The sequence below is a fragment of the Aquarana catesbeiana genome, linkage group LG03 (genome assembly GCF_042186555.1).
Source record: "Aquarana catesbeiana isolate 2022-GZ linkage group LG03, ASM4218655v1, whole genome shotgun sequence".
Taxonomy (NCBI): Eukaryota; Metazoa; Chordata; class Amphibia; order Anura; family Ranidae; genus Aquarana; species Aquarana catesbeiana.
In genome coordinates this window covers 723,732,091-723,853,986 of record NC_133326.1, presented here as the reverse complement: position 1 = coordinate 723,853,986, position 121,896 = coordinate 723,732,091, and the positions used below count along the sequence as shown (strand labels likewise).

At 47.0% G+C, this 121,896-nt stretch overlaps 1 protein-coding gene across 1 annotated transcript; it reads right to left on the bottom strand.

Moving 5' to 3' along the window:
* Positions 1–609: 609 nt before the first annotated feature.
* On the bottom strand, positions 610–87,662 carry LOC141133731 (C-type lectin domain family 10 member A-like). Its single transcript, XM_073623254.1, has 10 exons — positions 87,548–87,662; positions 80,708–80,785; positions 77,936–78,046; positions 60,259–60,297; positions 59,564–59,635; positions 57,674–57,712; positions 44,635–44,709; positions 41,724–41,875; positions 5,636–5,742; positions 610–3,012 (listed from the first exon to the last, which is right to left on the bottom strand). Exons 1-10 carry the CDS (start codon positions 87,579–87,581, stop codon positions 2,862–2,864), a joined length of 858 nt encoding a protein of 285 aa, XP_073479355.1. The 5' UTR covers positions 87,582–87,662; the 3' UTR covers positions 610–2,861.
* Positions 87,663–121,896: the final 34,234 nt, after the last annotated feature.

Genomic DNA, 121,896 nt, shown 5'->3' with positions numbered 1-121,896 from the left:
TTTTTTTTTTTTTTTTTGTCATTATTCAATCACTTGGGACAAAAAAAATAAATATTCAATGGGCTCAACATGCCTCTCAGCAATTTCCTTGGGGTGTCTACTTTCCAAAATGGGGTCATTTGGGGGGGGTTTGTACTGCCCTGCCATTTTAGCACCTCAAGAAATGACATAGGCAGTCATAAACTAAAAGCTGTGTAAATTCCAGAAAATGTACCCTAGTTTGTAGACGCTATAACTTTTGCGCAAACCAATAAATATATGCTTATTGACATTTTTTTTACCAAAGACATGTGGCCGAATACATTTTGGCCTAAATGTATGACTAAAATTTAGTTTATTGGATTTTTTTTATAACAAAAAGTAGAAAATATCATTTTTTTTCAAAATTTTCAGTCTTTTTCCGTTTATAGCGCAAAAAATAAAAACGGCAGAGGTGATCAAATACCATCAAAAGAAAGCTCTATTTGTGGGAAGAAAAGGACGCAAATTTCGTTCGGGTAGAGCATTGCATGACCGCGCAATTAGCAGTTAAAGCGACGCAGTGCCGAATTGTAAAAAGTGCTCTGGTCAGGAAGGGGGTAAATCCTTCCGGGGCTGAAGTGGTTAACATCAACAAAGCCTAGGCAGTCTTTCAGTGATTCCAGATCCAGAAAGCACTTAATCAGTGACATCAGCATCAGGGGTTTAATAGCTGTTGCTAAGCCAGGACTGATTCATTTTGATAAATGTCAGCCGGACCACGGAGTCTGTGGACAGATGCGCTCTCTTACCTGTCACAAAACCTCCAGCAGCACTGAATGCCTGTTTGGAAAGCACGCTGGATGCAGGGCGGCCCAGCAGCTCAATTGCATACTGGGCACGTTCTTGCCAGTGGTCTATTCTCATTACCCAGTAACATAGTGGATCATCAACTGGAAAGCTCTCCATGTCTGTTTTCGCCCCTAGATAATCTCCTACCATATGATGCAGACGCTGCCGATGGGATGTAGAAGCTCACAGCCCTGGGTGTTGAGGACTAAAAAAATTGAAATGCATCACTGAGGCGGCCCCATTCTCTACCGCTCCTCTGTTGACCAACAGAAGCCTCAAAACTATGTTTTCCATGAGACTGTAACCTACCAGAGTCTGGAAAGGCATTACATAAACTCCTCTTTAAATCTGGTGCAGCTGTGCATGGTAGCCAATCAGCTTCTAACTTCAGCTTGTTCAATTAAGCTTTGACAATAAAACCTAGAAGCAGAGATACATCAGATTTTGCACATCAGTTTTAGTAAATCAATCCTAGTGAGCCTCGTTCTAGGGTGAGCATGCACCTAGTTTGATCATTGTGCCATGCCCTAAAGAGGGGGGACTCAGTGGTGAAAAATCATCTATAACTAACTATTCTTGTTACATTTTCCAATATTACTACATTTGTTATCTTTATCTGTATGTAGATGGGGTGCAGCGTGGTGCCTCGGTAATAACACACACAGTCTTAAGTGCGATGAATAAAATTGGTATTGAGACAATGCAGAGACAGATCACAATAAACCCGGTGGGAAGACAGCCCAACCGGGAACAGTCATGGGTCCCAACAGCGTGTAGAGAGCAGGTTACAGTCGAACTGACAGCATCTGTTTTTACATACTTTCACCAGTCAGTGTTCCTGATCACCGCCACACCCATTAGGATGTACTATTATACTGGTGACAGTATGTAAAAATAAAAAATTGTGAATATTTTCTTTTTTATTTCTTCATTTTCCAAAAAATTGTGATAAATTACAACTTCCAAAAACTTGCCATGCCTTTTACTAAATACCTTGGACTTTCTATTTTTCAAAAAGGGGTCATTTGGGGGGTATTTGTACTGTCCTGATGTTTTTGGGCCTCAAAAAATGAGATAGACCATCAGTGCATCAGGACTGATCAATTTTCAGATATATATGCCATAGTTTGTGGACTCTATAACTTTCTTATAGACTAAATAATATACACTGATTTGGGTTATTTTCTCCAAAGAAATGGAGCAGAATATATTTTGGCCTAAATTTACGAAGAACCATAATTTATTTGGAAAGTTTTATAACAGCAATGAAGAAAAAGACATTATTTTCCAAAATTTTCCATCTTTTTTTTTTTATTTAGCAAAAAGTAGAAAACCCAGTGGGGATAAAATACCCCCAAAAGAAAGCTTTATTTATGTGAAAAAAATGATAAAAAGTTCATATGGGTACAGTGTTGCATGACCGCGCAATTGTCATTCAAAGTGTGACAGCGCTGAAAGTTGAAAATTGGCCTGAGCAGGAAGGGGGTGAAAGTGCCCGGTATTGAAGTGGTTAAAGGCCTTGTCCCCTCTGGCGAGGTAACCCCCCATGTTGATAACATGTGAAATGGTATGTCTCAAGAAGTAGGGTCACTCACTCGTTTGTATGCAGATCACCCTAGATAACACCCACATGTGATGCTGAGCCTCCATGTTTGAAAGAACTGAAATTCAATGAATGACTTGTGGTGGGTCAGGGACAGTCAGGCTGGGGAGGAGAGACCTAGGTGACACTGGACCTCCTCCAGCCAAGAAATTAGGCGGGGCACTATCTGGCTCTTTGTAGCTTCTAATGCACATTGTGAGAAGCTCATAGCATGTGGTGAAATACAGGACCCTATACAACTGTGCAAGACTAAAGAAAAGGTTGGAGTTCAACTTGAAAACTGCAGATTGGACGCTCTGAGATCCTCCAATTCTACAACAAGTCCCAGCATATCCTACAGCATTATTTTATACAGTAGTAGATTCTATATGGCTGTAGTATGATGGAGGAGCAACAAAGGTACAGTAGATAGAGATATTAGGCATCCTCTGGTGTCCTTCAGTCCATATCAGAAGGTCATCTTCTTCTCACAGATGTAGTTTATTTTTTCAGAACAGTGAAAATCATTCCAGTCATTTCCATACCCTATCCCAGCACAGTCTTCCCCTCCTCCGAGACCATGACCCTTCCAATCATCGGGCTGAGTGTTCCCCCAGAACCTGAAGGACAGAAGTGACAATAGGGGTTTAGACCAATACAAGAACTGAGCAGAACCGGGAGCTCAGAAATGCTATAAAATGAGATTTAAAAGATTTGAGCCCAACAACTGCGATCGGCTGCAAGAGAACTGACCGCACACTACAATTTAATGGTACAATCTACTAAGGTTAGATCAGTGGTGGCCAACCCCATACATACATACCCCCTAGCTATGTGATGTGTTCTTCGTCCCACCTGTTTCCCTGATTGAATATGTGAAGAGTTTTCTCCTCCAGGTCCTTCATGTTGGAAGTTCTTCCCCTTCACTCCTTTACCTATTGGTCTATGTGAGGAGTTCTTTCCCTCATCTCTTTCCTACATTGGCTATGTGAGGAGTAGGGATGAGTCAATGGTTTGGCTTAAACCTAAGCTGTTAGGGTGTTTGGAAGAATGGCCAAACGTTTGGTCCCCTGTGCTCTGGGAGCTGAGCATCATCTATAGAAGTGGTATTTCGCTTCTATATATAACAGCTTCCTACTGTCAGTGGTTCCTAAAGACGCAGCAAGTGCTGGTGCCCGCTGCGTCCCTAGCAACCATATCTGGCACATTACTCACATGGGTAGGAATCTACTGTTACATTAGCAAAGGGACAGGGATAACAGCAACTGCCACTGGCCATATTTGGTTAATGATGTCACTACTTTCCCCTCCCCTTCCCTTATATAGCTGATGACAGCTCATGGAGCTGTCATTCAGTGAGCAGTACCATTGGGAATAGCCATGTACATCAGGTCGACCCAGTTTTTAATTCTGACAAGCCAGTAGGCGTAGGGCATCCTGATTGATGATGGATTTACAAGGAGGGACTCTTTTTTGGGTATTTTTAGTTTTTATTTGGATGTCTTTATTTATGGGTTACACAGTTAATATGCACTTCCTACTCATTAACATGAGGGGAGGCGGTATGTGTAGGCGCCCATATTTTTAACAGGGGCTTCCACATTCTGTTGAGCTCCCCCCACAGACCCCCACAACCATTGGCAATGGTCCTGGGGAACAGGCCCTTATCTTCATCAACATGAGGATAAGGTGCTTTGCCAGGAGATCCTCCCTGGCATGGCATCCCTCCAAGTTAAGGTCATGTGGTCTAGCATGGCTCAGGAGGGAGAAAAAAAACTGAACCGGGGGGTGTTCCGCCCATCCCTAATTAAGATAAAAAACCTTCTGTGTGCAGCAGCCTCCCTCAGCCCCCCTAATACTTACCTGAGCCCCATCTCGAACCAGCAATGTGGCAGGAGTGTTTTGGCTGCCTGAGACTCTCCCTCCTCATTGGCTGAGACAGAAGTGCGATGCCATTGGCTCCTGCTGCTGTCAATCAAAGTCAGTGAGCCAATGAGGCGAGAGAGAGGGGCAGGACTAAACCGTGCCTCCGTGTCTGCCCCCTTGTGGGGGCACTCGACAGGAGGGAGGGGCCAGGAGCGTGGACGGGGGACCCGTGGAGAGGAGGATCCGAGCTGCTCTGTGCAAAACCATTAAACAGAGCAGGTAAGTATGGCATGTTTGTTATTTTTAAAGAAAAAAAATGAGACTTTAGCATCACTTTAAGTATATGAAAGCATTGCCAATAGGATCCACAGGTTTTAGAAAACTCACCTTTCACTCACACAAAGAGGCAAGAGGGTGAAAATCAAGTACATAGATCAGGAGAAGAGGCAACACCCCACTGAAACCTTTTATTACAGAGTCAGTCCCTCTACCCAGCCCCCCCACTGGTATGTTCTGCTCAAAAGGGCTTGCTCATAAAGACTGACTCAAAGATTATTAATAAACATGTACTGTGGCAGTACGAGGCCCTGACACTGGAAAAGTGGATGAAAAATGACACAGGGTTCACACATGTGCAGAGTGCGGGACTCCGGAGTATGGATTTTGAGCTGAGAAAACCATTTTTACAGCTTTCCTGGGAAAGCTTGGCATTGGCATTCTTGAACGTTTGGAGATTTCCAAGTGCCTTGGGAGAGAAGAAATCTCCAGCCCAGTGTCCAGGTTTTGTTGAAGACCAGCAGGGTGTGTGTGAAGGACTGAGAACATTTCAGGGCTCCAGCCAGGAGGGAGGTGTGCCCCCATTTTGGAGACAGGGCTTCACCTTAGGAGACAGGTGTGAGCCAGTATCTCTGGGCATATTAAGGAGGAGCCGTGTGCCTTAATGAGGAGCTGCGTGCATTGACAGGCTTGAAGATATGTGCATTGAAGAGACATTGGTCTGAGGAACACATTACTAAGAGCAGAAGTACTGCTGAAGAAAGAGCCAGGTGGCTTGATATTTTTTTGCCTGTTTATGCTGTGTGCTGGGAAAGTTTATGGACTTTACGTTAATCTGTTTTCATAAAAGTGGGCTACCAGACCCTTAAAACTGGCATGGATTTCACTAAAAAAACGCATCTACCACTGAGTCTAATCACTCCATGTCACAGTACATTATTGTTTTCTGGGTGACAAAGTATTGTACAGCACTGGGTGGAGTGAATTAAAGTCTTAACAATGTGCTCAAGGATCCATCGGTGTGCCACCTTTTCAGATCATTTTGCCAGAACTTAAAGATATGTGAGAAGGATTCTGATATTTGAGGTTTCTGTGTCTTACTTTGGAGTTATGTCATAAGGCGTTCCATCCACCCATCTCCAGGTTCCATCCGCATCTGTTAGACCGATCCAAGAGTATTGGCCGTTTGCAATCCCACGTAGAAAATTCTTAAGAAAGACAAAATATAGAAGTTGTTAGAAAATGAATTAGTATACACATGTAGTGCTGGTAGATTTACGATCTACCATCTGATAGGTAAATTTAGTAAATTGCTTGTTAAAGGAAGTTAGATTTGCCTCTGTTCCAGCTTGGCTGACGTTGCGTGTGTTTCCATACTGAGCCAGTGGATGTCGTTGTTACCATTGGCTGGTGTTGACAGGGCAACGTGTCGAAGCGTATGAGTGCTCTTCTGTCCCGGAGACAACTCGGTGGAGGTGGTCCTCCGAGTTGCATTCTGGGAGAGGGTATTTATGGGACAGACGCCATGTTTTAGGGTCGTTTTACAGCCACCTGCTGGCCCTCTTGGCCGACAGGTATGCATTAGAGTGCTACCTCATGGTCCTCCGTTCCAGAGGCCCGCGCCGCTGCGGTGAGTGGGTGGGCCCAGAGGCTTGTCTGGGGCCTACCGCATCAGCCGAGGAATGGTCCTGAGCTGTCTATCCAGAGTGAAGAAGCTGGACAACCGAGGAGATCCCAGGGGAGGACCCGTCATGGAAGGATCATGCAGAGTGCTGGTCTGGAGAGGGGCCTGGTGACTCGGTTGGAGGACGTATCCTAAAGTAACTTTACAGCATAGTTCTGCCAGGTTTGGCTTAAAGGTTCAAGTACTGTGTCTGACATTCACCGTAAAACCAATACATCCTGTGGCAGAGGATCGTACGGGTTCATCCCAAGCAAGTCTGTGGCAGAGACTTTTGTTCGTGCTACATACTGGCTGCTAGGCAAGTGAGAGAGGCCTATCCAGGCGAGCAAAGAAGTGTGTCCCACAAGGGGAGCGCATTATACTGCAATATTCAACTCTAAAGGTCAAGAATCCTTTAGCAGCTAGGATGGGGCGGTGTGATGTGAGTGAGTGAGAGTGAGTGGGAGCGGCACTAATTGGGACTCGACTGGATCAAAGAATGCCTGATGCCTGATGTTCAATGGCTGGTATCAATCAATCTCCCTACCTACGCTGTCTGACGCTGGAAGGCTGCTGTTGGATGCCTGATGACTGACACTTGATGCACGGTGTAGCCCAGCTGGTCTGCTCGGGGATGTTCTCTGGCACTCATCTGGCATCCAACTGGTGGTCATCTGTACTCATCTGCCGCTAGTCCTGACATCGACACTGGTCAACATCTGCCTTTTACCTGCCTTTACCTGCCAAATCCGTTCATCTCTGCCTGCATTGAGCATCCTGCTGTGTCCTGCTGTTTTCCTGCGGTGCTATCCCCGGCTTCCCCGACATTGGATGCATTGGATGCCTGTCAGCACTTACTATCTGCAAGTATCTGCAAGTATCTGTTTAACGGACTTGTATCTGTGCTCTGCCGTATGCTATGTGCTGTGCATTGTGCTGTGTACTGTGGAGGAATGGCATTGCAGTGACTGCCGACACTGACACTGTCCACTGTACATGATAAATGCCATAAATTTACATGATAAATGCCATAATATGATTAATGCCATACAATATTGTGTCACTTGTTTCACTGGGACTGGACCTGGTCTGGATCGCTAACTGCTAACTGCTAAACTAGTGCTAGCTGTGCTAATTAGTGCTAACTGCTAACCATCTGCCAACCGTCTGCTAACCTGTGCCATATATTATCCATATATTTATCATACGATATTTTGTACCACCTAGACTGGACTGGGCTGCTAATTAATGCTAATTAGTACTAACTGCTATCTGCTATCTGCTAATCATCTGCCAATCAGTGCCACATATTGCTATACGATATCCTTGTGCCACCTGGACTGGACTTGGCTGCTAACTACTTCTAACTAGTACTAACTGCTAACTGCCAACTGTCTGCTAACCAGTGCTGTTAATTTGTTGTATAATTTTTATTTTTATTTTTTTCCCCCGTTTTCTTTTTGGAACGATCTCTTTACACCTCCTTCCGCTGCAACGGAAGGAGATGCCAAGGGGCTCTCGAGCAGCCAGGAAGGCGTTTGGCACAGGTCCTGTCACACAAAGTGCTCTGCTCACTGGTCTTTACCCTGTGCGATCGCTGGCAGGCTCTGTATCCCAAAGCCCTGCGATACCCACGGCTCTGGTACTGCCCGGGCTGCTCTCAAAGCCCCTTGAGTCTCACCAGGGGTCAAGTCTCGCAGATAGCCGAGAGCCGCGAGAACCATGAGAGCCGTTGAGCAAAGTTGAACTCCGCAGTCTGGTCCCGACCACCGTGGGGGATGGAGAGGGGGCGCTGCAACTTTCTGGACTGTTGAACGCAGCCCCTCGGGGCCAGAGCCAGGGACGTGGGGATACCAGACCTGGGCTCACAGATCTTCATACAGCCTACCTGCTATCAAGCACAGGAGATCCAGACAGGTGAGCTTGTTGGGGCGTCTACTGCTGGGACTATTCAAAAAGAAATCCCACCTGTACACCAACTAGCACATAAGGCAGACACAAGTGTCAATAAGGGAGTTAACAGGACTAATAATATTATAGTTATGAACACAGATACCAATATGCAGACGGGGCAAATACTTGACGGATTTTCAGGTCAGGAAAACCAGTATCCATACCAGTCCACACAGCAATCTGCATATTGTGCTCGGGAGACTACACCAACAGTATCTAAAGAAATATCTGAGACAACTGGTACAATTGGTGCAACTGGCATAGCTGGACCTGTTAGGTCTGCTGTCCCGGCTGTGCTGTCTATGCCAGTTGAATATAGTACAAACGCTTTTTTTCCACACTCTCTACTAAGGCAGATATGGACCGCATGACTGTCACGCTACAGCAAGTACTTAGAGACGAGTTCAAGGAGATCAAAGAGTCATTGCACAGCCTGACCTCAAGGGTAGATTCCATTGAACAAACCCAGGCTGCAGCCGAGCAAAAAATAGAAATCTTGGAAGCTAAGTTAACAGCACAATCACATATTTTACATGCTATGCAACTCCAACAGGACAATTTAGAAAATAGGAGTAGAAGAAATAACCTTAAAATCCGGGGAATACCTGAGTCCATAACTGCTAAAAATCTTCTCCCTACGGTCATTGCCATATTAAACAAAATTCTAGGGAGGGAGCCGACAGCGGACATTGAGTTGGACCGAGTTCATCGGACACAGGGTATGGCCCCTCTGACAGATGGCAGACCGAGAGATACCTTATGTAGAGTGCATTTCTATATTATCAAAGAAGAGATTATCCGTAAGGCACGGTCTTTGGGTATTATAGATTACGAAGGAGCAACTATACAGATTCTACCGGATCTTTCAAGATATACTTTACAGATGCTTCGTAATATGAAGCCCCTTCTAGAAAAACTACGTGAAGAAGGTGCTACATATAGATGGGGTTTTCCCTTTTCTCTGCACATACAGAAAGACCAATAATTTTTTGTACTACGCACACATACCCAATTGCCCGATATGTTCGCTAAGCTGTCTATGACACCGATTTTGCTTTCTGATTGGACTCACACTAATACTGGTCTGATATAGTAATGTTGAATTTAGTTTAAAATTATATGTTATTTTCTTCTATTTGCCATGATATCTAACTAATGCTTAAAACAATGTATCAATTTGTCAGCCCTCTATCCGTGTACATTTACATTACAGATGTCTAAGAGGTGTCAAATCAGAATATAATTAGTTGTTGGAAAAAAATTTATATATTTTTTTCTTTTTTTTTTCTCCCCCTTCTCTCTCTCCTTCCCTTCTCTCCCACCCCCCTCCAGGTTCCCCCTTGTTTTCCCCCGTCCCCCCCACCCTTCCCCTCCCATACCCCACCTCCTTCTCTCTTTTTTGGGGGGGAGGAGGGAGAAAATGCTTTTAGACGGTATAGAAGCAATACTCCTATTTTAGAGGGGGAGGGGGGGGGGGTGGAGAGTGGGGAAGGGAGCCCCTTGTTTTTTTCTGGTTCCCCCCTCACCTCTTAGGGGAGGCCAGAGGCAGAGGTGAGCCACGGAGGCTATCCGATATCATTTAAATACGAAGGGTAAACACTATGAAAATGTTGCCTTAAAGAGACGGGAGCACTGTGGGATGGATGGTGTTGGGGAGGGGAGGGAAGACAGAAGGAAAACAATAACTGCTGTAAATGGAGTATAAGGTATGAATATTCAGGAGTCGGCTCTCCATCTTTACGAAGAAGGGGGAGGGAAAGGGGAAAAGGGGAAAAAAAAGATGGAGGGTCTTTTTTCTCCTTTTTTTTTTTTGTGTTGTTGGTAAGTTGGCTTGGAATACATGATTGATGGGTAAATTAAGAATTGTGCATCAGGTTAATGACTCCAAGTGATATTCATGTTAACATGATCCGAGCGACCCCCATTTTTCCCTAGCTCCTCTACATAGGTACTTTGCCTCCCAGTGCTAACCCCTCCCGGATTATTCTGGGAGGAGTCTGCAGGGGTGCGCAGCCTCCATTTGAGCCTTATTAGTAGTTTGTTGAATATTCAGTTTTTGTGGGAAGGGTTTGTGTGGTTTTTTTTTTTCTCTCTCTCTCTCGCTCTCTCTTCGTCCCCACATCTTCCAGTACCCACTCCAATAAAACATTGGAGATAGATCTCAGGTCTCACTATGACCAATGTGCGTTGTCTTTCCTTGAATGCCAATGGTTTGAATATACCGGAAAAGCGCACAACGGTCCTACGTGAACTCTGGCGTATGCGTACACAAGTGGAATTTATACAAGAAACTCACTTTCAATCTGGGAAGATACCTAAATTTAAAGATGAGAGATACACACAGGTTTTCCATAGCACAGCCCCAAACTCTAAAACGAGGGGGGTGAGTATCGTGCTTTCAGGGACGGTCTCATGGTCCTACATCGATCAGATGAGCGACCCGGAAAGATGCTACCTTTTCCTTAAGGGCGACTTAGCTGGCCGCCGCATTACCTTGGCATCTATTTATTTACCTAATCAGGCTCAACTGAGCTGTCTGAATGGAATTCTTAATAACTTACAGGTCTTTATGGAGGGTGGATTAATACTGGGCGGAGATCTTAATGTGGCCCTTGACCCCCTCCTGGATGTTTCCAAATCAGCTACACATCTATCTTATCAATATTTAAGAGGAATAAAAAAAGCTATACAATCTATGCGACTTGTAGATGTCTGGAGAGTTCAGCACCCAGCTGAACGCGACTATACTTTTTACTCGGCGCCACACAATAGTTACTCGAGAATCGACTATCTATTAGTATCGCAATCGTTATTACCAGCGGTGATCAACTCAACTTTTAGGATAAAAACACTATCAGACCACTCTCCGGTGTCTCTAGATCTCCAGCTGACTAAGACGGCTAACAGACCTTGGACATGGAAACGTAATGACTCGTTGCTACAGGAAGGTCAATCCCGAAAGGATCTTACGAGCGAATTGACCAGAATCTTTAATGAAAACGACTCAGAAGAAATCTCTCCATTTACCATCTGGGAAACACATAAATGCGTTATGCGAGGTATACTGATTAAAAAGGCGACGGAAGCACGCAAAAGAGATCAAAAACTGTTTCAGGACCAACTTCAATTGGTAGCTGACTTAGAGACCAAACATAAAAAATCACTTTCACAAACCGTAGCACTGGATCTCAGGCTACAACGCGAAAAATTATCCTCCCTGATGAAACAAGAGACCAGTATACAGATACTGAGAGCTAGAAATGTACATTACGAACAAGGGAATAAATCAGGCAAACTCCTGGCCCATTCACTTAGGGAAAATTCACGGAGAAACTATGTCCCACACATATATGTACACAATAATTCCGCGCTACCAAAAATAAGAATACAAACAGCAGCTAACACAACCAGCAAGTGTGGACAGTATCAAAAAACAAAATAAGTGTAACGCTAAGAGAAGGGGTCTGAAGATGGAGTCTATGTACTGACAGTTCCAAGTTCGTGTACTCAAAAGAACATCCTTGGAGAAAAGATAACAGGTCCTCTGAAATGGATCTCAACAAGGGTGTAAACCGTCTGTAGGGGAAGCCCACACACCACCAATGAAAGTGAAAAGGCTTACCGGACTAGGTGGACCCAACAAGGCATATGCCAGGTGGAGTCAGTAAAGCTCAGGTGGTGCTGGACTGCAGTTGGCCTGGGAGGGCAGAGTTGGTGGAGTGGCTACCACGTGGCTACGTTCCTCGAACTTGATCAGGCCCAAAGGTATGAGGTGCAGCTCACAAAGATCGTATTCCTCAGATCAATGGTGGAGTCAGCAAAACCCAGCAACAAATGGAGAGAAGGAATGGCCAAATAGTGTAAATCCGTTTAAATGGAGATTTTAGTTTCAATAGTTTTTTATTGAGATATAAAGACATTACAAAATTATTTGTACTAACATATGTACATTCTGTGGAGCATACTAACATTCTGTAGCATCACTGGTAAATTCCGCATTATACATTTCAGAATGGATCACCAATATTCATCTTATTGTATGTACGTATAGACCATTAATAAAAGTTCTGTTGTACTCAGTAACACATATTTGATGTACAATGTGAATCACATCCCGTTTTTGCCTAGTGAGTGTTAGTAGATACTCTGGGAGTCCCGACACACTAAAAATTTGTCGTGCCGGGTGTGTTTTAGCCGTTATGATCTCATATCAGGAGAAAACGGCAGGTAAGAGGAACAGCAGGGGTAGAAAATATAACATATAAACATAAGAAAAACAAAACCTGAAAACATGAAAAGCAGCAATATGTACTTTGTAAATATAAAAGATACAGATATTTAGTACATTAAGGGTTTCGATCTTTATGTTGAGTGGAGTACCATGAGAGCCATTTGGACCATTTAGTTTGCATTTTCTGAAATTGACCCTGAGCTGTTGCAAACATAAGTTCATAAGAGGCATGTGTATTTGTTATTTCAACTATCTCCTGGAATGTGGGGGGTTTAGTGTCTTTCCAGTGTCTCAGTAGTGCCAGTCTAGTACTGAGTAATATGTGGATGACTATAGTTCTGGTTATATGTGGAAAGCTCTCTACCTCTAATGAGTGAACTGCCACAGCTGCTACTGGGGTGATTGTAGAACCAGTTATTGCTGAGATTAGACCAAAAACTTTTTGCCACAGAGGGCGGATAGTTGGACAGTACCACAATATGTGTGACAATGTGCCTACGCTTCCACAATGTCTCCAGCACAAGGGTGAGACTTGTTTAGCAAATTTTGATATTCGGTAGGGGGTTAAATACCAGTTCAGTGTTATCTTGTAGGTGGTCTCCCATAAATTTACACATTTAGTAGCGGTAAATGTATTGCGCAAGGCTTTTTGCCATTGATCTTCAGTAAAGGTTATACCCAAATCACGTTCCCACTCAATAATATTGTTAGTTTTTACAAATACACTTTTATTGTTTAATAGATTATAAAATAAGGATATACCTTTTATGTTGGTGTTTGTATTTGTGAGATATAGATATACTCGCCATGGCACTTTGATGTATGTGCTCGTGAGTTTTTGAAGTAGATGAGAGATCTGAAGGTAGCTATAGTGGTCTTTGTCCTGCAAATTATATTGTTTTTTTAAAAATTCAAATGTTTTGGGTGTTGTGCCTAGCATGAGATCTCCAATTAATAGTATGCCTTTGTACACCCAATGTGTTATGTGTAGGTTTGGTATGACTAAGGTGAGACTAGTTAACGTGATTGGTATGTTTTTGGTTGCTTGGTTCAGAAAATCTAATGATGTAAACATCTTCCAAGCCGATAGTGTAGCTTCTATTGTGGGTGATAAGTCTGTCTGGGTATATGTTCGAATATTGTTGGATAACAAAAGGTCTGCTAGTTTAGAACCAGGTATTTGCGCCTCTTCTAGTTCTAGCCATCTGTGAGTTTGTGACTGAGACAACCAAAATCTTGTTTGTGAGAGAATTGTCGCTATATAATAGTCTTTTAATATGACATGTCCTATGCCCCCAGCATCTCTATTGTTAGTTAGTTTCCTAAAGGAGCATCTGGCTTTCTTTCCTTGCCATAGAAACCTATTGATCTGGGCTTGTGCTTTGTCAAAAAAAGAGTTGGAGATAGGTATTGGCAGTGTTCTAAATAGATATAGCAGCTGTGGCAGAATTATCATCTTGAACGCAGCCAAACGTCCTGCCCATGACAGTTCCGCTCTAGCTAGCTCCGTTAGTTTAGCTGGTAGTGTTTCTAGGAAGTGAGTGAAATTAACTTTGACTAAGTTGTCCGTTGTTGTTGTTAGGGTAATACCTAGGTATTTTATCCCCCTCTTTTCCCATGTATAAGGGAATTGCGAGCTTAGTTTAGTTTGTAGGCTAGCTTCAATTCCTATACCCAGTATGTAGGATTTACTCTCATTCACTTTATAGTAAGATACTTTGTTAAACATATCTAGTGCTGTGTGTACCGAAGCCAGGGAAGTTTCCACGTTGGTTAATATCATAATTATGTCGTCCGCAAATAAGCTGATTTTGTGGGTAGATTTAGCTACGATGAAGCCTTTTATTTCAGGGCAAGTGCGGATATATATGGCCAGGGGTTCTATTAGCAAATTGAAAATTAAAGGAGATAAAGGGCAGCCCTGTCTTGTACCGTTCGTAATGTTAAATGGTTTGGATAGTGCTCCCGATGTGAGTACTCGTGCAGAGGGTTTGGAGTATAGGGCTAAAATCGCTGATAATATATTGCCTGTAAAACCAAATCTGTATAAGACCTGGGTAAGGTATTGCCAGTGGATGCGATCAAAGGCCTTCTCGGCGTCTAACGCCAATAACAGAGATGGCCTTTTGTGTACCTTAGCTAGATGAATGATATTTATCAATCTCCGGGTAGCGTCAGACGTCTGGCGACCCTTCGTGAAGCCAGTCTGGTCGGGGTGTATTAATAGGGGGAGTATATGTAATAGGCGGGATGCAATAATTTTGGCGTAGATTTTCAAATCAGAATTGAGCAGTGAAATGGGTCTAAAGTTTGAGGGGACAGTTGGTTCCTTCCCCGGCTTCGGTAATGTCACTATGATTGCAGACAGCATTTCTGGTGGGAAGGAGGCAGAGGCAATAGCAGCATTAAAAGTGCGTTCCATATGAGGGGTCAGTAATTGTTTGAAGGTCTTATAGTACTCCCCAGAGAATCCGTCAGGGCCTGGAGATTTGTTGCTGGGTAGGGAATCTATGGTTTTGTTTATTTCTTCTGTAGTGAATTGTTGGTTTAAGGTCTGGAGTTGTTCTTGTGTGAGTGTAGGTATGTCTAGATGTTGTAAAAAGGAGGTGATTGCTTCAGTGCTAGGTTGTGCAGTATTTGTATCGTCTTTCAGGTTGTAAAGTGAGCTATAGTATTGGCTGAAGGTATCAGCTATGTCTTGGGGGTGATACAATTTGTGTTTGGTGTGGGGGTGCAGTATGTAAGGTATCTTTGTTTTATGTCTGTGACCTTTTATCCTGTGTGATAGTGTTTTCCCAGCTTTATTGTTTGTGGCGTAGTATGTCATTTTGAGTTTTTTGGAAGCCTTTTCAAAGTTTTCTAGTAGTAGTAGCCTCAAGTCATAACGCAGTTTTGTAAGTTGTTGGGAGATTATATAGGATGGATTTTGTTTATTGCAGGATTCTAGTTGGGAGATTTTGTCTGTCAGCTCTCTCATGCGCTGCTGCCTCTGCCTCTTGGCTCTAGCCCCCAGTTGAATAAAGATGCCGCGTATGTATGCTTTGTGTGTATTCCACAGAACAAAATGGTCTTGTACAGAGGAAGTGTTAATGCTAAAGAATTCGCTTAGATGCTTGCTAATGGTATTACTAAAGTCTGGCTGTTGCATTAGATAGGTATTTAAACGCCACATATGGGGTACACTACACATTGAGTCATCATTTAAAGAGAGGGTGATGGACGCATGGTCTGACCATGTGATGGAGTTGATTGTTGTAGAGGTCACTTGAGACAGAGTTCCTTGGTCTACCAGGAAAAGGTCTATGCGTGAGTATACCCCATGTGGAGAGGAGAAAAATGTATAGTCCCTTTCGCCGGCATGCATGCATCTCCATGCGTCAAAGAAATCTTGTGAGTGAAATATAGCGGAAAGAGAAGGGGTTAATCGCCTTGTGCCAGAGGAAGAGTCCAGGCTTGGGTCAGGCGTAGCATTGAAATCTCCGCAAACTATCACTCTTCCTCTTTGATGTTTTTTAGTTATTCGAAGAATTTTATGTAAGAAGTGCACTTGATGATGGTTGGGTGTATACACGTTGACTATAGTGTATGTGATTGAGTTAAGGTCACATATTAAGATTAAGTATCGACCTCTGGGGTCTTCAATGGTATCATGTAGGGTGAATGCCACTGTGTCTCTTATTGCTGTGAGAACGCCCTTGGTTTTGTTATGGGCTTTGGCTGTGTAAACATGAGGAAAATTTCTATGGGTGCAGGAAGGAGCAGCATCTGCAGAGAAGTGTGTTTCCTGCACACATATAATATCCGATTTGTTGGAGAAGGCTTCTTTCCACATTGATTTCCTTTTGGCAGGATGATTAAGGCCTTTAGCATTAATGGATATGATTTTTAAGCCCATATATAAAGTGTTGTAATGCTAAAGATATGGTTGTGTATGTTATTCAACTTTAAGGAGGTAGCGCCCTCTAGTGGATGTTTTTCAGAATAGCAGGATGGTTTTCCCATAAAGTGTGATGGAGCATAGGATATACTCACTGTTGTGCAGCCGTATTACTGTGTGGTTGAGTGCACATTGAATGTTGATCGTTGTTTTTCTGTTGTCCTGAGTAGTGAAGCAAAGCCCGGTTCATCTGTGGTCCCATGGGATCTAATTGCTGCGATTTTCAAGAACAAAAACAAAAAAAGGAAAACATGAAAGCGAACAAAGTTTCTGAAAATAGTGCAAAGATCAGTTTCATCTGGTGTCAACATTTACAGAGGTTGACCCCAGATACCGATAACTAGAAAAGTTTGTGTACAGCGTTTGCTGTTCAGGCTGTAGGGGGAAGAGTTCAAACTTGTGAGCATTGAAACTCCAGGAATTTGTAAGTTGTAAAAAAAACCATCCTAGCTCAAGTGTGCGTTTTTGCATTTCTTGGTGTAACCATTTTCCATGCAGGTTCTACTGCTCTGGGAGACTGAATAGATCCAGATTCCTGTTCAGGGATGATTTTCCACTCCTCCAAAAGAGCAAGTCCCCTTTCTAAGGAATTTACCACATGGGTGCGTCCATCTCTCGTGATGGACAATTTGGTAGGATATCCCCATCTGTACATGATATGGTGATTTCTCAGTGCTTTGGTGATAGTGTTTAAGTTCTTTCGCTTTTGAAGTGTATATTGGGAAAGGTCTGCGTAAAACTGTAGGTGTTGGTATTGTGCAGGTACTTGTTCTTTTTTACGCATGGTTAGCATCAGCTGTTCTTTCGCGTGGTAAAAATGTAGGCGTAAGATTACATCTCTTGGGATGTGTTCTGATAAGTACGATGGTTTTGGCAAGCGGTGAATTCTATCGATTGTAATCTCAAGATCAGTAAGGTCAGGCATGAGGGATTTAAACAGTGAAGAAGCATAAGATCGCAAGTCAGTTTGCAATATTGTTTCGGGGATCCCCCTGATTTTTAAATTGTTCCTCCTGTTTCTGTCTTCGATGTCTGCGATTTTAGCCTTTAGCCATTCAGTATCTCCCTCTCTCTGATCATGTGAATCCACCAAATCATTAATGGTAACAGCATACTCTCCCATTTTTTGCTCAATATGTTCAACCCGGGTTTCTACCGCCTGGACACTGGTGTTAAACTTATGCATGCAGGTCATCAGATCTGATTGCAGTGAGCTTCTTAATGATAAAAGCATGTCCTTCAGGACAGTGTCCAACACGGGTTTGTGCATGGTGGGGAAAGTTTCAATGGAGTCAGGGAGTTCACGTGTGTCATCCCCTGACTCCATATCTGGGCTGGCCGCTCCGAGGGATCCCTCTCCATCCATCCTGCATTTAGCCTTAGCTGGGCTGCCTGAGGGGGTAGAAGGAGAGTGTGGATGTGGGGTCCCTGTCGTGGGTCTATTTGGGAGTAAGCTGTTTTTCTTAGGAGGATTATTAGAGGTATAGCCTAGCGGTGTGGATGATGACTCGGCGCCATCTTGCCTACCGTCATGTTGCTTCATATCATAGAAGTCTGTCAGTCTTTGTGGCTTCCTCTGCTCCTTTCGTTTTCTGGACATTGTCCCAGTGATGTCCTTACACAGATCGCCTGCTGTAGGGATCGGAATCCGAGCTGGATGGATCGATTTGGGCCGCTTTTTATCCTGGGGTCAGCGGAGCTCCGGATCTATGCTGCCATCCCGCTCGCTCGCAAGCCACGCCCTTAAATGGAGATTTTATTAAAAGTATTAAACACTCACATGAAAGGTATCAAAAGCGCTGTTTTTTTGATACATTTCATGTGAGTGTTTAATACTTTTAATAAAATCTCCATTGGAAAATCTTTGCCTTTTAGAAGAGCCCTTTGCTCATGGGGTATCGGAGATATATAAAATACTAATAGATCCTCCCGAAGACTTTGTGCCAGGATTCCTTCTGAAATGGGAAAGAGATCTAAACATTACATTTTCTAAGGAGCAACGGAGTTATATTTTACATTTTGCCCATTACTCCTCAACAGCCTGCCATTACCAAGAGTTATGCTACAAAATTCTTACAAGGTGGTATAAAGTTTCATCACTGTTACAAAAAATGTACCCAGAGAGGACGAATAAATGTTGGCGGTGTGGAGAGTCTGAGGGTAACATGCTCCACATCTTCTGGTCATGTAGGAAGATAGTAGATTTCTGGTCTATAGTGCAGGATACCGTAAGACAGTTAACAGAGTATGACCTGGGGCTCGATCCAGGAAGATATCTTCTCCACCTTTCCGATCTTTCTAAGCGTAAATATCGGAACTCCCTGGTGGTTCATCTTTTGAATGCGGCCAAGGCCTGTATTCCAGCCGTTTGGAAGCAAGAATCACCCCCCTCGATCTCACTATGGTTTAAAAAAATAGCTGGGATACATGCTATGGAAAAAGGCATTGCAACCACACAGGGTAAGGTGGAGAAATTCAATAAAAAAATGGAACTCTTAGTCCCTTCTGGTTTGCACTAGGGAATACGGACGTGCGATCGGAGAGCAGATGGAGGGCTAAGGGGGTCAGGAGAGAGAGAGTGGGAGCATTCTGGGAGGGGTTTTTTTTTCTCCCCCTTCCCTTCTCTCCCTGGTAAACAGCATTTGTGAATGCTGGGGGGGGGGGGGGAAGAGGATGGGGAAATTATATAGGTATGCAGGTATGTATGTGTGTGTATAAGGTGCGCATATGGACTAATGCGCACATGCGTGTATGTAGATTGGATAGACTAGAAACGGGAAGAATCTGTGTGGGTGGTGTTTTTTTGTTTTAGTTTTTTCTGTTGTTGTTTGTTTGTTTTGTTTTTTTTTTTTTCTGATGTTTGTTTGTTTCTTTTTTTTTTTCTCTTCTCTGTACACGCTGTGTTACTTTTGGTTCTGCTGTGGTTGACAATAAGTCATATATATGTAAAGAAACTCGAATTATAACTTGTTAAACTATACTCTGTGATACGCAAACAGCAAAAATTTTATTTGTTTATCTGTGGATATATATAAAAAAATTTACTTTTTGTTTTTTTTTTTAAATAAAATATAGAATCCTACACAAAGGTATTTGAGCTTCCCCGCAGTTTCCCTCCTGCCTCTTTCCTGCTACTTCCTTCGTTAATTGTTCAATAAAGCATTTAAAACGTACTCAAGTGCTGGTGCTTATATCGTCTGGAGGTAAACTCAACGGAACCCTAGACCCGGTGTCGGTGAAACAGAGGGAAGGAGAGTGAAGGTAACAAGCCCGCTTAAACCAGCAGCTCCACCGAGAGTTATTGCTACACACACAATGGCTGATTAGGTCACATTACAGTTGAGCTACCAGTATATTTTAGGGTTTGGGTAGGAAACTGGGGAACCAGGGGAAAATCCACTAAAATGATAAGAACACGTCACACCCCAACACAAATGTAATCTTCCCCTGGAGACAAAGACATGGTACAACTTATCTCCAGGCTCGTGACACCCCTAAGGTCAGCCTTAGAAAATGGACAGCAAAGTCAAGGTTGAAAAATTGAGGGGAGAGGAAGTTTATTCTACAATAGCAATGTTTTGGCTGTGTGTGTGGTGATCCAACATAATCTCATGACATTTACATCGGAGGATCATGCCTAGAAAACAATTCATTCTGAAAAAAGAAAAAATATTTCCACGAAAAAATTATTTTAAAGTAAACTTGCCATAATATAAACACAGGGGGTGCCACTGCTGACCTCCTACTAAATATACCAGATTGATGGCTTCTACGTTAGCCTTCTGGTATCCTTAGATGAATTCTTATTCCGGGTCGGTGAAGCAGAACATCAAAGCCGCAGAGTCAGCATGAGAGCCTGAAAACTCAAAATTTTATAGGGAGACGTCAAAAATAGCAGGTTTCCTTAATGCCGCGTACACACGAGCAGACTTTCCGGCATACATGGTCCGGCGGACAATCCGATCGTGTGTAGGCTCCCGCTGACTTTTTTTTCCCAAAAGTCCGCCGGACCTAGATTTGAAACATGTTTTAAATCTTTCCGCCAGACTCAGTTCCTGATGGAAAGCCCATTTGTCTGTATGCTGGTCCGACGGACCAGATACGATGCAAGGGCAGGGTATTGCATCTCGCGCTCGCTGCAATAGGAAAAACAAATTTTCCTATTGCGGCAAGCGCCGGGCATACCAGGCCCTTAGGTCTGGTATGGATTTTAAGGGGAACCCCCTACGCCGAAAAAACAGCGTGGGGTCCCCCCTAGAATCCATACCAGACCCTGATCCGAGCACGCAGCCCGGCCGGTCAGGAAAGGGGGTGGGGACAAGCGAGCGCCCCCCCTCCTGAGCCGTACCAGGCCTCATGCCCTCAACATGGGGGGTGGGTGCTTTGGGGGAGGGGGCGCCCTGCGGGGCCCCCCCAACACAAAGCACCTTGTCCCCATGTTGATGAGGACAAGGGCCTCTTCCCGACAACCCTGGCCGTTGGTTGTCGGGGTCTGCGGGCGGGGGGTTATCGGAATCCGGGAGCCCCCTATATTAAGAGGGCCCCCAGATCCCGGCCCCCCACCCTATGTGAATGAGTATGGGGTACATGGTACCCCTACCCATTTACCTAGGGAAAAAGTGTCAATAATAAAACACACTACACAGGTTTTTAAAGTAATTTATTAGACAGCTCCGGGGGGGTCTTCTTCCGGCTTCGGGGGTCTTCTTCTGACTTCGGGGGTCCATCCGTGTTCCTTTTCTCCCGGCGTCCGGTTGGTTCTTCTCCGCTCTCTCTGGCCTCTTCTCCTGGTGTTCGACCTCTGCTCCCGGTGTTCCAGTTCTTCTGCCGGCTCCTCCGCTATCTTCATGCCGCTCTTTTGCCAGCGGAGGCCCGGACTTCTGGCTTCTGGCTTCTTAGCTTTTTAGCTTGTTGGCTTCTTCTCTTCTTCCGATGTTGACACGACGGTCTCTCAGGCTGGAATGCTCTCTCGTTCGTCCCCACCCCCTTTCCTGACCGGCTGGGCTGCGTGCTCGGATCGGGGTCTGGTATGGATTCTAGGGGGGACCCCATGCAGTTTTGTCGGCGTAGGGGGTTCCCCTTAAAATCCATACCAGACATAAGGGCCTGGTATGCCCCGCGACGGGGCTCGCAAGGTGTCAATCTCGCCGATAAAAGCGGCGAGATTGACTTCCTTTTCTAGTCCCGTCGTACCCGAGTCACGTTCAAAATGAATGGACTTGTCCGTGTGTGGGCAAGTCTGTTCATTCCAAAAGTCCGCCGTAACTCCGGCTAAAGTCCGTCGGAAAGACGGGCGGACCTAGCCTACCGGAAAGTCTGGTCGTGTGTAGACAAGTCCGTCCGTTCAGGTAGTCCACCGGAAAGTCCGGTGGAAAGACCGTCGGACCAAGTCTGCCGGAAAGTCCGCTCGTGTGTACGAGGCATTAGTGTTGTAAATGTATGTGTGTGATCAGAGCATTATGCTGTGAAACATCCACAATGGCACCATCCCAAAAATCTATAGAAAAACAGGGGAAGGAGCGAAAATTTGGTATTGGTATTTCGAGTCGGGCTTCTTGTTTGTGGCTTATTACTATTTGGGATGACAACCTAGTTCTATGTTCCTTTTGAGACAAGGTAAGTTTGGTTGTTAGATAAAAGAGTACCCTTCTTTTTTGGCTCTTTGATGCGCGTATTGGCTCTTTTCCTTTTTTGGTTTATGTCTCCTCCATGGGGTATCCCCGCGTGTCTCCCTCTCCCCCTTCTTTCCTTCCTTCCTTATTTATTTCCCCTTCCCCCCTCCCCCCAATTTCCCTCCGCCCCCCCTCTTCTCCTGGGTGTTTTTTTTTTTTTGCATTCTCGCCTCTGCATTATATCTATTTGCATTGTTTATACTTGACAAAGGATTTTTTTGCATACTGTATATTGTGTTATGTATGTATTTAATATGCTATTACGTAGTTACACAGTTACATAGTTACGTAGTAGGCGAGGTTGAAAAAATACACAAGTCCATCAAGTCCAACCTATGTGTGTGATTATATGTCAGTATTACATTGTATATCCCTGTATATTGTGGTCGTTCGGGTGCTTATCTAATAGTTTCTTGAAACTATCGATGCTCCCCGCTGAGACCACCGCCTGTGGAAGGGAATTCCACATCCTTGCCGCTCTTACAGTAAAGAAACCTCTACATAGTTTAAGGTTAAATCTTTTTTCTTCTAATTTTAATGAATGGCCGCATGTCTTATTAAACTCCCTTTCGTGGAAAAGTTTGCGAGGTCACCAGTCCAGTATTTATAAATTGAAATCATATCCCCTCTCAAGCGTCTCTTCTCCAGAGAGAATAAGTTCAGTGCTCCCAACCTTTCCTCATAACTAAGATCCTCCAGACCCTTTATTAGCTTTGTTGCCCTTCTTTGTACTCGCTCCATTTCCAGTACATCCTTCTTGAGGACTGGTGCCCAGAACTGGACAGCATACTCCAGGTGCGGCCGGATCAGAGTCTTGTAGAGCGGGAGAATTATCGTTTTATTTCTGGAGTTGATCCCCTTTTAATGCCAATATTCTGTTTGCTTTGTTAGCAGCAGCTTGGCATTGCATGCCATTGCTGAGCCTATCATCTACTAGGACCCCCAGGTCCTTTTCCATCCTAGATTCCCCCAGAGGTTCTCCCCCCAGTGAGTAGATTGCATTCATATTCTGGTGTTGAGTGTTTTTCATATATCTCAGCTGGTCATCATCAAGCGTGAACCCTGAGGAAGCACTTTGTTGTGAAACATGTTGGTTTGATATGCTTCTTTGTACAGTGTTTGCTGTTTTACAATTGCTACCTGTTTGATGTGACCAGTTTATCCTGTTGACTTGATTTTAATGATGGTACTATGGTTTTAATGAATTTAATTATAAAATCAGTGATTGTAAAGGCAGAAGGTACATTCTATGCATTAAGATAAAAAACCTTCTGTGTGCAGCAGCCCCCCAAAACCTACCTGAGGTCCCTCTAGATCCAGCGATGTTGCAAGAGTGTCTCGGCTGCCCGGAACTCCCCCAATGGCTGAGACAGCAGTGCAGTGCCATTGGCTCCCGCTTCTGTCAATCAAAGCCAGTCAGCCAGCCAATGAGGAGAGAGAGGGGGTAGTGCTGGGCCGCGGCTCCATGTTTGAATGGACACACGGACCTGTGGTTCAGTTTGGGTGCTGTCAGGAAGGCTCTGTCAGAAGACAGAATAATAGCAGCAGACAAATCCCTGCTCCCCGAATATCTGGAAGAAGAGGGGCATTAGTGTGTGCTAACGTGCGAACATATTTGCACTTGTCCGGAATGTCAACAAATATGCGCATGCGTGCACACATGTGCGCGGCGCGTCTCGGGACAGATAAGGGCGCCAAATGGGCTATTTAAGCTGGATCAGCACCCAGGATCAGTGTTGTCTCATCTACAGCGTTCTGTGATTTGTCCTGTTCCCTGTTATCTGCATCTGCTCTTGAAATATTTACAATCAGGTGAACAAGTATGTTGCGCTTAAATGAAATGAACAGTAAATAAATAATATAAACAAGTGAGTCCAAGAGTCACAAACGCAACACAATAGTGAAAGTTTGAATGTTGTGACACCAACTTCCTCCACCTTGTGCAACCACCACCAAAAAAATAGGATGTGCCCTTACCAAGGAGCGTTGTCCATGCTCTTTAGTAAGGGCTAGCGTCATTTCCTGTCATCGCGTTTGGAGACTCTACCTCTGAAACCACTGTGTCCAGTACATGCTGTTTTAATCTTCTTTTCATGTAAGTGCATTACCTTTATTAAATCCTGGTAAGAAAGGTTTTACACTATTGTGGCATTTGTCTCTCATTTGAGCTGTGTGAAGTTGGCACCCCATGTTTGTAAAACCTGAATAAAAATATACCATTCGTTTGTGCCGCGTTTGTGCTGATTTGTGCCACAAAAATGAGAGCCTCTTGAGCCCATCGGGAGAGAGAGCCCTGACTGATGGGGGCATGACCAGGGAGGAGTTGCAGGAAAGTTGTTATAACTCAGGATTGGTACAAAAGGGGAAAAGGGTTGGGCCTGAGCTCAGGAGTTTGGCACCCCAGGGGATTATGGTCCTTTTCGGACGGAAGCATGGAAGAGCTCGGACCTGACCCTGCGGCTCCAGCTATGGACACGGATCACCTCCTGGCTAAGGTCCGTGAGCTGGCCCTCAAGGGTCAGGCTGACTGGCTCTTTGCCCTCTTATCCCCTGGGGTGCCCTCTCCTGCCCCTTCCCCTGTTCCTCCTCCTGAGTCAGATGGACGCAGGGCCCGCAGACGCGCCCGTCCACCTTCTCGTTTTAGCCCTAGTCCCTCTGCGGCCTCTCACTGCTCCCCCCCTCCTCCCCCCATCCATCCCTCTCCGGTGCGGGTTCCCAGGGCTCCAGCAGCAAGGAAGCGGGGGTCGGCCGCCCGCTCTCGGCGTGCCCCCCCTCGTCGGTCACCTTCCCCGGCCATCCGGAGTAACGTGCGGCCCCCCCCTCGGTGTCCCCGTTCACGTAGCCCCCGCTCAGCAGCACCCCCCTCCCCTTCCCTGTGCATGGCGCGAGGCCTGGATGGAGCTGGAGCGCTCCAGCCCACGGCCTCGAGCCGTTTGGTACCTGCTCCCGCCCCTGCTAGCAGCGGGGGGGTGGCGGGTGTGCGGCCGCTCCGCTCCTCGGCCAGGCTGTCCTCTCGCAGGGCGGCTGGAGGGGGCCGGAGCTGTTTGCCTGCTCCGGCGGCGGCTTTCGTTCCCTCGGGCGGCGGCGACTCTATTTCATACCGGCTCCCCCTAGCGGCCAGTTCGCTCCCTGCGCCTAGACAGGTGGGAGAATTCGAACTGGCTGTGCACAGCCACAGCAATGCATGTGCCCAGCACCCCTCTGCGCCCGGCTGGGCGGGGGGTGATGGTGGGGGCATTCGCAGGGGAGCATATGGGTGCGGGCTGCCCCATCCTGCGCCCTCCAGGGCGGGGTCGCAGCCGGCTCAGGATTCCCATGGCCAGGGCGCCCTACAACATGTGGCCCTTTCAGCACCCGGCTGGGTGGGGGGTAATTCGTCCCGGGATGGAAATCGTGCAAACATGGCCAGGTCGCAGGGTCCCCCGGCGCCTTCATGGGCGGGGCCCTCAGCGACTTCTGGGCCATCGGGAGCGGGCTTTTCGCAGGGCAGGACTCCCATTGCACCCGGACGGGTGGGGGACAGGTCCCAGATCCGAGCCGCGCCATGTCATCTAGCATCCCGGATGGGATGTGCCCCCCCTGCGCCTGGCAGGGCGGGTGCGGGTTCATCTGCCCTCACGGATGCCATCCCCCCCCGTGCTCTCGGACGCCCTCCAGCGCCCGGTTGGGCGGAGGGCTCGCGGATTCCCCCCCTCCAGTCTCCGGGGTTTAACCCCTCCTACGCGGTCAACATGGCGGGTAACGCCAGTCTCCCTGCGCCCAGCTGGGCGGGAGATTCCGGATCCGGGCTGGCGGCAGCTTCCGCCCCGGATCAGCCGGTCAGAATCCAGAGGCACTCCTGCACTTGCACAGTCACTGCCCTCGGCCAGGGGGACCCTTCAGTGTCCGTGGCGGGATCCCCGCCTTTGGATCTATCAGTCGGCCGAGACGGCCCGAACATACACGGCCCCGTTGCTCCTCTCGGTGCTGGCCGTTCCAGCCTGCAGTCTCCTGGAGTCGCATGGGACACCGCCTCGCCCGTTGATCGTCCATCAGTGATGCCCCCGAGGATCAGTGAGTATGATTGTGAATTGATTTGGGGGAGGTCTGTTGATGATTCCGTATCGGGCCCCGAAGACCGTATAGTGTCGGTGGTCAGGTCGGTTCTTTCTAGTATGGGTGTTTCAGGCACGGCGGCAAATCTTTCCCCTCCTTCCGGAGGGGCCTTGTGGGCTGTAGCCCCCACGGGCGCCCACATACCGGAGGAGACGAAGGAAAGAATTTGGCGTCGGGATTTCGTTGATTTCCTCGCTCTAGTTCCATCGGACAGGGAAACGGTCGACAAATCCCGTCGGGTAGACGTCGCTACGCAGGGCGATAAAGTCAAGCAGCTTCCTAGAACATTTGGGAACTGGCTGCAAGGTTTTTGTGCCTACGCGGGTGTGCTCTGTGAGCGTTACCCAGAGTTGGCGACCTCCTTGTTCTGCTACCTGGACCTTATCTGGGGAGCGTACAAGGTTTATGGGGGTCAATGCTGGTTCCAGTATGACACCCAGTTTAGACAGAAGATGGCGGCGCGCAAGGAGCTTCGTTTCGACTGTCAGGATGGTAGCCTATGGCTGTTGCTAATGTGCCCTCATAGGCCGGCGTCCTTTCAGTCCGCGGTCGGCGCTCCTCAATCCGGAGCGTCGACCGCCTCCAAAAAAGGTGTCTGTTGGCTTTTCAACGAAAGCCACTGTAAGTGGTACTCCGCCTGTCACTTCAGGCATGAGTGCTCTAGCTGTGGGGGCGCTCACCCCTCCAGCCGGTGCTTCAGGAAGGGTAAACAGACATTTTCCAGAGCGGGAGCCAAGACCGACCTTCCTAAGCCGGAGGACGCCGGTGAACGTCCTAGAGATGTCGCCCTGGCTAGACCGGTACCCCCTTCGTAGGGAGGCCCTGATCCTAAAGGATGGCCTGGATCGAGGTTTTTGGATACCGTTTTCCCCATCGAACGCGCCTACCATGTCGGCTAATTTAAAATCGGCTGTTGAATTTGAATCAGTAGTGGCCGAGAAAATCCAGAAAGAGCTGGAACTGGGGCGCATGGCGGGCCCCTTCGATCTTCCCCCATTTCACAACCTGCGGGTGTCCCCACTGGGCGTGGTCCCCAAAAAGGCGAGTGGTAAATTTCGTTTAATTCATCACTTATCTTACCCTTCCGGCTCCTCTGTCAACGACGGAATTGATCGCGAGGAATCGCGGGTGCATTATGCGTCGTTTGATAAGGCTCTTCACCTCGTCAGGGCAGCGGGCCTTCCGCTCTTTTGGCAAAAGCGGACATTGAATCCGCTTTTCGCCTTCTCCCGGTCCACCCGGATTGTTTCCACCTCCTGGGTTGCTACTTTCAGGGAAGCTATTTCTTCGATATGTGCCTGCCTATGGGTTGCGCCATCTCGTGTTACTTCTTCGAGTTATTTAGTAGCTTCCTTGAGTGGGTGGTCGCCCGGGAGGCCGGATCTCAGTCCATGCTGCACTACTTGGATGATTTCCTTTTTGTGGGTCCCTCGGACAGTGGGCAGTGTCAATGCTTGCTCTCTGTTTTTCAAGATATTTGTCGGCGTTTCACTGTTCCATTGTCCGTGGACAAAACCGAGGGTCCGGTAACGGTACTATCCTTTTTGGGTATTGAGATTGACACAGTGGCCATGGTCTTTCGCCTGCCGAGGGAGAAGCTGACCAGGCTTTTATCCTTGGTTCGTTTGGCGAAAGGGTCCAAAAAACTTCAGCTGAAACAGCTACAATCTCTGCTGGGGCACCTAGTATTTGCGTGCAGGGTCATACGCATGGGGAGGGCTTTCTGCAGGCGATTGTCTTGGGCCACGAAGGGCGTTACGGCCCCGCACCACCACGTTCGGATCACCAAGCCCATGCGGGCGGATTTGGACATTTGGCTAACCTTTTTGCAATCCTACAACGGACAGTCTTGTTGGTTGCGGGAGGAGGTACCGAATTCACAGCTGGAGTTGTACACTGATGCGGCAGGCTCCTGTGGTTTCGGTGCCTTCTTTCGGGGGGAGTGGTCTGCGGAATGTTGGCCGGCCTTATGGGCCCGCATGGATTTATTGCGCAATCTCACCCTTTTGGAGCTTTTCCCGATCATTGTAGCGGTGGAGCTCTGGGGTGAACAGTTGCGCAATCGTCAGGTGATCTTTTGGTCAGACAATATGAGCGTAGTGCAGGTAGTGAACAAGCAATCGGCCAGTTCCCCCCCGGTCGTATCACTGTTGCGTTTTTTGGTTTTAAAATGTTTGCAATTTAACATTTATATTAGGGCAAAACACGTTCCGGGAGTTTCAAATGACATTGCCGATGCTCTTTCCCGCCAACAGTACCCCCGTTTTCGTTCCCTGGCTCCGTCGGCTTCGCTGGAGGGCCTCCCCTGTCCGGCCCACTTATGGAACCTCGTTTCCGGGGATTGTTAGAACTGCTTCGGTCGTCGCTTTCTCCGAGGACGTGGGCGTCGTATTGTCGGGTCTGGCACGAGTGGTCACAAGCGTCGGGCGGTGAGTTCTCTATTTCATCTCCGGATGATAGACGTTTGATCCTATTTGCTTACCTGGTCCAGTTACAGGATAAGGGAGTGTCGGGTTCCACTGTCTCTTCAGCCATGTCTGCCTTATCCTTTTGGTTTCAGCTTCTGGGGTGGGGGGATGTCACAAAAGCCTTTCCAGTGCGTCGGATATTGAGGGGCTGGAAACGCATCACTCATCTGCCTGATTCCAGGCGCCCCATTTCTTTACAGATTTTATCGGATGTTTTGGCTATGTTGCCAGAGGTGTGCTCATCCGAGTTTGAGATTTTGCTGTTCCGAGTAGCTTTCTCATGGGCGTTTTTTGGGGCTTTTCGCATCGGGGAATTAGTTGCAAAATCCAGGTCTTCCACTGGGGGTATTCGATCGGAGGATGTCATCCTGTCGGAGCGCAGTGTCACCATTTTATTGCGCTCCTCGAAGACTGACAGCCTTGGCAGGGGCCGCCGGGTGGTGCTGCACCACTGTGGCGGCCCATTCTGTCCTGTGTCTCTGGCCGTTCCTTTTCTTTCCGCGCGCCCCCCATCTCCCACTTTTTTCGTGCACGCTGACTCCTCCTCTTTGAGTCGCTTCCAATTTTTAAAAGTTTTTCGTTTTTGCCTCGAGGCTTTAGGCTTACCAGCGGGCGATTTTTCAACTCACTCATTTCGCATAGGCGCTGCCACCGCCGCTTCTGGCTTAGGGTTTTCCGATACGGAACTTCAGCGGCTGGGTAGATGGGAGTCGTCTCGTTTTTCGCTGTATGTTCGCCCTCACCTTTTGTGTTAATTTCAGGTTTTCCCCCGACTCAAGTTTGGATTTTGGGTGATTCCTTTGTCTTCTGGGCGGCTCGTCGTGCAGAGATCCGGAACTATGGGAGAAATTTGGGACTCTCTTCGACCGTGGCAAGGATTCGCTGGCTGGGCCTGCGCGGGCTGCGTTGGCATCAGGTACTGTGGGAATGTTGGCACCTCCGTACCCGCGTGTCCGGTCACATTGTCCTGGTGGTTCACGCCGGCGGGAATGACGTAGGTTACACCCGGTCCGTGGATCTCATTGCTGCCATAAAAGGTGATATTGCTCAATGCCTTGCAATGTTTACCAGTGTGACTTTTGTATGGTCAGAGATTGTCCCTCGTTCTATTTGGGCTAGAGAAGTTCCGGGACCCTGTTTAGAAAATTTTCGGAGGAAGGTCAACGCCCAGGTGTCCAAATTTGTTCGGAGGATCGGGGGGGTCGTTGTCCGTCACAAAGATTTGGAGGGAAACAACAATGACTTGTTGAGGAGGGATGGTGTTCACCTCAACGACATTGGCATGGATATATTTAACCTGGGACTTCAGAGGGGGGTGGAACAGGCGCTGGCTGCGGTGGGGCGCCCGTCAGTGGATCACTGACTGGCTGGTGGCGGTTTTGGTAACCTTGCCAGAAAATATGGCACCCCTTTGATGCCCGGATGGTAATTGGGAGATTGACGGCCGGTCCGGCACTGATGGTAAGGACAGGCCCCTCCTTCATCTCCCTTTTACATTGGTAGTTGAGTGCTCACAGTACAACTGTGACTGGCATGGTCCAAAAGGTTAATGTTAAGGTTAATGTTAATGTTGTTTTAAATAAAGCTGTGGCCTTGCCCTTTCCAACGTTATTGGTTGTATGTGTGGTTCTTATTGGTTGAGAAGAAAGGGTAAGGTATGACAAGTGATGGTTGGGACCTGGGCTTATTGCACCTCAGCAGTCATGAGAGCCTCTTGAGCCCATCGGGAGAGAGAGCCCTGACTGATGGGGGCATGACCAGGGAGGAGTTGCAGGAAAGTTGTTATAACTCAGGATTGGTACAAAAGGGGAAAAGGGTTGGGCCTGAGCTCAGGAGTTTGGCACCCCAGGGGATTATGGTCCTTTTCGGACGGAAGCATGGAAGAGCTGCCCACCCTCCCGCCCTAATTTTGATGGTATGTCACAGCGTGTCGCGGTTTTGGTAACCTTGCCAGAAAATATGGCACCCCTTTGATGCCCGGATGGTAATTGGGAGATTGACGGCCGGTCCGGCACTGATGGTAAGGACAGGCCCCTCCTTCATCTCCCTTTTACATTGGTAGTTGAGTGCTCACAGTACAACTGTGACTGGCACGGTCCAAAAGGTTAATGTTAAGGTTAATGTTAATGTTGTTTTAAATAAAGCTGTGGCCTTGCCCTTTCCAACGTTATTGGTTGTATGTGTGGTTCTTATTGGTTGAGAAGAAAGGGTAAGGTATGACAAGTGATGGTTGGGACCTGGGCTTATTGCACCTCAGCAGTCATGAGCGTTTGTTCCGGTTCGGTTTCTGAGATATTAAACATTCAATTTAATGCAAGCCCCGCCTATTTTGCACCCCATATTGCCAAATTTTAAAAACAAACGCGCCATTCGTTTGTGCCGCGTTTGTGCCGCAAAAATAAAGGTTTGTGCCGCTTTGGTTGCGGAGATATTGTGCGTTACAGTTGCTGAAATCCCACCCACTTTGCAACCCATTATGCTGAATTTTGAAAAAAAAAGCGACATTCGTTTGTGCCGCATTTGTGCTGTTTTGTGCCGCAAAAATAAACGTTTGTGCCGCTTTGGTTGCGGAGATATTGTGCGTTATATTTGCTGAAACCCCGCCCACTTTGCACAACATATTGCTGAATTTTAAAAATAAATGCGCCATTCGTTTGTGCCGCATTTGTGCTGGATTGTGCCGCAAAAATAAACGCTTGTGCCGCTTTGGTTGCTGAGATATTGTGCGGAGCCAGACGACGCGCTGACGTCACCCCCGAGCGAGTTGTATTCCAGCAGGACGGGTTTGTTCGAGCTCCGGTGGCCACGGAGCCGGACTTAAGGCTGTTTTATCAATTACGTTTGTAAGTGTTCATTTATTTTATTACATTTCAATAAATTTTATCAGTTTTACACTATGTGAGCCCCTTCTATATTCCATGATACCTTTGCTATGGGTTCGTTGGTGTGGCTGATGTTGAGATGACCTCTGGTGGACACCGCTGGCAGTTCTCATCTTTTGGCTTTTAAAGTTTTCTGCTTGCTGTGACCCTCTGTGGTGGGGGGTCATGGCCTTCTGGTAAGAAGCAACCCCTTCTATTCTCTGGTGGTGGACCCCTCTTCGCTATTACAGAAATACACCTATTGTCACTTGGACTTTTATTTTTTGGTGATCTAAACTCACTATGACATTTTATTGATGCCTCATTGGACGGGACTGTTTCTTTCACCATTACCATATGTTTTGCACACTGGTTTATTTTTATATTTATTTATTTGTTATGTATGATCACTGTATAAACCTCTTGCACTGTAGATTTTACATTACGCACTACTAGTATTAGCGCAACCCTTTGTTCTTCTTATGCCTATTTACAATTGATGTTTTTTGTTGGGATTGCTGCTTTACATATACTTTTTTGGTTTACAGCGCAGTTTTTTTCTATTTTCCACATTGTGCGTTATAGTTGCTGAAACCCTGCCCACTTTGCACTCCATATTGCTGAATTTTAAAAACAAATGCGCCATTCGTTTGTGCCGCGTTTGTGCTGGTTTGTGCCGCAAAAATAAAAGTTTGTGCTGCTTTGGTTGCGGAGATATTGTGCGTTATATTTGCTGAAACCCCGCCCACTTCGCACCCCATATTGCTGAATTTTCAAATCAAACGCGACATTCGTTTGTGCCGCGTTTGTGCTGGTTTGTGCCGCAAAAATAAACGTTTGTGCCGCTTTGGTTTCGTAGATATTGTGCGTTATATTTGCTGAAACCCCACCCACTTTTGCACCCCACGTTGCTGAATTTTAAAAACGAACGCACCATTTGTTTGTGCCGCATTTGTGCTGGTTTGTGCAGCAAAAATAAACGTCTGTGCCACTTTGGTTGCGGAGATATTGTGCGTTATAGTTGCTGAAACCCGCCCACTTTGCACCCCATATTGCTGAATTTTAAAACCAAACGCGCCATTCATTTGTGCCACGTTTGTGCTGGTTTGTGCCGCAAAAATAAACGTTTGTGCCGCTTTAGTTGCGGAGATTTTGTGCGTTATAGTTGCTGAAACCCCCACCCACTTTGCAACCCATGTTGCTGAGTTTTCAAATCAGACGCGCCATTCGTTTGTGCCGCAAAAATAAACGTTTGTGCCGCTTTGGTTGCGGAGATACTGAGTGGTATATGTTGTCAAACCACACTGACTTTACACCTCGTTATTAAATCTTACATACAACTAGATTTATTTGTTCGCGGTTTGTGCAGAATTGGGGGATATTGTACATGATGTTTTACTTCACATGCGTAGTTTTGCCACCCCCATAGGGATACCCCCTTCCGATTCTATAGCGCTGACTGGAAGAACAGACGAAGGAGGAAATCTGGGGAGGGGGCGGGCACAGCTGGCTCTGGCTCTATTGAGCTAGAGCCAGCTTTCAATCAGGCGGCAGGGAGGATCTCGACAGTATTGTCGGGATCTGTCCCGGCTGCAGCGCGGCTCTGCACTGTCAGGATATAGTGGGCAATAGCCCTGCACATGAGTTTTTTTGTCACAGGAGAACATACTATATGTCATCTTGCGAACAAAAAGAAAACTAAGGCCAAAAGAGGTTGGGACATAGTTCTCTTTTAACAAAAGTTTAAACCAGGTGTTAGCCAAGCAAAACAGCACTCCAGCAAATTCTCTTATTTAAGTCACTTCTTTATTTAATTGCTTTTTTTGAAAAACATCTATGTCAGTAAACATTCTTTTCCTGACAGACTCCATGGCAGACTAGGTGTGGGTTAACCCCGCCTCCTCGCCAATGCTATAGGACCCCTATCCCATAAATGTGAGTTTACCACTAGAGACTGTTCCGTAATAAGCCAACTCATGACCAAAGGGTGGGAACTCCGTCTGCCATGGAGTCCATCAGGAAAGGAAAATTACGGTATTTGACAATAAATTTTCCATTTTCCTGACAGACTTCATGGCAGACTATGTGTGGGAAATAACTAGCCAAACCACAAGGGTGGGTATGCTGATAAAAAGAAGTTTAATTCTGCCCATCAACCGACTGGGTTCTTAAACCAAAGATCGAAGAGGTTAGAGAAATAGGTTCTATGCAATAGTGTGACATAAAGGTGTTAATGGAGGCCCATGAGGCCGCCTTGTAGATGACATCAGGAGCCACATGCAGGGCTGCTGCCCACGAAGCTGCCATACCCCTGGTAGAGTGTGCTGTCACCGCCTCTGGAGGAACCAGGCCCTTAGCCCTATAAGCCTGCTAGATAGACTGGATGATCCAGGTCGCAATCGTTCTGGACGAAGCCCGTTTCCCCTTGTTTTTGAAAGAGTGTAGAGCAAAGAGGAAGTCGGAGCGTCTAACGGAGGATATAACTCGTAAGTATTCCTTCAGCATTTCGCCTACATCCAGAGGATGAACTTCAGAGGAACCTGGGGTCCTTGGTTCTCATGGAACACTGAAAAGTCTTCAGATTTGAGCCAAGCATAGGGATGAGGACCACCCCTTCCGGGAAGAAAGTCAGGAATGGTTCTTCATGACCCAAGGACCCAATCTCAGAAACCCTTTTAGCCGAAGTGATGGCTACTAGAAAGGCGGCTATTGCAGAAAAGTCCTTAATAGAAAGATCCCACGGTGCTTAGTCCAGACAGTGGGTCGAAGACCAGGGGAAGATCCCATCTGGGGAATCTTGGTCTTCTTGGGGGCCTGAGTCTTGTTGCCCCACAAAAAAACTGCAGAGTTAGAGGGTGAACAGCCCACGATGTACCAGAGAAGGCCGACAAGGCAGAGACTTGGACCCTGAGAGAGTTGATGGACAGAGACAGATCTAGACCGGATTGAGGAAAGCTGAGAATATCCTGGGATTCCTGGGTCCCTGAATGATCTGCCCTTAGAGGATGAGGATTTGACAAACTTGGCCCAAATTCTCTCATAGACTTTATTCGTGCTTGCCCTTCTCGAGCCCATGAGGGTGGAAATTACTCCTGAAGCACACCCGAGAGACTCCAGCCTTTCCCCCTGAAGAACCAGACCATCAGTCCCCCTGAGAAAGAAGGTCTGGCCTGAGAAGAAGAGGTAGCGGGTCCCGGAAGCTGAGCTGGGTCAGGAGGGGAAACCATGGCCTGTTCGGCCAGTAAGGTGCTATAATCACCACCTTGACTGCCTCCGCTTGAAACCTCCGTAAGGATCTGAGGGTGATCGGGAACAGGGGAAAGGCGTACGCCCTGTCAGAGCTTCCATTGATCTGTCAGGGCATCTATTTCGAAGGTCTGGCTGCAACGGCCCCCGAGTGTAATACTTCTTGATTTTGAAGTTACAGGGAGATGCAAATCAATCTACTTCGGGATTGACTCCCAAGGACAGGATCCACTCGAACGTCTGAGCATGCATGTTCCTCATCACTGAAGTTATGTGAATGGACTGATTGTCGTCCCCCGAATTCCATTGTTGAACAAACCCTGTCTGAAAAGGGCGTAATCTCCCCAGAGACCACATGACCATGGGGGTTGTAGAAACCATTGTGCCGATAACACCTAAAAGCTTTGCAATGCTTAAAGATTAAGAACTCGGAGCTCGTAAAATTCTTGAATGACTGGAATAGTTTCCACAGGGAGAGAGATGGAACTTTCTACCGTGTGGAACTAAGTACAGTATATCAGGCACTGGACTGGTTCCAGATTGCTTTCTCCCAGACGTGCTGGAAGAGAAACAGACGCGCCCCCACCCGACCCACCTCAAAATGGCTTAGCCGGCTTTCGTCCACTGGACGCCTGGCTCTTAGCGGGCTTCTGGAAGGATGCCTGTCTTCTGCTCCAATTCCTTCTGATATCTCGGCCGGGCCTGTAAGAGCGTGCTTCCCTTGAACGCTCAGTACTATGTCTTCTGTGCTGAGGCCTTTTCTGATTGAACAGATGCCTAACCTGATGCGGGAAGCCCGACCTCCCACCTGTGGCCCGGGCTATGGTGCTATCCAGTTTGTCACCAAACAGCGAGGACCCTTCAAGGGGATGCTGGGTCAGCGAACCAGGGGCGCAACCACAAGGCCGTTTGGCCGTGACCGAGGACAGCATAGTCCGGGCCGACGGGTGGATAAGGTCGATTGAAGCCTCCCCCAGGAAGGCTACCGCCAGCTTCAGCTCCTGGATTACTGAGCCCCTGTTCAGTTCTTCTGAGACTCCTCTGATCATGGAGTCTACATTCTCCATCCAGACCTCCATGGCCCTGGACATGGCCGCAAGGGCCAAGGCGGGTTTGCAAGCCATCCCAGCTGACCCGTAAATCCTTTTAAGATCTTGATCTATTCTTCTCTCAAGCCCATCTTTGAAGGATACCGCATCTACCAGAGGAAGAGTGATGCGTTTAGCTAGTGGCATCAGAGCTGCGTCTACGAGGGCATCGTTTTCCAGATATTTCACTTCCTCAGCCTTGAAGGGGTATAACCTGGACGCCCTACTTGACATAGAGGTCTTCTTATCTACCTTGCTCCATTCCTCGTCCATAATATCCTTTAATTCAGAAAGGAGTGGAAAATTGGAATGTTCTTTCTCCAGATGCTTAAAGAATATCTTCTGTTTAGCCGGGGGAGTAGAAGAGTCTTCCCACTTAAAGCGGGGTTCCACTCAAATTTTTAACTTAATCTTATCCCCTTCAGTTAATTGCATAGATGTTCAAATGCCGCGCAAAAATTTTTTTTATCGCTGTAATTACCTTTATATTGTACTTTATTGTGGCACTTCCTGTCTCTCCTTCTATGGGAGTAGGCGTGTTTTGCCTTTCCCCAGCGCTGCACTGTCTCCTGGGAGCTTAATGTCAGGCTTCCCAAGATTTAGTGCGGGAACAATGATCATGCTTGTGAACAAGCTGTGAATGAACAGCATTCACCGCATCCAGGAAATCAATGCTTGTGGGCTTCACATGCCCACAAGCAAGATGGAAACAGCCAGCATCACATTTTTAAAATTATTCTTCAGTACGAAAACAGACAGAGGCGGAAATATTACACCCAAACTCTGGGTATTATTTTGGGATTAGCAAAGTGTCTCAATGACCTAAAAAAAAAAAAAAAAGATTGGTCGCCGGACTCCCACTTTAAGGGCCTCTTTGACCGCTTTAATTGGAGAAACCAGGGTGAAGTTGAAGCCTCCGACAAACTCATCTCCCTCCATCTCACTGTGCAAGGAATCAGGGGAGGAATCATAAGGCTGGAATGGGCTCCTGGGCCTCATCAGCCAGGGAGCCAGATAATGTGGTGGACTGGCTCCACGTGTAAAATGTATTCCACTCTTTGTGGGATTGTTGCACCACCCGTTTGACCAGTGTCTCCATTTACCGGCTTTCAGCATCTTTTTCCCGACCGCCTTGGCATAACAAGGGTCACATAAGGACTTGACTTCCGGGACCCGGGTCCCACAACCCCAGCAGGATCTGTGATCAAAACGGCTGTCGTGGCGGTGGGTGTGGTGTTTGGAGGAGGAATGGTAATATCTCCTTTGTTGGGAGGAGCAATGGGAACGTCTCCTCTGTTGGGAGGAGGAATGGGAACATCTCCTCTGATGTTGGGGCCTAGATGGAGAGTCACGTCTGGACCTTGATGAAGAAGGTGGGCGTTGCAGCCTGGCAAGGTCCCTATCATCTTGGACAGTAAGCTGATGGTCTGACCTGGAAGGGCTAAAAAAGGGAGAAGGGAGAACGTGACGTTTAGGGAATCAGTCCATCTGCAAGTGGACCTGGCCCTCTCCTTCTCATGCCCCACATACCTAGAGCGTGAGGGCTGGCCGCACGGAGGCAGTGATCTGTCCATGGCACCCTGGCGGACGAATAGGAGGTGATCCTGCAGCTTAGTAGGAACACTCACACGTCCTGGAACAAAGGAGTACAAATAACAGTGCAGCTTCCCCTTTAAGAGGCATCTTAGCCCCCCTTCCCTCTTTTACCATAGCCCCTGGCTGAAGCTGACCTGGGGCCTGAGGAGCTGACGCAAGCTGCCTGTAGTAATCCTAATGCCCTGTACACACGATAGGATTTTCCGATGGAAAATGTGTGATAGGACCTTGTTGTCGGAAATTCCGACCATGTGTAGGCTCCATCACACATTTTCCATAGGAATTTCCGTCACACAAAATTTGAGATCTGGTTCTCAAATTTTCCGACAACAAAATCCGTTGTCAGAAATTCCGATCCTGTGTACTCAATTCCGACACACAAAGTGCCACGCATGCTCGGAATCAAGCAGAAGAGCAGCACTGGCTATTGAACGTAATTTTTCTCGGCTCGTTGTACACGTTGTATGTCACCGCGTTCTTGACGTTCGGAATTTCCGACCAACTTTGTGTGACCGTGTGTATGCAAGACAAGTTTGAGCCAACATCCGTCGGAAAAAATCCCATGGATTTTGTTGTCGGAAAATCCTATCGTGTGTACAGGGCATTAGAATGACAGGGTTCTCAGGGATTCAAACATCCCCGCCGGAATGATGTCACCACCATGCCTGGACTGCGCCTGCGCAGTGGCAACCTGCCGTAGAGCGCCTGTATGGGCGCCGGGTCCCCTGCCACACCGCGCATGCGTGAAACCAAGCCTCGGCTTCTTCCGAGGATCGCACATGCGCAGTAGCGAGCCGGAGCCGCGGCCTGGAAGAGGGAGCCAAACCCTGGAACGCACTTGCGTTCCAGGTGCCATAGAAGCAAAAAGAAAAAGAAGACAGCAAGGCACATGAGGGAAAAACAAACGGGGAGCTTTTATATACAAAAACTGCTGCCATGGAGAATCTTCAGACCTGCCAGCCGTTCCACCGAGCCTGGGCATACGAAGGCCATCTCCACCACAGGACACAGGGGTCTGGAGCCACACACCCACCCATGGCTGGGCCCTGGGCTATCTTGAAACTGCCTGGCATCAACTTCCACGATCAATTTTGGACATCCGTAAACGTAAGTGCATTGACTTGTAAAAGAGAACTATGGCCCAACCTTTTTTGGCCTTAGTTTTCTTTTTGTTCACAAGATGACATATAGCATGTTCTCCTGTGACAAAAAAACTCATGTGCATGTGGCGTGTTATTGCCCAATATATCCTGACAGCGCAGAGCCACGCTGCAGCCAGGACAGATCCCGACAATACTGTCGAGATCCACCCTGCCGCCTGATTGACAGCTGGCTCTGCCTCACTGGAGCCAGAACCAGCTGTGCCCGCCCCCTCCCCAGATTTCCTTCTCCGTCTGTTCTTCAAGTCAGCGCTAGAGAATCGGAAGGGGGGGATCCCTGTAGGGGTGGCAAAACTACGCATGTGAATTAAAACATCATGTACAATATCCGCCAAATCTGTACAAACCGCAAACAAATAAATCTAGTTGTATGTAAGATTTAATAACGAGGTGTAAAGTCAGTGTGGTTTGACAACATATAACACTCGATATCTCCGAAACCAAAGCGGCAAAAACTTTTATTTTTGCGGCACAAACCAGCACAAATGCGGCACAAACGAATGGTGCGTTTGTTTTTAAAATTCAGCAATATGGGGTGCAAAGTGGGTGAGGTTTCAGCAACTGTAACGCACAATATCTCCGCAAACAAAGCGGCACAAATGTTTATTTTTGCGGCACAGACCAGCACAAACGCGGCACAAGCGAATGGTGCATTTGTTTTTAAAATTCAGCAATATGGGGTGCGAAGTGGGCGGGGTTTCAGCAACTGTAACGCACAATATCTCCGCAACCAAAGCGGCACAAGCGATTATTTTTGCAGCACAAACCAGCACAAACGCAGCACAAACGAATGGCGCGTTTGTTTTTAAAATTCAGCAATATGGGGTGCGAAGTGGGCGGGGTTTCAGCAAATATACGCACAATATCTCCGCAACCAAAGCGGCACAAACGTTTATTTTTTCAGCACAAACCAGCACAAACGCGGCATAAACTAATGGTGCGTTTGTTTTTAAAATTCAGCAATATGGGGTGCAAAGTGGGCGGGGTTTCAGCAACTGTAACGCACAATATCTCCGCAAACAAAGCGGCACAAACGTTTATTTTTGCAGCACAAACGCGGCACAAACGAATGGCGAGTTTGTTTTTAAAATTCCTCAATATGGGGTGCAAAGTAGGCAGGGTTTCAGCAAATATAACGCACAATATCTCCGAAACCAAAGCGGCACAAACGTTTATTTTTGCGGCACAAACCAGCACAAACGCGGCACAAACGAATGACAGGTTTGTTTTTAAAATTTGGCAATATGGGGTGCAAAGTGGGCGGGGCTTGCATTAAATTGAATGTTATAATATTTAATAGAAACCGAACTGGCACAAACGCTCATTTTTGCGGCACAAATCAGCACAAACGCGGCACAAACGAATGGTATATTTTTAATCAGGTTTTACAAACATGGGGTGCCAACTTCACACAGCTTCTCATTTGGGGTATATGACCTGAGGTCACGGTTGGAGTAAAAGAAACCTGATGTTTTCCCCAGTGGTGGCTTGAAGTTTCTGTTGAGCGGACCTCCTTACAGACGTGGAGTTTTTCCAGACATACAAGCCTATGTTGGCCCCCCGTAATAGGTGGTCAACGCTCTTTGGTAAGGGCACATCCTATTTTTTTGGTGGTGGTCGCACAAGGTGGAAGAAGTTGGTGGCACAGCATTCAAACTTTCACTATTGTGTCACGTTTGTGACTTTTGGACTTGTTTATATTATTTATTTACAGTTTATTTCATTTAAGCACAACATACTTGTTCACCTATTTCATTTTTGTGATAATAGCTCACTTGATGGTTGCAGCTGCAATTTTTTGTTTTTGTTTTTCATAGGCGCAGTTTATTTTTGATTTTTTATAACTTACAATTAGTAGGATGTGTTCCTTCTGCTGATGCCTCTTCTTTTAGGTGAAACCCTCCTCCATTCATGCACACCCCCCCAAGCGTTAACACAATTAAGGGCTTTCATTGACTATGGCCTCCTTTTCCACCCAGCTGCTAAATTCATCCATTCATAGAAGCTATACTACAGCTTCTATGAATGGAACACCAACTGTGAATGGAGGGGGCAGCCTGGCCTGGCTAGAACTCCAGCCAAAACATTTTCTTTCTACTTTTTATTATACTGGGAAGGAACTATAACCTCCATCAAGTCTTCATTGTAACACTAAAAGAGATGAGGAGCACTGGATTGCAGTGGCGGCTGCTCCATTAGGGGCAAAGGGGCGCCGCCCCCCTAATCAATGCACCCGGCCCCAATCTCCAATGTCTTTATGGACCTTGCTTTGTGCACTGGTCCAAATCATTTGGTGGAGGGGGGATTATGGTGTGGGGTTGTTTTTCAGGGGTTCCAGTGAAGGGAACTCTTAAGGCGTCAGCATACCAAGACATTTTGGACAATTTCATGCTCCCAACTTTGTGGGAACAGTTTGGGGATGGCTCCTGTTCTAACATTACTGCACACCAGTGCACAAAGCAAGGTCTATAAAGACATGCGTGAGCGAGTTTGGGGTGGAGGAACTTGACTGGTCTACACAGAGTCCTGACTTCAACCCAGCAGAACATCTTTGGGATGAATTAGAGTGGAGACTGCAAAACAGACCTTCTCGTCCAACATCAGTGCCTGACTTCACAAATGCCTTGGAAGAATGGTCAAACATTCCCATAGACACACTCCTAAACTTTGTGGACAGCCTTCTCAGAAGAGTTGAAGCTGTTATAGCTGCAAAGGGTGGGCCAACTCAATTTTGAACCCTACGGGCTAAGACTGGGATGCCATTAAAGTTAATTTTTGTCTGTATATAATTCCTGCACCTCTTTTTTTTCAATGTTTGATAATTATGAAGCTGAACGCTCTATTTAGAAATCAAAGAACTTTGTCTCTGAGAAGAAGCTTCAGCAGTGTAAGCTCTGTTACATTCCTGTCTGGATGAGGCAGCAAGTGACACACACATTTTTTTAAATGTCAGAATTTCACCAGGAGATTCTATAAAGGGTGCAGATTTCTGTTAAAACATGTAATGTTGGCTACTGTGTGTGTGTGCAAAGGGTTAACGTTTCATTTGACATGACTCCGTCATAATCTCTCTCAGTCTACCAGTGCTTAGATTGTTGTCCTGCAAACTGGACAATCTCTTCCCAGGGTGAGGCTGGGAGCATAATAATCAAATACTGCTGGCAGTGATGTGATCAGACAGTGGGACTAATACAATAGGAAGTGTAAATCTGTGCATACCATCTCTTCCTCGCTGTTAATGACCACCAGGTGGGCCTCCTTGTTCTCGCACTCTTTATTAGAGGCGTTCCATGGTATTGAGTCTGAAGACAAGTAGTAACAGCTGAGTCCATAATGATTCCATCCCTCACTGCATAATGGATTAGAGGAGCCTGAGGGAGCAAGAAAGAGGATTATGTGGGTGACGCTGGAATGTTATGGTTATAGCCGTACAGTTTAGCCAAGACGGTAAAATTATAATAAAAGGAAATCAGGCACAGCACAGGGGTGCTGAGAGAGAGGGAGGGGGGCTGAAAGAGAGGGAGGGGTGCTGAGAGAGAGGGAGGGGGGCTGAGAGAGAGGGAGGGGGGCTGAGAGAGAGAAAGAGAGAGAGGGGCTGAGAGAGAGGGAGGGGTGCTGAGAGAGGGGGGCTGAGAGAGAGGGAGGGGGGCTGAGAGAGAGGGAGGGGGGCTGAGAGAGAGGGAGGGGGCTGAGAGAAAGAGAGAGAGAGAGGGGCTGAGAGAGAGGGAGGGGTGCTGCAAGAGAGAGGGGGGCTGAGAGAGAGGGGTGCTGAGAGAGAGAGAGGGGGGCTGAGAGAGAGGGAGGGGTGCTGAGAGAGGGAAAGAGAGAGGGGCTGAGAGAGAGGGAGGGGTTCTGAGAGAGAGAGAGGGGGCTGAGAGGGAGGGGTGCTGAGAGAGAGGGAGGGGGCTGAGAGAGAGAGAGGGGCTGAGAGAGAGGGAGGGGAGCTGAGAGAGAGGGAGGGGGCTGAGAGAGAGAGGGGTGTGAGAGAGAGGTGAGCTGAGAGAGGGTAGGGGGGCTGAGAGAGAGGGGTGTGAGAGAGAGGGAAGGGGACAGAGAGAGGGGGACACAGAGAGGGGGGACTGAAAAAGAGGGTGGCTGAGAGAGAGGGAGGGGGGCTGAGAGGAGAGAGAAACCTCTAGCTCTGTCCTTATCTGCAGTCTCTGCTCTGCCTCCCTGCCCCAGTCTTTGTCTGCAGGTTGTCAGTGTATAATTGTGCCTGGTACCTGTCTCTGTTCTTGATCCAGGAGAGCTCTCTGCTCTGTTCCATCCAGCGGATCCCTCACAGCCTGTGCCTCCCACCTGTCCTCGTCTTCCGGGCCCACAGTCAGCCTGTTCTCTGGGCCTCACTGTTGAAGAGGAGGTTTGAGTAGTCCAGGCTCCAGAGGGCTCCATGGATGCTGCACCCCTCTTCGGCCGTCAAGTAAGCGGTGAAGCTCTTCTCTCCCTCCCATGCTCTCAGGAGTGTAGCCTTCTGCGGGGAGGCTGCGGGGCCGCCCACTCACTCGTGCAGATAGTTTCCTGCTCCTCACCGCTGCTTGTGACCGTGCTCTCCCCGCTGTGAACCTGGACCCTCTCGCGTGCCCACAGAGATGGCTCTGCATGCCAGCTGTGGCAAGCATGCCCATAGGTTCGCGATCACTGTCCTAGATGTTGCAAATGAATTGATGTGACTTTTTTCACCCGATACATTTCAGAGAAATTAAATCTCCTTCATCAGGGATGTTTGGAGTATCACATCTCTACAATACAATTTGAACATTCACTAAATTGTCAAAAGTATTATCCATGTCTTTACGGACCTTGCTTTGTGCACTGGTCCAAATCATTTGGTGGAGGGGGGATTATGGTGTGGGGGGTTGTTTTTCAGGGGTTGGGTTTGGCCCCTTAGTTCCAGTGAAGGGAACTCTTAAGGCGTCAGCATACCAAGACATTTTGGAAAATTTCATGCTCCCAACTTTGTGGGAACAGTTTGGGGATGGCCCCTTCCTGTTCCAACATGACTGCCCACCATGTAGACCAAAAGAATTGGATAGGCTGCACACCCACAAAAATGCATTGGTTCAATCAGTTTATTAAAGAATCATAATACCACTGGATGGGTGCAGGTAGAGGAACGAGGTTGAGGCGTTTCACGAGATTTTGGTTTTGACAAATCATGTAAATCGTGTGAAACACGTCAACCTCGTTCCTCTACCTCTGCCTGTACCATGCAAGAAGTTAGGGGGCTGTCTAGTGAATTGACTAGTCATTTTTTCTAGTAAGTTCAAAGGCACATTTCAAGTAAATAAAAAATGCTTGTGGAAAAGAAAAACACTGCAACAAAATATTTAAAAAGTTTTTTTTTTGTTGTGTTTTTTAAATTGATAACAGGGTCTCTTTAAGACCCTAGGAAAGTAACTGGAACTCCCACTTCTGCCGTGTACACACGATCGGAAATTCGGCCAGCAAAAGACCGATGAGAGCTTTTCGTCGGAAAATGCGACCGTGTGTATGCTCCATCGGACTTTTGCTGGCCGAATTCCAGCCAGCAAAAGATTGAGAGTATGTTCTTAATTTTTCGGTTGGAAAAAGTTCCTATCTGAAAATGCGTTTGCCTGTAGCAATTCCGACGTGCAAAATTCCTACGCATGCTCGGAAACAATATTACGCATGCTCGGAAGCATTGAACTTCATTTTCTCGGCTCGTCGTAGTGTTGTTGGTCACCGCGTTCTTGACGGTCGGAAGTTCAGAGAACTTTTGCGTGACCGTGTGTATGCAAGACAAGCTTGAGCAGAATTCCGTCGGAAAAGCCATCATATCTTTTTCCGATGAGAATTCCGATCGTCTGTACGGGGCATTCGAGGCTCAGCTTCCCTTTACACTGGAGTTACAGCATTGGGATGTAATTGTTGCAAGGTGAGGATCACCCCACATAACCCCCCTGATACAGGGTTCAACATATCATTTTGAGGTGAAATATTTTTGGAAATTTTTTCGGATCCCTTTTGTGATGTAAAACGTACAATTATAACTATAATATAAATTATTGAGGTTTTTATCTTTATTTGGACTTACGAAGGTTCAGCCATCAGTAGATGTATTGTGGATCCTTGGAGAATTTTTGGAGGAAATAATTTAAGATAAACTTACTTTTCGTTTTCTGGAGCTCTTCTGCCACTTTCCCCAAAAGTCCCAAAATCCTCTGAATGTCGCTGGAAAAGGAAGCTGAAATACACAGAATGTCAGGAGAGAGCTGGCTTCCTTTTATACCAGAGGTCTCCAAATTGAAGACCACTACAAGATTTTATCTGGCCCGCAGCTCGGGGTTAGTGGTCCCTCACACTCCTACAGTCTTCATTTATATCCAATATCCACCCTTCCTGGTCCCCAGTGGAGGTTCCCCCGGTTGCACTGTCAGTATACCATCATTGGTAGCTAGGGCTGCTGGTGTCCTAACAACCAATCAATTGCTTGCCCCAGCATTTACAGGAGGACCATTGCTCCTCCATAGACCTGCTACAACCGCACTCCCGGGCTCTCAGGCTCCCAGCCACCCTGTAAGTGTGTGAGGTAAGGGTGGACTCTGATGTAAGGGGGGACTCTGTTGGGCACCCTGATGTCAATGGGGACTTTAACCACTTAAGCCCCGGACCATTTGGCTGGCTAAAGGCCAGAGCACCTTTTGCGATTCGGCACTGCGTCGCTTTAACTGACAATTGCGTGGTCGTGTGTGACGTGGCTCTCAAACAAAATTGACGTCCTTTTTTCCCCACAAATAGAGCTTTCTTTTGGTGGTATTTGATCACCTCTGCGATTTTTATTTTTTGCGCTATAAACAAAATAAGAGCGACAATTTTGAAAGAAAAGCATTATTTTTTACATTTTGCTATAATAAATATCCCCCAAAAATATATAAAAAAACATTTTTTTTCCTCAGTTTAGGCCGATACGTATTCTTCTACATATTTTTGGTAAAAAAAAAAATCGCAATAAGCGTTTATTGATTGGTTTGCGCAAAAGTTATAGCGTCTACAAAATAGGGGGTAGTTTTATGGCATTTTTATTAATATTTTTTTTTACTCGTTTTGGTGGCGATCAGCGATTTTTATTGTGACTGCGACGTTAGGGCGGACATGTCGGACATTTTTGACACATTTTTGGGACCATTGTCATTTATACAGCGATCAGTGCTATAAAAATGCATTGATTCCTGTGTAAATGAGACTGGCAGTGAAGGGGTTAACCACTAGGGGGCGGGGAGGGGTTAAGTCAGTACTAGGGAGGTGTTTTCTAACTGTAGGGGGGTTGGGCTGTGTATGTGACATCACTGATCTCTGCTCCCGATGACAGGGAGCAGAGATCGAGTGACACTGTCACTAGGCAGAACGGGGAGATGCTGTTTACATCAGCATCTCCCCGTTCCTGCTCTCCGTGAGACGATCGCGGGTATCCCCGCGGCGATCGAGTCCGCGGGACCCGCGACCCGACTCACGGAGCTCCTGGGCGGCGCGCATGCAATGACACGGCGGGAAATTCAAATGGATGTATATATACGCCCATTTGCCCAGCCGTGCCATTGTGCTGACGTACATAGTCATGCGCCGGTCCTTAAGTGGTTAATATAGGCAAGACTCTGATGGGGACTCTGGTGTAGGGGAGACTCTTATGTAAAAAGGATGATAAAGGGGACTCTGACGGGGATCTGGATGTGAGGGAAGACTCTCCTTTAAAGTAATATTAAAGTCTTGTTTTTTGTTTAAAAATAACAAACATATTATATTTACCTGCTCTGTGTTATGGTTTTGCACAGAGCAGCCCCAATCCTCTTCTTCTCGGGTCCCCTGCTGGTGATCCCTGCCCCTTACTCCTGTGGAGTGCCCCCTACAGCAAACAGCTTACTATGGGGGCACCCGAGCCTCTGTTCTGTGTGTCCATTCAGACACTGAGCCACGGCTCTGTCTCCTCATTGGCTCACTGACTTTGATTGACAGCAGTGGGAGCCAATGCTGTCTCAGCCAATGAGGTCCCTGGACAGCCGAGGCTCTCGTGAAACATTGCGGGATCGAAATGGGATCGAAATGGGGCTCAGGTAAGTATAAGGGGGCATGAGGGGGGATGGTTAAGAAGGTTTTTTATCTTAATGCATAGAATGTACCTTCTGTCTTTAGAACCACTTTAAGAGAAACTCTGATGGGGACCCTGATGTAAGGGTTGACTCTTATGGGGACTCTGCTGTAAGGGAAGACTCTTATGGGGACTATGCTGTAAGGGAAGACTCTCATGGGGACTCTAATGTAAGGGGTGACTCTTATAGGTACTCTGATGTAAGAGAAGACTCTGATGAAATCTAGATGTAATGGGGTACTCTGATGGGACCCTGATGTAAAGAAGAACTCCAGTGGGGACCCTAATGTAAGGATAGACTCTGATGTAACTACAGACATTGATGGGGACCCAGACGTAGGAGAGACTCTGTTGGAAGTGAGAGTGGTGGGGGGGGCCTGATGTAAGGGAGGCATTTATGGGGACTCTGGTGTAAGGGAAGAATCTGATGGGTATTCGAATGCAAGGAAGACTATGATGTAATGACAAGTTTGATGTAAGGGGGACTCTGATGGGACCCCGATATATTGGGGTACTCCGATGGGGACCATAATGTAAGAAAGGACTGTGATAGGGACCCCTTGTAAGGGCGGGGGGGGGGGTCTGATGTAAAGGGGACTATAATGGGGATTCTGATGTGAGGGGAAACTCTGATGTAAGGGTGGACTTTGTTGAGGACTCTGATTGGGCCCCCGATGTAAGGAGGTTCTCTGATGGGCTCAAGGTTATTTATAATTTCTCGGCTTTGTTTTACTTATTCTAAATAGTGGATCATGTTTAAAGCAAAACATATTCATCTATTACCTTTTGTACCACCACCCCCTCCCTTTAGAATGTAAGCTCTACGAGCCGGGCCCTCCTGTACCTTTAGTATTGACTTGTACTGTAATTGTGTTGTCCCCCCTCTACATTGTAAAGCGCTGCGTAAACTGTTGGCGCTATATAAATCGCGTATTATTATAATAATAATGATCTAAATTGTATTCATTCATTCAAAAAACTGCCTTTTTTTGGCCCAGAAATATTGAAAAGTTTGGAGACCTCTGCTTTATACACACAGGTACTCGTGGGATATATGATCCTCCTTCACGTCTGTCTGTCTGTCTGTCTGTCTGTCTGTCTGTCTATCTATCTAATCTATCTACTATAGACGAGGTTGCTAAACTTCTTGCTAACGTCCAGCTAACTGTCATTTAAAACTGATCGCGGCTGTAATGAATTGTCGGATCCCGGCAATATAGATAAAACTCATTGAAAAAAAACGGCATGGGTCCCCCCCCCCCCCAGTCCATTACCAGGCCCTTTGGGTCTGGTATGATTATTAACCACTTCAGGACCGGAAGGATTTACCCCCTTCCTGACCAGAGCACTTTTTCCAATTTGGCACTGCGTCGCTTTAACTGCTAATTGTGCGGTCATGCAATGCTGTACCCAAACGAAATTTGTGTCCTTTTCTTCCCACAAATAGAGCTTTATTTTGATGGTATTTGATCACCTCTGCCGTTTTTATTTTTTTGCGCTATACACGGAAAAAGACCGAAAATTTTGAAACAAAATTATATTTTCTACTTTTTGTTCTAAAAAAAATCCAATAAACTCAATTTTAGTCATACATTTAGGCCAAAATGTATTTGGCCACAAGTCTTTGGTAAAAAAAATGTCAATAAGTGTATATTTATTGGTTTGCGCAAAAGTTATAGCGCCTACAAACTAGGGTACATTTTCTGGAATTTACACAGCCTTTAATTTATGACTGCCTATGTCGTTTCTTGAGGTGCTAAAATGGCAGGGCAGTACAAAACCCCCACAAATGACCCCATTTTGGAAAGTAGACACCCCAAGGAAATTGCTGAGAGGCATGTTGAGCCCATTGAATATTCATTTTTTTTGTCCCAAGTGATTGAATAATGACAAAAAAAAAAAAAAAAAATTACAAAAAGTTGTCACTAAATGATATATTGCTCACACAGGCCATGGGCATATGTGGAATTGCACCCCAAAATACATTTAGCTGCTTCTCCTGAGTACGGGGATACCACATGTGTGGGACTTTTTGGGAGCCTAGCCGCATACGGGGCCCCGAAAACCAATCACTGCCTTCAGGATTTCTAAGGGCGTACATTTTTGATTTTACTCCTCACTACCTATCACAGTTTTGAAGGCCATAAAATGCCCAGATGGCACAAACCCCCCCCAAATGACCCCATTTTGGAAAGTAGACACCCCAAGTTTTTTGCTGGGAGGCATGTTGAGTCCATGGAATATTTTATATTTTGAATATTTTATATTTTGAAGTTGCGGGAAAGTGACAATTTTTTTTTTAATTTTTTTTTTTTTTGCACAAAGTTGTCACTAAATGATATATTGCTCACACAGGCCATGGGCATATGTGGAATTGCACCCCAAAATACATTCTGCTGCTTCTCTTGAGTACGGGGATACCACATGTGTGGGACTTTTTAGGAGCCTAGCCGCCTACGGGACCCCGAAAACCAATCACCGCCTTCAGGATTTCTAAGGGTGTACATTTTTGATTTCACTCTTCACTGCCTATCACAGTTTCGGAGGTCATGGAATGCCCAGGTGGCACAAAGCCCCCCCAAATGACCCCATTTTGTAAAGTAGACACCCCAAGCTATTTGCTGAGAGGCATGGTGAGTATTTTGCAGCTCTCATTTGTTTTTGAAAATGAAGAAAGACAAAAAAAAAAAATTTTTTTTTCTTTTTTTAATTTTCAAAACTTTGTGACAAAAAGTGAGGTCTGCAAAATACTCACTATACCGCTCAGCAAATAGCTTTGGGTGTCTACTTTCCAAAATGGGGTCATTTGGGGGGGGTTTGTGCCACCTGGGCATTCCATGGCCTCCGAGACTGTGATAGGCAGTGAAGAGTGAAATCAAAAATTTACGCCCTTAGAAAGCCTGAAGGCGGTGCTTGGTTTTCGGGGTCCCGTACGCGGCTATGCTCCCAAAAAGTCTCACACATGTGGTATCCCCGTACTCAGGAGAAGCAACAGAATGTATTTTGGGGTGTAATTTCACATATTCCCATGGCATGTTTGAGTAATATATCATTTAGTGACAACTTTGTGCAAAAAAAAAAAAAAATTGTCTCTTTCCCGCAACTTGTGTCACAATATAAAATATTCCATGGACTCGACATGCCTCTCAGCAAATAGCTTGGGGTGTCTACTTTCCAAAATGGGGTCATCTGGGGGGGTTTTGAACTGTCCTGGCATTTTATGCACAACATTTAGAAGCTTATGTCACACATCACCCACTCTTCTAACCACTTGAAGACAAAGCCCTTTCTGACACTTTTTGATTACATGAAAAAATTATTTTTTTTTGCAAGAAAATTACTTTGAACCCCCAAACATTATATATTTTTTTAAGGCAAATGCCCTACAGATTAAAATGGTGGGTGTTTCATTTTTTTTTTCACACAGTATTTGCGCAGCGATTTTTCAAACGCATTTTTGGGGGAAAAAACACACTTTTTTACATTTTAATGCACTAAAACACACTATATTGCCCAAATGTTTGATGAAATAAAAAAGATGATCTTAGGCCGAGTACATGGATACCAAACATGACATGCTTTACAATTGCGCACAAACGTGCAGTGGCAACAAAATAAGTACATTTTTAAAAGCCTTTAAAAGCCTTTACAGGTTACCACTTTAGATTTACAGAGGAGGTCTACTGCTAAAATTACTGCCCTCGATCTGACCGTTGCGGTGATACCTCACATGCATGGTGCAATTGCTGTTTACATTTGACGCCAGACCGACGCTTGCGTTCGCCTTAGCGCGAGAGCAGGGGGGACAGGGGTGCTTTTTTTTTTTTTTTTTTTTTCTTTATTATTTTTTTGCTTTTTTATCTTATTTTAAAACTGTTCCTTTCATTTTTTTTTCTTTTTAATCATTTTTATTGTTATCTCAGGGAATGTAAATATCCCCTATGATAGCAATAGGTAGTGACAGGTACTCTTTTTTGAAAAAATTGGGGTCTATTAGACCCTAGATTTCTCCTCTGCCCTCAAAGCATCTGACCACACCAAGATCGGTGTGATAAAATGCTTCCCCAATTTCCCAATGGCGCTATTTACATCCGGCGAAATCTAAGTAATAAAATGCTCGTAGCTTCCGGTTTCTTAGGCCATAGAGATGTTTGGAGCCACTCTGGTCTCTGATCAGCTCTATGGTCAGCTGGCTGAATCACCGGCTGCATTCTCAGGTTCCCTGTTGAGACAGGAGAGCCAGAGAAAAACATGGAAGACGGTGGGGGGGGGCATTCTCTCCCACTGCTTGTAAAAGCAGTCTAGAAGTTAATTAGCCGCTAGGATTGCTTTTACATGAAAGCCGACCGCTGGCTGAAAAGAATGATACCAAGATGATACCTAAACCTGCAAGCATCATTCTGGTATAACCACTCAAAGTCGTGAATGGTGTACCTGAAGACAAAAAAATGGTTAACAATAAAGCACAGTAAACGGTAAAGTATAAAAAATTGCATACCTGAAAAGCAAACATGATAAAACATAATAACAATAAAACATTGCAGAATAGAATACAGTAAAAAAGAGCAGAACAATAGAGAGAATAGAGAGAGAAAGAACAATAAAACGACAACTATTATTTTTTATTTTATATTTTTGTTTGTGTTTTTTTTTTTTTTTTACACTTTTTTTGTAACTGTAACTTTTATAACTGTAACCGGTTCCAGGTTCGGGTCTCTCAAAATGCGATGGCATCTTGGGAGACCCTGTGAAAGTGTGTCCTAGTCTGTGCAATGCTGTACCCTACGCTAATACTTAACTAGTGAATGGTAGCTTTCAAAACATTCACCAATGCAAAGACCAGGATTGTCAGGACAGGAGGGACAATAATAGCGGGTGTCACGCCTATATCCGCGCTTACTGCAGACACAACATCTTTTTTGGGGGGTTCGTTGGGTAGGGGTACTCGGGAGGACATAAAAATGCCTCTCATGCAGCCGACTGCATTTGGTTGGGAATGTGAATGGGGGAAGTACGGGCGCTGCAGAAGTGGTGGGTTCCCAATTAGGATTGGCGAATGCAGCAGGAAGGGCACTATGGGCACGACGGGCCTGTGTTAGTCTTCTTGGTGGCAGCGGGACACTACTTGTGCTTGCCACCTCACCAGCTTGAACTGCACTTATGGGACTCGCCACATCACCAAGTGTTACTGCAGTGCTGGTTTGACTACGACCGGGGTGTACTAGGCCGCTGGCGCTTGCCAGTTCACCAAAACGCTACCAAAAAAACTGTTAACGATCGCAGGGATCAGGCCTGACTCTGCGAACGCTGCAGTTATGCGTTTAGTGTTTTGTAAGTGACAGTGATCGATCGATACTGCACTTGGGTGGGCTGGGCTGGGCCGGGCGGAGGGGCAAAACGCAGGTGCTAGCAGGTATCTGGGCTGATCCCACTAACACTGCGGTTTTGGGAACCTTAAACTGCTGGGGACGCCAGTATAGATCTGATCGGATCAGATCAGATATTGATCAGTTCAGATACTATACCACTAAGGGAGGTGTACGGTGCGTGGCGTGGGTGTTAGCGCTACTGGCGCTAACCTGACGCTGCCTGGGGCTGGTGCTTGCCAGTTCACCAAAACGCTACCAAAAAAACTGTTAGCGATCGCAGGGATCAGGCCTGACTCTGCGAACGCTGCAGTTATGCGTTTAGTGTTTTGTAAGTGACAGTGATCGATCGATACTGCACTTGGGTGGGCTGGGCTGGGCCGGGCGGAGGGGCAAAACGCAGGTGCTAGCGGGTATCTGGGCTGATCCCGCTAACACTGCGTTTTTGGGAACCCTAAACTGCTGGGGACGCTAGTATAGATCTGATCGGATCAGATATTGATCTGTACAGATACTATACCACTAAGGGAGGCGTATGCTGCGTGCGTGGGTGTTAGCGGTACTGGCCCTAACCTGACGCTGCCTGGGGCGACGCATATCACCGCCGGGCGATCAGGGGGCTAAACCTTTATTCGGTAATAAACGGCGGGTGCCCTGACACTATAAAAAATAAACAAACTAACCAGCGTCACCCGTAACAGTTATACGGTGATCAGTGGTGAAAGGGTTAACTAGGGGGCAATCAAGGGGTTAAAACATTTATTAGATAGTATATGGGGGTCCCTGTCGCTATAAAACGCTGACGGCGAACCTAAATATTTACGTCCCTAACTAGCGTCACCAGCGACACTAATACAGCGATCAGAAAAATGATCGCTTAGCGACACTGGTGACGGGGGGTGATCAAGGGGTTAAAACTTTATTAGGGGGGGTTAGGGGGGTACCCTAGACCTAAAGGGGGCCTAACACTCACTGCCCTGACACTGTAACTGTCACAAACTGACACCAATACAGTAAACAGAAAAAAAAAAACCTGCTTGGTGTCAGTTTGTGACAGGGGGGGGGTGATTGGGGGGGATCGGGGGGCGATCGGGGGGGGGATCGGGGGTGTTTTGTGTGCCTGGCATGTTCTACTGTGTGTGTAGTGTTGGTGCACTCACATTACAGTCTTCTCTCCTCGGCCCGGAACGGAAAATACCGAGCCGAGGAGAGATGACATCATTTCCTCTGCCTCTGTGTACAATACAGAGGCAGGGAAATGATCCCATTGGCTGGGAGCGATCGTGAGGGGGGGGGCCACGAATGGATGGCCTCCCCCTCACCACCGATCGCCGGGGGAGATTTGCCGACCGCCGCAGGCACCGGGGGGGGTCCGATCGGACCCCCCACCCGCGGGCAGGCAAGGACGTACATGTAAGCCCTTTTGCCTGCCCGTGCCGCTCTGTCGACGTACATCGTCGTGCGGCGGTCGGCAACTGGTTAAGGGGAACCTCGAACCAAAATTTAAAAAAAAATTGCGTGGGGGTCCCTCCAAATTCCATACCAGGCCCTTTAGGTCTGGTATGGACATTAAGGGGAACCCTGCACCAAATAAAAAAAAAATCCATACCAGACCCCCAACAGGGTCCCCCTGTTGTAATTATTAAAAAAATAAATAAATAAAAATGTCCCTCGATGTAAATCCATCTCACGCCGCCCGACAGACCGAAAAAAAAAAAATGCAACAGCTCCGCTGGCCTCATCCTCACAACCCTTGTCCAGTGGTTGTGGGGGTCTGTGGGCGGGGGGCTTATCAGAATCTGGAAGCCCCCTTTAACAAGGGGACCCACAGATCCCGGCCTACCCCCCCCATGTGAATTCGTAACAGGGACATTGTACCCCTACCATTTCACAAAAAAGTGTCAAAAATAGTAAAAATTACAAGAGCCACTTTGGGACAAGTCCTTTATTAAAAAATAAAAAAATAAAAATGTCCCGCAATATAAATCCATCTCACACCGCCCGACGGACTGAAAAAAGCAACAGCTCCGCCTCCATGGGAGTCTCCCGCCGATTGACGCTTCTTCTCGATAACAGCTGTTATATAGCTGAGGGCGGGGGCCACTCGGTGACGTAAATGGGTGACCCTGCCTTCCTCTGACGTCACGTGGCATCGGGGGGGGGTCAGGGTCACCCGTTTATGTCACCGGGTGGCCTCGCCTCAGCTATATAAGAGCTGTCATCAAAAGGAAGCATGCAGTGTGTGGGAGCCTCTCATGGAGGCGGAGCTGTTGCAGTTTTTTTTCTTTTTTCGGTCCATCGGGCGGCGTGAGATGGATTTACATAGTGGGACATTTTTATTTATTAATTTTTTAATAAAGGACTTGTCCCAAAGTGTCTCCTGTCATTTTTACTATTTTTGACACTTTTTTTGTGAAATAGTATGGGTACAATGTACCTTTTTACCAATTCACATAGGGGGGGGGGGCAGGATCTGGGTGTTAAAGGGGGCTTCCAGATTCCGATAAGCCCCCCGCCCACAGACCCCCACAACCACCAGGCAAGGGTTGTGGGGATGAGGTCCTTGTCCCCATCAACATGGGGACAAGGTGCTTTGGGGGTGACTCCAAAGCACCCCCCCATGTTGAGGGCATGTGGCCTGGTATGGTTCAGGAGAGGCGCTCTCTCGTCCCCCCTCTTTTCCTGCGGCTGCCAGGTTGCGTGCTCGGATAAGGGTCTGGTATGGATTTTGGAGGGGACACCTACGCCATTTTTTTTTTAAATTTGGGGCAGGGTTCCCCTTAATATCCATACCAGACCTGAAGGGCCTGGTATGGATTTTGGGGGGACCCCTGAGTAATTTTCTTTTAAATTTTAGTTCGGGGTTCCCCTTAATATTCATACCAGACCCAAAGGGCCTGGTAATGGACTGGGGGGAAACCATGCCCTTTTTTTTCAATGAGTTTTATCTATATTGTCGGAACCCGACAATTCATTACAGCCGCAATCAGTTTTAAATGACATTTTTTCCTTTAGAAATGTCATTCTATGCAGGGACTGTTCTAAGCACAGGAAAAATGTGCCACTTTACAGGCATACTATAGACACCCCCCAGGCACAATATTTAAATGAATATTTCATTTTTATTGTTTCACTTTAAGCATTAAAAAAATCACTGCTCCTGAAAAAACGGCTGTTTTTAAAACTTTTTTTTGCATTGATCCATGTCCCCTGGGGCAGGACCCGGGTCCCCAAACACTTTTTATGACAATAACTTGCATATAAGCCTTTAAAATTAGCACTTTTGATTTTTCATGTTCGTGTCCCATAGCCTTTAACCACTTCAATACCGGGCACTTAGACACCTTCCCGCCCAGACCAATTTTCAGCTTTCAGCGCTGTCGCAGTTTGAATGACAATTGCCCGGTGATGCTACACTGTACCCAAACTAAATTTTTATCATTTTGTTCCCACAAATAGAGCTTTCTTTTGGTGGTATTTGATCACCTCTGCGGTTTTTATTTTTTGCTAAACAAATAAAAAAAGACCGAAAATTTTGAGAAAAATAAAAGTTTTGCTTTTGTTTCTGTTAAAAAAAATTGTAAATAAGTAACTTTTCTCTTTCACGGATGAGCACTGATAAGGCGGCACTGACAGGCACTGATATGGCGGCACCGATGAGGTGGCACCAATGAGTGGGCACTGAGGATGGGCACTGGTATGCGGCACTGATGGGCACTGGTAGGCGACACTGATGGGTGGCACTGATATGCAGCACTGATGGGCATTGATAGGCAGCACTGATGGGCACTCATGGGTGGCACTGGTTGGCACTAATGGGCACTGATAGGCGACACTGATGGGCACTGAAAGGCGGCACTGCTGGGCACTGATAAGGTGGAAAAAAAAAAATGGGGGTCAAACTGCGCTAACAGAAACAAAAAACCATAAATGAATAGATTGAGTGAACAAGTGAGTGTGAAGGTATATAAAGAACATAAACAGCAGCAATTCTCCTGAATAACAAAAATACAGTGCAAAATATAGGAAAAACAATAGAATCGCGCTAGATAAATAATCAAAGTGGATTAAAACGAATCAAACTGTGATAATAAACAAAGCACATATTTGATAAGTGATAACATTTTGAGCATCCCACCTACTCATATATAATATCACAGTGCTGTGCCATGAGTACAAATGGTGAATATGAGAAATCTAGTTAAGTGCAAAGGAACGATAATAAAGAGAATAAGGGAATAGTCCCCGTGTAAAAAGTCCCATTACATGAAGTGGTTGGTGCAGGTCACATCTTGTGAAGGAAGAATCCACCACCAGTAGGTAAGGGGTGACTGCTTACCGGAAGCCCACGATCCCCCACTACAGAGGATCAAGGGAAGCTGGAATATAAACACTTCTGCAGAGTATAAACGACAAGTCAACTCTAAGGCTGAAATAGGGGCGATGGCCGCTTCTAAATCTCCTCAGCAGGGCTCCTAATGTTCACAGCTCTCCTCATAGCCAAAGGAGATCAACCATGGATATGCATATTGAGAAAGAACATAGGCGCTCCATAGTGTAAAATCTCTTGGTTTATTTAAAATATATATGGTAAAACACTTACATCAAATCAGATATAGCAAGCCTTGTTTGTCCGGTGCGCCGGCCGGTAGCACACGGATCAACCCGTCCTGCTGAACGATCAATGGAAGACACGTTGGTGACGTCAGCGTGTCGCTCGCCCTACGCGGCGTTTCATGATAGGTCACATCGTCCAGGGGCCCTGATAGGCGACACTGATGGGCACTGAAAGGCGGCACTGCTGGGCACTGATAGGGTGGCACTGATAGGCGGCACTGATAGGCGGCACTGCTGGGCACTGATAGGCGGCACTGATGGGCACTGATACGTAGCACTGATGGGCACTGATACGCGGCACTGATATGAGGCACTGATAGGCTTCCCTGGTGGCACTGGCAGTGGTAGGCATTGGAGTGGGCACTGATTGGCAGCTGCCTGGGCATTGATTGGCAGCTGCCTTTGCACTGATTAGTATTTCCCTGGGGGTCTAGGGACATACCTGGTGGTCCAGTGTGGATGGCTTCCCTGGTGGTCCTGGGCGGCTTCCCTGGTGGTCCTGGGTAGGATCCGAGGGGGGGCTGTGCTGATAAACAATCAGCACAAACCCCCCTGTCAGGAGAGCCGCCGATCGGCTCTCCTCTACTCGCATCTGTCAGACGTGAGTGAGGAACAGCCGATCACCGGCTCTTCCTATTTACATCGTGATCCGCCGTGATTGGACACAGCTTATCACGTGGTAAAGAGTCTCCGTCAGAGACTCTTTACCTAGATCGGTGTTGTGGTATGTCAGACTGACACCCCGCAACAACGATCGCCGTGATGCGCGCCCCGATATCCTGATCACGTCATATGACGTCCGGTCAGGGATATCAAACCACTTTGCCGCCGTCATTTTGTAATAGGGCGGGCGGCAAGTGATTAACAGTGTTCATGTGTTTGTCCGAATTTTTTGCCTGTTCGCAAGTTCTGGTGGGAACTGAACCGGAGGGTGTTCGGCTCATCCTTACTGATTATATCAAGGCTTGTGATTTTTCTATTGCTGGTGGCTATATAAGTCCTGTATAATAATAATAATAATAATAATATATTTTTCTATCTATCCATTCTAATATACAGTACATTGAGCAGTACATAATTACCCATGACTTCATATGTTAAATTATACTTCACGTCGGAATCTGAGAAAGAGAGGAAAACCAACATCAATTAGTATAATCAGGTTTATCATTATAGACCTCTCTTACTCTACATACATTCATTTAAGACACACCCACTACCTTGCCCATCTCTTTTGGGTTCACATGGTTTCTGCCAAAGAGAAAAATCCACCAGTCTGAACTTTGATCCTAGGCATTTAGTCATGTGACCATATTGGGATTCTGGAGAAGCGGTTTCTACACGTAATACAATGTTTCAGGACTATTACCATTTATGATCACCATGGAACATGGTGGACCAGGCAGTAGAAATCCTATTTGATAAAAGGTCTGATTTCAAGCCCAACTTTAGTTTAATACCAAAAATAAAATAAAAAAAAAGCATCTCTGGATATGTTCCTTGCAGTAATTATAGTTTTCCAGATTGAATGATGTCCAGTGTCGCTTAACCCACATCCTGTGAACTCAGGGTGTCAAAGTCAAAGTCCTACCCCCCCCGTGGGTATGTCATCCATGGGTTCACAGAAGCATGCTGCTGAGGGCAACACCTTGTCATTATAAGGTCTGCTCTCTGCAGCATTCAAGATTCACCCAGTGCTGAGGACAGAAGAGGAACCATGAGGTCAGAACCTACCCTCTGCTGAGGACAGAAGAGGAACCATGAGGTCAGAACCTACCCTCTGCTGAGGAATGAAGAGGAACCCACTTTCTGCTGAGGACAAAAGAGGAACCATAAGATCAGAACCTACTCTCTGCGGAGGACAGAAGAGAACCCATGAGGTTAGGACTCACCCACTGCTAAGGACAAAAGAGAACCCATGATGTCAGGGTCCAGCCACTGCTAAGGACAAAAGAGGACCCACCATGTAATGAACCCACCCACTGCTGAGGACAGAATAGGAACCATGATGTCAGGACCCACCCACTGCTGAGGATAGAATTGGATCCATCATGTCATGGATCCGTGATGTCAGGACCCACCTACTGCTGAGGACAGAAGATAACCCATGAGGTCAGGAACCACCCACTGCTAGGGACAGAAGAGGACCCATCATGTCGTAGACCCATCATATGAGGACCCCCACCACACTGCTGAGGACCAAAGAGGACCAATGAGGTCAGGACCCACCCACTGCTGAAGATAAAAGAGAACGCACAAGGTCAGGACCCACCCACTGCTGAGGACAGAAGAGGACCCATCATGTCATGTACCCATAACAACAGGTCCCACCATCTCCTGAGGACAAAAGAGGACCCATGAGGTCAGGACCCACCCACTTCTGATGACAGAAGAGAACCCACAAGGTAAGGCCCCACCTACTGTTGAGGGCAGAAGAGGATCCATCATGTCACAGACCCATCACATCAGGATCCACCCACTGCTGAGGACAGATGAGGACACCTGAGGTCAAAACCCACCTACTGCTGAGGACAGAAGAGGACTTATGAGGTCAGGACCCACCAACTGCTGAGGACAGAAGAGGACCCATGAGGTCAGGACCCACCCACTGCTGAGGACAGAGGAGGACCCATGAGGTCAGGACCCACCCACTGCTGAGGACAGAAGAGGACCCATGAGGTCAGGACCCACCCACTGCTGATGACAGAATAGGAACTGTAATATCACAGAGCCATGATGTCAGGACTCAAGAACCACCCACTGCAGAGGACAGAAGAGGACCCATCATGTCATGGACCTGTAATGTCAGTTTTTTTGTTATTAAAATTCACCTAATTTGTTTGATATCTGGATACATTTGCTCTACAAAAAGACAGAAAGAGGGTTTGTGATATCTACATCCTGTTTGCACACTGTGGTGAAAGGTGGTTTGATGGGTAAGTGTTCCAGTGATTGGAATAAGATAATCTTACTGCTTGCTGTTTGGACTTTTTCCAGGTTCCTCACAGCTCCCCAAATGCTCTGAACTTCACTGGAAAGAGAATCTGTAATGATAACAATGGTGGCTTGTCTCAGATTACTGTGGATCTACACTCCAATACACCCACAGAACATTAAACAAAACTTTATTTATTTAACCTGATAATATACAGTTAACCGTTAATAAAATTATACAAATGTATTCACAAAAAATGTAAAAGTACAGCGATTGAGAGCCACACCTGGCCTATTTACAGAATCCACAATGTATAGGCAATAAAAAAATCACTTGTTTCACAGTATAACGTTGGCTTTCCCACCCTAGAATAGATACAGTACCTTCTTTGTTGTAGGCACATTAGATGAGTTCAAGATCCTAGATGACAGTAGCAGGGTGGATCTCAACCCTTATGCCGTGCCTTTGCCTTACCCAGGTAACACATATACTACAAGATGGTTTATTGGATGGTGAAAGGTTGTGATATGCAGCTATATAGCCTCTGTCCTCCCTAAGGATCACCCACTATTGTGGGACAATAGAAGAGGGCTAATAGAATGGTATCCTTTTTTATGTTAAAGGGATAATCCCTGAGACCCCTCCAAGTGTTTCACAGAGCCTGAGGAAGTGGAATATATGGAACCCATGAAATGCATTGTGACATGACCATTGAGACCATTATACACTCACCATTCCTCATCTGTGACATTTCCTCACTGATACTTTTATCTGAAGAGGAAATAGAAAACAATATCAGATAAGATTCTTCAATGTTGAGATAAGGTTCTTCAATGTTGGAGAACTCACATCAGCAAATACAGTTTAAAAAAAAGTAAAGATATGGTCCTTAGATTGCACAGACATGGTCTGGATGTTGTCGATCCTCACAGTGGTCATTATAAGGCCCCATTGAATCACATTTAATCTTTTTGGAATTATGAAGCTGACCTGTCATATATACTGTATATTGTGTATATTTTCATGGTAGGTGCACCATTCTACTCATTTGTCAGAGTAACCCCTCCAGGTATTTATGACCTCTCACAGATAACACAATACTTCCCCTGATAATGCCATCATCAGCTTCGTTCAGACATCCTCCAGGATCACCATCTATGTCTTGGACTATGTCTTGGACTAACTAAGATGCCGGCTCAGAGATGACACAGTAATTACATTTCTGGTGCCTGTGTAGTTCTTGGATGTGTTCACAAATGTCTGCAAATAGTCAAAGTCATAAACTGGAGCTCAAAGGCGGAGCCTTTCTGAAATAATTATACTGCTGCTGTATATTGCGATAAGTTAGGAATTTATTCATGGAGACTTACACTTTATATCTTCAAGTTCTTCGATATCGCTGCCAGGCAGTGGCGGCCCATCCATAGGGGTGCATAGGCGCCACCCCCCCCCATCCATGCGTCTGGCTCACCTAATCTACATGCAGGGTTCCGGATGCATGGATTTCAATGGGGTTTTAAGCCTGAGGCTCTAATTGGCTTAAAAAAAGGGTGGGCTCAGGGCGCAGAGCACTGCGCCCCGAGCCCACCAACTTGAGTGACAATAGCAAATTAATATTCACTATTGTCTTCCTGATTCTCCTCCCAACCAATCAGGAAGCAGTTCCTGAGATTCGATTGGCCAGGGAGTCTTAGGACTCCCGACAAATCGGGTCTCAGTCAGAACTAATTTCCTGTTAAGCCTGAAGGAGAAGCAATGGCTCCGGAGTGGGGAGCTGCAGCCCGGATCCATGTCTGTCTGATCTGCCTCCTTCCTAAGGTAAGAAGGCCTCTGATTGCTGCCAATCTGTCTCCCGTGGTGTGGGTGGATCGCTGCATTCCAATCTGTCTCCTGCGGGGGGGGTCGCCATATTCCTGTCCATCTCCTGGGGGGGGATCGCTGCATTCCCGTCCATCTCCTGGGGGGTGGGGGATTGCTGTATTCCCATCTGTCTCCAGTGGGGGGGGGGGGGGGGATCGCCGCATTCCTGTCCATCTCCCGGGGGGGGGGGGGTGGTTATCGCTGCATTCCCATCTGTCTCCTGCCGGGGGGGGGGTCGCCATAATCCTGTCCATCTCCTGGGGGGGATCGCTGCATTTCCGTCCATCTCCCGGGGGGGGGGGGGGGTATCGCTGCATTCCCATCTGTCTCCAGCGGGGGGGGGGAATCGCCGCATTCCTGTCCATCTCCCGGGGGGGGGGGTTATCGCTGCATTCTCATCTGTCTCCTGCCGGGGGGGGGGTCGCCATAATCCTGTCCATCTCCTGGGGGGGGATCGCTGCATTTCCGTCCATCTCCCGGGGGGGGGGAGGGGTATCGCTGCATTCCCATCTGTCTCCAGCGGGGAGGGATATCCGCACTCCTGTCCATCTCCCGGGGGGGGGGGTATCGCTGCATTCCCATCTGTCTCCCACTGGGGGGGGGATCGCTGCATTCCTGTCCATCTCCAGGGGGGGTATCGCTGCATTCCCGTCTGTCTCTGGGGGGGTCACCACATTCCTGTTCACCTCCCAGAGGAGGGGGATTGCTGCATTCTCATCTGTCTCCCACTGGGGGGGGATTGCTGCATTCCCATCGGTCTCCCAGGGGGGGGGGTTGCCGCATTTCTGTCTATTTCCCAGAGGGGGGGAATTGCTGCATTCCCGTCTGTCTCCCGGGGGGGGGGGTCACCGCATTCCGGTCCATCTCCCGGGGGGGGGAAATCGCTGCATTCCCATCTGTCTCCCACTGGGGGGGGGATCGCTGCATTCCTGTCCATCTCCAGGGGGGGTATCGCTGCATTCCCGTCTGTCTCTGGGGGGGTCACCACATTCCTGTTCACCTCCCAGAGGAGGGGGATTGCTGCATTCTCATCTGTCTCCCACTGGGGGGGGATTGCTGCATTCCCATCGGTCTCCCAGGGGGGGGGTTGCCGCATTTCTGTCTATTTCCCAGAGGGGGGGAATTGCTGCATTCCCGTCTGTCTCCCGGGGGGGGGTCACCGCATTCCGGTCCATCTCCCGGGGGGGGGAAATCGCTGCATTCCCATCTGTCTCCCGCTGGGGGGGCAAATCGCCGCATTCCTGTCCATCTCCCAGGGGGGGAATCGCTGCATTCCGGTCTGTCTCCCGCTGGGGGGATCGCCACATTCCTGTCCATCTCCTGGGAGGAGGGATCGCTACATTCCCATCTGTCCATCTCTTGGGGAGTGGGGAACCGCTGCATTCCCATCTGTCTTAGGGGGATCAGTTCTAGTATCGGCGCCCCTTCCCCCTGCTGTCTCTGACCTCTGTGTGCCCCTCAACCCCACACTACTGCAGTTTTCCCTCCTCTCCCACCAGCAAGTGCCAAGGGCACACAGTCAGGTTATTTCAAGATGTTGAGCGGGGGGGAGGGGGCTCACCATCTTGAATGAACACACCACTCTGAGTGTGAAAGCACTCATTGCACTGAATGGGAGGCAGTTTTTTTTAGAGGCTATTTCTAACGCTAAAACGCCTAAAAACTGCCTCAGTGTGAAAGAGGTCTTACAACCTTTTGTATCACTTGCCCAACCCTATTAGATTGTAAGCTCTTCTGAGAAGGGCCCCCTCAACACTCTTGTATTTTATTGTATTTTAACTGTATTGTCTCCTTTTTATATTGTAATGCGCTATATAAATCCTGTATAATAATAATAATAATAATTCAGTGGAACCCAGAGGAGACACGTGGGGGGCTAAAAGATTAAAGAAAACCTGTCACCTAAAAATCATCACATAGGGCACTTTTTGTCCTCTGTCACGCCCCCTTATGACGCCAGAGTCCCTGCGCATGCTGGGACCATGACGTCGTAAGGGGGCGGGGTTACCGCCTATATAAATGGCTCCGCAGCTCGCACACAGCATTCGAGTCGGAGAGAGCGTCGTGTCAACATCGGGGAAGAAGAAAAGAAGAGAAGAAGCGGCAAGACAGCGGCGGCGAGACAGCGGCGACAAGACAGCGGCAGCAGACCGGGCCCCTCGCTGGCAATAGAGCTGGAAGAAGATAGCGGTGGGGCCCGGGAGAAGAGGCCGAACACCGGGAGAAGAGGCCGAACACCGGGAGAAGTCGGAAGGGGACCCCCCGAAGTCGGAAGAAGACCCCCGGAGCTGACTAATAAATTATTCTTAAAACCTGTGTAGTGTGTTTTTTTTTACATTGACACTTTTCCCTAGGTGAATGGGTAGGGGTACCATGTACCCCAAACTCATTCACACAGGGTGGGGGGCCGGGATCTGGGGGCCCCCTTATTAAGGGGGGCTCCCGGATTCCGATAAGCCCCCCGCCCGCAGACCCCGACAACCAACGGCCAGGGTTGTCGGGAAGAGGCCCTTGTCCTCATCAACATGGGGACAAGGTGCTTTGGGGTGGGGGGGCCGCAGGGCGCCCCCCTCCCCCAAGGCACCCACCCCCCCATGTTGAGGGCATGCGGCCTGGTACGGCTCAGGAGGGGGGGGGGCCGCTCGCTCGTCCCCACCCCCTTTCCTGGCCGGCCGGGCTGCGTGCTCGGATAAGGGTCTGGTATGGATTTGGGGGGGACCCCCACGCCGATTTTTCGGCATAGGGGGTTCCCCTTACAATCTATGCCAGACCTAAGGGCCTGGTATGCCCCCGAGGGGGGAACCCACGCCGGTTTTTTCATTTAAAATTTGGCGCGGTGTTCCCGCCTCAGGATTCATACCAGACAGCTGTCAGCACTGCCTGTCACTCATCGCGGAAGGAAAACAAAGTTTTCCTTCCGCGATGAGTGAGCCATCTCGGCGCTGGCCCCTGCGACGGGGCTCGTAGGTGTCAAATCTCGCCGAGAAGTGCGGCGAGATTGACACAATATCGCGGTCACCTACTGTATGTGATGACAAAAAAAAAAAAGTTAAGCAAATGTAGCGCCCTGCTCCTGATGGGCAGGTGCTATCTATGTAAATTTAAGTTTGTCTGAAGCTGTAGTTTGACTCAGACTAATTATGGTAAATTCGCTGGTTTCTGTACCAGTTCAGCTGGGTTGTGTCAGTTTCTACTTGGCCATGGGTGTCGCTGTAGTCACCGGTAAGTGTTGGAAATGCAACAGGCTGGATGCATTGGGTACCCCTTTTACTCAGAAACAGCTCGGTGGGAGTGGTTCACTCGCTGTGCATTCTGGGTAAGGGTACTTAAGGTACAGGTGTCAATTGGTCGGGGTTCGTTGTTCCCGACCTGAAGGCCCTCCTGGCTCAGGGTGTGCTCTGCTGTCTCTGGGCCAGATGGCCCAAGGCTTTGTTATTGAAGAAGTAGGCCAGGAGCTCTGGGGCCTATTGATCCAGAGGGTGGTCCTGTGCTGTCTTGCCTGCGAGGAGAAGCCGATCGATTGAAGGAAACCAGGGGAGAACTTCTCTGGAGGTGACCGAGCAAAGTATGCTGGTATCTCAGGAGGAGCCTGGAAACTCAATTGAAGGGTGCAACCCGGATCACCTACCTCACAGTATCGCCGGTACAGATGGTACACTTGTTGTTGAAACAAGCAAAGCAGTCCTTTGTTTGCAATATGACACTACGTAGTTGTGCAGTAAGATAATGTGCAGTAAAACATCACATATTAGTCCTGATTGCCATAGCTGCCATTAAATTTAAGCAATCAATTTTTTTTCTTGATCGTACATCACGGGACACAGAGTATTTATTACATAGTGGGTTAGATAGGCACCATCGGTGATTGGACACTGGTTAAACCCAATTAAGGAGAATTCTTCCCCTATATAACCCCTCCCATATGGGGAGGACCTCAGTTTTTTCACCAGTGTCTAAGGTGGTTGGTCAGGTAAAACTTGTGCTGTGAAGAAAGCTCCAGTTTGGTCCCTGCGGGGGCTTAAAGGGCTATGCTGACCAGATCCATATCTCGGGCCGATATTTTGACTCCCAAGATGGTATGGTACCCGGGCCTTGTCATCCGAAGAAGCGAGGTTTTGCCTGTAAGTCTCTCTTTGGAGGACTGGGCTCTGAGAAAACCAGGCTTGGTGTACTATTAAAACAGTGGCACGAAAGTTTCTGGTAGAGTCTTTTACAGGTCCAGGTAAAGAGGTTTCTCTGAGTAGGAACCCAAAAAACCCTGAAGGTTGGCACAACGCTACCCGCCGTGATGTGTGAAGGCTGGAAACTGTCTGTTCTCAGCAGTTCCTGCGGCGGTGACAGGTAAGAGAAGTTAATCCTATATATATATATATATATTTATATTACAAGTAGATTTTCTTCATTGAGTAGTTCATGTCTTACCTGATTTCCACCACTAGAGGGAGTAAAGAGCAAACTTACGTGCTTTTCAGACACACTCACTGAAGCTGGTGTCCAATCGTTCCCTTCCTCCACTGCAGGTGTGCAGACGCCAGGTGGCCAATTTAAAAGCCCAGAGCGTTCAGAGCTCTGTAAACAGATGGACACAGAGTGTGGACAGTGAGCATCCTAATTGGTCGGATCCAGGCTAACCTAAGACACCTACCTCGGCATCAGGTTTGTGCAGTATTAAGCATATATGTATATTTTGAGACTTTTAGCACAACAGTGATTGCATATGTACTAGTACCTCTGCTTTGTAGCTTGGGACTATGTCTCCTTGTAAGAGGGTCTCGGGGAGAGGTAACAAAGGCACAAGAAAGTCACCGCCTGTGTAAAGATGCCTGCAGATTATCATCCCCCCCTGCAAGACTGGAGCCAGCCACACAGGATGAGTCAGTGCAGCCTCTCCTAATGTTACAGGCCCAGCGTATGACGCAGAGGATTCCCTTAGGGCTACATTGGAGGGTTTTGAGGGAAGAATTATGAATTTTATTTCAGCTTCCTTAAAAGATAGCAGAAAAAGGGGTAGATCCCCTCCCTCTGCTGCACTTTCTCTTTCAGATGATTCTTCTGACAATGAGGAGAGATCCCTATCCAGAGATAGGGATCAAGAGCAGTCTGAGGATTCAGAGGAAGAGGAGAGAGCTTCTTCCTCTCAGGCACTCAAGAAGCAGGTCCAGTATTATACTGAACTAGTGCGTTCCACATTTAGAATGCCCTCTGCTGAGGCCGCTACATCCTCTGTTTCTTCCCTGGGAGTCAAGATCCCACAGACTGCGTTTTCCTTTCCAATTCATCCTTTAATGGATAAATTGTTGTATGAGGACTGGGGACATCCCGATAAACTGTTTACTCTTCCTAAAAGGTTTTCTATGCTTTATCCTCTGGAGGAAAGCTTCACCAAGAAGTGGAAGGTCCCATCCGTGGATGCGGCTGTCTCTTGTGTGAATAAAAACCTGACCTGTCCCTTGGACATTGCTCAGGTGTTTAAAGATCCAACTGATAAAAAGCTGGAAACTTTATTAAAAGCCTCCTTCCCCATGGCTGGCGCTGTAGTCCAACCTACAGTCGCAACTGTGGGTTGTGTCAATTCCTTCAAGGAGCAGGTTAAGCAGATGCTTGGCCTCCTTCCCAGTGAGGAAGTGGAGAACTATGCAGACCTTCCACAGGTGCTGTGTTTTATGATTGATGCCATTCTGGATTCTGCCAAGCAAGCATTTCATTTGTCTCTCCTGTTGGTACATATGTGCAGGTCCCTTTGGCTTAAAAATTGGGCAGCAGAGCTTTCATGCAAAAGATATTTAGCTGGCTTCCCATTCAAAGGGGAACGCCTATTTGGGGGATGACCTAGATAATTTTATCCAAAAAATTACAGGTGGTAAATCTACACTCCTACCAGTTAAGAGGAGTAAAACGTCCACCATTCAAACAGTCTCTTTCTCCTTCCCCTGGAACATGGCGATGGCCTTCCCAATCCACTTTCAGAGGAATGGCCCAGGGTCACACCCAAGGGCAGAAAAAGGCTTGGGGACGAAAGCCTGCCAAGCAGAGCCCCAAAACACCCCTGTGAAGGGGCGTCCCCACTCGACTCGGCCAAGTGGGGGGAAGGCACCTACAGTTTTCAGGAGCCTGGTGGGAAGAGGTTCAAGACAAGTGGGTGGTCTCTTCAGTATCTCTAGGTTACAAAATAGAGTTCCTAGAGCCTCCACCAGCTCGTTTCCTAGATCTAAAGGATCTGAATCAGTTTCTACACATTCGATCCTTCTGAATGCTTCTGAATGCAGTCAATACGTTCGGTGGTCTCCACCCTGCAGGGGGGAGAATTTATGGCATCAATAGATATCAAGGATGCATATCTTCATGTCCCGATTTTTCACCAAAGATATCTAAGGTTCGCGTAGACCAGCGCCATTTCCAGTTTGTGGCCCTTCCTTTCTGGTCTCGCTACAGCTCCTCAAATTTTTACAAAAATTCTAGACCCTCTCTTAGCAAATCTAAGAGCTCAGGGCATAACTGTGGTAGCTTATCTAGACGATTTGCTACTCATAGAGCAATTGGTGGCACACCTGAACTGTGCTGTCTTCAAGACAGTAAGACATATGGAAAGACTAGGCTGGATAATCAACCTAGAAAAGTCTTCTTAGCAACCTTCAACAATGTTGGAGTATCTAGGCATGATCATAGACACTGCTCAAGGCAGGGTGTTTCTACCAGTGCCAAAGTTTAAGGCCGTAAGAGCTCTAGTCCGCTTAGTATTAAGCAAAAAGAGTCCATCCATTCGGCTATGTATGAGACTGTTAGGAAAGTTGGTTGCCACTTTCGAGGCTGTTCCATTTGCCCAGTTTCACTCAAGGCCCCTGCAGAGAAGCATTCTCGCAGCTTGGAACAAAAAGGCTCATGCCTTGGATCTTCCGATGTGCCTATCCCCAGGGATACGCAAAAGGTTCAATTGGTGGTTACGAACCAAAAATCTTTTGAAAGGCAAAGCCTTTCTTTCACTACAATGGAAGATCGTAACCACCGATGCCAGTCTGACAGGCTGGGGAGCAGTTCTGGAAGAAACATGCACACAGGGAAGATGGTCTGCAACCGAGAGATGCTTGCCCATCAATATTCTAGAAATTCGGGCAATTTACTTGGCCCTCATGGACTGGTCTTACAGGCTACAGGGTCATCCTATTTGGATACAATCCGACAATGCCACGGCTGTGGCTTACATCAATCACCAAGGAGGCACCAGAAGTCTGGATGCCCAAAGGGAGGTGAATCGTATTCTTGCATGGGCAGAAAGCCATGTTCCCTGCCTGTCTGCGGTATTCATCCCGGGAGTGGAAAATTGGCAAGCGGATTTCTTAAGCCGTCGGCAATTATGCCCAGGAGAATGGTCCCTACACCCTGACATATTCCAAACCATATGTGAAAGGTGGGGAACACCAGATGTGGATCTATTTGCGTTGAGATTCAACAGGAAGCTGGACAAATTTGTGTCCAGAACAAGGGATGTACTTGCTCAGGGGTCAGATGCTCTGACAATCCCATGGGATCAGTACAATCTAATGTATGCCTTCCCTCCGAACCCACTTCTTCCGCGGTTCCTGGGAAGGGTCAAAAGGGAAGCAAAGTCGGTCCTTTTAGTAGCCCCGGCTTGGCCCAGATGACCTTGGTATGCAGAGATCGTAAAGATGGCAGTGGGCAGGCCTTGGGTCCTCCCATTCCGGCCAGATCTGCTCACACAGGGTCAGATTTGCCACCCTGCTTTACGAAGTCTAAATTTGACGGCTTGGCTGCTGAGACCCACATTTTAAAAGACCGTGGGCTCTCAGAGTCAGTCCTTTCCACTCTGGTCAATGCCAGAAAGCCGGCCTCCAGGCTTATTTACTACAAAATCTGGAAGGCATATGTTTCCTGGTGTGAACCCAGGGGATGGCATCCTAGAAGGTATATGATTAGCAGAATCTTGACCTTTCTTCAGTCAGGCCTAGAAATGAGATTGGCTTTGAGCACTATCAAAGTCCAAATTTCGGCTTTGTTTGTATTTTTTCAGAAGCCAATTGCTTCACATTCCCATGTCCGGGCCTTTATTCAGGGGGCTCTGCGGTTGAATCCGCCAGTCAAACCTCCAGTATGCCCATGGGATTTGAATTTGGTGTTGTCGGCTTTACAAGGACAACCCTTTGAGCCACTGCACCTGGCTCCTTTAGCGCTTTTGACTAAAAAATTAGTCTTCTTGATAGCCATATCCTCTGCTAGGAGAGTATCAGAATTGGCAGCTTTTTCTTGTAAAGAGCCGTACAGTATTTAATTATTCACAAGGACAGGATTGTTATGCGTCCTAATCGTTCCTTCTTACCTAAGGTGGTTTCAGGATTCCATTTGAATCAAGATGTAATCCTACCATCCTTTTTTCAGATCCGCAGTCCGCGGAGGAAGAATCTTTGCACACTCTTGATGTGGTTAGAGCAGTCAGTGTCTATCTGCAGGCAACCGCTCAGATACGGAAAACTGATTGTTTGCTTATTCTGCCGGATGGCCATAAGAAAGGCCATGTGAAAGCGCACTCAAGTAGGGCTGTTAGTGCTTCTTGGGCAGTGCATCACCAGGCCTCCATAGCTCAGATTTGTAAGGCTGCGACTTGGTCTTCAGTCCATACATTCACCAGATTCTATCAGGTGGATGTAAGAGGGCAAGAGGATACCGCCTTCGGACGCAGTGTACTGCAGACTGCAGTTTAGTTCCTCTGGTCCGTTTGCGGTCTATTTTCTGATCTGTGTCTCCCTCCCCTCAAATCAGCATTGCTTTGGGACATCCCACTATGTAATGAATACTCTGTGTCCCGTGATGTATGATCAAGAAAATAGGATTTTTAAATACAGCTTACCTGTAAAATCCTTTTCTTGAAAGTACATCACGGGACACAGAGGTCCCGCCCTTCTATGGGTTTTACGTGTTTACCTATTGCTTTGCTACAAAACTGAGGTCCTCCCCATATGGGAGGGGTTATATAGGGGAGGAATTCTCCTTAATTGGGGTTAACCAGTGTCCAATCACCGATGGTGCCTATCTAACCACTATGTAATGAATACTCTGTGTCCCGTGACATACTCTCAAGAAAAGGATTTTACAGGTAAGCTGTATTTAAAAATCTTTTTTTTTTAATTGTCAGACAGGTCTAAATTAAGAGTCAGAGGTTCTGCACAGGAAGGTAGTAGTCACCTTAGCCCTAGGCAAATATTAAAAAGTCTACCCCCTGTGGGAAGGGCAACCAGTAACGAATACAGAGGGAGAAATCCTCTCAGGTGGAATACAATGACCATAAGCAACTCACTCTTCCTCAAATGTTCCTTCAATATGCAAATGACCAGAGGCAGTCTGGATCTGGAATGTTGCTGTTATAAACTAGAGGTTGTCTGGAGGGGCGTGGCTTGCGCACACACCAAGATGGACGCTTGAGCTGTGAGCTCCGTCAGACAGACCGGCATACAGCGACAAACAGGCACGATTACTGCAGCATCCAGCTCCAAAGTGTCACGATTACTTCTCCCGAGCCCCACAGCCACAATGTCCCGCAAAAGGAACCAGGTGAAGGAGCCAAGATGGCTAGAATCCTCCTCCTTCCAGCCCTGCCGCCCACAGCATGGATCCCAAGATGGCACCGCTGGAGGATCAGCAAGGCAATCACTACGTTACTCGGACCGGCCCGGAGCCTCCTCACAGGTCCCACTCCCTGAAATGATATCCCATCTACCACCTGACGCATTGCAGGCACTACAGAGCCAGCAAAATCGAGGATGCGGATGGATATCCCTGACCAGGCCTCAGACGCAGTAAGTACAGGCCTGCATAATAACTCTGCCATATCCTCACTCCAGTCCTCTATAGCACAGTTCCCCACCACAGGCCAACCGGTGCTGGACACCATTATGAAGGACATGCTCCTATCCTTACAATCATCCCTCATGTCTAACTTATCATCCCTAATTAACCAGTTCTCACTGGAAATGAAACACATGGATAACAGGGTACAGTTTATGGAACACAAAATGGAGGAATGCACTGACACTGTAAATGACCTAGTAGATGCTTATACTACACAAAAAGAAGAATCCACATGGATCAAAGCTAAGCTCGCGGACCTCGAGGACAGCTCCAGATGCAATAACATCAAAATAAGGGGCATTCCAGAATCCATCCAACCTAGAGAACTACAAAACTTCGCCAGCACCATGTTCTCCAGTATGCTTCCTGAGCTATCCCCAATTGAGCTCACTATAGATCGCATACATAGACTGCCCAAACCCCGCCACCTAGAAGAGGATGTGCCCAGAGATGTACTTCTGCGAATCCACTTTTACCAAGCAAAAGAACAAATCCTCATGAAAGCAAGGGAGATGTCCCCACTTCCAGCACCGTACTCAGACATCCAACTATATGCTGACCTATCACAATATACTCTCTAAACGCGGAGGCAATTAAAAACCATCACCAAAGCCATGAATAACCATAAAATCACGTAAAAATGGCGTCACCCAGCCACAATTCTGGTCACCCATAACGGCGTACCCCACTCCATTTCAACTCTAGAAGGTGGTATGAAACTTCTTCATACATGGGGAATCATACCAGAACCTCCCAGCAACCTGCCGGACCCCACTGAGAAACCAAACCCTTTCTCCTTTGGGATAGATCGAGGGAAATTTAAGGACAAACCTCACTGATTACTCAGCCCAGCTACTACACTGAGCAACTTCTAAAGTCCGGTCTGAAAATGTGCCTTTATCCTTGCTCGCTGAACTTTATCCCCAAAGTTGGCCAATTGCTCACCCGAGCTGCCTGTTTCTGAATAACCTGTTTGCCCACCACAAGGTGCGCTTGAGCTCGTTTTGTTATTTAAATACACTCTTTTGTTCTTCTCTTTTGTTTTTCTTTACCCTTTTATGGTCATCAAGCCTAGGTAATTGGAACTCTAAGGTACACACGGAAAACCTATATACTCCGACTCTCGACTGAACGAACAGACATCAACTACAGCCTTCTCCTCCAGCATCAATCGGATCCCTAAGGAATAATCCAACGCCCAACAACTAACTTTTTGACCTTCCTGACACATCACACAACCACCTACCATGGGAATCACTATCATTTCCCTCAACGCGAAAGGGTTAAATCACCCAGCAAAACGGGCCTCCTTATGGAAAACAGCACTTGCCCAGAACTGCGACGTGCTTTGCGTACAGGAGACACATTTTGCTCTTGATACCTCCCCCAAATCTCAACACCGTCAGTTCCCGCACGTATTCCAGACCTCATTTCCGAAAAAACAACGAGGAGTCTTGATCGCCATTAGGGACACTGTGAACTTTCAGCTTCATCAATGTGTCACAGAAAGAAAGATACATTTTTCTATCTTGCACGATCAACAATATCCCATACACCTTAATTTCTCTTTACGCTCCCAATCACGGTCAAATGACCTTTCTTAGGAAGACACTGCGTTTAGCATGAAAATTCCAACAAGGTCATTTACTGATATGTGGAGACTTCAACCTAGTCCCAAACAACAAAATGGACTCCACCGCAGCACTCAAACACCATGTTTCTCCTTTAGAAAGTTTTATTTCAACTAATGATTTATATGACGTGTGGAGGCGTTGTCACGCGAACGAGAGGGACTTTACCTTCCTTTCGGCGCTTCACAACACCTACTCGAGAATCGATCTCTTTCTAGCTGACAAATGGCTACTACAGAGAATATCGAAATCTGTTATCCATACCACCACCTGGTCAGATCACGCTCCAATTAGTATTACTATTGAGGACAACACGCCCCAACCCAATTCCTATATTTGCAGAGTAAGTAACCACCTTCTTAATACATCATGCTATTCAACACCTATTCAAACACAACTAGAAGAATTCTTCAAGCTTAACCAAGCGTCGGTATCTGATCCGCTGGTGGTATGGAACGCTCACAAGGCTGTAATACGAGGTGTTTTCCTTCAAATGGGTGCTAGAGCTAAGAAACAAAGGACTCAGAAACTAGATAAACTGACCGCTGACATATCCAGGACTGAATCCCTAAACAAAATAAACCCATCTCCTGTCTTAACATCCAAACTCTTCACTCTCAGACACGAATTGAGATCCCACCTTCTTGAAAAATATGAAAAATCATACAAAATACTTAAATCCACATCATATACCACAAATAACAAAGCAGGTAAGGCAATGTCCTTACGAGTCAAGGGGTACAGAAACAAAACAAAAATCCCTTTCATTCTCCACCCCCACTCCAAAGAAAAACTTCTTAAACCACACTCCATAGCAAACGCCTTTAGCACATATTACGAAGATCTGTATATTCTTAAAAATGACCTCACCACCAACCAACCCTCCCCAGAAATGATACAAACCTTCCTAAATAATATACAGCTCCCATCTATAAACCAACAACTCTCTAAACTAAATGATCCATTCACGACTGATGAAATTCTAAAAGTGATTAACAACCTCCCTAACTTCAAATCTCCTGGCCCAGATGGCTTCACGGGGGAATACTATAAACGTTTCCAACATATTCTAGCTCCCATCCTATGCCATGCCTTCAACTCAAATGTGCAATCCACCTCCTTTCCCACTGAAATGCTTAGTGCCATGGTAGTTATTTTGCCTAAACCCGGCAAGGAACCTACCACCCCAAAAAACATTAGGCCCATATCATTGCTTAATTTGGATGTAAAGATCTATGCTAAAATCATTGCCAACAGACTCAAAGATATACTCCCCTCTCTAATACACCAAGACCAGTCCGGCTTCACCAAAGGTCGTCAAGCTTCAGACGCCACTAGACGGTTGACTAACATAATCCACCATGTAGAATCCTCTAAATTGCCTTCCCTACTCCTTTCCCTTGATGCCGAAAAGGCATTTCATTGGGTCCACTGGGGTTTCCTATCTGCAGTGCTGAACAAGTTCGGCCTAACGGGACAAATACACAATGCAATAATGGCCCTATACTCTAACCCTTCTGCTCGGGTGTTCTCTGCAGATACCCTGTCTATACCTTTCCAAATATCGAACGGTACACGGCAAGGTTGCCCATTATCGCCACTAATATTCAACCTTATCATGGAGACTATGGCTGAGCACATTAGATCTAACAACAAAATATCTGGAATATCCCTAGCAACCATAGAACACAAAATCAGTCTGTTCGCAGACGATGTGATCCTAATGATCACTGACCCTGAATGATCCTTGCCTGAGGTACAAAAGACGCTCGCCTGGTTCAGTGATGTCTCATACTACAAAATCAACGAAACTAAATCTTATATACTAAATTTGGGTATAAACAACCCTACTAGCGATCGACTCAAAAAACAATTCCCATACATATGGGCAGATAACAGCATATCGTACCTGGGAATACAATTGACCAAATCAACTAAATCATTATATACTATGAACTACCTACCACTTAGAACCAAACTTCAAAAAGATCTTGCCAGGCTAGTGTCAATTGAATTCTCATGGCTGGGAGGCTTAGCGGCGTTCAAAATGTTTCATCTACCCCAAGCACTCTACCTATTTTGCACAATACCCATCCCCATACCCCTCCATTATTTCAAATCCTTACAAAAACTTTTATCAAACAAACTATTTGGCAGGGTAAAAAAATCAAGATGCGGACATTCTCAACTAATTAAACACCGACTAGCGGGAGGAACAGGATATGTAGATTTCTTAGACTATTACATGGCTTCTATCCTCACCCAAGCTAGAGAATGGTTCCTAACCCCCCCCCTCCCCACACTGTGGGGCAAAATAGAATTATGTGCAATCCCAGGTGGTAATATATCTTCTTGGTTATTTGCTATTACGCTAGGAGCAAAGATCCCTCCCCACGTCTCGCCGGCAATATTGGCGACTATCAAAGCTTGGTTCAGACTCCAACAAACACCTTTAAAGTGGAGTTCCACCCACTTTTACAACTCTTCAGCATCTCTCACTAAACTGTGCACTGCAAACGAATTGGATATTTTTAAATTTTTTTTCTCAGCACCTACTGTATATCTGCTGTATTCATTTTTCACTTCCTCCTCCCTAGCCGTGGCTCATCGCATCATTTCCTGTTTGCAATGCCTTCTGGGAAGGGGTGGCAACTTCCTCTGACACTGCCGTTGCTATGGGAACCTGACCTGAAACCTATTATACTGCTTGTGCTGCACTGAGCATGTGCGAGATCTGCAAGGATGAGATCCAGGAAGAAATACAGTCTGGCTTCAGATGCCCACACTTAAGATGGCCACGGCCTGCTGTAAGTTTATAAAATAACAAACTACTGCTATAAACGAACAAAACAGACCCTAGTTTACAGACTAACTTTACTAGAATACATTAAACTTGTGTATTATAGGGGTATTTTTATTTAAAAAGTATAATTTTGGCAGGAACACCACTTTAACTCACACTATACCCTCCAATGTTCACATCCCTATAGAATCTCTACATCATCTAATACTATCAACTTCCTACTTAAGATGGAAAGAAAAAGGCATAATCCACCTGTCTGATTTGATAGACACAGATAAACCCAAATCATTTTCTTCACTACAAAAAGAATTCCACCTCCCGTCCTCTGACATATTCCTATACATCCGCACCCATCACTGCCTCACATCGCTCACAACCTGGAAATGTACTCTTCCCCAAGAAGCATGGATCTACTTTAGATCTCCTATAACACACCGTAAGGGTATATCGTTATTTTACAACCTGCTTCACCACAAGACTACTTTCACCACATCGTCACCGATAATCGATGGGAAAGAGATCTAGGACAATCATTCAAAATAGACAAACTTGCAAATCCATTTATAAGACTACCTGTTGTTCCACCCTTTGGGAACTAGCATATAAACTAACATATCGTTGGTATATGACCCCTGATAGAATTTCTAAATTTAGTAAAGACCTTGAGGACACCTGCTGGAGAAATTGCGGAATTAAAGGAGATTTGCTACATACATTTTGGGATTGCCCCAAGCTCACACAATATTGGAGCTCAATTTTTCAACTACTTTCAGAAATTACACACCTGACCATCAGAAGTAGGCCATCTCTGGCTTTACTCTCATTAGACATAGAACAATACCCCAACACGATAAGGAATATCATTACACACCTTCTTCTAGCAGCTAGACTTAGTATATCTAGGAAATGGAAAGACCCAGATCCCCCCACATTAAAAGATGTAGTCCACTCTACACATGTTCACTTAACACACGAAACAACCCTAGCGTTACGCCACGACAAAATGAAAATGATCCACATGTGGCAACCGTGGACTGATTGGACTAGTTCTCCGGCATTTGTCGAAATTTTTAACCTTAAATCTGACGAAAATACCTTATCTGACGATCATAACTCTTAAGTGTATAACCCACCCATTCGACTTGGTAGAACTAACTTTAAATTCAATCTATGATATGTTTCTTTCGATGGTTACAAACTTAGATGGATGAAGTCAGAAGTTAACTCATAGGGGAGGGGAGGATAGTTCTTCACGGTCACAGTCTAGCACCCTTGCGGGGTGTCCGGGTAGAACTGTCGTCCTACAACCCTCCTCCAGGTTAAGACCACAGTCGGTTAACTAGCACTGTTCCTTATAATTGTAGAATCGTAAAACCAATCAAATTACCACATATTTCCTTGTGTATACCGCAATGCTATTTCTTTACTTATTTTCTACTAGGTAAGATGTACCATAGTCTCATATTGTACCAAATATCATAACGATGACTAAATTTCCTGAAATATAATGTTAAAAATATTTCTTTTACTCTGTATTAAATACTTTTCAATAAAAATCTATTGAGGAAAAAAAAAAAAAAAAAAAGAGGTTGTCTGGTTGTGGTAGGTATGTACTCTTTTTACACTTATTTTTTATTTATTTATGAATTTAAAAAAAATGATTTATATATTTGATATAATAATATATTTTCTTCCTTCTAAGGGGGTCCCTGCACTGATCAATAGGCAGAGACGGCAAAGCAACCCTGGCACTACATTAGGCAAAAAAGAAGTCCTAGGCCTCAACACCACCTTGTCCCTTTATAAAATCAGAAATGGCTCTTTGCAAAATAAGGACAAATGTTCGGAGACACGACTCAAAGAAGTGATGGGTGCAAGGATTACCCCGCCTTGTAGGTGAGATAGAGATATAAATAGGAAGATATAGGTATGTAGAGAGACATAGAGGGGAGGGTCTGCAATTGGTTGAAAAGACCATCTCAAAAGATTAGAAAAAAACAGAATGAGGCTTAACCCGGGAGTGAGAGGCCAACGGTCTCTTGAAGTTAAAAAGGGCAAAAACCAGCCAATTTCTCACTCAACATTTTTTTTTTTAATGCTATTTACAGATTTACATTTTTTTTTATATTTGTCTTTTATATTTTTTTTCCTGATAGTGATGAGCTGAACATCCCAGGTTCTGATTAAGGGGTAAGTTCATGAACCTAATCAAAGTTCAAATGCCAAATCCAAACCCCAATATAATAGAGATACTCACAGGAAATGAACAGGAAAGTCGTGAGGGTGACCAAAGTAATGAAGACCAATATCAGGAGGATCCCCAGGATCAGTATCACCCGGTGCTGTGTATTCTTGGCAGCCGGAATCTCTGCAGACAGAGAGGATAGTGAATAATCCTGCGTGTATCAGCCGGTATAATAATCCTCCAGAATTCTTATCTCATGTAAAGACATTTTATATTCATCCCGGATCATCTGTGTGCTCGTTCCCTGCATACAAATCCGTAATCTTCTACTATAACTGTATTTATATCACATCTATCATATAATAATCTTCCACTATAACTGTATATGTACATATCACATCATGTTATTTCTATATCATGATATAGCCAAATGAGAGCGTAGGTTCTGGTTCATACACTACTACCATATGTCTACAATATGTCCTACTACTGTATGTCTACTACATGTCCTATTACCATATGTCTACTACATGTCCTACTACTGTATGTCTACTACATGTCCTACTACTGTATGTCTACTACATGTCCTACTACTGTATGTATGTATGTATGTATGTCTATGTCTACAGATATTAGTGTATGTGTGCATTGTGGGAACTTTGGGTTTTCCATTGGACTGGTTAATTTCCAAGATAGGAGCAATGGACGGCAATGCTTCATGCATCGTTTTGCACCTCCATCAACTAAGTATCCCTCAGGACCTAGGTTCTGTATATATATGTAGCAATAACTCTCAGCGGAGCTGCTGGTTTAAGCGGGCCTGTCCTCTATGCTCTTCACCCTTCTTAAATTGTTCAATCCCCTACCCACAATACACTTATAGCTATAGCTACCTCTACCTGGGTGTCTGTAGCTCCACCTGCAGGAGAAATGACAACACTGCACACAAACTTCAGTAATAACCAAAAAATAACTGCTGTCTTTGTGTAAAATTAATATTTTTTTATATATTGAGAGTTATTACACTAAATATACTATCACACCAATGTAATGTGACAGTATAAGAAATGGTTATGACAATCAGTAACAGACACAAATATATCTAATTGTATACAAATGTACCCGGGAGCTCCCCCTGCTCTAGACCTTAGTCACTATCCTTTGTAACTAAATGCAGGGCCCTGCAATGAAAAGATAGTCCTGACGTCTTCAGTCTTCGCTAGCTTTCATAATTGTAATCCGCGAAGGGGTTCCTCCTGGGTGTTGCGCAGTATAAAGTAACACACTAAAACAATTGTAATCCAACAGATTGACCAAATGTTCTCATATGAAGAAAACAAACATCTAGCATCCATTCTTGAATGCCGAAGTCTAGTCAGAGGTGAAGTTCTCCAACTTAACTTGTTGTGTGGGACTATCAGTCCCAGCAACACTCTGTACAGTTCTAAATGTGTGTGTAGTATTTAAATAAACTTCTGGGTGTTAACCCTCTCACCAGACGGGATCCGGGCAGGTGGATGCCTCCGTTTCAGCAGTTCTCAGTCAATATGGTACCACCACCATGCCGTCACACTGTTCCATTCACTAACGACCAGGAGTCCTCGGTTATCTCCCCACGGGTCTCCGGAACGATCACTTCTGCTGCTCCAGCACACTGGACGGCAGGATCCTTTCAGCTGCTCCGCTCCTTCACAAGGTAGGCCGCAAACCTGTGGGACACCCACACCCACAGAGTGCTGCTGGCAGGCCACGCGTCCCAGGAACAAGAGACTTAAGATGGCCACTCCCAGCCCTTTTATATCCTCCCACAATGCAGTTCAGTTCTCACCTTGTCCAGGAGCATTGTGGGTGGGTCAGAGTTAAAGTTCCGAAGTAAACAATAAATCACTTCCATGTCACTTCACTTAATCATGAAACGTAAATGTATTGTACTTTTGCAATTGTCCACAAGATGGCGCTAACACAACTTATGTACTGTATAACACACATATGACTAGAAACAGAAGTTGTCAGCGCTATATATATATAAATATATATATATATATATAACACTATATCACAGTGTGAGAAAGACTTTTTCTCGCCCAGGCAGGTTGAGGGGCTCGTGGGGGGGGGGGGGGGGGGCGGTTAGGTCATATGGAGAAAACTGGATTTTCAGTTTCCTCAGAGTTTAGAAAAACCCCTTTGTGTCCTGGAGCCCAGAGACTTTGTAGAGACTTATGAGGGATGGACTCTCCAATCCTGGCCCCATGTTTTTTGAGCAACCAGCTTGTGCAATCCTATTTTGTTTTGGGAGAGACTGGCCTTCCCTAAGGAGCCCATATGTCTGCAAGGGGGCAGCCAGAAACACGTGTCCAGTTTTAGAGGGTACTGTCTGGAGGAACAGATAAGAGTCTATGTTTGAGGCCAGAGCAACAGATCTGCAAAAACAAACCAGGAAGCTGCTAATAAGTGTTTGTTTGCTGAACAATTCTGAATACCCCCTACCAGGGTAACCCCTGTGTTTTTAATAATAATGGACAGAAAGAGGCCTTATAAGAAGGATTTGTGAGTGGACTGAGTCTTTATGATCTTTACACTTCAGCTAATTTCCCACAATATATGTAGATATACTGTATATCACCATGTATATTGTATCTAGGTATAAAATGTATACTAAATCACGGCAACCAATAAGGTGCTGGTTTTTATTACCTCAATATAGATATAGTAAAAGGTGATTTCTGATAGGTAGATCCAGTATAGCAGTATTAGTATTAGTAGACATGTGTCCTATGAATGAAGACTCAAGACCTCAGCTGTCCATAATAGATTAAGAGGATACCCCTCATTATAATAACTTACCTTCGGCTTTTGGTGCATTCTTGCTTTTTACATTAAAATCATCCACCTTGGCATACGTATTTTCCTCAAAGGAGCTCCCTGAAGAAGAACACAGACCTTAATATAGATATTGTAGATACCATATATACCAGATATAATAGCGCTCTACACAGCATTTTAACAATAAGAGATGGAGCTTTTCTGAAATATGATACTATTGACATTTATTGTGACCTATCGGGAATTTATTCTTGGAGAATTATAAAAGTTACTGAAACCAATGATACATACTATAATATATCGACTTACATAACAATGTATAATTAAGCATTTTAAGCATTTAACAGAACAACTTTGGGATCACTAGAATTTAATTATATTATTATTATCACGACTTGAGACTCATCTTCCACTAGGGTCGGAGTAGATGACCAGGACTGGTTGAGGCAGAGGTGCAGATGGGCCAAAGTCGCAGAGCTGACACAGATTATTTGGAGAATCTGCTTGCCTCGCAACAGCGAGAGCCTTGAAAAGGTCCGGGTCTTCACCTGAACATCTAGAGGTAGAGCGATTGTTCTGCAGGTGATACTCAGGCTGTGGTCCTCTGACTGACCCAAGCAGATCGCAACTGCACTGCCGCAACTCCCTGGCAGTGTTGGAGCACAGGTATCACAAGGCAGCAGATAAGGCTGAAGGAAATAGCAAGGCTTATTAGGGCATACTGGGAACACATGGCTGAACACAGTTAGGGACTCACTGGGATCAAGCAGCTGGAACCCGATAAGGACACATTGGGAACACAACGTGGAAAGCATGCTAGAACACACTGGGAATACAAGGTTCGAATCAGGTAGGTAGACTCTGGGAATACTAGGCTGTGAGCAGACTGGAACACACTGGGAGCACAAGACTGGAAGCAGGCCGGGACACACTGGGGACACAAGGCTGGCCGAAGGCTGGGACACACTAAGAAAACATAGAGCTGGAAGCATGCTGGGACACACTGGAAACAAAAGGCTTGAAGCAGGATGGGACACCCTGGAAACACAAGGCTTGAAGCAGGATGGGACACCCTGGAAGCACAAGGCTTGAAGCAGGATAGGACACAATGGGAGCACAAGGCTGGAAGCAGGATGGGGCACAATGGGAGCACAAGGCTGAAAGAAGGCTGGAACACATTGAAAACACAAAACTGGAAGCAGGCTGGTACACACTAGGAACTCAAGGCTGGAAGCAGGCTGGGACACACTAGGAACACAAGACTGAGTGAGTGCCTTCAATATTTTCAATTACGCAATTTTTATAAAGAGCTGAGTAGGTCAAGTCTCTGTGGGGACTTAACTCAGTTTGAGGAGCTGTGTCTCTCTGACTCAAAATGCCCCCATGCTTTATCTAAAATGTATGACATTTTATTTTCGCACACATTTCCTGACCGCCCCTCCTATGTCCAAGACTGGACATAGGACCTAGGACTTTTAACTACTTGCCACCCGCGCTATAGCCGAAAGACAGCTACAGCGCGGCCTTAATTGCCGGGAGGGCGTCCATGGACATCCTCCCGTGCATGAGCTGCCTGCATGCCCCTGTGGGTCGCGCTTGGCGTGCTCTTTGATCACCAACCCCTTACCACATGATCAGCTGTCAGCCAATGACAGTTGATCATGTGATGTAAACAGAAAATCGATAGTCTGTATTTTTTTTTTCCCCTCACACTGTCAGCGTGAGGGGGAAAAAAAAAGCAGATCATCGGCTTCTGTCAGAGGGACATCGGTCCCGCACACAGAGAGCCACGGCTGCCTCATCAGTGCCCACCATTGCCACCTATCAGTAGCCAGTACTGCCTCCTACCAGTGCCCACAGTGCCACCTACCTTTGCCTCATCATCAGTGCCACCGATCAGTGCTGCCTATCAGTGTCACCTACCAGTGCCTACTAGTGCCCATCAGTGCCACCTATAAGTGCCCATCAGTCCCACCCATCAGTGCCAACCATCAGTGCCAATCATCAGTGCCACCTATCAGTGCCGCCTCATCAGTGCTTATCAGTGCCACCTATCAGTGCCCAATCGTGCCACCTTATCAGTGCCTATCAGTGCCCATCAGTGCAGCATATCAGTGCCCATCAGTGCAACCTCATCAATGCACATCAATGAAGGAGAAAAAATACCTGTTTTCAAAATTTTAAAACAAACTGCTGTCAATCAAATCCAATGAAGCAGGCGCCAGGGGGCAGGGCCGAGTCCAACATTCGGCGGCTATGGATGCCAAATGCTGGACTCGGGAGTGCGCCCGCAAGGTAACCCCCTGGAAGAGCGCTTCTCCTAGGGGGTTATCTGATGTGGGGAGGAGCCGCGAGAACCGCCAGGGGACCCTAGAAGAGCAGGTTCGGGGCCACTCTGTGCAAAAGGAGCTGCACAGAAGATGTAAGTATGATATGTTTGTTATTTAAAAAAAAAAAAAAAACCCTTATGCCCCGTATACACGATCGGAAATACGGCCAGCAAAAGACCGATATTTGCTGGCCGAATTCCAGCCAGCAAAAGATTGAGAGCAGGTTCTCAATTTTTCGGTCGGAAAAAGTTACGATTGGAAATTCCGATCGTCTGTACACATTCCGACGCACAAAATTCCTACGCATGCTCGGAAACAATTCGATGCATGCTCGGAAGCATTGAACTTCATTTTCTCGGCTCGTCGTAGTGTTGTACGTCACCGCGTTCTTGACGTTCGTAAGTTCAGCAAACTTTTGTGTGACTGTGTGTATGCAAGGCAAGCTTCAGCGGAATTCCGTCGGAAAAACCATCCAAGATTTTTCCGACGGAAAACCTGCTCGTGTGTACGGGGCATTACAATCACTTTAAGTTTAGGGAAGTCTGGGCACCGTGGGTGAAGTTTCTGGAATCACCTCAGTTGTCATCTTTCTTGTGATTGTTAGGATGCTATCATTTTTCCTAATTTTACTTCATTCATATATTTATTTATTTTATTTTTTTCTCTTCTTTCTCTCCTTTTTTTTTTATTATGTAAAGATTGGCATTGATAGCAAATATTTCAGTACGTTTCATTTGTGCAGTCTCTTGTTCCTCAGTTGCCGAAGCACAAGAGGGCATGTGGTAATACAAAATTTGGGTGGCCACTGTATATTCAGGTCACGGTTAATAAGTATTGTTATTTCTTTTTCTTTCTTTCTACAATGCCATTCATCTCAATAAAATATATTAAACCGAAGAACACAAGACTGGAAGCAGGCTGGGACACACTGGGAGCACAGGGCTGGAAGGAGGCTGGGACACACTGGGAACACAAGGCTGGAAGGAGGCTGGGACACACTGGGAACACAAGGCTGGAAGGAGGCTGGGACACATTGGGAACACAAGGCTGGAAGCAGGCTGGGACACACTGACAACACCAGACTAGAAGCAGGCTGGGACACACTGACAACACAAGACTGGAAGCAGACAGGGACACACTGGGAGCACAGGGCTGAAAGGAGGCTGGGACACACAGGGAACTCAAGGCGGGAAGCAGGCTGGGACACATTGGGAACACGAGGCTGGAAGCAGGCTGGGACACATTGGGAACACGAGGCTGGAAGCAGGCTGGGACACATTGGGAACACAAGGCTGGAAGCAGGCTGGGACACATTGGGAACACAAGGCTGGAAGCAGACTGGGACACATTGGGAGCAAACTAGAAGATGGTGGGAATTACTGAAAGCACAGAAAAACTCTAGACGAGAAAACAGGGGTCCAGCGACTAGCATGTCAACATGGACATGTTGTTCAAACACTGTGCAACTCTCTGGCCAACTGCATCAAAGTGATCCCTCTCTGGCCAACTGGCTCAAAGTGGTCTTTCTCTGGTCAACTGCATCAAAGTGATCCCTCTCTGGCCAACTGAATCAAAGTTATCCCTCTGTGGTCAACTGTGTCAAACGGATCCCTCTCTGGCCAACTGAAAAAAGTTATCCTTCTCTGGCCAACTGAATCAAATTGATCCTCTTTGGCCAACTGCATCAAAGTGATCCCTATCTGGTCAAATGCGTCAAAGTGATTCCTCTATCGTCAACTGTGTCACAGTGCTCCCTATCTTGTCATCTGAATCAAAGTGATCCCTCTCTGGCCAACTGCTTCAAAGTGATCCCTTTCTGGTCATCTGAATCAAAGTGATCCCTCTCTGGCCAACTGCTTCAAAGTGATCCCTTTCTGGTCATCTGAATCAAAGTGATCCCTCTCTGGCCAACTGCATCAAAGTGGTCTTTCTCTGGTCAACTGCGTCAAAGTGACCCTTCTCTGGTCAACTGCGTCAAAGTGATCCCTTTCTGGTCATCTGAATCAAAGTTATCCCTTTCTGGTCAACTGAATCAAAGTGATCCCTCTCTGGCCAACTGCATCAAAGTGGTCTTTCTCCGGTCAACTGCGTCAAAGTGAGCCCTTTCTGGTCAACTGAATCAAAGTAATCCCTCACTGGCCAACGGCATCAACGTAGTTCATTTGCTGGCCAACTATGTCAAAGTGACCCTTCTCTGGTCAACTGCGTCAAAGTGATCCCTTTCTGGTCATCTGAATCAAAGTTATCCCTTTCTGGTCAATTGAATCAAAGTGATCCCTCTCTGGCCAACTGCATCAAAGTGATCCCTCTCTGGCCAACTGCATCAAATGTATTCCTTTCTGGTCAACTGAATTAAAATCATCCCTCTCTGGTCAACTGCTTCAATGTGATCCCTTTCTGGTCAACTAAATCAAACTGACCTCTCTCTAGTCAACTGTGTTAAAGTGGTCCCTCTCCTCTCAACTGCATCAAAGAGAGCCCTTTCTGGTCAACTGCGTCACAGTGATTCCTCTCTGGCCAACTGAATAAAGTTATCCCTCTCTGGCCAACTGAATCAAATTGATCCCTCTCTGGCCAACTGCGTCAAATGTATTCCTTTCTGGTCAACTGAATCAAAGTCATCCCCCTCTGGCCAACTGAATGAAGTTATCCCTCTCTGGCCAACTGCGTCAAAGTAATCCCTCTCTGGCCAACTGCATCAAATGTATTCCTTTCTGGTCAACTGAATCAAAGTCATCCCTCTCTGGCCAACTGAAAAAAGTTATCCTTCTCTGGCCAACTGCATCAAAGTGAGCCATTTCTGGTCAACTGAATCAACGTGATCCCTCTCTGGCCAACAGTGTCAAAGTGATCCCTCTCTGGTCAACTGAATTAAATTGATCCTTCTTGGGCCAACTGCGTCAAAGGTACCCCTCTCTGGTCAGCTGCATCAAAGTGAGCCCTTTCTGGTCAACTGAATCAAATTGATCCCTCTCTGGCCAACTGCGTCATAGGAATCCCTCTCTGGTCAACTGCATCAAAGTGATACCTTTATGGTCATCTGAATCAAAGTGATCCCTCTCTGGCCAACAGTGTCAAAGTGATGATCCCTCTCTGGCCAACTCAAAAAAGTTATCCCTCTCTGGCCAACTGAATCAAAGTGATCCCTCTCTGGCCAACTGCGTCAAAGTGATCCCTCTCTGGCTAACTGCATCAAAGTGATCCCTCTCTGGCCAACTGTGTCAAAGTGATCCCTCTCTGGCCAACTGCGCCAAAGTGATCCCTTTCTGGTCAACTGAATCAAAGTGATCCCTCGCTGGACAACTGCACCAATGTGATTCATCTCTGGCAAAAAGCATCAAAGTTATCCCTCCCTGGCCAACTGAATCAAAGTGACCCCTTTCTAGCCAACTGAATCAAAATTATCCCTGGCTGGCCAACTGCTTCAAAGTTATCCCTCTCTGGCCAACAGCATCAAAGTGATCCCTCCCTGGCCAACTGAATCAAGGTGATCCCTCTTTGGCCAACCGCATCAAAGTGGTCCCTCTCTGGTCAACTGCATCAAAGTTATCCCTTTCTGGTCAACTGTGTTAAAGTGAGCCCTTTCTAGTCAACTGCGTCAAAGTGGTTCCTCTCTGGCCAACTGAATAACGTTATCCTTCTCTGGCCAACTGAATCAAATTGATCCCTCTCTGGACAACTGCATCAAATGTATTCCTTTCTGGTCAACTGAATCAAAGTTATCCCTCTCTGGCCAACTGCGTCAAAGTGATCCCTCTCTGGCCAACTGCATCAAATGTATTCCTTTCTGGTCAACTGAATCAAAGTCATCCCTCTCTGGCCAACTGGATTGTAGTGATCCCTCTCTGGTCAACTGCATCAAAGTTATCCCTTTCTGGTCAACTGAATCAAAGTAATCCCTCTCTAGTCAACTGTGTTAAAGTAATCCCTCTCTAGTCAACTGTGTTAAAGTAATCCCTCTCTTGTCAACTGCATCAAAGTGAGCCCTTTCTGGTCAACTGAATCAACGTGATCCTTCTCTGGCCAACAGTGTCAAAGTGATCCCTCTCTGGTCAACTGAATCAAATTGATCCCTCTCTGGACAACTGCGTCCAAGGAATCCCTCTCTGGTCAACTGCATCAAAGTGAGCCCTTTCTGGTCAACTGAATCAAAGTGATCCCTTGCTGGACAACTGCACCAATGTGATTCCTCTCTGGCCAAAAGCGTTAAAGTGATCCTTATCTGGCCAATTGAATGAAACTGATCCCTTTCTAGCCAACTGAATCAAAGTGATTCCTCCCTGACCAACTGAATCAAAGTGATCCCTCTCTGGCCAACCGCATCAAAATGACCGCTCTCTGGTCAACTGCATCAAAGTTATCCCTTCCTGGTCAACTGTGTTAAAGTGAACCCTTTCTGGTCAACTACATCAAAGTGATCCCTCACTAGCCAGATGCATCAAATAATCCCTTTGCTGGCCCACTATGTCAAAGTGACCCCATTCATATCCCCCCCCCTCAATCTTAATCAATGATCACATCTACAACCTACCTGGTTCCCTCTCCAGATTTTTACCCCCCTTCATTGCAGGCTGCAGACAAACCCAATTCTGTGCCCTACTCAGTCTTCATCTTCGAAACCTGTTGATTTTATCTTTAGGAACGTCCTAAAAAAGGTGTCACCACATACTGCATTTCAGTTTTAGGAACTTAGAAATGCCACAACAAAGAGGAAGTGTATGAATTTCTGTAATATTCTGTAGAACCGTGTGCCCACTCATGAACTTGTTGTCATTTAATCTCAGTGATTTATGGACTATGATTGCTTTTTAATACATTTGTTTGCACTACTAATCTGCTACTCTGGAGGATAATGGGGGAAAACAGTTCAATCTCTGTATTTGTGGACGATACTAAGCTAAGCAGGGCAATAACTTCTCCGCAGGATGTGGAAACCTTACAAAAAGATCTGAACAAATTAATGGGGTAGGCGACTACATGGCAAATGAGGTTCAATGTAGAAAAATGTAAAATAATGCATTTTGGTGGTAAAAATATGAATGCAATCTATACACTGGGGGGAGAACCTCTGGGGGAATCTAGGATGGAAAAGGACCTGGGGGTCTTAGTAGATGATAGGCTCAGCAATGACATGCAATGCTAAGCTGTTGCTAACAAAGCAAACAGAATATTGGCATGCATTAAAAAGGGGATCAACTCCAGAGATAAAACGATAATTCTCCCGCTCTACAAGACTCTGGTCCGGCCACACCTGGAGTATGCTGTCCAGTTCTGGGCACCAGTCTTCAGGAAGGATGTACTGGAAATGGAGCGAGTACAAAGAAGGGCAACAAAGCTAATAAAGGGTCTGGAGGATCTTAGTTATGAGGAAAGGTTGCGAGCACTGAACTTATTCTCTCTGGAGAAGAGACGCTTGAGAGGGGATATGATTTCAATTTACAAATACCGTACCGGTGACCCCACAATAGGGATAAAACTTTTTTGCGGAAGGGAGTTTAACAAGACACGTGGCCACTCATTAAAATGAGAAGAAAAGAGGTTTAACCTTAAACTACGTAGAGGGTTCTTTACTGTAAGAGGGGCAAGGATGTGGAATTCCCTTCCACAGGCGGTGGTCCTAGCGGGGGGGCATTGATAGTTTCAAAAAATTATTAGATAAGCACCTGAACGACCACAACATACAGGGATATACAATGTAATACTGACACATAATCACACACATAGGTTGGACTTGATGGACTTGTGTCTTTTTTCAACCTCACCTACTATGTAACTATGTAATCATCAAAAATAACATTTGAGCTGGAAAATAATTAGACCAGGTCTATTTCAGACACTTGTTGCTTACAAGTTAAAATCAGTATTTTTTGCTAGAAAATGACTTAGAACCCCCAAACATTATATATATAGATTTTTAGGAGAGACCCTAGAGAATAAAATGGGCGGTCGTTGCAATACTTTATGTCACGCCCGATTTTTAGTTAGCCTGATTTTTTTGTATAACGTGAAAGATGATGTAATGCTGAGTAAATAGATACTTAACATGTCATGCTTTAAAATTGATCACACTTGGGGAAATGGCGACAAACTATGGTACTTAAAAAGTTCCATAGGCGACGCTTTCAATTTTTTAGTGGTTACCTGTTTAGAGTTACAGAGGAGGTCTAGTGCTAGAATTATTGTTCTCGCTCTAACGATCGTGGTGATACCTCACATGTGTGGTTTGAACACTGTTTACATTTGCAGACGCGACTTACGTATGTGTTCACTTTGGCGAGCGAGCACGGAAGGATGGGGCGCTTTAAAAAAAAAAAAAATATTTTTACACTGTCCCTTTTACTTAATATTTTTTTTACTTTTATTGCTGTCAGAAGGAATGTAATAGGTGGTGACAGGTACTCTTTATGGAGAGATCTGGAGTTTGTTGTGACGTCGCTTCCAGGTTACTACATCCGAGACCCGATCAAAAGCCATGCCGGCTGGTTGCTCAGGTCTGCCACTTGGACGGGAGAGACCAGGTGAGCGGCGGAAGGTGGCGGGGGGATGTCCCCTCCCGTTTCTTGGAATAACAGCCGAGTGGCTGTTATTACTAGAGAGCTGACCATCGGCCTCTAAAGAATGGTACCGGGGTGATACCTGCAGCTGTATATAATCACTCCGGTACAACCACTTGAAGCCAATGACGTACAGGTACGTAATTTGGCGGCAAGTGGTTAAGTGTGGACCATCACCTATACCAGTCACATGAGGGAGAGGGAGAGAATCTTCTGAGGAGCAGAGCAGACACTGATCATGATGGACGATGGAGTGGAGAGAGGAGGGGTAAATGGTCACAGAGCACTGGGCGAGAGTGTAACTACACTGGCCATTTAATGGAAAATGGAAAAGTCCCGGAAGTCGGCCTCAGCCCTGGGCTCCAACCAGGCTTTTGTATTTATTTTTTGATGACCACTGTAACAATAAACATTTGAACTGTCATGAATGGGTTTTCCATTCATGACAGCTTGCTTTCTGTTGAGATGCTGTGATTGGCTACAGCTAATCACATGGTACAGGGTGCTGTGATTGCCCCAGGTACCATGTGATAGCTGTGGGCTAATCACAACACCTATTGACATGCTGTGTTCGGCTACAGCTAATCACATGGTACAGGGTGCTGTGATTGCCCCAGGTACCACGTGATAGCTGTGGGCCAATCACAACACTTGTTGAAATGCTGTTATTGGCTACAGCTAATCACATGGTACAGGGTGCTGTGATTGGCCTAGGTACCATGTGATAGCTGTGGGCCAATCACAACACCAGGAAGCACAGCTGTTACGAATGAAACCCATTAATAACACTGGAGTTGTGTATACATTGGGATCATGTGATCTCCCAGCCGCTCAAAGCGGCCAGGTACAGGGAACTGTAATCCGGTGGGCACAATAGGTACTGGAGTGGTTCACTTCATGCCCCAGGGGCAGCACAAGTGCACATGTGTGAACCAATGCATTCATACGTTGCCGAGCCTGCCCCTGCTGCCCACCCACAGTAAAAGTATTGTGGGAGATCTTAGGGTGGTTGACGGTGCTATCACTACCCCTTCAAAATGAAAAATGTATGCAACTACAGCCTAGGAATGCCCACTCCTCCAGTATGACACCCACCCATCAAAGTGTGGGCGGGTGCAATCTGTTTTTTCTCCACTGCAAGTGCCTCTCATCTACAGTGGCATTGCAGAAGGAGATGAAGTCAAGAGGAATATTTATTTTTATTCATTTCAGGTACTTATATAGCGCCATCAATTTACGCAGCACTTTACATATACATTGTACATTCACATCAGTCTCTGCCCTCAAGGAGTTTACAATCTAAGGGTCCCTAACTCACATTCATACATACTAGTGTAGCGCTGGTAGATTTTTCATCTACTGCTGATAGGTAAATTTAGTGAGTTATCTGTTTATGTGTAGTTAGATTTGCCTCTGTTCCAGCTTGGCTGAGTTGCATGTAGTTCCACACTGTGCCTGTGGGTGTCGTTGTCGCCATGGGTCGGTGTTGGAAAAGCAACATGTTAAAGTGTATAAGTGCTCCTCTGTCCCAGGGATAACTCGGTGGAGGTGGTCCTCCGAGTTCCATCCTGGGAGAGGGTATTTAGAGGGGAATGTATCTGGGACTTTGTGTAAATACTTGCCGGCAGAAGAGTTGAGAGATTCGGAGATAGATTCCGTGTCGGATCTCTCCGGTGATGATGATTTATTTGAGACAATGTCACAGGAACTATTATGGGCTCAGGGTGAAGATGTTGCTTCTGCTTTGACTTTCTCAGAGTGGACAGCCCTGGATTCTGGGAGAACATCACCTTGTGTGGAGCCACACAGTACTATCAAGGAGACATTGCCTAAAGTTACTACTTTGCTTCCGACACCCATCGGGTCTATGGTGAGCAAATCATCGAACTCTTGTGTGCCTCCTGGTTTGGGGAAAAATAGATTGTTGCCTAAACTTGCACGTATGCAGAGAGTGCTTAACAAGCATGTCACCACAGAATATGGCTTGGAGTTTCCCTACGTTACTCAGGACATTATGCAAGAAATTGAAGCTAACCGGGAACTGTGGTACAGTGAAGCTGTTTGGGACTATTTGTCTGTGCCTAAGCCTTTCCGGAAAACTGGATATTCTGTTGCTATGGATGAACGATTCAGTGGAAGTTTCCTACACTGGAACTATGGTCGGCACATTCATGCTGACAAAGTGGTCATTTGCAGACCAGGAAAAGACGATATTGTGTACTTTATCACCACAGTGAATAAACTGGGAAAGAAATTGACATTGCCAGATCCTCGGTTTTATTGGTGATTATGAACAGAGAACTTTGGGGTGTATAGTTAGACAGTGTCAGTGTTTAGCGATCTTCGTAGTCAAGATATAATGTTCATCTCAACGTTTCCGAATCCAAAGACTTTTTGCTAGCTGGATTTTTCCACATTGAAAGGATGTGATTTACCTAGGAAAAAAATATAGGGATGGACTTCTAAAGTTCTTTAGTTTGTTTCTTTAAAAAGAAAAAAATATATGGGAAGAGAGTGTCATTCTTCTTTGGAATGAGACTTTGCTCCTAAACTGTTATTGAGGATATTGTACATAGTGTGTGTCTAACTTTGTTTTCTTTTCAGGAGCAATTGGATCCTTTATCAAGCTGTTAGGCTTTTCAGCTAGATAGACAGTGGGGTTGTGACAGTCATAATGTGATTTTGTTTGCGGAATGGAACATATTGTTATATAAATGTTGAAATTGTATATCTCTATACTGTCTTTCCTTCTTCTTTGCCCTTATCCAAGTTTCAAGTTCAAATACCTACTCTCAGGCTTGGGAGTTAATTTTTGACAGATGTTCAGGACAACGTCTATTGCAGCCCTGGTAGATTTTTCATCTACTGCTGATAGATAAATTCAGTGGGTTATCTGTTTATGTGTAGTTAGATTTGACTCTGTTCCAGCTTGGCTGAGTTGCATGTAGTTCCACACTGTGCCTGTGGGTGTCGTTGTCGCCATGGGTCAGTGTTGGAAAAGCAACATGTTAAAATGTCCCGGGGATAACTCGGTGGAGGTGGTCCTCCAAGTTGCATCCTGGGAGAGGGTATTTATGGGACAGACGCCATGTTTTGAGGTTGTTTTCCGTCCACCTGCTGGCCCTCCTGGCCGACAGGTATGCGCTAACAGTACTACCTCGTGGCCCTCCGATCGGGAGGCCCACGTCGCTGCAGCATGTGGGTGGGCCCAGAAGCCTGTCTGGGGCCTACCACAGCAGCAGAGGAATGGTCCTGGGCTGTCTATCCTGTGTGAAGAAGCTGGACAACTGAGAAGATCCCAGGGGAGGACCCGTCATGGAAGGATCATGCAGAGTGCTGGTCTGGAGAGGGGCCTGGTGACTCAGTTGGAGGACGTATCCTAAAGTAATCCTACCGCATAGTACTGCCGGGTTGGCTTAAAGGTTCTAGTGCTGTGTTTGATATTCACCGTAAACCATTACATCCTGTGGCAGAGGATCGTACGGGTTTGTTCCAATCAAGTCTGTCGCAGAGACTTTTGTTCATGCTACGTACTGGCTGCTAGGCTGGTGAGAGAAACCTATCCGGGCGAGCAAAGATTCAACTCTACAGTGAGAGTTTAATCAGCTACAAGCTTTCAATCTGTAATGCTACATTAGGAATGCTAATAAAAGGTATTTGAGCTTCCATACAACTTTCCTTCTACCTCTTTCCTGCTACTTCCTTCAACTCAAGTTTATTAAAGCATTGGAAAAGATACTTGAGTGTCCGGTGCCTGCATTGTGTGGTGGTGAACTCAACGGGACCCTAGACCCGGTTCTGGTGAAATAAAGGTAACAAACGTGACGGTAACAGCCCGCTTTAAACCAGCAGCTCCACCGTGACTTATTGCTACACTAGGGACAATTTAGACAGGATCCAATTAACCTACCAGCATGTCTTTGGAGTGTGGGAGGAAACCGAAGTACCCGGAGGAAACCCACACAGGCAAAGGGAGAACATGTAAACTCCAAGCAGGTAGTGTCGTGGTTGGGATTCGAACCAGCGACCCTTCTTACTGCTAGGCGAAAGTGCTACCCACTACACCACTGCTCCGCCCATTATGGTTCCTCTATGGTTTCCTGGGTCACTGGGGCAGTAATCCGGTTGGATGCTAATCCATGTGACTAATCTATGTGTCTAGGATAGATAGGTGATCCTATTTGACGTCTAGGAGGAGGGGAGGTGACGAACAGCCACCGTGATGGAGGAAAGGAGACACAGGAGCCGCTGCCCGATGCTCACTGCCTGATGCCTGCTGCCTTTTGCTTGATCTCCGATGCCTGCTGCCCGATGCCTGCTGCCTGATGCCCGATGTCCCATGCCTGCTGCCCGATGCCTGATGTTTGATGCCTGCTGCCCTATGCCTGCTGCCCGATGCCTGATATCCCATGCCTGCTGCCCGATGCTCGCTGCCCGATGCCTGATACATATTGCCTGTTCTCCGATGCCTGCTGCCCGATGCCTGCTGCCTGATGACCGATGTCCCATGCCTGCTGCCCAATGCCTGATGTCTGATGCCTGATGTCCCATGCCTGATATCCCATGCCGGCTGCCCAATGCCTGATGTCCCATGCCTGCTGCCCAATGCCTGATGTTTGATGCCTGCTGCCCGATGCCTGATCTCCGATGCCTGCTGCACGATGCCTGATGTCCTATGCCTGCTGCCCGATGCCTATTGCCTGTTCTCCGATGCCTGCTGCCCGATGTCTGATGGCTGATGTCCCATGCCTGCTGCCCGATGCCTGATGTCTGATGCCTGCTGCCCGATGCCTGATCTCCGATGCCTGCTGCACGATGCCTGTTCTCCGATGCCTGCTGCCCGATGCCTGCTGCCTGATGCCTGCTGTCCGATGCCTGCTGCCCGATGCCTGATATCCCATGCCTGCTGCCCGATGCCTGATATCCCATGCCTGCTGCCCGATGACCGATGTCCCATGTCTGCTGCCCGATGCCTGCTGCCCGATGCCTGCTGCCCATTCCCTGAGCTGCGATGCCTAATGTCCCATGCCTGCTGCCAGATGCCTGATGTCCAATGCCTGCTGTCCCATGCCTGCTGCCCAATGCCTGATGTCCCATGTCTGCTGCCCAATGCCTGCTGCCCAATGCCTGCTGCCCAATGCCTGATGTCCCATGCCTGCTGCCTGCTGCCCGATGCCTGATGCCCCATGCCTGATGTTCGATGCCTGCTGCCTGATGCCTGATTTCCAATGTCTGCTGCATGATGTCTGCTGCCTGATGTCCAATGCCTATAGTCTGATGCCTGCTGCCCGATGTCTGCTGCCCGATGCCTGCTGTAAACATCTCTTGTAATAGAAATAAAAGTGACACAATTTTTCTTTTTTTAAAAGGACAGTCTAAAAATAAAAGGTAAAATAAGTTTACTTCTTCTTTAAGGACCAGTAAAGTAAAAATCAGTATTTTTTGCTAGAAAATTACTTAGAACCCCCAACATTACTTTTTTTTTTCTTTTTTAGCAAAGATCCTAGGGAATAAAATGGGGGTCGTTGCAATTTTTTATGGCACACAGTATTTGCACAGCGGTTTTCCAAATGCAATGTTTTAGGAGAAAAAACACTTTAACCATTTACGGACCACCCGCCGTCGTTATACGTCGGTACTTTGAAGAGGATTATCATTGTTACGGCAGCAGCTAGCTACCATAACCCCAGTATCTTCTTCTTCATCGGGCGGTCCGCTTCAAGATAAAAGTGGTCTCAGCAGCGTATTCGTCGCTAGATCACTTTTATCGGCGGCGGGGGAGGGCCGCCCCTCCTGCTGCGCTTCGGTGCCCTCCGCCGCTTACCAGAGCCGTCGGAAGCGGTGGGGGCGCTCCATACCAATGCAGAGTGGAAGCGGGGTCAAAAAGTCACTTCCGCCCATAGCTCTTAAAGCAGTTTTTAAATTTTTTTAAACTACTTTTTTTTTTTTTTTTTTTATTGCATTGCATTTTTTATTGCCTTTTAGTGTAAATATAAGATGTGAGGTCTTTTTGACCCCAGATCTCATATTTAAGAGGTCCTGTTATGCTTTTTTTCTATTACAAGGGATGTTTACATTCCTTGTAATAGGAATAAAAGTGACACATTTTTATTTTTTTTTTTAAGAACAGTGTAAAAATAAAAAAAGGTAAAATAGGAAAAAAAAAAAGAAATTGTAAACGCACCCCGTCCCTCCGAGCTCGCGTGCAGAAGAGAGCGCGTACATCAGATGTTTTCTGGTAAAGACAGAAGAAGAGAGATTTCCTCATACTGGCCTTTTCTGGATCTCCAACCACAGACCAGAGCGGAAAGTACCATTTCACAAAGAAACAAAAACCAACATGTTGTCAGCCCTAAAGGGTTTCATTAATCCCACCAAAAGTGCGTCTTTATTACAGGTGGAGCCTGGCTGGCTTCTTTTATGTCTTCAATTCTCCAGCAGTGAGATCGCTCAGTCAGAATCCCAGCTCTGTTCTCACCCACCTTTGTATGAAATAAATAGAAATCATCAAGGGATTGTAGGAACCCCTCATAATGGGCACAGCAGGTGTACAGACCCAGGAACTCAGCCCAGGGATAGGGGGACACCTCATAATGGGCACAGCAGGTGTACAGACCTAAAAACTCAGCACAGGGATGGTGGGAACCCCTCATAATGGGCACAGCAGGTGTACAGACCCGGGAACTCACCACAGGGATGGTGGGAACCCCTCATAATGGGCACAGCAGGTGTACAGACCTAAAAACTCAGCACAGGGATGGTGGGAACCCCTCATAATGGGCACAGCAGGTGTACAGACCTAAAAACTCAGCACAGGGATGGTGGAAACCCCTCATAATGGGCACAGCAGGTGTACAGACCCGGGAACTCACCACAGGGATGGTGGGAACCCCTCATAATGGGCACAGCAGGTGTACAGACCCGGGAACTCAGCCCAGGGATGGTGGGAACCCCTCATAATGGGCACAGCAGGTGTACAGACCCGGGAACTCAGCCCAGGGATAGGGGGACACCTCATAATGGGCTCCGCAGGTGTACAGACCTAAAAACTCAGCACAGGGATGGTGGGAACCCCTCATAATGGGCACAGCAGGTGTACAGACCCGGGAACTCAGCATAAGGATATGGGAACCCTTCATAATGGGCACAGCCGTTGCAAAGACCCTGGAATGTACATAACAGGTAGTGCAACGTTTCAGAGTCACGCAGGACCCCTTCATCAGGCATGTGCCTCACATGTAGGGTTGCCACCTGTCCGGGATTCACCCGGACAGTACGTGTCTTGAGTCATGTGCCCGGGTTTTGTACTGCCTGTAACCCGGGCACATGATTCAGCCCAGAACAGGAAGAGACCATTCAGGCGGGGGGGGGACCATCGGCACACCTGTCACTGTAGCAGCAGCATTACTTTTAAATAAGTACACTGTGCCTGCGGTGTGTGCTGGAATCCAAAGCTCCTTTCTGTCTCCCCCCCTCCTCCTCCTCCAGTCTCCTGCACAGTCTCTGGTATCTCTGACTCCACCCCCCCCCCTCCAATCACCAGTGCGAAGTGCTGAGAGAATCGGGAGGCGGAGCTCACTGAAGCTCCTGATGGGCTGGCCAGAGGAAGAGAGGAGGGGAGCTGAATTGTTTTTTGCCTGAGAAAAGTCTCCTAGGATGCAAAGCTGGAAAGTTTAGGAGTATTTTTATTGCAGGTGATGCAGTGAAGGGTTAAGGTAACAGGAGAATCAGAGGAGATAGTGAGTGTATGGGGGAGGGGGGAGGAGTGTGCAGTCTGATCACAGCTGACAGATCCCTCCTGAGCAGCACACATGTCTATACAAACCTCCACCAATCACTCACACTAGATCATGTGAAAGTCATGTGTGACCATTCATGTAACCCTGTACTGTATATGTGATGAGTCTACACTTCTGATTGTACAGAGCTTGGATAACATCGGGTTATAACCAGGGCTGATCCTAGGGTCACAGACGCCTAGGTGCAGAAATATTTTGGGCGCCCCCCATGGGGGCGTGGTCATCTTACTAACTCCTCCCCTTTGCAAATGTTTCTATGGCAACGACTCAAACACAGATATGCTCCCCTAAGGAGTCTTTGTTAACCTGGGATCCTCCCGTGATCTCTTAACAATAAAGAGAACAAGATAGTCAGAGACTGCAAACATACTACGGGGGATGGTCAGAGACTGCAGATATGATACAAGAAATGGTCAGAGACTGCAGACATAGTACAAGAGATGGTCAAAGACTGCAAACATAATACAAAAGATGGTCAGAGACTGCAGACATAATACAAAAGATGGTCAGAGACTGCAGACATAATACAAAAGATGGTCAGAGACTGCAGACATAGTACAAGAGATGGTCAGAGACTGCAGACATAGTACAAGAGATGGTCAGAGACTGCAGACATAGTACAAGAGATGGTCAGAGACTGCAGACATAGTACAAGAGATGGTCAGAGACTGCAGACATAGTACAAGAGATGGTCAGAGACTGCAGACATACTACAAAAGATGGTCAAAGACTGCAGACATAATACAAAAGATGGTCAGAGACTGCAGACATAATGCAAGAGATGGTCAGAGACTGCAGACATAGTACAAGAGATGGTCAGAGACTGCAGACATAGTACAAGAGATGGTCAGAGACTGCAAACATAGTACAAGAGATGGTCAGAGACTGCAAACATAGTACAAGAGATGGTCAGAGACTGCAGACATACTACAAAAGATGGTCAGAGACTGCAGACATGATAAAAGAGATGGTCAGAGACTGCAGACATGATACAAGAGCTGGTCAGAGATTACAGACATGATACAAGAGATGGTCAGAGGCTGCAGATATGATACAAGAAATGGTCAGAGACTGCAGACATAGTACAAGAGATGGTCAGAGACTGCAGACATAGTACAAGAGATGGTCAGAGACTGCAAACATAGTACAAGAGATGGTCAGAGACTGCAGACATACTACAAAAGATGGTCAGAGACTGCAGACATAATAAAAGAGATGGTCAGAGACTGCAGACATGATACAAGAGCTGGTCAGAGATTACAGACATGATACAAGAGATGGTCAGAGGCTGCAGATATGATACAAGAAATGGTCAGAGACTGCAGACATAGTACAAGAGATGGTCAGAGACTGCAGACATAGTACAAGAGATGGTCAGAGACTGCAGACATAGTACAAGAGATGGTCAGAGACTGCAGACATAGAACAAGAGATGGTCAGAGACTGCAGACATGATACAAGAGATCGTCAGAGACTGCAGACATGATACAAGAAATAGTCAGGGACTGCAAACATGCCACAGAAGATGGTCAGAGGCTGCAGTTATGATACAAGAGATGGTCAGAGACTGCAGACATAGTACAAGAGATGGTCAGAGACTGCAGACATAGTACAAGAGATGGTCAGAGACTGCAGACATACTACAGAAGATGGTCAAAGACCGCAGACATGATACAAGAGATGGTCAGAGACTGCAGACATGATACAAGAGATGTCAGAGACTGCAGACATAATACAGGAGATGGTCATAGACTGCAGACATGATACAAGAGATGGTCAGAGACTGCAGACATACTACAGAAGATGGTCATAGACTGCAGACATGATACAAGAGATGGTCAGAGACTGCAAACATGCTACAGAAGATGGTTAGGGACTGCAGTTATGATACAAGAGATGGTCAGAGACTGCATACATAGTACAAGAGATGGTCAAAGACTCCATACATAGTACAAAAGATGGTCAGAGCCTGCATACATTGTACAAGAGATGGTCAGAGACTGAATACATTGTACAAGAGATGGTTAGAGCCTGAATACATTGTACAAGAGATGGTCAGAGACTGCGTACATAGTACAAGAGATGATCAGAGATTGCAAACATACTACAGGAGATGGTCAAAGACTGCAGATATGATACAGAGACTGGCTGCGTTTGATGGGCACAGTGGCTGCGTTTGATGGGCACAGTGGCTGCGTTTTATGGGCACAGTGGCTGCGTTTGATGGGCACAGTAGCTGCTTTTAATGGGCACAGTGGCTGCGTTTGATGGGCACAGTGGCTGCGTTTGATAGGCACAGTGGCTGCTTTTAATGGACACAGTGGCTGCGTTTGATGGGCACAGTGTCTGCTTTTAGGTGGGGCACAGTGTCTGCTTTTAGGCGGGGCACAGTTGCTGCGTTTGATGGGCACAGTGGCTACGTTTGATGGGCACAGTAGCTGCTTTAATGGGCACAGTGGCTGCGTTTGATGGGCACAGTGGCTGCGTTTTATGGGCACAGTGACTGCTTTTAATGGGCACAGTGGCTGCTTTTAGGTGGGGCACAGTGGCTACGTTTGATGGGCACAGTAGCTGCTTTTAATGGGCACAGTGGCTGCGTTTGATGGCACAGTGGCAGCGTTTGATGGGCACAGTGACAGCGTTTGATGGGCACAGTGGCTGCTTTTGATGGGCACAGTGGCAGTTTTTGATGGGCACAGTGGCAGCTTTTGATGGGCACAGTGGCAGCTTTTGATGGGCAGAGTGGCAGTTTTTGATGGGCACAGTGGCAGTTTTTGATGGGCAGAGTGGCAGCTTTTGATGGGCAGAGTGGCAGTTTTTGATGGGCACAGTGGCAGTTTTTGATGGGCAGAGTGGCAGCTTTTGATGGGCAGAGTGGCAGTTTTTGATGGGCACAGCGGCAGCTTTTAATTTCAATAGTTTTTTATTGATTTTCAACATATAAAAGAAACGAAACAGAAGGAAAAGTACAAACAGCAGTACTTGTAATAAAGGGCGTTATTATACAATTTGACATTTCCGACTAATCCACTAGACAATTATGTTGCTAAACCTTACATGGTTTTATGTGTTATTGTATTCTGAGAAAGCCACATTGTAGTTAAGTGGAAGTAGATAAAGAGGCATACTCATTTTAGGAACCCTCCCTTCTCCGACACCCCTATTGGGAACCTGCTGTGCCCCAGAGGGAGGGGACCCCATCAGCTTAACTCAAAAAAAAAAAAAAAAAATCTATAATCAGTATAGATTTTATATGTCTTACCATACTTTGGACCAATTATGATGTTGTTGTGTGGATATGAGCAAAGGAAACAGATTAAAGATAAACCAAATAAAGTGAAATATATAAAATAAAATAAATTCTAAGAACATAAACAAATTATATCAAATAATAATAATAAAGAATAAGGAATGGAGCAATCCATTTTGTGAGGTGTACTCTTTAAGCTCATCCAGTAATTGCGCATATGTCAGTTTTGTTTCTAGCTTCTATACCATTCTTGGTTTATACCACTCGGTCCACGGTTTCCATTGTTTGCATGCTATCAAGAATTTACCTTGGGCTGATGCATACATTTTTTCATATGTAATGTGCGTGTTGGTGGTTAGGATTATTTCTTTTATTTTTGGGGTTTCTTGTATCTTCCAATGTCTGGTTATTGTTAATCTAGTGCTTAGTAATACATGAGATATTATTTTCTTATATATTTTAGGCTAGGTTTCTACTAGTGCGTCCCCAAAGTCGCGCGATTTTGCCGCGATTTTTTACCGCGATTTTACCGCGACTTTTTACCGCGATTTGAAGCAATGCCTGTATCTATAGACCTCAAGTCGCATCAAAGTGGGACCAAAGTAGTGCAGGGACTACTTTGAAGTCGCTGCGACTTGAAGTCGCACAGATATGAACGGTACTCATTGGAAATCATGGGAAACAATTTGTCATGCGACTTTTCAGTCCCAAGTCGCATGAAAAGTCGCACTAGTGGAAACAGAGCCTTAGGGAACAGGTCTATGTCTATAGAGAGAATAGCTAATTCTGGTGTAGCCTGGATTTGCTGATTCGTTATTTTTGTGAGTATTTCAAATACCTTTTCCCATAGAGTACGTATTTTAGGGCATTCCCAAAGTATATGGTGTAAGGTACCTACATGATTGCAGTTCCTCCAACACATTGGGGAGGTCATGGGGTCAAACTTGGAAATCTTGTACGGTGTTAAGTACCAACGCATAAGTATTTTTTGTGTTAATTCCCATAAGTTGGTACACCTGGAAGTGGTGTATGTAGTTTGAAGTGCTTTTTGCCATTGTTCTGGTTTGAAACATTGTTTTAATTCACGTTCCCAGGCATCAATATAGGAGTGTTTGGCAAATGTTAATTTATTGTTTAGAGTATTATAAAATAAGGAAATTCCTTTAATATTGGTGTTTTGTTTTGTAAGGTATAGTACTATTCTCCAGGGGAGTTGTACTGAGAGAGAGGGGTTGGCTCTCATGAAATGGCAAATCTGTATATATCTGTAATATTCAGAATGCTCTAAATTGTATTCAACTTGTAGTGCTCTAAATGTTTTCATCGTGGGTCCTATTCTAAGATCTTCTAGGTATGCAATACCTAATTTAGCCCAATGTTTTATGCTAAGGTTAGGAATAAGTTCGGATAAACTGGTGATGGGTATTTTTATCAAGGACATAGGTGAATTGTATGATTGGTTTTTTACCAAAATATTCCAGGCTCTGATTGACGCTTTTATTGGTGGTGCTAAGTTCTGGATGCGGGAAGAAGTAATTGAGTTACACATTAGATAGTCATATAAATTTTTGTTGGGAATTTGATCTTCCTCCAACTCCTGCCACCTAGTTTCGGGCGATTCTGGGAACCATGTTCTCAATTGTGCTAATACAGATGCAAGGTAATAGTCTTTGATTACAATGTTGCCTATCCCCCCAACTTTTCTAGACATTACTGAGTTTTTAAACGCCCATCTCGCCTTTTTCCCTTTCCATAGAAACCTATTTAGCATAGATTGAAGTTTGGAAAAAAAAGAGTTGGGGACAGGGATAGGGAGTGATCTGAAAAGGTATATTATTTGGGGTAAAATTACCATTGTAAAAGCGGCCAGACGTCCTGACCATAGGAGTTCTGTTTTGGCTAATTTTTGCAGTTTTGTCGGTAAAGCGTCAAGAAAGGGGATATAGTTAGCCTTAAAAAGGTGGTCCAGAGACGCTGTTAGGGTGATTCCCAGATATTTCACCCCTTCCTTACACCATGAGTATGGAAACCGTGAACCGAGAACCCTTTCTTCTTGCTCTTCTATACCCATACCCAGTATATAAGATTTGTTCTCATTGACTTTATAGTATGAAACTTTAGAAAACATTTGCAGTGTGTCATGTACCGAAGCCAGGGAAGTTGTTGGATTTGTGAGCATCAGGATAATATCATCCGCAAATAGGCTAATGACATGTTCCGATTTATGGGTCTTGAATCCTGTTATAGATTGATGTTGTCTGATAATCATTGCTAAGGGTTCTAAAATTAAATTGAAAATTAATGGAGATAGGGGACAGCCCTGTCGGGTACCGTTGGTTATGTTGAATGGCCTAGAGAGTACTCCCGATGTGTATACGCGGGCTGATGGTTTTGAATACAATGCCATGATTGCTTTTAAGATAGGTCCAGAGAATCCAAATCTCCCCAGAACCAACTCCAAATAGCCCCAATGGACTCTATCAAAGGCCTTCTCTGCGTCCAATGCTAGGAGCAGAGAAGGCCTTTGCTGGGTTGCAGCAATATGTATAATATTTGTTAGTCTCCTGGTAGCGTCAGAGGTCTGACGTCCCCTGGTGAATCCAGTCTGATCCGGGTGTATTAAGTGAGGTAAGATGTCTATGAGTCTGTTAGCTATTGTTTTAGCATAAATTTTTAAATCTGTGTTTAACAAAGAAATGGGCCTAAAATTTGCTGGGGTGTCTGGGCTTTTCCCCGGCTTGGGCAATGTCACTATCAGTGCAGTTAACATTTCAGATGGGAAGGACGAGGAGGCAGCCACTGTGTTGAAAACTTTGTTTAAATGTGGAGACAGTAAATTTTTGAACGTTTGATAATATTCCCCTATAAAGCCGTCTGGGCCTGGGGATTTATTATTTGGGAGTGATTCTATAGTTTTATGAATTTCTTCAGTAGTAAATGGTGCATTTAAATACTCCGTTTCTTGTTGAGAAAGTGTTGGTAATTTGATGTGGTTTAAAAAATCAGTTATTGTTGTCGGTGTAGGTTGGACTGTGGTTATGTCATCTTTCAGGTTATATAGCTTGCTATAATAAGTACTAAAGGCGTCTGTTATATCTTGTGGATGTTGTAGTTTAGTGTTATTTGTGTGATGTAATATATATGGGATTTTAGTTTTACTTCTATGGCCCTTAATTTGTTGTGCTAACAATTTTCCTGCCCTATTACCGTATGCGTAGTAGTTCATTTTAAGCCGTTTAGTGTTTTTTTCAAACTCCTCTAGTAGAAGGAGTCTTAGATCATATCTCAGTTGGTTTAGTCTTTTAGATAGAGTAGGAGAAAATTGTTGTTTATTTTTGGAGTCTATTCTAAAAATTTCATCTGTGATGTCCTGAAATTTCTTTTGCCGCTGCCTCCTCGCCCTGGCCCCCAATTTAATGAATATTCCTCTAATGAATGCCTTATGGGCACTCCACAGAGTAAAAGGACTTTGTACAGATGACTCATTAATGTGAAAAAATTCTACCAAGTGATCTTCAATAATTTTTTTGGATTCTGGTTGTTGCATAAGAAAGGAGTTGGCTCTCCACACTGGAGTGGTATTGACTATTGAAGTGTCTTTAATAGATAGGGTGATTGAAGCGTGGTCTGACCACGTGATGTTGTTGATGGTTGAAGAGGCTGCTTTGATCAGAGTGTGTTGGTCTACTAAGAAGAAGTCAATCCTGGTGTACGTATGATGTGGGGCGGAGAAAAATGTGAAGTCTTTCTCTCCGGCGTGAAGACACCGCCACACATCATATAGGTTCTCCTTATGAATGGACTCTTGTAAAGATGTTATTGCTCAATTCGCTTTTCTTGTTGTGTCTATGGATGGGTCAGGTATAATGTTGAAGTCCCCACACAATATCAAAAAACCTTTTCTCAGGGAATCAATTTTGTGGACAATCTTGTGAAAAAAGCGGATCTGATGCTTATTTGGTGCGTAGACGTTTACTATGGTGTAAGTTACTTGATTGATATCGCACACTAACGCCAAGTAACGCCCCTGTGGGTCAATATATTTTGAATGAAGATTGAATGCAACGGTATCTCTTATAGCAATCATTACTCCTTTGGATTTTGATTCAGCGTTTGCAAAGAAGATGTGTGGAAAGTTCTTGTGCTGACATAGTGGGGCAGCTGTACTACTAAAATGTGTTTCTTGTGCGCATAATATATCCGATTTATTCACTAGTGCTTCCTTCCAGAGGGATTTTCTCTTTGCTGGATGATTAAGCCCTTTGGCATTAATAGATAAAAATTGGATAGCCATTAGGTTGGATTTCTGTGAGTGTTGGTTGTGGTTTGTTTTCAGATCTGAGGTATCTGAAAATCACCTTTTGTGACGGATGCGGTGCGTGCGTATACTCTCTTGTAGTACATGTACTCACTGTGATCCTTGTAGTATCTGTATCATGGTGGTTGTTGTACTGGATATTTTCAGATGATTGATGTTCATATGTTGCGAAGAGCTGGATGTTGGGTAAATGGTTGTGGTGCTCCATATGTGGACGAAAAAAGAAAAGGCAGAAAAAATATAACAAAACAAAGTTAACATAGTAGGCATAGATACCATTCAACTTTCCAGAAACTTCTGGATGACCCATAAGGGAAACTTCCTTCTCATGGGGTTAAGTGAGAGTCACCAGTGTGCAGCAAATTGCTGCTCAAGACACTTGAGGGGTTAAGTTCTAGCCTATCGGCTACTCCGGCATTTTAGATGGACTTACAAGTTTTCCGGATTTCCAAAAGAAATTATTTATGCGACTTGGCGTTCTTTGGCGTAACTTTCTTCCAGTCAGGTGTAACCGACTGTCGGTTGCCTTTGGGGCTTCCATCGTTTTCGGAGTCAGGAAGGATGTTCCATGATTTAAGTAAGGCAATGCCTTTATCCATTGAGTCTACAATGAACGTTTTGTCTTGGTTGGTGATGGTTATTTTAGTAGGGTACCCCCATCTGTAGGGTATGTTGTGGTTCCTGAGCACTTTTGTGATAGTGTTCAAGTTCCTTCTCTTTTGTAATGTATGCTGAGAAAGGTCAGCATATAATTGCAGTTGTTGAAAGCGGGATGGGATATTCTCCTGTTTCCGCATTGCTTGCATTAATTGCTCTTTGACATGGAAGAAATGCAGGCGCAAAATCACATCTCTGGGAACAGTGTCCGGGAGATAAGTTGGCTTTGGTAGGCGGTGTATTCTGTCAATAGTAATGTCTATTTCGGAGAGGTCCGGTAAAAGAGCAGTGAAAAGGTCCACAACATATGGTCTCAGTTCAGATGCTTGTACTGATTCCGGGATCCCTCTAATCTTGAGGTTGTTCCGTCTGGACCTGTCCTCAATGTCTGCGATTTTGTTTTTAATCCATGCAGATTCTTCCTCTCTCTCTTCATTTGCGTCCACCAAGTCATTAATGGTGGATGCAAAATCCCCCATTTTATTTTCCACATGCTCCACTCGGGCCTCTATTGCATTTAATTCCCCACTAAATCTGTGCATACAGTGCATCATATCAGCCTGCAAGGTACTTCTTAGAGACACTAACATATCCTTTAGGACAGTGTCCAATACCGGTTGATTCATGGTGGGGAAGGTAGTAATTGATTCAGGGAGCTCCCTAGTGTCATCCCCTGAGTCCGTTCCCGGGCTTATTGTAGGACTGCATCCAGCTCCATCCAGCTTTTGCTTGACTTTTGCTGGACTCCCTGATGGAGAGAATGAAGGGAGGGATCTTTGGCTGCTACAGGAATCATTTTGGTTAGGGGATGAGGTGGCGGTGAGCGGAGCGGGGTTGTTATTATGTGGCAATGCATGGGGATGGTCGGCGCCATCTTGCCTACCTCCGTGTTGCGGCTGTGAAAAGTAGTCCGTCAGCCGTTGGGGCTTAGATGTGCCCTTTCTCTTGCCCATCATATCCTCCTGATGTGCCCGGGTCGTTTCGCCAGCCGATGAGGGTGAAATCCGGGTGTTTTTAGCCGTTTGTGGTCGCTAATGTCCGCCGGAGTGCCGGAGCTCTGGGATCAGACGTCCATTCAGCTCCGTTGCAGGCCACGCCCCACAGCGGCAGCTTTTGATGGGCACAGTGGCAGTTTTTGATGGGCACAGTGGCAGTTTTTAGGTGGGGCACAGTGGCTACGTTTGATAGGCACAGTAGCTGCTTTTGATGGGCACAGTGGCTGCGTTTGATGGGCACAGTGGCTGCGTTTGATGGGCACAGTGGCTTCGTTTGATGGGCACAGTGGCAGCGCCAGATGGGCACAACAGTGGCTGTGTCTGATGGGTACAGTGGCTGTGTTTGATGGGCACAGTGGCAGCTTTTGATGGGCACAGTGGCAGTTTTTGATGGGCACAGTGGCAGTTTTTGATGGGCACAGTGGCAGCTTTTGATGGGCAGAGTGGCAGTTTTTGATGGGCACAGTGGCAGTTTTTGATGGGCAGAGTGGCAGTTTTTGATGGGCAGAGTGGCAGTTTTTGATGGGCACAGTGGCAGCTTTTGATGGGCAGAGTGGCAGTTTTTGATGGGCACAGTGGCAGTTTTTAGGTGGGGCACAGTGGCTACGTTTGATGGGCACAGTGGCTGCGTTTAATGGGCACAGTGGCAGCGCCAGATGGGCACAACAGTGGCTGTGTCTGATGGGTACAGTGGCTGTGTTTGATGGGCACAGTGGCAGCTTTTGATGGGCACTGTGGCAGTTTTTGATGGGCACAGTGGCAGTTTTTGATGGGCAGAGTGGCAGTTTTTGATGGGCAGAGTGGCAGCTTTTGATGGGCAGAGTGGCAGTTTTTGATGGGCAGAGTGGCAGCTTTTGATAGGCAGAGTGACAGTTTTTGATGGGCACAGTGGCAGTTTTTGATGGGCAGAGTGGCAGTTTTTGATGGGCACAGTGGCAGTTTTTGATGGGCAGAGTGGCAGTTTTTGATGGGCACAGTGGCAGTTTTTGATGGGCACAGTGTAAGCTTTTGATTGGCTGTGGGCACAATAGTAGCTGTGTTTGATGGGCAGCACAGACTACTTACTTCCAACTTCCTTGACCGGCCTGGACGCCTGGTGCAGACAGTGCAGGGACAGGGAGGCAGGCAGCCACAGATCTGCTCTCTCCGGGAGGATTTCTTCCTGTTCCTCTTCTCTTCTCTCTCTTGCTCCGCTCCCTCTTCTTAGCCACACTCACGCTGTCTGAAGATGGCTGAGGTGGGCAGACCTCCGAGCTTCTTTACTAGCCGCAGAGGCGGCGTGCAAGGAATGCTGGGGCGGCCGCGGCGTCCCTGAGTGACGTCACTCTGCTCCACAGCTAGACTCGGCGCCCCTCTTATGAAAAGAAATAACAGCGCTGGGGTGCGGTGCACCCCGTGCACCCCGGCCAGGATCGTCCCTGGTTATAACATATGAATTGTCATACATTACCTTCACACTATCTGTACAGTACATAGAGTGCTGGATTATATATATATATATATATAATATGTGTGCTTACAGTTTATAACAGATTGTTTTTATTGAATAGTACTGCTGTATGATTTATTGCTGTATATATTAGTAGATGAGTAGAAGAGCTTTTTTTTGATTATAGACATCACTATCTGACCACTTCTCAGCTCCCAACTCCCCCCCGATTATATCACCCCCCAGACCACTTTATACATCCAGCTGAGGGACATCATTCCATAGTCACTTTCCTTTCCTTATCTTCCCAACATCACTCCCTGTTCACCCCACAGACACTGCAGGAAATCCCTAACCATTCTACCCCCATCAACCCCTCCGCACTCCTCTCCTGTACATTCTACCCCCATCATCCCCTCCGCACTCCTCTCCTGTACATTCTACCCCCATCATCCCCTCCGCACTCCTCTCCTGTACATTCTACCCCCATCATCCCCTCCGCACTCCTCTCCTGTAAATTCTACCCCCATCATCCCCTCCGCACTCCTCTCCTGTACATACTACCCCCCATCATCCCCTCCGCACTCCTCTCCTGTACATTCTACCCCCATCATCCCCTCCGCACTCCTCTCTTGTACATTCTACCCCCATCATCCCCTCCGCACTCCTCTCAAGTAAATTCTACCCCCATCATCCCCTCCGCACTCCTCTCCATTACATTCTACCCCCATCATCCCCTCCGCATTCCTCTCCTGTACATTCTACCCCCATCATCCCCTCCGCACTCCTCTCCTGTACATTCTACCCCCATCATCCCCTCCGCACTCCTCTCCTGTACATTCTACCCCCATCATCCCCTCCGCACTCCTCTCCTGTACATTCTACCCCCATCATCCCCTCCGCACTCCTCTTCTTTACATACTACCCCCATCATCCCCTCCGCACTCCTCTCCTGTACATTCTACCCCCATCATCCCCTCCGCACTCCTCTTCTTTACATACTACCCCCATCATCCCCTCCGCACTCCTCTCCTGTACATACTACCCCCATCATCCCCTCCGCACTCCTCTCCTGTACATACTACCCCCATCATCCCCTCCGCACTCCTCTCCTGTACATACTACCCCCATCATCCCCTCCGCACTCCTCTCCTGTACATACTACCCCCCATCACCCCCTCCGCACTCCTCTCCTGTACATTCTACCCCCATCATCCCCTCCGCACTCCTCTCTTGTACATTCTACCCCCATCATCCCCTCCGCACTCCTCTCAAGTAAATTCTACCCCCATCATCCCCTCCGCACTCCTCTCCATTACATTCTACCCCCATCATCCCCTCCGCATTCCTCTCCTGTACATTCTACCCCTATCATCCCCTCCGCACTCCTCTCCTGTACATTCTACCCCCATCATCCCCTCCGCACTCCTCTTCTTTACATACTACCCCCATCATCCCCTCCGCACTCCTCTCCTGTACATACTACCCCCATCATCCCCTCCGCACTCCTCTCCTGTACATTCTACCCCCATCATCCCCTCTGCACTCCTCTCCTGTACATTCTACCCCCATCATCCCCTCCGCACTCCTCTCCTGTACATTCTACCCCCATCATCCCCTCCGCACTCCTCTCCTGTACATTCTACCCCCATCATCCCCTCCGCACTCCTCTCCTGTACATTCTACCCCCATCATCCCCTCCGCACTCCTCTCCTGTACATTCTACCCCCATCATCCCTTCCGCACTCCTCTCCTGTACATACTACCCCCATCATCCCCTCCGCACTCCTCTCCAGTAAATTCTACCCCCATCATCCCCTCCGCACTCCTCTCCTGTACATTCTACCCCCATCATCCCCTCCGCACTCCTCTCCTGTACATACTACCCCCATCATCACCTCCACACTCCTCTCCTGTACATTCTACCCCCATCATCCCCTCCGCACTCCTGTCCTGTACATTCTACCCCCATCATCCCCTCCGCACTCCTCTCCTGTACATTCTACCCCCATCATCCCCTCCGCACTCCTCTCCTGTACATACTGCCCCCATCGTCCCCTCCGCACTCCTCTCCTGTACATTCTACCCCCATCATCCCCTCCGCACTCCTCTCCTGTACATACTGCCCCCATCATCCCCTCTGCACTCCTCTCCTGTACATACTGCCCCCATCATACCCTCTGCACTCCTCTACTGTACATACTGCCTCCATCATACCTTCCACACTCCTCTCCTGTACATACTGCCTCCATCATAACTTCCGCACTCCTCTCCTGTACATACTGCCTCCATCATAACTTCCGCACTCCTCTCCTGTACATACTGCACCCATCATAACTTCCACACTCCTCTCCTGTACATACTGCCTCCATCATACCTTCCACACTCCTCTCCTGTACATTCTGCCTCCATCATACCTTCCACACTCCTCTCCTGTACATACTGCACCCATCATAACTTCCACACTCCTCTCCTGTACATACTGCCTCCATCATACCTTCCACACTCCTCTCCTGTACATACTGCCTCCATCATACCTTCCACACTCCTCTCCTGTACATACTGCCCCCATCATACCCTCCACACTCCTCTCCTGTACATACTGCCCCCATCATACCCTCCACACTCCTCTCCTGTACATACTGCCTCCATCATAACTTCCACACTCCTCTCCTGTACATACTGCCCCCATCATAACTTCCACACTCCTCTCCTGTACATACTGCCTCCATCATACCCTCCTCACTCCTCTCCTATACATACTGCCTCCATCATACCCACCACACTCCTCTCCTGTACATACTGCCTCCATCATACTCACCACACTCCTCTCCTGTACATACTGCCCCCATCATCCCCTCTGCACTCCTCTCCTGTACATACTGCCTCCATCATAACTTCCGCACTCCTCTCCTGTACATACTGCACCCATCATCCCCTCCGCACTCCTCTCCTGTACATTCTACCCCCATCATCCCCTCCGCACTCCTCTCCTGTACATTCTACCCCCATCATCCCCTCTGCACTCCTCTCCTGTACATTCTACCCCCATCATCCCCTCCGCACTCCTCTCCAGTAAATTCTACCCCCATCATCCCCTCCGCACTCCTCTCCATTACATTCTACCCCCATCATCCACTCCGCACTCCTCTCCTGTACATTCTACCCCCATCATCCCCTCCGCACTCCTCTCCAGTAAATTCTACCCCCATCATCCCCTCCGCACTCCTCTCCATTACATTCTACCCCCATCATCCACTCCACACTCCTCTCCTGTACATACTACCCCCATCATCCCCTCCGCACTCCTCTCCAGTAAATTCTACCCCCATCATCCCCTCCGCACTCCTCTCCATTACATTCTACCCCCATCATCCACTCCGCACTCCTCTCCTGTACATTCTACCCCCATCATCCCCTCTGCACTCCTCTCCTGTACATTCTACCCCCATCATCCCTTCCGCACTCCTCTCCTGTACATACTACCCCCATCATCCCCTCCGCACTCCTCTCCAGTAAATTCTACCCCCATCATCCCCTCCGCACTCCTCTCCATTACATTCTACCCCCATCATCCACTTCGCACTCCTCTCCTGTACATTCTACCCCCATCATCCCCTCCGCACTCCTCTCCTGTACATTCTACCCCCATCATCCCCTCTGCACTCCTCTCCTGTACATTCTACCCCCATCATCCCTTCCGCACTCCTCTCCTGTACATACTACCCCCATCATCCCCTCCGCACTCCTCTCCAGTAAATTCTACCCCCATCATCCCCTCCGCACTCCTCTCCATTACATTCTACCCCCATCATCCATTCCGCACTCCTCTCCTGTACATTCTACCCCCATCATCCCCTCCGCACTCCTCTCCTGTACATACTACCCCCATCATCCCCTCCGCACTCCTCTCCTGTACATTCTACCCCCATCATCCCCTCCGCACTCCTCTCCTGTACATTCTACCCCCATCATCCCCTCCGCACTCCTCTCCTGTACATACTGCCCCCATCATCCCCTCCGCACTCCTCTCCTGTACATACTGCCCCCATCATCCCCTCCGCACTCCTCTCCTGTACATACTGCCCCCATCATACCCTCCGCACTCCTCTACTGTACATACTGCCCCCATCATACCCTCCGCACTCCTCTCCTGTACATACTGCCTCCATCATAACTTCCACACTCCTCTCCTGTACATACTGCCTACATCATACCTTCCACACTCCTCTCCTGTACACACTGCACCCATCATACCTTCCACACTCCTCTCCTGTACATACTGCCTCCATCATAACTTCCGCACTCCTCTCCTGTACATACTGCACCCATCATAACTTCCACACTCCTCTCCTGTACATACTGCACCCATCATCCCCTCCGCACTCCTCTCCTGTACATACTGCACCCATCATACCTTCCGAACTCCTCTCCTGTACATACTGCCTCCATCATAACTTCCACACTCCTCTCCTGTACATACTGCACCCATCATACCCACCACACTCCTCTCCTGTACATACTGCCTCCATCATACTCACCACACTCCTCTCCTGTACATACTGCCCCCATCATCCCCTCCGCACTCCTCTCCTGTACATACTGCCTCCATCATACCTTCCACACTCCTCTCCTGTACATACTGCCTCCATCATACTCACCACACTCCTCTCCTGTACATACTGCCCCCATCATCCCCTCCGCACTCCTCTCCTGTACATACTGCCTCCATCATACCCACCACACTCCTCTCCTGTACATACTGCCTCCATCATACTCACCACACTCCTCTCCTGTACATACTGCCTCCATCATACCTTCCACTCTCCTCTCCTGTACATACTGCCTCCATCATAACTTGCGCACTCCTCTCCTGTACATACTGCACCCATCATACCTTCCACACTCCTTTCCTGTACATACTGCCTCCATCATCCCCTCCACACTCCTCTCCTGTACATACTGCCCCCATCATCCCCTCCGCACTCCTCTCCTGTACATACTGCCTCCATCATACCCTCCGCACTCCTCTCCTGTACATACTGCCTCCATCATACCTTCGACACTCCTCTCCTGTACATACTGCCTCCATCATACCTTCCACACTCCTCTCCTGTACATACTGCCTCCATCATCCCCTCCGCACTCCTCTCCTGTACATAATGCCCCCATCATACCCTCCACACTCCTCTCCTGTACATACTGCACCCATCATAACTTCCACACTCCTCTCCTGTACATTCTGCCTCCATCATACCTTCCACACTCCTCTCCTGTACATACTGCCCCCATCATACCTTCCACACTCCTCTCCTGTACATACTGCCTCCATCATACCTTCCACACTCCTCTCCTGTACATACTGCCTCCATCATCCCCTCCGCACTCCTCTCCTGTACATAATGCCCCCATCATACCCTCCACACTCCTCTCCTGTACATACTGCCTCCATCATAACTTCCACACTCCTCTCCTGTACATACTGCACCCATCATAACTTCCACACTCCTCTCCTGTACATACTGCACCCATCATAACTTCCACACTCCTCTCCTGTACATACTGCCCCCATCATACCTTCCACACTCCTCTCCTGTACATACTGCCTCCATCATACCCACCACACTCCTCTCCTGTACATACTGCCTCCATCATACCTTCCACTCTCCTCTCCTGTACATACTGCACCCATCATACCTTCCACACTCTTCTCCTGTACATACTGCCCCCATCATCCCCTCCGCACTCCTCTCCTGTACATACTGCCTCCATCATACCTTCCACTCTCCTCTTCTGTACATACTGCCTCCATCATACCCTCCGCACTCCTCTCCTGTACATACTGCCCCCATCATCCCCTCCGCACTCCTCTCCTGTACATACTGCCTCCATCATACCTTCCACACTCCTCTCCTGTACATACTGCCTCCATCATACCTTCCACACTCCTCTCCTGTACATACTGCACCCATCATCCCCTCCACTCTCCTCTCCTGTACATTCTGCCTCCATCATACCTTCCACACTCCTCTCCTGTACATACTGCCCCCATCATACCTTCCACACTCCTCTCCTGTACATACTGCCCCCATCATAACTTCCACACTCCTCTCCTGTACATACTGCACCCATCATACCTTCCACACTCCTCTCCTGTACATACTGCACCCATCATCCCCTCCACTCTCCTCTCCTGTACATTCTGCCTCCATCATACCTTCCGCACTCCTCTCCTGTACATACTGCCTCCATCATAACTTCCACACTCCTCTCCTGTACATACTGCACCCATCATACCTTCCACACTCCTCTCCTGTACATACTGCCTCCATCATACCTTCCACTCTCCTCTCCTGTACATACTGCCCCCATCATACCCTCCACACTCCTCTCCTGTACATACTGCCTCCATCATACCCACCACACTCCTCTCCTGTACATACTGCCCCCATCATCCCCTCCGCACTCCTCTCCTGTACATACTGCACCCATCATACCTTCCATACTCCTCTCCTGTACATACTGCCTCCATCATACCTTCCACTCTCCTCTCCTGTACATACTGCCTCCATCATACCTTCCACACTCCTCTTCTGTACATACTGCCCCCATCATACCTTCCACACTCCTCTCCTGTACATTCTACCCCTATCATCCCCTCCGCACTCCTCTTCTTTACATACTACCCCCATCATCCCCTCCGCACTCCTCTCCTGTACATACTACCCCCATCATCCCCTCCGCACTCCTCTCCTGTACATTCTACCCCCATCATCCACTCCGCACTCCTCTCCTGTACATACTGCCCCCATCATACCTTCCACACTCCTCTCCTGTACATACTACCCCCATCATCCCCTCCGCACTCCTCTCCTGTACATTCTACCCCCATCATCCCCTCTGCACTCCTCTCCTGTACATTCTACCCCCATCATCCCCTCCGCACTCCTCTCCTGTACATTCTACCCCCATCATCCCCTCCGCACTCCTCTCCTGTACATTCTACCCCCATCATCCCCTCCGCACTCCTCTCCTGTACATTCTACCCCCATCATCCCCTCCGCACTCCTCTCCTGTACATTCTACCCCCATCATCCCCTCCGCACTCCTCTCCAGTAAATTCTACCCCCGTCATCCCCTCCGCACTCCTCTCCTGTACATTCTACCCCCATCATCCCCTCCGCACTCCTCTCCTGTACATACTACCCCCATCATCACCTCCACACTCCTCTCCTGTACATTCTACCCCCATCATCCCCTCCGCACTCCTCTCCTGTACATTCTACCCCCATCATCCCCTCCACACTCCTCTCCTGTACATACTGCCCCCAACATACCCTCCGCACTCCTCTACTGTACATACTGCCTCCATCATACCTTCCACACTCCTCTCCTGTACATACTGCCTCCATCATAACTTCCGCACTCCTCTCCTGTACATACTGCCTCCATCATACCCTCCACACTCCTCTCCTGTACATACTGCCTCCATCATACCTTCCACACTCCTCTCCTGTACATACTGCCTCCATCATACCATCCACACTCCTCTCCTGTACATACTGCCCCCATCATACCCTCCGCACTCCTCTACTGTACATACTGCCTCCATCATACCTTCCACACTCCTCTCCTGTACATACTGCCTCCATCATAACTTCCGCACTCCTCTCCTGTACATACTGCACCCATCATAACTTCCGCACTCCTCTCCTGTACATACTGCCTCCATCATACCTTCCACACTCCTCTCCTGTACATACTGCACCCATCATACCTTCCACACTCCTCTCCTGTACATACTGCACCCATCATAACTTCCGCACTCCTCTCCTGTACATACTGCCTCCATCATACCCTCCGCACTCCTCTCCTGTACATACTGCACCCATCATCCCCTCCGCACTCCTCTCCTGTACATACTGCCCCCATCATACCCTCCACACTCCTCTCCTGTACATACTGCCTCCATCATACCTTCCACACTCCTCTCCTGTACATACTGCCTCCATCATACCCTCCACACTCCTCTCCTGTACATACTGCCTCCATCATACCTTCCACACTCCTCTCCTGTACATACTGCCTCCATCATACCCTCCACACTCCTCTCCTGTACATACTGCCTCCATCATACCCTCCACACTCCTCTCCTGTACATACTGCCTCCATCATACCTTCCGCACTCCTCTCCTGTACATACTACCCCCATCATCCCCTCCGCACTCCTCTCCAGTAAATTCTTCCCCCATCATCCCCTCCGCACTCCTCTCCATTACATTCTACCCCCATCATCCCCTCCGCACTCCTCTCCTGTACATACTACCCCCATCATCACCTCCACACTCCTCTCCTGTACATTCTACCCCCATCATCCCCTCCGCACTCCTCTCCTGTACATTCTACCCCCATCATCCCCTCCGCACTCCTCTCCTGTACATACTGCCCCCATCGTCCCCTCCGCACTCCTCTCCTGTACATTCTACCCCCATCATCCCCTCCGCACTCCTCTCCTGTACATACTGCCCCCATCATACCTTCCACACTCCTCTCCTGTACATACTGCCTCCATCATCCCCTCCGCACTCCTCTCCAGTAAATTCTACCCCCATCATCCCCTCCGCACTCCTCTCCATTACATTCTACCCCCATCATCCACTCCGCACTCCTCTCCTGTACATTCTACCCCCATCATCCCCTCTGCACTCCTCTCCTGTACATTCTACCCCCATCATCCCTTCCGCACTCCTCTCCTGTACATACTACCCCCATCATCCCCTCCGCACTCCTCTCCAGTAAATTCTACCCCCATCATCCCCTCCGCACTCCTCTCCATTACATTCTACCCCCATTATCCCCTCCGCACTCCTGTCCTGTACATTCTACCCCCATCATCCCCTCCGCACTCCTCTCCTGTACATACTGCCCCCATCATCCCCTCCGCACTCCTCTCCTGTACATACTGCCCCCATCATACCCTCCGCACTCCTCTCCTGTAAATACTGCCTCCATCATAACTTCCACACTCCTCTCCTGTACATACTGCCCCCATCATACCCTCCGCACTCCTCTCCTGTACATACTGCCCCCATCATACCCTCCGCACTCCTCTCCTGTACATACTGCCCCCATCATCCCCTCCGCACTCCTCTCCTGTACATACTGCCTACATCATACCTTCCGCACTCCTCTCCTGTACATACTGCACCCATCATAACTTCCACACTCCTCTCCTGTACATACTGCACCCATCATCCCCTCCGCACTCCTCTCCTGTACATACTGCACCCATCATACCTTCCGAACTCCTCTCCTGTACATACTGCCTCCATTATAACTTCCACACTCCTCTCCTGTACATACTGCACCCATCATACCTTCCACACTCCTTTCCTGTACATACTGCCTCCATCATCCCCTCCGCACTCCTCTCCTGTACATACTGCCTCCATCATACCCTCCGCACTCCTCTCCTGTACATACTGCCTCCATCATACCCTCCGCACTCCTCTCCTGTACATACTGCACCCATCATCCCCTCCACTCTCCTCTCCTGTACCTAATGCCCCCATCATACCCTCCGCACTCCTCTCCTGTACATACTGCCTCCATCATACCCTCCGCACTCCTCTCCTGTACATACTGCACCCATCATACCTTCCACACTCCTCTCCTGTACATACTGCACCCATCATAACTTCCACACTCCTCTCCTGTACATACTGCCTCCATCATACCCTCCGCACTCCTCTCCTGTACATACTGCACCCATCATACCTTCCACACTCCTCTCCTGTACATACTGCCTCCATCATACCCACCACACTCCTCTCCTGTACATACTGCCTCCATCATACCCTCCGCACTCCTCTCCTGTACATACTGCACCCATCATACCTTCCACACTCCTCTCCTGTACATACTGCCTCCATCATCCCCTCCGCACTCCTCTCCTGTACATACTGCCTCCATCATACCTTTCACACTCCTCTCCTGTACATACTGCCTCCATCATACTCACCACACTCCTCTCCTGTACATACTGCCCCCATCATCCCCTCCGCACTCCTCTCCTGTACATACTGCCTCCATCATACCTTCCACTCTCCTCTTCTGTACATACTGCCTCCATCATACCCTCCGCACTCCTCTCCTGTACATACTGCCCCCATCATCCCCTCCGCACTCCTCTCCTGTACATACTGCCTCCATCATACCTTCCACACTCCTCTCCTGTACATACTGCCTCCATCATACCTTCCACACTCCTCTCCTGTACATACTGCCCCCATCATACCTTCCACACTCCTCTCCTTTACATACTGCCCCCATCATACCTTCCACACTCCTCTCCTGTACATTCTGCCTCCATCATACCTTCCACACTCCTCTCCTGTACATTCTGCCTCCATCATACCTTCCACACTCCTCTCCTGTACATTCTGCCTCCATCATACCTTCCACACTCCTCTCCTGTACATACTGCCTCCATCATACCCACCACACTCCTCTCCTGTACATACTGCCCCCATCATCCCCTCCGCACTCCTCTCCTGTACATACTGCACCCATCATACCTTCCATACTCCTCTCCTGTACATACTGCACCCATCATACCTTCCATACTCCTCTCCTGTACATACTGCCTCCATCATACCTTCCACTCTCCTCTCCTGTACATACTGCCTCCATCATACCTTCCACACTCCTCTCCTGTACATACTGCCCCCATCATCCCCTCCACACTCCTCTCCTGTACATACTGCCTCCATCATACCTTCCACACTCCTCTCCTGTACATTCTACCCCCATCATCCCCTCCGCACTCCTCTCCTGTACATTCTACCCCCATCATCCCCTCCGCACTCCTCTCCTGTACATACTACCCCCATCATCCCCTCCGCACTCCTCTCCTGTACATTCTACCCCCATCATCCCCTCTGCACTCCTCTCCTGTACATACTGCCCCCATCATAACTTCCACACTCCTCTCCTGTACATTCTACCCCCATCATCCCCTCCGCACTCCTCTCCTGTACATTCTACCCCCATCATCCCCACCGCACTCCTCTCCTGTACATACTACCCCCATCATCCCCTCCGCACTCCTCTCCTGTACATTCTACCCCCATCATCCCCTCCGCACTCCTCTCCTGTACATACTACCCCCATCATCCCCTCCGCACTCCTCTCCTGTACATTCTACCCCCATCATCCCCTCCGCACTCCTCTCCTGTACATTCTACCCCCATCATCCCTTCCGCACTCCTCTCCTGTACATACTACCCCCATCATCCCCTCCGCACTCCTCTCCAGTAAATTCTACCCCCATCATCCCCTCCGCACTCCTCTCCTGTACATACTGCCCCCATCATCCCCTCTGCACTCCTCTCCTGTACATTCTACCCCCATCATCCCTTCCGCACTCCTCTCCAGTAAATTCTACCCCCATCATCCCCTCCGCACTCCTCTCCTGTACATTCTACCCCCATCATCCCTTCCGCACTCCTCTCCAGTAAATTCTACCCCCATCATCCCCTCCGCACTCCTCTCCTGTACATACTGCCCCCATCATACCCTCCGCACTCCTCTACTGTACATACTGCCTCCATCATACCTTCCACACTCCTCTCCTGTACATACTGCACCCATCATAACTTCCGCACTCCTCTCCTGTACATACTGCCTCCATCATAACTTCCGCACTCCTCTCCTTTACATACTGCCTCCATCATAACTTCCACACTCCTCTCCTGTACATACTGCCTCCATCATAACTTCCGCACTCCTCTCCTGTACATACTGCCTCCATCATAACTTCCGCACTCCTCTCCTGTACATACTGCACCCATCATAACTTCCACACTCCTCTCCTGTACATACTGCCTCCATCATACCCACCACACTCCTCTCCTGTACATACTGCCTCCATCATACCCTCCGCACTCCTCTCCTGTACATACTGCACCCATCATACCTTCCACACTCCTCTCCTGTACATACTGCCTCCATCATCCCCTCCGCACTCCTCTCCTGTACATACTGCCTCCATCATACCTTTCACACTCCTCTCCTGTACATACTGCCTCCATCATACTCACCACACTCCTCTCCTGTACATACTGCCCCCATCATCCCCTCCGCACTCCTCTCCTGTACATACTGCCTCCATCATACCTTCCACTCTCCTCTTCTGTACATACTGCCTCCATCATACCCTCCGCACTCCTCTCCTGTACATACTGCCCCCATCATACCCTCCGCACTCCTCTCCTGTACATACTGCCTCCATCATACCTTCCACACTCCTCTCCTGTACATACTGCCTCCATCATACCTTCCACACTCCTCTCCTGTACATACTGCCCCCATCATACCTTCCACACTCCTCTCCTTTACATACTGCCCCCATCATACCTTCCACACTCCTCTCCTGTACATTCTGCCTCCATCATACCTTCCACACTCCTCTCCTGTACATTCTGCCTCCATCATACCTTCCACACTCCTCTCCTGTACATTCTGCCTCCATCATACCTTCCACACTCCTCTCCTGTACATACTGCCTCCATCATACCCACCACACTCCTCTCCTGTACATACTGCCCCCATCATCCCCTCCGCACTCCTCTCCTGTACATACTGCACCCATCATACCTTCCATACTCCTCTCCTGTACATACTGCACCCATCATACCTTCCATACTCCTCTCCTGTACATACTGCCTCCATCATACCTTCCACTCTCCTCTCCTGTACATACTGCCTCCATCATACCTTCCACACTCCTCTCCTGTACATACTGCCCCCATCATCCCCTCCACACTCCTCTCCTGTACATACTGCCTCCATCATACCTTCCACACTCCTCTCCTGTACATACTGCCTCCATCATACTCACCACACTCCTCTCCTGTACATTCTACCCCCATCATCCCCTCTGCACTCCTCTCCTGTACATTCTACCCCCATCATCCCTTCCGCACTCCTCTCCTGTACATACTACCCCCATCATCCCCTCCGCACTCCTCTCCAGTAAATTCTACCCCCATCATCCCCTCCGCACTCCTCTCCATTACATTCTACCCCCATCATCCACTCCGCACTCCTCTCCTGTACATTCTACCCCCATCATCCCCTCTGCACTCCTCTCCTGTACATTCTACCCCCATCATCCACTCCGCACTCCTCTCCTGTACATTCTACCCCCATCATCCCCTTCGCACTCCTCTCCTGTACATTCTACCCCCATCATCCCCTCTGCACTCCTCTCCTGTACATTCTACCCCCATCATCCCTTCCGCACTCCTCTCCTGTACATACTACCCCCATCATCCCCTCCGCACTCCTCTCCAGTAAATTCTACCCCCATCATCCCCTCCGCACTCCTCTCCATTACATTCTACCCCCATCATCCACTCCGCACTCCTCTCCTGTACATTCTACCCCCATCATCCCCTCCGCACTCCTCTCCTGTACATACTACCCCCATCATCCCCTCCGCACTCCTGTCCTGTACATTCTACCCCCATCATCCCCTCTGCACTCCTCTCCTGTACATTCTACCCCCATCATCCCCTCCGCACTCCTCTCCTGTACATACTGCCCCCATTATCCCCTCCGCACTCCTCTCCTGTACATACTGCCCCCATCATACCCTCCGCACTCCTCTACTGTACATACTGCCCCCATCATACCCTCCGCACTCCTCTAATGTACATACTGCCTCCATCATAACTTCCACACTCCTCTCCTGTACATACTGCCTACATCATACCTTCCACACTCCTCTCCTGTACATACTGCACCCATCATACCTTCCACACTCCTCTCCTGTACATACTGCCTCCATCATAACTTCCGCACTCCTCTCCTGTA

Coding starts and splice junctions, on each gene's coding strand:
- LOC141133731 (XM_073623254.1), bottom strand. CDS start 87,581: ATGAAGGGGGGTAAAAATCTGGAGAGGGAACCAG. Junction 78,047..80,707: donor GAATGCACCAAAAGCCGAAG/GTAAGTTATTAT, acceptor CTCTGTCTGCAG/AGATTCCGGCTGCCAAGAAT. Junction 41,876..44,634: donor AGAGCTCCAGAAAACGAAAA/GTAAGTTTATCT, acceptor TTGCTCCCTCAG/GCTCCTCTAATCCATTATGC.